The sequence below is a fragment of the Dendropsophus ebraccatus genome, chromosome 9 (genome assembly GCF_027789765.1).
Source record: "Dendropsophus ebraccatus isolate aDenEbr1 chromosome 9, aDenEbr1.pat, whole genome shotgun sequence".
In the NCBI taxonomy this organism is placed as follows: Eukaryota; Metazoa; Chordata; class Amphibia; order Anura; family Hylidae; genus Dendropsophus; species Dendropsophus ebraccatus.
Window position 1 is genome coordinate 87,179,275 of NC_091462.1, and position 144,179 is coordinate 87,323,453.

A 144,179-nucleotide genomic window follows, 5' to 3' on the forward strand; every position below is an offset into this window, starting at 1 on the left:
TAACTAACAAATGCAGCCTGGCCTAACCGCTTTGGGAACAGCTTTTGATCCCTCCAGGATCTAATCCAGAACATGAAATGGCAGTTATGCCAATAGCGTGGACTGTCTTCATAATGTTTAAACAATGTACGCAATGTGTCCATAGAGTAAACTAATGTTCCACTCGGGTGGCCTTGTGAAGACCCACATTTTGGGTCAACAGTGTGTGAATATATTGTAAAAAGTTCTAGTGTGGCACCTCGTACATAGAAAATAGTGTGAAAGCAGGCAGAGTGTAATCCTGCATTGGATGCCTCCATTTTAGTTATCTGGCTAAATATGTCCTTAAACAAAAGTGCCATCTTAGATAGTGACCAGTGTTGTTTTCTCCTCAGACCACAAGTAGTTCAGCAACCAGCAGAGGCCTCATCGGATGAAGAGAATGAAGAACCTAATCTGGCAGAGGGGTTGGCCAGGACTCCACCACCAAGATGTCAAGAGGGTCCTGTGGAGCCTGGCGAGAGAGAGTGACATGTGCCTTGACCGTCCAACAACATTTGTGTTTGTTCCGCACTCCCTCTCCTCAGCTACACCAACACCACCCCTTGTCTGCTACACTGTAGGGCCTTAGTGCCAACCGCGCCTTACTAGCATTAATAATTTCCTAACATTTGTGTGCACCAGGACCACATCAATAACACACTGTTTAGAAGGTCTGGCATCACATTAGCTAGGGATGACAATAACAGCTTGGGGGGATTGGGATGTCCCTTTTATTTTTGTGGTGCCAGAATACAGTCAGGCTGGCTGTGTCCTTCACATATTGCCCACACTATTGCCTCTGCACACTATTCTAACTTCTGTCAACATGGTCCAAAGTAGTCTCCACACACCCTCGCCCACATCCACCCACACACACTATCATGTGAATGTTTTATTTTTTGACATGTAATAAATCCATTGCGACATATCTTGTTGTTTCCCGAAATCTTATTTTTTACTTGTTTATGTTTTAGTGTTTAAGGGTTAAAAAAACAAATGATTATTGACTGCCACTAAGGAACTACGAAATACGCTTCAAAATACTTAGTGGACTTTGTTTGCATAGAAAGCTGTATTGAATGTTGCTATTGTGTCTTATAAAATTTTGTTGTATGCTTTACGTTAGTAGAAAATGAACACATGCTGGATGTCCTTCAGGAGAATATTTCTAATCATATGTGAGACATTGCTGTATGTGTTAAAATGAATGTGTCATGATAGGAAATATTATAATGTAGTTAAGTATTTCATTTATCAGGCCAACACTCTCCTGCTGTGGCCACTTCCTGCCTTGGCCACAGATGGCAGCAGAGAGCACTGTCATACATGACAAACAAGGAATCGCAACATTCACTACATGTTCGTAGTAGGTTCACAATACGTGTATTTGAGTCAGTATATTTTGGTCAGTATTGTTAACAAAACCAGTAGTGGCTTAAAAACACAAAGGCTGTGTTCACACAATGTAGAAATAGAGTGGCTGTGCGCCATTTAAAGTGAAATATTGCTAAGTTTTTTTCTAAGAATGGATGTTATTAGGAAATTTCCTTATTTAGTGTTTTAATGGCGCACATCCACAACATTACAACATTGTGTCGAGATCCTTTGGGTGTTTAGAATCCACTGCTGTTTTTGTTAGCTATACTGAGTGAAATACACGTATTGTGAAGCCACTAGCGAAGATGTAGTGAATGCTGCGATTCCTTCTTTTTGAGGTCTGAGCCTGCTCTATGCTGACATCTGTGGCCAAGGCAGGAAGTGGGCAGAGCAGGAGAGGCTTGTGATGAGCACTAACATATTTTGGGACATTAATGTTATTATCATGACACTATCATTTCCACATAGAGCTCTATGTCCGATGGTAGTAGAAATCTCCTCCTGCAGGACATCCAGCATGTGGTCATTATGTACAAAGTGGAGGATATATAAACGTACACACAATAAACTACATAATGTAGCGTTTACACTGGCAGATTGATGTGATGGATTTTGGATAAGAAATCCAGGAGATGACTGTAGACAAGGAACAGGTGATCAAGTAAAGAGCGAGATTTCTAATCTTTGAATACACTCTTCTGTGTTTTACAGAAAAAAAATGGATGATAAAATAATATTTTTGAACCGCAACCTAAGTAGACCACATCCAGCTGGCGCACCTGGGTGATGTGTGGAGGGATATATGTGGTGTGTTAATAGTGATTGTTAAGAAGTGAGATGGACTGTGGCACTAGAAGATATCAGATCCTGTTACATATCCCACACTAGAAAGTTAGACATATAGTGCGCACCCTGCTGGTCACTCCATAGGAAATGCACATGTTTTGATCACATCAATCTTTCAGCACACTAGGTTCAAAGGACTATACAATTAACATTAGCATGATGTGACCATGCTCGATAATTACTGGCCAGTAGTATATCGAGTGAGGTAATGTGTATTTTCGAACACTACTATGTGGGAACACACAACATGTTTTACATACATTGAAAAGGCAGACACATTGTTTAGTCGAATAAGAAAATATATTTTTTGTTTTAGTAAAAAGAGAATGAAAATTAAATATCAACCAATACATCGGGTTCAAACAACAAAAGAAAATAAAAAAACACACATCCCAGAGACAGGTGACATACATGCGGGAAAACATCAGTCCTGTGGCCGTGGCTCATAAGGGAGGCTGTGAAAGGGGCACGGGCACGGCGCCTTCAGGAGTCATGAAGTAGTCAGCAAAGAGGTTCCTGACCACTATCCCGCGGTTGAGTTGTCTCCCTTGGCCATAGTTGATAGGGGCACTAAAAGCTGGCAGTGTCTCCACGTTCACCTCCGGGGTGGGAGCATAGTCCCGAAGGTAGTTGTGGAGAACACAGGCAGCTTTAATGACCATGTCAACTGTGGCCAATTTCAACTGCAGGGCAGTGGTAAACACTCTCCACTGACTAGTCATGATCCCGAAGGCGCACTCCACGAAGTTACGTGCCCGGCTCAGCCTCCGGTTAAATAGTCTCCCCCGTTCATCCAGCCCTCTCCGTGGGTAAGGGCGCAGCAGGTTGTTGAGTAAAGGGAAGGCTTGATCCCCTACCATGACGAATGGAGCGGGATGCGTGGTACCCGGAAGAGGAGTGGGAGGAGGTAGAGTCACGTGATCTAAGAGTATGCGCCGCCCAAACTCTGATCTCAGTAGCGCCCGGGAGTCCCCAGTACTGCCATAGGAGCCGACGTCGATGGCAAGGAAACGATACGTGGAATCAACAACCGCGATCAGGACCACAGAAAAAAATTTCTTATAATTGAAATACTGTGATCCTGATCGCGGTGGTTGCTTCACACGTATGTGCTTACCATCAACCGCCCCTATACAGTTGGGGAAATTGGCCACAGACTGAAAGCCTGCTGCTGACTGCAACCAAATCTCCCGGGTCGGACTGGGCATCACGATGGGCTGCAAATGCTCCCAGATCACGGCGCACGTGCACCTCACAATTCCAGAGATGGTGGACGTACCAACCCTGAATTGGAGGTGCAACGATACATAACTCTCCCCTGTCGCCAAGAATCTGTGAAAAAATGAAAAATAGTATTTTATGATTCTATTTCACATTCAGCTACATATTAAATTATTACATATTTTAACACTATATTAGATTTCACTACAATTACATGAACAAATAGTTCGCATTAAAATAAAGCATCTTCACCTTAACGTTATGAGCAGACGTCCCACAGGAGGGATGGATTTCCGCATGTAGGTGTCCTGTCTCTGGAGATGTGGGGTCAAAATGGAAAGTAAATTATCAAAGGCCTCCATAGGCAGGCGCACGAAGTCCTGGAACTTGTCAGGATGTCTGCAACAAATTAAGAAAAATATTGATCACTAATATTACACACAAACACACATCATAGGAAGATGTCATACGGTTTACAAATGTTGAAATTAACATCAAACGTTGTAAGGATAAACAAAAAACATAATAAAATTATGGACTTTGGGGTAAACATTTGTGGACAGTAACCTTTACATTTGCAATATTACATTCAAAGATTTGACGACTTTGATGTATTCAAATCGACATACCGTCGCAAATCATCATACAGGCAACCAATGTGGCCCCGGGTCTCCCTCCGAACATTGATGGGGTGGACCCAATATCGCCGTCCCACCTCCTGCAGACGGCGCTGCTCTGCGTCTTTTTGCCTCTGAGAAGAATTTTAAAAAATTAAATTTATTATTTTTAAGACATCTCAATTAGTCACAAAATTATTACACAGTTGCATTTAAGGACCTTTGGTCAACAGTACTTAAGGGAGCTTGCATAAACAATACATTTAAATCAATGTTTTACGGATTATAAGCCTAAACAGTTTGTAAGGCTAGTTTGAAATAAGTTACATAAAGCTTTAAAAAAAAAAAAAAAAAAAAAAAAAATATATAGAGACTTACACACAAACGCTGGTAATAATTACGCATCTTCCACAGGATCGAAAGCACCACGAGCTGGTGCTTGCGGCGCAGCCTCATACGCCGGGCTGGCCCATAGGGCGCATTATTAGCGCCATCAGACATCTTTTTTTTTATTTTTTTGGCATTCAAAACACTACAAGCATATGGGCGTACTTCGCGAGTGGGCGGAGATTTTATAGGGATGTGGGTGTGCTTATTTGGCCCGGGGGCAGATTCATGAATCAAATACATGCTTTTGAGCGGGGCCAAACAAGCCAAGACACATCATGACACTACGGCCGGACTCTTACGATAAGACCGTAAGTGGTTTTCAAATACAGCCGCCAGACCACCCGGAGATGTACGGGACAGAAATTTTAACGCCCGCACTGTTACTACGTGTGAAACCGGCCTAAGTGTGAAATTAAAAAAAAGTGATGTTGTCAATAAAAAGCCCCCTCCCCTAATGAAAGTTTGAATTCCCCCCCCCCCTTTTCCCATGTTATAAATAAAAGCAAACAAATAAATAAATAAACATGTTTAGTATTGCAGCGTGTGTAATCTGCCAAAATATTAATTTATCACATTCCTTATCTCGCACGTTAAACGGCGTAAGTGCAAAAGAATTCCAAAGTGCAAAATTTGCCATTTTTGGTTGCATCAAGTCCCGAAATCCCCCCCCCCCCCCCCAAACAAAAACAATGCGTTTTTTTTTTTTGTTTGTTTTTTTGTTTTTTTTTCAATTTCACCACACATTTATTTTATTTTCTGGTTTCCCAGTTAACTTTATGATAAACTTTATGATTCAGCCTGTCATTGCAAAATACAATTAGTGGCGCAATGTGGGTTTCTAGGTGAAAAATGCAACTGCTATGGCCTTTTAACCCTTAGGGGACACAGCTAGTTTTGGTGTTTATGACACGGCCAAATTTTTCAAATATGACATGTGTCACTTTATATATTAATAACTCTGGAATGCTTTTACCGATCCTTGTGGTTCCAAGACTGTTTTTTCGTGACATGTTCTACTTTATGTTAGTGGTACATTTGGGCCGATACCTTTAACTTTTTTTGTGAAAAACTCCAAAATGTTGTGAAAAATTGAAAAAAATTGCATTTCTCTAAATTTGAAAGTCTCTGCCAATAAGGAAGATAGCTATGCCACAAAGGTTATTGATTAATTCACATCTATAACATGTCTACTTTATGTTGGCAGCATTTGGTGGGCATGCTTTAACTTTTTTAGGATTTTAGAGGCCGTAATAGTTTATTAGCAATTTTCTAAATTTTTGTGAAAATTTAAACTCAGATTTTTTTAGGGACCAGTTCAGTTTTGAAGCATATTCCAGAGGCCTGTATACTAGAAACCCCCATAATCCCCCCCCATTTTGAACTCTTCACCCTTTGAAGTATTCAAATTGAAATTTAAAACAGTTTTTAACCCTTTAGGCATTTCACAGGAATAACTGCAAAGTAGGTGTGAAAAGTAAAAATTTCCACTTTCTTTGCAGACATTGCAATTCAATCCTATTTTTTTCATACCAAACCAGCTATAAAAAGTAAAATGCAATAAAACATTTATTCCTCTGAATCTGCAGTTTTTATAAATACCCCATTTGTGGACATAAAGTGTTGCACAAGCGCACAACATGGCTCAGAAGAGAGGGAGTACCCTTTAAATTTTGGAGTGTGGATTTGGCTGGAATAAATGTAGGAGACCATGTTACAGTTACAGAGCCCCCCTAGTGCCGAGACAGTGGGAACCCCCCACAAGTGACCCCATTTTGAAAACTATACCCCCTAAGGAATGTAACAAGGGGGGCAGCGGGCATTTGGACCCTACAGGTTTTTCACAGTTTTTTGCAAAAGTGGACCGTGAAAATGAAAAATCACATTTTTCACACTTGCATTGGTGAAACCCCAAATTTTTCAAATTTCAAAAAGCTTGGAGGAGAAAAAGCCACCCAATATTTGTAAAGCAATTTTTCCTGAGTATGGAAATACCCCATTTGTGAACGTAAATTATTATACGGGTGCACAACAGGGTTCAGAAGAGAAGGAGCACCTATGTCTGTGTGCACTACTGCTGTAGCAGTAAATGCACGGACTTTTACTGACACTTACTAACGGACGCGGACTGACGTTTACTCACACTTACTAAAGGACACTGACTGACACTTACTCACACTTACTAATGGATGCTGACTGACGATAACTAACTGACACTGACTGATGCTCAGTAACGGACACTGACAGACTCTTACTAATGGACGCTGGCTGACACTTACAGAAGGTGACTGACGCTTGCTGACACCTGCTAATGGACGCTGACTGACTCTTACTAACGGACATTGACTGATACTGACCCTTACTAACGGACAATTACTGACACCGACACTTACTAACGGACGTTGACTGATACTGACAGACGCTTACTGACGCTTACGCTTACTAAAGGACGCTGACTGATGCTTACTAACGGACGCTGCCTGGTGCTTACTAACGGACGCTGCCTGGCGCTTACTAACGGATGCTGACTGACGCTTACTAACGGACGCTGACTGACGCTTACTAACGGACGCTGACTGACACTTACTAACTGACGGACACTAACTAACTGATCTCCCTTATTACTGGGAGATCACTGGGGAGGAGGTACTTTTTATTAAATGTGTGTGTGTGTGTGTTTTTTTTACAATATATGGATGCAGGCTCTGATTTCCTCACAAAGTCAGGGATCAGATCCATCAGATGCATCCATGATCAGATACTGTGATTGGCAGCTCTGATCACAGAGCTGCCAATCACAGTATATAGCAGCATGTACCAGCGTCATTACACAGACGCTGGTACATGCTGCTGCAGCAGAAGGGGGTCACAGCAGAGATCGCTCCTTCCCCCTCCTTGCAGCACTGGCTCTCTGGTCCCGGAACCCACTCTGAGCTCCGGGATCCGGCGAGCTAGTGATGCTGCAAGGAGGAGGGGGATGGAGTGACCACGGCTGTGAACCTCCGGTGAGCAGCAGCGGCGGCGGTGGTGGGTGGGTGGTATGGATAGGGGGCAGGATGTCACAGCAGCAGGGGGAGGATCGGGGGAGGATACATCAAGGGAGGGGGAGGAACGGAGGACACGGATCAGGGGAGGATGGAGGACACAACATCACGGGAGGTGGTGGGGTACGGAGGACACAGGACACGGGAGGGGGGGTACGGAGGACACAGGACACGGGAGGGGGGGTACGGAGGACACAGGACACGGCACCGGGGGGGGATCAGAAACACACGGCAGCGGGGGGCGGGGACGGTGCGGCAGCAGCTTCCCCCGGATCCCGGAACTCGGCAGAGACCGGGACCGGGGGTTTACTGCTTATTTCACCGTCATCCGTGGATCGTTACCGATCCTCTGATGCCGGTGATTGGTTGTACTGGAGCCCTTCAGGGGCTCCAGCAGCAGCTACACTAAACTGTCAGCTATCAGCTGACAGTTTAGTTTCGGCTCCCGGTCACTGTTTATGTAAACAGTGAGCACTGGGAGCCGGGAAGTTATAGTACGTCCTGGTGCGGAGAGTAACCTCCTGCCAGGACGTACTATAACGTCCTAGTGCGTCTATGGGTTAAGCACAAGGAGGAAAAAAACGAAAACGCAAAAATCGAAATTGGTCCGGTCTTTAAAGGGTTAAAAGTAACAAAAACCTCATGTGCACAACACTTATTATTTAGAGTGCAAAAGCTATGCATATAAAAACAATTCTGAGGAAGCCGTGGTGATGGCAGAACGCATGGGGTGCCTTCCCACCTGACACTGTATCCCCATTCCACACAGGGTGAATAATGTAATAATTAGTGATGAGCGAATACTAAAATGCTCGGGTGCTCGTTACTCTAAACGAATATCTCCCGATACTCAAGTGCTCGTTTCGAGTAACGAACCCCATTGAAGTCAATGGGAGACTCGAGCATTTTTGCAGGGGACTCAAGTTCGGTAGAGGGAAGGTCGTGTGAAAACCTTTCAACCTCAGAAATTGATGGAAACACAACGGAAATGGACAGGAAACAGCAGGGGCAGCATGTATGCATGCCTCTGAGGCTGCCTGGTTAAAAAAGAGGTAGGCATATGGACCATCAAAAAACTCAGCCTGACACAGCATGGCAGTGAGAACACAGAGAACCATTAAAAAAGAGGTAGCATATCATGAACCACCCAAATATTCAGCATGACACAGCATGACGGTGAGGACAGAGTGAACAAAGTAGAAGCGATAGACAGTCAGCCTCCACAAAATTAGGCCAGACACAGCATGGCATTGAGCACACAGAGAACCCTTAAAAGTGAGTAAGGAAGCAAGTGAGCCTCCCAAAAAATAGGCCAGACACTGCAGGGCATTGAACACACAGAGAACCCTTAAAAGTGAGTGAGGAAGCTAGTGAGCCTCCCAAAAAATAGGCCAGACACTGCATGGCAGTGAGGACACAGAGAACCATTAAAAAAGAGTGAGGAAGCTAGTGAGCCTCCCAAAAATTAGGACAGACACTGCATGGCATTGAGCACACAGACAACCATTAAAATTGAGTGAGGAAGCTAGTGAGCCTCCCAAAATTTAGGCCAGACACAGCATGGCAGTGAGGACACAGAGAACCATTACAAATGAGTGAGGAAGCAAGTGAGCCCACCAAAAAATTGGAGTCCAGGGGCTGGGATATGTAGTTGACATGAACCCGAGTGCTGACAGCTAACTGGCTAGGCCAGCTGTCAGTCACCACTCACCATCAATGGTACACTTGATGCCTCTCGACCGCATGGGTGGTAAGGCCCTGGCCACGGCTAGACAAAAAAAAAAACCAGCTGACGTAGTGTGACGTCAGAGCATGGCAGTGAGGACACAGAGAACCATTAGAAGTGAGTGAGGAAGCAATTGAGCCTCCCAATAATTAGGCCAGACCCTGCATGGCGGAAGAAGACTTGGCAGTTGGCTGAGAATTGTAGGAAGAGGAGGAAGAGGAGGAGGATAGGAGATACCAAGAATCTTCATGTTCAGCTGCTTTCCCAGGGTGGACAGTTGAATTCAGGTGAAATCCAGGCTTTGTTCATTTTTATAAACGTCAGCCTGTCAGCGCTGTCAGTTGACAGGCGGGTGCGCTTATCAGTGATGATGGCACCAGCTGCACTGAAGACCCGCTCTGACAACACGCTAGCGGCAGGGCATGCCAGCACCTCCAAGGCGTAAAGCGCCAGTTCGGGCCACGTATCCAGCTTTGAAACCCAGTAGTTGTAGGTAGCAGAGTGATCGGGAAGGACGTTGGTATGGTCAGCAAGGTACTCCCTCACCATCTTCCTGAAGGCTTCCCCCCTACTCTGTCTAGATTGGGGACGTTTGACATAGTCTTACTGGGGTGCCATGAAACTGTCAAAGGCCTTGGAGAGTGTTCCCCTGCCCCTTGACAAGCTGCCTGCTCCACCGCTCCTCTGCCCCGCTCTTTGGCCCACAGAACTACGTCCTCTGGCGCTAGTAGTGTCAGATGGGAAGTACATTTTCAGCTTTTGCACCAGGGCCTGTTGATATTGATTCACTCTCATACTGCGTTTCTCGGCAGGAATGAGAGTGGAAAAGTTCTGTTTGTACCGAGGGTCCAGGGGGTGAACACCCAGTAATCTGTGTTGTTAAAAAAAAAATTAACCCGAGAGTCACAGGAAAGACAGCCTAACATAAAGTCAGCCATGTGTGCCAGGGACCGAACACGCAAGAACTCCCTCTCCTAACTAGCCTCAATTTCCTCCTCCACCAATTCATCCTCTTCAGGCCATACACGCTCAACAACTAAGGATTGAGCATGGGTACCCTCTTCAGTGGCGGCACCAGTCTGCTCCTCTTCTTCACCCTCCTCATCCTCTACTCCGTGGTGAGAAACTGACGTCAGGGTGGTCTGGCTATCTAGCGGCGGCTATTCTTCACCCGTCTCCTGAGATGAAGGCAAAGTGTCAGACTTCAGGCTGAGCAGGGAGGTTTGAAGCAGACACAGCAGCGGGATGGTGAGGCTGATGATGGCGGCATCTCCGCTGACCATCTGTGTTGACTCCTCAAAGGGGCCCAGTACCTGATAGATAGCAGACATCCACGTCCACTCCTCATTGTAGATTTGAGGTAGCTGACTGACCTGACTACCGCTTCGCACCGAGGTTGACATCTGGCATTCCACAATGGCTCTGCGTTGCTGATAAACCCTGGCTACCATCTGGAAGGTGGAATTCCACCTTCTGGGCATGTCGCACAGCAGTCTGTGAGCCGGCAGTTGCCCTGCAACAGCTCCTGGCCCGTGTGCCTCTTGTCGCCTAAGCTCAGCAGTTTCAACACCGCCTGTTGGCGCTTACCCACCGCACTGCTGTTGCTACGAGATGGAGGTGACATGCTCGTGGAGGGTAATAGAGAGGAGGAGGAGGAGGAAGAAGAGGAGAAAAAGGTGTACAACTCATGAGAGACCGCAACCGAGGTAGGCCCCACAATCCTCGGGGTGGGCAGCACATGAGAGGAACTAAGGTCAGACTCTGTCCCAGCCTCCACCAAGTTGAACCAATGTGCCGTCAGGGAGATATAGTGTTTCTGCCCGCCAGCACTTGTCCACATGTCCGTGGTTAGGTGGACCTTGTCGCTGACCACGTTGGTCAGGGCACGGATGATGTGATCCGACACGTGCTGGTGTAGGGCTGGGGCGGCACCCCGTGAAAAGTAGTGGTGGCTGGGGACAGAGTACCGAGGGACAGCCACCGCCATGAGGTTCCTAAAAGCCTCTGTCTCTACCAGCCAATAGGGCAGCATCTCCAAGCTCAGCAGTTTGCCCATGTGCACATTTAGGGCTTGTGCATGCAGCTTGGACACCTTGCTGGAGGGTGTGGAGCAGAGTGGAGGTGAAGGGGTGCGTGTAGGGCGGGAGGCCCTTGTGCCTAAGGCCAGGCTGGGGGGACTGACAGAGCCAGCACGTGACACAGGGGAAGGAGCAGGTGTGCGACTTGCACTCACTGAACGGCCTTGGTTCCACTGAGTGGGGTGTTTAGCACTCATATGCCTGCGCATGCTGGTAGTGGTTAGGCTGGTAGTGGTGGCTCCCCTGCTGATCCTAGCATGGCACACGTTGCACACTACAGTCCGTCGGTCATCCGCAGTTTCTTTAAAAGAACCTCCAGACTTGGGAACATCTAGCCCTGGCCACGGGAGTTTTACTCCGTGAAACAGTTGCTGATCTACTCGCTCTGCCCCTGCTTTTCCCTCTGCCCACCCCTCTTCCTGTTCCAACCGGTCCTGCGGGTGAACTTGCCTCCCCCTCAGAAGCACGGTCTTCACTAGGCTTATCCACCCAGCTCGGGTCAGTCACCACCTCGTCCTCATCCACCAGCTCCTCACTCTTCTCCTCACTTTGAGTTACATCCATGACAACAACCTCACTGTCTGGCAACCGGGTCTCATCGTCATCATCAGACACCTCTTCCAACCCTGCTTGCAAGTCCCCACTCTCATCACTCACTGAGCTGCATAGTTTGGGCATCAGGACAGATCGACTGCTCCAGGGAAGGGTCCAGAAAAGAGTTCCTGGGAGCATGGTCGTGGATCTGAATCCCTTCTTTCCCTGGAGGGGCCAGGCTGTGGGGAAGAAGGCTGAGCTAATGGAGCAAGGGTTCCACTCCCTTGGGTAGCGTGGGTGGACTGCGTTGAAGACTTGGTGGTGGATAAGTTACTGGACACATTATCCGCTATCCACGTGATCACCTGTTCACACTGCTGCGGTTTCAATAACGTTGTACCTTGAGACCCCATAAGCTGGGCAAAGAAGCTAGGGAGTGGACGTCTGCGGTGTGACACTGCTACCACCTCAACAGGTGCTGCTATGTCACCCTGCCCTGAACTACAGCCTCCGGAAACCACATCACTTTGAACCCCACGCCCACGCCCTTACCCCTGAGGTTCACTATTTTTTGGACACTGCACAGTATGAAATACAGAAATCTGAAAAATTACTTGTAGTACCCACTGGTTTGGTGGGGCTGTACGGTACAATCAGGTATTGGCCAGAACTATACACACTCTGTGATACCCCCTTACAATGAGCAGTGAAGTTCTATGCAGGATGTACTACAAATCCCAGCAATACAGTGTAGTCCCCACGAGTTTAGGGGGAGCTGTACGGTACAATCTGGTATTGGCCGGAACTATACACACACTCTGTGACAGCCCCTTAAAATGAGCAATGAAGTTCTATGCAGGATGTACTACAAATTCCAGCAATACAGTGTAGTCCCCACGAGTTTAGGGGGGGGCTGTACGATACAATCTGGTATTGGGCGGGCCTATTCACACACTCTTTGACAGCCCCTTACAATGAGCAGTGAAGTTCTATGCAGGATGTACTACAAATGCCAGCAATACAGTGTAGTACAGCAGGACCACCAGCCCCAAAATCAAAAAAGAGTACACTGAGCACTTCTTAGGGGTCTGTATGCAACACCTAATGTCCCCTTTCTGCCAGCAGCCGATCACCACAGTGTGCTGGTGATATCGTGGTAGCAGCACTGCAAGTCCCAGCCAGCAGTCTGTAGTAATACTATTAAAGAACGCTTTTAAGCCCTGAAAAGGGCTGTTTGTTTGTATTGCTAGTATTCCCTGCCTACTGGCACGCTAAATCCTACACTGACACTCTCCCTGAGAAGCAGCAGCTCTGTCCCTAATCTCTCACAGCATGCGTCTGAAACGAGCACTGCCGGCTACGTGTTTTATATGACAGGGTCATCTGATCTGGCCAACCAATCGCTGCTATCGACATTTATGGGTCCCACGTGATCGCAGGATGTACCAAAGAGTCTCCTGCATGTTTATTGGCTGAGAAATAGCGCCCAAACTTACAGGAAACAGATGATGAGATTTTCTCGAGTATTGCGAGATGCTGTCCGAGTAACGAGTACCATTGAGTACCCTAATACTCGATCGAGTACCAAGCTCGGACGAACATGCTCGCTCATCACTAGTAATAATGTTTTCTGTACATGCTGCTTTGTTCATTATCTCTTTAATTTATTGCTGACATTATCCAAACAAAAAAAGTGCCCAAAATAGTTCAGTCCTGAACGCACATAGAAATATATATTACACCAAAGCAAAGATCCACAAGGGATCAAAAAAGTGCAGGACAATCACAAATATATATAATTGTATTTCTTTATTTAGATAAATTTAATTTAAAATACATACAAAAATGAATGAAGAAAATGAAGAAAAAGGGGGTTGGGGGAATGAAACACATAAATTGGTGAGGGGACATGGAAAAATATTTTATGAAGTCATATATTGCACATGCATGAAAATTGAAAAAGACTAAAATAACTGTGGCAATGCAGGCACCCTCCACTGGGTAATAAATAATGTAAACAATAGTGATTAGCAGCAAAGGATAAAGTACACAAGGTAAAAAACCTATTTGAAGCTGCAGTTGCTAAATGAGCAACACACTCGGGTGAAATCACCAACAAATATATACAAATACAAATACAAACTAGGAGGATGCGGTCATTGCAACAAGTCCCACACACCTACTCACCCTACGCACGTTTCGCGTGGCTCGCTTGACACCTTGATCCGTTGACAAAGCGAGCCACGCTTCAAATAGGTTTTTTACCTTGTGTACTTTATCCTTTGCTGCTAATCACTATTGTTTACATTATTTATTACCCAGTGGAGGGTGCCTGCATTGCCACAGTTATTTTAGTCTTTTTCAATTTTCATGTATGTGCAATATATGACTTCATAAAATATTTTTCCATGTCCCCTCACCAATTTATGTATTTGGTTCTGTTTCATTCCCCCAACCCCCTTTTTCTTCATTTTCTTCATTCATTTTTGTATGTATTTTAAATAAAATTTACCTAAATAAAGAAATACAATTATATATATTTGTGATTGTCCTGCACTTTTTTGATCCCTTGTGGATCTTTGCTTTGGTGTAATATTTATTGCTGACATTAGTTGAGTGATCCATGTTGTGCAACTAAGGGTATGTTTGCATCTCATTTTCGGCCCTACGTCGGGCTACACGTCAGGAATCAGTGAAAAAAGGATGCTGACGTGCTGCCAACGGCCACATTGACTTGAATGAGCAGACGGAGTCGTTATGTGACTACGTTCTGCTCATTCGCCAGACATACACTGCTTTTGTGCAGGACTCAAAAGCGTGGTCAACCACATTTTTGAGTCCTGCACAAAAGCAGTGTCGTCCGGCAAATGAGCAGAACGTAGTCACATAATGACTCCGTCCTGCTCATTCAAGTCAATGTGGCCATCATGTGGCCGTCGGCAGCACGCCAGGCTGCACGTCAGCATCCTTTTTTCACTGATTCCTGACGTGTAGCCCGACGTGGGGCCATAAACGAGATGTGAACATACCCTAACATGGTCAGTCTTTGTGAGGATCATGATAAACAGGATACAGTGTTAAGTGATTTTAATGTGTGGTTTTTTAAGAAGATTTGTCTCCCATCATCTGCTCCTTTTAGTATTATTGTATAGGTGATTCTTTACTAAAGTTTATTTTATTGTGCAGCCTTTGTGTGCCTAGGCTGTTTTCTTCCTGGTCTTGAATATATTGTACATGTCTTAAAAATGGGTTAATTTTGTTTATTTTGACATTTATTTAACATGTATTCCCTAGGTTATCATTATAAGTTATAGTAATGAAATCAACCCACTTACCGAGAGCATCTTCAAGGATATTGCTTCAAGAAGTTTTGGATATTATATCCCGTTTTTATTCCAATTTTCTCAAATGGTAAATAATTATTAATCTAATATCACATTAACATATTCTTTATTCTAGACCAGGGGTGTCAAACTCAAATACACAGTGGGCCAAAATTAAAAAATTGGACAATGTCGCGGTCCAACCTTGATAATTATTGAAGCACGAATGCCGCAATGCTGGCACTGTCAGAGCAGCGTGCGTTGTTCCTGGCACTGTCAGTGGTGTGCGTCTCCCAGCCCCGTGCACTATGATAAATGACATGACATGATAAATTGCTATAACATGATTAAACCCCAACCCATATAATAGCCAATCCCCCCAAAATTGTCCCACATATTAGCCAGCCCTTCCAGTAATGATCAAAGAGTAACCAGCCCCCCCAAGTTTCCAATATAGTAGCCAGCTCTCAACAATAGTCTCATATAGTACCAAGCCCTCCTCATAGTCTCATATAGTAGCTAGCCCTCCCTATAGTCTCATATAGTAGCCAACCCTCCACAATAGTCTCATATAGTAGGCAGCCCTCCACAATAGTCTCATATAGTAGCCAGCCCTCCCCATAATCTCTTTTATAGTAGACAGCCCCCCATAGTGTCTTATATAGTAGCCATCCCTCCCCATAGTCTCTTATATAGTAGCCAGCCCTCCCCCATAGTCTCTTATATAGTAGCCAGCTCTCCCTAACAATCTCAAATAGTAGCCAGCCCTCCCAATAGTCTCATGTAGTAGCCAGCCCTCCCAATAGTCTCATGTAGTAACCAGCCCTCCTCAATAGTCTCATGTAGTAGCCAGCCCTCCTCATAGTCTTTTATATAGTAGCCAGCCCTCCCCATAGTCTCTTATATAGTAGCCAGCCCTCCCCAATAGTCTCATATAGTAGACAGCCCTCCTCATAGTCTTTTATATAGTAGCCAGCCTTAACCATAGTCTCTTATATAGTAGCCAGCCCTCCCCATTAGTCTCATATAGTAGCCAGCCCTCCCAATAGTGTCTTATATAGTAGCCAGCCCTCCCCAACAATCTCTTATAGTAGCCAGCCCTCCCCAATAGTCTCATGTAGTAGCCATCCCTCCCCATAGTCTCTTATATAGTAGCCATCCCTCCCCAATAGTCTCATGTAGTAGCCAGCCCTCCCCCATAGTCTCTTATATAGTAGCCAGCCCTCCCCTAAAGTCTCATATAGTAGCCAGACCTCCCCAATAGTCTCATGTAGTAGCCAGCTCTCCACATAGTCTCTTATATAGTAGCCAGCCCTCCCCCATAGTCTCTTATAAAGTAGCCAGCCCTGCCCCATAGTCTCTTATATAGTAGCCAGCCCTCCCCCATTGTCTCTTACATAGTAGCCATGGCAGGCCAGATGTAATTAAAACTCTGAATTGCCTGGCGGGCCAAAAATAGTGGCACTGTGGGCAGATTTGGCCCGCGGGCCAGAGTTTGACATGACTGTTCTAGACTAAGTCATGTTTAGTGTAGTCATAGTTTATTAATGTAAAGGAGAAGTTTATGTAACAAACGTTATAGATTTGCTCATCGTTAGTTACCTGTTATATAAGTCTATTAATAGCATCGCTCTGAGTGTATTACCATTCTTCTTTCATACAGCTATTGGACAGTATGGACCTGCTTCTTGTTACGCCACTAAATTGTTATGAACGTATCCTAGAAGTTACAGTAAATGCTCCTGAATATGTACAAGAGTTTAATATTACAGGATATGATTATCTTCTGATTACATCTTTGGGCAACCTAAATGTCAGTCTTACTGACCCAAATGGTAAGGACAATGTACATTATGGTATATAGACAATAATTAAAAAATTCCAATAAACTTACTTAATCCCTCTAACTAACATTCTCTCCATGTTTTTCTCTTAATATCCATTTCTGATCATGTGGTATTCCAGAGATTGTGAGCTGAGGTAGAAGTTGGGGAAACACACCTGTAAAATGGTTAGGCCTTGTAATGTTACATATAAAGGCTAATAAAGAGAAAAAAGCAAAAAATAAAATACAGTGGTAGCTTGGTTTAAGAGCAACTTGGATTGAGAGCGTTTTGCAAGAAGAGCTCATAGTTTTTCAAAATTTTAACTTAGATTAAGAGCATTGCTTTGGTTTAAGAGCTCCCTGAACTGGGTGCGATGGGGAGTGGGCAGCTTTGTACTCAGGAAGTCTCCCTCACCTTGCAAATCATAGCAGATCCACTTCAGGCTGGGGCCTACATTAGGGGACAGGACTATGGAGTTAATATCTTCATAGCTGTAACCCCTCTCTCCCCAGAAAGAGAGTGCTGCTATTCTGTGCCCACATATGTCCTGCTCTTTCCTCTATGCTCCTTGCAGTCTCTGTCAGCCCTTGTGTTTCCTAACCTTTACATTCCTGCTATAATGTGCCTGCACTTATATTCAGCTATACACACTGCTGTATAGAAATGTTTCTGTCACTGTCCTCCTGCACAGCTCTGTGATTCTCACTTCCTGATTGGTCCATGCTGAACCCCCTCCCCACTCCAATCATGTGACCACACAGACCTCTAAAAGCAGCCCTGCTTCTCTATTCTAGCCTGTTATACTACACTACTGCATTATGGGGATTTGCAGTTTCTGTATCTACAAACTGCTGCTGTTTTTTCAGGTTTATGCACTTACTATACATTATACACCATATGCTTATTGCTATACTGTACAGTAACGTATATTATGACATATTCAGCTGTTTCTCATTGTTTGTTTCATCTGTTCTACATATTATTCATAATAATAAAAAATCATTATTTTGGGGTGTGGAACCAATTTTCTGCATATCAGTGATTTCTTATGGGAAAATTTGCTTCCATTTAAGGCTAGGTTCACACTACGTAAGCTTCCGGCTGTAGTGCGCTCCATGAACATGCGGCCGGAAACTTACGTAGTTAGCGTACAATGCAAAGTATACGATCCCGGCCGCACAGTTCGCACTTCGTACGAATGTACGCCCGGATCGTATACGGCGCCGTAAGAAATGAACCAGAACATTGTTTCCGGCCGGAAGGCTGTAACTTACGCCGGTAGCGTATCGCGTGGATCCGTACGAAGTGGTGATTTCTTCATTTTTCCACTCTTCTATGCCGATCCAAAAGGTTCTGTGTGGTGTTCGGGGCTAGGCGAAGCTTTCCAAGTAAAAGACCACTGTCAGATCGCTTCGTAGGGGGCTAGGGAAGCGTAAGTAGACTACGGGCGTACGTTCGCATTGAGTACGCATTGCGTACACATTGCGTACGCATCCGGCCGCACATCGAATATTCGCACGCCCGTAGTTTCAGCCGCACATGTACGGCGCCGTACGAAATGTGTACGGATTCGTACGCAGTGTGAACATAGCCTCAGACTGGATTTGGATTACAAGCACAGTCCTGGAATTAATTATTCTCGTAATCCAAGGCACCACTGTACTTTATAGCTCTACCTCTCCATCATTGTCTGTGCTTCTGTCCATGGGGGTTTCTCGGGCAGAAGCAGAAGAATTTGGCACAATGTGGGACAAAACTTTCTACTTTGGCCAAGGAATCCCAGCAGCGTAGGTTTTCTGCTGATAGATTTTCTTTACTTTTACTGCCACCTGCTGGCAGCATAATGAATTGTAGCAATTACAAAGGTGAGATGTCTCGCTAAGACCTCCCTGATGCAATAATCCAGCACTGTATCACCTCAAGGATAATGTTAACAATAGATCCACCTGTAGTCGCTTGTAAATTCATTATTTGCAAAGTTGCTTTGTTTTCTATGTAATAAATATTTCTTCAATAAAAAAGGTTTTTACCAATAAAGAACTATAAATGATAATATAAATGGACAAATATCTCACCAAAAAATGTGATAGAATAAAAATTTACATTTTCTACATTAACCCCTAGACGACCCAGGGCGTATAGTTACGCCATGGAAGTCTGTCCCCAGACGACCTAGGGCGTAACTGTACGCCCTGGGTGTTTCTCCCGCTATGAAGCGTGCTCCGGAGCGGAGCCGGGACCTCACCGGTAATGACACGCTGCAGCGATCGCGCTGCCGCGTGTCATTAACTCCTTAAACGCCGCGGCGCCGCGGCGTTTAAGTGTAAGTGACAGGGGGAGTCCCCTGTCACTTACCGATCGGGACCCCCGCAGTGTGACTGCGGGGTCCCGATCGGTAAAACGGACCGCCGGAGGTCTCTCACCTGCCTCCGTGCGGTCCGATCGGCGATCTGCTTCACTGAGCCTGCACAGGCAGGCTCAATGAGCAGATCGCCGATAACACTGATCAATGCTATGCCTATGGCATAGCAATCATCAGTGTAAAAATCCAAGTACTGGATGTAAAAGTCCCCCAAAGGGGCTTCAAATATGTAAAAAAAAAAAAAAGTTAAAAACACTAACACACAACCCCAAAACCCCTCCCCCAATAAAAGTTGAAATCACCCCCCTTTCCCATTATATAAATAAAACATATAAAAATAAATAAATAGATAAACATATAATATACCATAGCGTGCGTAATTGTCCGATCTATTAAAATATAACAAGCGTCATTGCGAACGGCGAACGGCGTACACGAAAAGAGGGAAAAAAGTGCGCGGATTACCGATTTTATGTTACATTATATATAAAAAAAATTTATAAAAAGTGATCAAAACGTCCGATCTTCACAAATATGGTATTAATAAAAACTAGAGATCATGGCGGAAAAAATGACACCACATACAGCCCCATAGGTGAAAAAATAAAACCGTTATAAGCGTCACAATAGGCCCATTTTATTTATAATTAATTGCCAAAAAAAAGGATTTCATTTAAAAAAAATATATAACATTAGAGAATCTGTGTAACCTGCATATGGTTGTGTTCGGGCTGACCTATAGAATAATAGTATCATGTCGCTGTTACCATATAGTGTATTACGTAGACACAGGAACCCCCCAAACGTTACCATATTGCATTCTTTTTAGCGATTTCACCAATTTATATCTTCATAAATAATATATTTGGAATTCCGTCATACATGTTATGGTAAAATGAAAGATGCCATTACAAAGTACAACTATTCCTGTAACAAATAAGCCCTTACATGGCCCTGTAGATAGAAAACTGAGAGTGCTAGAGCTCTTAGAAGGGAAGGAGGGAAAAACGGAAACACTAAGATCAAAATTTGCGCGGTCCACTGGGTCATTTTGGGCCTGGTCCTCAAAGGGTTAAAAGGCTATGTTTACACACACAAAAAAGTAAACAGCCAAAGGGGCCTGAACTAGAATCACTGTAATGACGGTTGCCCAAAACGTGAAATGATGGACGTTATTTGGTACTCGAAATGACGGACGGCATTTTGAGAAAAAAAAAAAAAAACATCATGTGAACATAGCGAGAAAGAGAAAGAAGTGATGTAATTTTTGCAAAAAAGATTCTCAGTTTTGTAGTGTTCAGACACTCATTGCTACTCTTTCCCTTTCAGGCAACACTACTACATTTACATCAGTTTTTTTCCCTGTTGTGAATACATATTTGATGAAATATCCAGGTCCTGGAATATGGAGACTAAAAATCACTGGAAAACACAGTATAATTTCTCTAAGAATATTTGGACTCATTGGTAAGATAAAATGATGTAGGGGAATATGTGTTATTACTTGCCTAAAAAAAGTATATTATACTGTATGAACATACAGTAACCTAAAAATAAACAGTACAATAATAAGGACAACAGGTAAAAAGCTGTAATTTCATATTAAATTATAGTTTTTTGTTTAATATAATACTAAAGGGTTTTCTGGCACTATATGATTGATGCCCTATCCACAGGAGGGGCCATCAATCGCTTATTGTCAGATTAAATGGGAGCTGAGCTGCATTAACCCAGCTGCACCACTGTACAATGAACGTCACAGGGCTTGTGGCACCGTTCACTGTATAGTGGAGGATGCCAAGCAGCTTATTGGGGCTGGGTCCTGCCAAACCTGTGAAAAGAAAGGATTGTAGCAGCTTCATTTTTTCATACAAAGCCCACCTCCCACCTCACGTTCACACTTGCCAGTAAATCTGTTTGGTGGAATTGTTCAGGTCTGGTGTGGAGGTGTTATCCAGTCACAGTATGGCGGTATTGGTCAGGTATGGTATGGCAGTGTTATCCAGTCAAAGTATGTTGGTAGTGTTTAGATTTAGTGTGGAGGTATTGTTTATTGAGGAAATTTGCTTCGTGAAATACTGGTAGCTGATTTACATCCAGGAAGTCAAGAAAACTGGCCTCTGTGCCAATGAACATTGTCTCCTGCTCCCACTGCTCTCCCACCTTAGGAGACAAAAATTATATGCCTCTGTCTCACATTGTGTGCGTTTGCTGAGCACAGGCTGATGATGCAGAAAGGGTGTGAAGTCACAGGAGGCTTGGCTGGATCCCCCAATCCCCTGAGTGATTCACCATCTCTGACCAGCCAGAAGCAGGTGCTGCAACTTCACTGATTGTGCAGACGTTTGCAGTGAAATTAGGGCTATGTTCACACATAGGATATTAGAAAATAGTGTATAGTCCTCAAGACCAAGATCAGCCCTGTTTCATACAGTAAATAGATTTAATGTAGTTCAATGATAAACATAATTAAGTAATATAAAAAGAGTAGAATCAACAAATAAAATACACGATCAATGTCATAAAAATAGTCAATGTTATATAAATGCGGGGATGCAAGAAAAGAAAAAAGAAAGAAAACAAAAAGAGACAAAAAAAAAAAAAGAAGGAAATACAATAAAGTCTCTAATGTTGGGGTACCGCTAGCTGGTGGTCAGGTGATGGGCTCTTTAATTAATCTCTCATAAGCCACTGTGTAGTTTGTGTTCATTCAGACCAGATAAATAGATAGATAAAAAATGGAGGATTTGAGTAATGGTCTGGGACTTGTAGTCCTACCACATTCCAGGTATGCAATCCGCTTTGTTAGGCTTATAGTGTTATTGTAACTGATTCTATGTTACATATATGTTACAACTTCACATCAGTTCGTGGGTGAAGTTCATAAACAGATGATATACATGCTACAATGTAGCGGCGTTTGTAACGCCTCTCACCCGTCCAGGAGCGGCTGGCAGTGGAGCGCTTCCTTTGCTGGTCTCCCTTGTGCAGGAACCTGTCGGTAATCACGGCTTCAGGTTAGAGCGGTCCTGCAGCGCGTCCTCGTGTCTCTGGCAGTTAGATTCGCGCGCAGTATCACAGCCTCGCTCTCATTAGAAGCCTCTCCGTCCAAGGTGATGGAGATAGGGATGCAGATAGTGTATAGTGGCTGAGAATATCGGAGATATTGGTAGTAGTTTTGCAATGTACTTAGGGGGGCCCCCCAAAAAGAAGGACGATATTGCACAATAAATAAGAAATAAAAAATAAAAAATATATAAAAAATGAAAGAAATATAAAAGTATAAAGAATAGCAGTCTCAGTCTCAAGTGGCTAATCCTATATGGTATTAGTCCACAATAATGTGTGCCAAACGCGTTTCAAGGTTCTTTAAAAATTAACCCCTTCATCAGTGGCAATGGTAGTGTTCAGTGTTGTTCTCTTCCATGGAGGGTATTTATAGCTAGTCCTCTTATTGGTCCTGTGTATGAGGGAAAATATGGACCGGATCGGGATAGTCCAGGTCATGGTTTAATGTTTGCTCCATTCAGAAGTTTCAGGACATAGGTATGGACATTATTCATTTAAAATATGAAGAGATGAAAAGATATAAAAGAAAAGAAAAGAAAATCAAAATCAAAGGATAGAGATCGATTCATAATACATGCTTCTAAACCAAAAATAAATATGCTGTAGAAGAACAATATGACACCAAAAAGTTTCAAAAAAGCGCATTAAAACCGCATAATGTGAATAGGATACCAAAAGAGATTAATGAGTGAATATACTGGATTTTATAAGCAAAATAGTTACAGTTAGTGTTAATTATACCGGATCAATTATGTCGCAGATTACCTACAATAAACTTGCAAAGGTTATATGGATTATGTATAATGTGTAAACCAAATGTACTGTCAAAGTGTACTCCAAAAACTGTGGTCATGCATCACAACGGAGGTGGCAGGGGCGGCTCCGGCGCCGTGTAAGACGGCCTGGCACGGAATCGCCCGTGACACAACGGTCGCCACAACCAAAAAACTGTATTACAAGAAACCAAACACTTCCATCTCTGCTTTCAAGCCCATAGGTTCGAGGGTATCTAACTCAAATATCCTTTCAGACTCAATTCTGGACATCTTACTTATATAATTGCCCCCTCTCCAATCTTTCTGGACACTCTGTAAAGCAGTAAATGTCAGTTGGGAGGGATCGCAGCCGTGTATGTCTTTAAAGTGGGATTATAAGGGATGGGTTAGCTCTCCTTTTCTTATATTCCGGATATGTTCGGTAATCCGAACTTTCAGTTGTCTTTTAGTTTGCCCCACATACTATTTGGGGCAACTGCACTGGATAATATAGATCACTCCCTTTGTGTTACATGTGAGTAGTTCTTTGATATCTATCTTGAGGTTATTAGAGATGGAGGTTACATTTAAGGTGTGCCTCGGGGTGTGGGTGCTTTTGCATCCCAGACAGCTGCCACGTCTGTGGAACCCCGGAATCTCTAACCAAGATCGATTGGTGGTGTGCTGTGATTTTCTTGGTACAGTAGGGTCTAATTGGATTCCCAGATTTGGGGCCCTGGTGTATACAATTGGGGGTCTTTGGGGAAGAAGGGGTCCCACTACTCTATCCCTTTGGATCAGATGCCAGTTTTTAATAATGAGTTGCTCCACTCTTTTGTGCTCAATATTGTAAGGGAGGATTATGGATTCTGTTCTCTCTGTGGAGGTTTTGTCAGTAGTGTTGAAAAAGGATAGACGTTCTAGTTCCCTAACTTTGGCCAATGAATTCTGAATGATGGTGTCTGGGTATTTTTTCTCTTGAAATCGAACTGTTCCGATTTAGTACAGTTCCTCTTAAATCTTCGAAATTGGCCTGCAGGGACATTGATTAGCCATCTAGGAAGATGGCAACTATTGAAAAGAATGAAACTGTTCCTAGCAGTTGGTTTTTGGAACGTTCTACACTCTAGTCCCTCACTTGTCACTACGATGTGGAGGTCAAGGAATTCAATCTCTAGTTCGCTTATAACAGGGGTCAGTTTAATGTTCCATTCATTATTGTTCAGTTCACCAACAAAAATTTCTAGGTCAGCACGGGCCCCATCCCATAAAAGGACGATATCGTCTATATATCTCCGCCAGAGGACCAGGCCTGCGCCCAGCCTGGGGGTGACAACGTTCTCCTTCCAGGCAGCCATGAAGAGATTGGCAAAGCTGGGCGCAAACTTAGTCCCCATGGCGGTACCGGTTCGCTGGACATAGTAGTCCCCCTCAAAGTAAAAATAATTGTGTTGCAAGATATAGCGAATGAATTCCAAAATAAGTTGGATCTGCTCGGGTCTCATATCACCCTTCTCAAGGTGGTCCCTAACTGACTGTATTCCACGCTCATGTTCTATAATCGTGTATAGTGAGCTGACATCCATAGTTGCCAAGATATGATTCGTGTTCCATGTATGCTGTTCCAAGAGTTTTATGGTTTCAGTTGTGTCTCGTAAGTAGTATGGAGTTTTCTTTACATATGCAGTAATCCAGTATATTCACTCATTAATCTCTTTTGGTATCCTATTCACATTATGCGGTTTTAATGCGCTTTTTTGAAACTTTTTGGTGTCATATTGTTCTTCTACAGCATATTTATTTTTGGTTTAGAAGCATGTATTATGAATCGATCTCTATCCTTTGATTTTGATTTTCTTTTCTTTTATATCCTTTCATCTCTTCATATTTTAAATGAATAATGTCCATACCTATGTCCTGAAACTTCTGAATGGAGCAAACATTAAACCATGACCTGGACTATCCCGATCCGGTCCATATTTTCCCTCATACACAGGCCCAATAAGAGGACTAGCTATAAATACCCTCCATGGAAGAGGACAACACTGAACACTACCATTGCCACTGATGAAGGGGTTAATTTTTAAAGAACCTTGAAACGCGTTTGGCACACATTATTGTGGACTAATACCATATAGGATTAGCCACTTGAGACTGAGACTGCTATTCTTTATACTTTTATATTTCTTTCATTTTTTATATATTTTTTATTTTTTATTTCTTATTTATTGTGCAATATCGTCCTTCTTTTTGGGGGGCCCCCCTAAGTACATTGCAAAACTACTACCAATATCTCCGATATTCTCAGCCACTATACACTATCTGCATCCCTATCTCCATCACCTTGGACGGAGAGTCTTCTAATGAGAGCGAGGCTGTGATACTGCGCGCGAATCTAACTGCCAGAGACACGAGGACGCGCTGCAGGACCGCTCTAACCTGAAGCCGTGATTACCGACAGGTTCCTGCACAAGGGAGACCAGCAAAGGAAGCGCTCCACTGCCAGCCGCTCCTGGACGGGTGAGAGGCGTTACAAACGCCGCTACATTGTAGCATGTATATCATCTGTTTATGAACTTCACCCACGAACTGATGTGAAGTTGTAACATATATGTAACATAGAATCAGTTACAATAACACTATAAGCCTAACAAAGCGGATTGCATACCTGGAATGTGGTAGGACTACAAGTCCCAGACCATTACTCAAATCCTCCATTTTTTATCTATCTATTTATCTGGTCTGAATGAACACAAACTACACAGTGGCTTATGAGAGATTAATTAAAGGGCCCATCACCTGACCACCAGCTAGCGGTACCGCAACATTAGAGACTTTATTGTATTTTATCTCCTTCTTTTTTTTTTTTTGTCTCTTTTTGTTTTCTTTCTTTTTTCTTTTCTTGCATCCCCGCATTTATATAACATTGACTATTTTTATGACATTGATCGTGTATTTTATTTGTTGATTCTACTCTTTTTATATTACTTAATTATGTTTATCATTGAACTACATTAACCCCTTCCCCCAATATGACGTCCAGGGACGTCATGAAAAGCAGTGCCATTCTGCATCATGACGTCCCTGGACGTCATGCTCTTCCTGCCTCCCCCCACTGTCCCTGGCTGAGACCGGGCAGCAGGAGGAGGCTGTGTCACACAGCCTCCTCCTGCTGCCACTGCCCAGAGAGGAGCCGCGCTCCCCCCGGGCAGTTAACCCCATAGACGCCGCGGTCGGTGCGACCGCAGCGTCTATGGGGAGATCTGCTGCTTTTCGCAGATCGGATGCTGGGAGGAGGCAGCTGCACATGCTGTGCCGCTGCTGTGCTCCTCCCAGGCACCCGCTCCCTGCCGTAGCCGACCCCCTCCTCCCTGTGCTCCCCCTCCCCAGCCCGCTCTCTCCCTCTCCAGGCGCCCCCCTCCCCGTGCTTCCCCTCCCCGTGCTTCCCCTCCCCGTGCTCCCTCTCCCCCCCGGAGCCGCGCGAGTAATTGCGCGACTCCGGGAGGGTAACCATAGCAACCCAGACGCTTCCCAGTGCGTCTGGGCTGCTATGATTTCTAATGATCAGGCCCCTGCACTGAGGCAGGGACCTGATCATTTGAATGATCTGTCAGTATAACACTGACAGATCATTCAATATATAATGCATTACAGCACTGATCATGTGCTGTAATGCATTATATATGTGAAAAAGTGAAAGTAAAAAAAAAAAACACTAAACACACACATACATACATACATACATAAATAAAGAAATAATTAATTAAAATAAATAAATTAAATAAATAAATAAACATAAATAAATATACACATTTCCCATCCTCCCTTTATTAATGATCCCCTATAAATAAAGTAGACATATGTGGTATCGCCACATCCGTAATGACCCCATCTATTAACCCGTTACATTAATTTTTCCACCTGATTAACGCCATTAAAAAAATAAATAAAAAACTAACAAAAATTTAAACATTTTGTTAATCCCGCCCCCTAAAAAATATAGAAAAAAAGTCACATGTACCCAAAAGGTGTACCACTAAAAGCATCAGCTTATGCTGCAAAAAAAAACCCCTCACATAACTCCATTGGCGAAGAAATTAAAATATTACCACTCTTACAATATGCAAGACTCAAACAGTATTTATAGTATAAATGCCATAAACTATATCAAAAGCTATATAAAATGGATATCCCTGTAATCATACCGACCTGACGAATAACTATAACATGTCATATGTAACGTATAGTAAACGGCGTACAAAAAAATGATGAAAAACAGCTGCTAATTTGTGTTTTTTATTCGAACCAGCTCATAAAATTTTTTAATAAATAATGACCAGAGTGTCACGTGTCCCCAAGAATTGTACCGATGGAAACGTAAACTTGTCTTTCACAAATATTTTGGCACCCCAAGGCATCCGTGACATGATATAATGACTATATAAAACCTTAAATAAGAAAAGACCCCAAAAATACATAAGGCTTCTATCATGTCTGCGGTCTGTGATTGAGTCAGGTGACGTACTGCAGCCACATGTGGGGGATTTCTAGAAACATTGGAATAAGGGGAATAAACAGTGAGTTCCATTTCTCAGTTAGTATTTGCTGTGTTAGAGGAAAAAATGGATTAAAATGGAATATCTGCCCAAAAAAATGAAAATTTTAAATTTCCCCTTCAACTTGCTTAAATTTCTGTGAAACACCTAAAGGGTTAATACACTTATGAAACGTTATTCTGAATACGTTGAGGGGTGCAGTTTTTACAATGGAGGGATTTATGGGGGTAACTAACATTCAGGCCCCACAAATCCACTTCAGAACTGAACCGGTCCCTAAAAAAATCTGAATTTGAAATTTTCCTGAAAATTTGAAAAATCATTGCAAAATTTTGAAGCCCTCTAACATCCTAAAAAGTAAAAGGACATTCACCAAATGACGTCACTATAAAGTAGACATGTTGTAGATGTTACAGTAATAATTAATTCATGTGGCATGACTATTTTTTTCAGAAAAAGAGAATTTTGAATATAAAGGATTGTAAATGTTTCTAATTTTTGCGCAAATGTTGTGTTTTTCACAAAAAACTACTGAGTGTATCAACCAAAGTATACCACAAACATAGAGAGGAATATGTCACGAAAAAACAATCTCAGAATAACGGTAATAGTTAAAAGCATCGCAGAGTTATAACTACATAAAGAGAGACAGGTCAGATTTGCAAAATAGGCCCTGGTCATTAAGGCCAAAACAGTCTGCGGAGGCAAGGGGTTAAATCTATTTACTGTATGAAACAGGGCTGATCTTGGTCTTGAGGACTATACACTATTTTCTAATATCCTATTTTCGTACCTGCCCTTCTAGGTTAGGGCATCTGTAGTTCAACCTCGGCCAGCACCAGTTCTCCGAGTGTGAGCTGCACCTGTATACTTCTTCTTTTTTATGTTCACACATGTTGGAGTGTCATTGCAGTACTGCAGCGGATTCAGAAAAAAATGATGCAGTAACACAATTAAATGATGCTAAACGGCACAGAGGATGATAAGACTAAATTTAGATGTTGACCTGTCTCTATGGAGACAAGTCACAACCCAGGTATAGGATGGTTTCAGATTTAGACATAGCAGCTACAATTCTGCTTACACCTTAAAATCACGAACACAGACATCTGATGTACGTAACAGTAATGTAAGTTTGTGAAGCGCCCCCTTTATTAATTTGTGTTAACTTTTATTAACAGAATATGGGGCGGTACTACTCATGCGTAGTGTATTCACATGAAATATGTAAACAGCTGTGCTCATTGACGTGCTGCCAGCATTCCTTTCCTTCTTCCAGACCATCCTTCTGTCACCCTCTGATCACGCTCTGATCATCTCCTAATTCAGTGGCCTGTATATAGGTGTAGTCATACAGGTTCAGTGCAAGTAGGTAAAATCACATCACCTAGCCTTATCAAGGATCAGAGCCGGCACAGCCAATCACACCTGGACAAAAAAAAGACATAACCTTCCATATAAGATAATATCGGATAAAGTTCTTATTGTAGGGCCCAACTTCAAAGATAAAAGATGCTTGATCATAATATGTGCGTGGAGATGAAAAGAAAAAAAAAATCTAAAAGTTCTTTATTCCAATGTCAGCGTTATAGGTAGAGAACACAGTTAGCTGTGTGGGTGGGAACACAATGACATGATAAAGTACTGCAAATAATTTAGTAATACAATAAAACTGCAATGTTTGAACACAGCCTAGATGTTCTGCAACAGCTTTGGGTGGGGAATGGGCAGGGTGAACGAATGTGATGAACAGCTAAGGGAAAACATTGCATTTTGGAACTTGTAGTACTGTGCACAACTGCTCAACCAAGAAGTACAGCCATAAAATACACAACGAAGACCCCCAAAACAAATGGATTTTTGGTAGTTTCAGAACTGGGATAGACAGGTAAGTAATGCTATTTGCTTCTGCAGAAGGTTCTTTTTTTACCTCTACCTGGAGTTCCCCTTTAAACAACTGTTCAGCAGTAGATATAAAGTAGGATTCCCTGCATATTTGTAAAAATTCATCAACATAAAATATATTTTCTCCAAAGAGACAAAGGGGGACATTTATTAAGTCCGACGTTTTTTACGCCGGACTTAAAAATGTCCCCGCATCTCTGGCGCTAAGGAAATTTATGTAGAAGCGGACTGCCTCTACATAAATCCCGTGCGCGCCGGTGCGCACAGCAGAAAACCTACGCCAGCTGAAAGCTGGAGTAGGTTTTCGGCGTATCTTTAAGAAAAAAAGATAATGAATCGCGCGGGCTATGGCTTCATGCAAGAGCTCCAGACCCACTGGACGTTGGATCCAGCCGGTCGGATGTCAAGTTGGCAAAGACTCCCCAGTGTCAGGAGCATTAGCGGAGAGCAACGGCTGATTCCAGGTTGCTAGCTTGTCAGAAACTCTCCGCCAATGTCGGGAGCATTTGTGGGGAATGTGAGCAAGTACAAGCTGCTTTAGGCACTCGCTGCCTTCCCAGTCTGGAATGCACAAGCTAGAATGCACAGGCTGACTTGCAGGATGTAGATGGTGTCATTCGTACAGAGCGTGAAGTGTAGTAAATCACTGTATGTATCAGAGCTAGAAATACAGTTTGCTAGATGAATTTCAAGGCATTGGGCCTCTTTCTTAATACGTTATTTTACATAATTTATATTAATAGTATATTTTCATTTTAGTTTTGCTATTGTAAATGAAAAATAGAAAAATTATAACGAAAATATGCTGTATTATGTAAATATAAACTGAAAGCACAGGTGCTATGGGATACCCTTACATTTTGCCCTTAAGTCCAAAAGTCCTTTTAGTTTATAGTTCTTAAATACATCATATTTTTGTTCTAATTTTGCTATTTCTTTCTTTTTTTTTTTTTTAAGTAAAACTAATATTTTTTTTTTTTTTTTGCAAATTTGGAAAGGAAGTTTGCTAAATTAGCTATGTCAATGCGAAGCAAATTTTGCTTTGCAGGATTCACTTTGCTCATCACTACTACTGACAAAAGACATATTGTGGTCATCAAGGGGTTAAAAAGAGGGGGGAAAACCTTCTAAAGATAAATTAATGACAGAAAGAAAAAAAAAATGTGGAATGAATGAAACAGCTATATTGATAAGGATTTCTAAACTGTTTGGACATGCCAGGAACTCCAGTGCTCCAATGCCGCTTAGTACTCCTCCCAGTAAGGGATGCAGGAGTCCATTGCCATGGATGCCATGATGGTAACCTCACAACTGACAGCCGGGCAACCAATCACAACCTGTAGGTGTTTTAGGCTGGCCAGGTTGAGTGATGTCGCTGTGCGGCAGTCTATCAGGGATTTTCCAGCCTGACAATTGGAGAGAAATTTAAATGGGAAGCTAATTATATTAATTTCCCCTGATCATTTTTACATTGTCTCTAAATAATTATCATTATATTGAGTATTAACTGTATTACTGACTTGGGCTTCTTTTCTTCAATGCATCCCTGAACCAAATTATGTACCTCACTTCTGTCTGTGTTTGACCTCGGCTCTGTTTACTGGTATTGTCTTTTTTCTGAGGCCTCTGCTACAGCTTGGATACTGCCATGGCCCGACAATTGCTAAAGGCTGTCTTTATCAGCCTATAGCAATCAAGTGCTGAGAGCATCCATCAATATAGCATGTATATACTGCATTGATCTCTATGAGCAGTTATGGTATTGCTTATAGAAGTCCCATAGGGTGACTTTAGTAGTATAATAAATAAATAAACAAAATTCATCCCAAGTTTAAATCACCCCCTTTTTCCTATTTTTTAAGAAACAAATGTGAAAAATAATAAACAGATTTAGAATCTCCACATGCAGATTGGCCCGAACTATTAATCTCACATGGTAAACAGTGTAAGCATAAAAGACTGCCACAGTGCGAAATTGATGATTTTTTTACCACATCACATCTCAGAAAAAAAATTTTGGGAAAAAATATATAAACTGGGTATCATTGTAATTGTATTTTTTAAGGAACTTAGATAACATATCAGTTTTTTGTGGAGTGTACAAAAGTAATGCAGTATTTTAAATGCTGAAACATTTCATTTTATGCACACATTTTTCCTATTATATTGCTTTGATGCATATTATCATATTAATTGTTTTTATTTATTTTTTACAGGTTGGGATAACTCAGGTAAGTTAATGACATATTTGCTATAACAACATAAAAACATGTATAACATAAGCTATTGCATTTCTAAAAGCCATCCTGTGTCTAAAATATATCATAGAATTTGGTGTACAACTCAAGACCTCCTTCCTTAGTCATAAGGGAGTCAGAAAAGATTACCTTCACACATTCACCTCTAGTGTAACCTCATGATATCAGTCCACATTATAGTATGATGTGTTGCACTAAAATTTGCACAGTAAAGTACGTAATGCTCACGTAAAGTACCTATATTATAATGTAATATTGCTGCCATGATAATAAAATTTAGTGGCCTATAATTTAAAACCCTCTTGTTCTACAGTAGGGAACTAACGAGACATTGGTGACAAGGTGATTTTAGTCCTCTCATCCTATTACTAAGTCACTGAGATTCCCCTACATGGTGCACAGGTATTTCTCATTTTATCTATTTCAGAGGGCAGGACCAGAGCCGGGCTGTTTGCTATTAGTATACACAAACACACACACACAAACTTCCACAGACATAAGACACATAAGACGTAAAAAAAAAAAGGGCTGAAGATTACACAGTAAGGCCATGTTCACACAACGTAAGTTGTGTATTAATCATGGCCGTTGTTGCCGATTTGCAACAACGTCCATGATCAATACAAAAGTTACGCGCACTGCAGGCTGAGGGAGTCCGGCAGGATCCCTAGCGGCCGCACAAAAAACTGACATGTCAGTTTTGTGCGGCTGCTATTCATTGAATAGCGGCCACACAAACCTGACAGGTCACCCTATGGAGATTGTGGCTCCAGCCGCACTCTCCATTGTCAGCTATGGGGAATTGTTATGCTCGCATCCCAATTCAGCACAAATGAAGATCTTCCGACCAGTGTTGCACATAGTGTGAACCCGGTCTAAGAGCAGAAATGAAAGGAACAGTAGCACAGCAAGGAAGGGGTTACATTAAACATTAAACACTAAACCTGCTGCTGAGGTAAAAGAAAAATCTTGCTTTACCTTGCATGGACATTGCAGATTCTTTCAGATTTTTAGTAAGTGAAGTGATTGGAATCTTAACAATCACATCACATGTAGGGTAACTTCATGGTTTGTGTTCCACATCAATTACAATATGCTGAACACTATTAACCCCTTAGCGACCCATGACGTATCTGATACGTCATGGTGCCGCGGGGGGTGTTCAGAGCGGGGTCCCGCCAGGACCCCGCTCTGAACGGCGCTGATCCCGGCTGACACGTGCAGCCGGGCAGTGCCTCTGTTAGCCGACGCGGGTCCCGTTGCCGCGCCAGCTAATTAAGCACTTCAATGCAGCTGTCAAACCTGACAGCTGCATTGAAGTGCTTTATGCACACTATCCCTGGTGTCTAGTGGGTCGGATCTCCCCCCCGCTGATCCCGACTCGGCAATAGATTGCTATGGCCTGCAGCAGGCCATAGCAATCTATGACCAATCTAATCGATCTTTGCTGTGTATATACACAGCATTGATCTCTATGAGAGATCAGTGGTATGTATATACAAGATCCCCAGGGGGGCTTCTAGTCCATGTAAAAAAAAAAAGTAAAAAAGTGTTTTTATTAATAAAAAATCCCCTCCCCTAATAAAAGTCCAAATCACCCCCCTTTTCCCATTTTATAAATATAAATTAATAAATAAACAAATAAATAAACATATTTAGTATCGCCGCACACGTAATCGCCCGAACTATTAATTAATCTCATTCCTGGTTGTGCACGGTAAACGGCGTCAGCGCAAAAAAATTCCAAAGTGCAAAATTGCGCATTTTTGGTCGCATCAAATCCAGAAAAAATGTAATAAAAAGTGATCAAAAAGTCGTATATGCGCAATCAAGGTACCGATAGAAACAATCCTTTGGTCTATGGGGACACCTCACACAGCCCCATAGACCAAAGGATAAAAGTGCTATAAGCCTGGGAATGGAGCGGTTTTAAGGAACGTGTATTTGCTAACAATGTTTTGATTTTTTTTAAAAGCCATCAGATACAATAAAAGTTATACATGTTATATATAGTTGTAATCGTAACGACTTGAGGAACATGCATAACAAGTCAGTTTTACCATAGGGCAAACGGCGTAAATGCAAAACTCCCCGAAATCAAAACAAATTTGTTTTTGTTTTCAATTTGACAGCGCAAATGATTTTTTTCCGGTTTCGCAGCATATTTTATGGAAAAAATATGCAAAAAATAAGCGCTCATATAAGTCTCTCAGTGAAAAAATGCAAGCGCTATGGACTTTTAAACATAAAATGGAAAAAGCAAAAGCGCAAAAACGAAAATTGGCTTTGACCTTTAGGGGTTAACATAGCATTCTTTGACATGTCCATGCTCTGCCTCCTAATTTCCATGGTGCCATAAATTATTAGCCTGTTGTTAATAGAAAATATATGTTGCCTAACAAGATAAGTTGGGGATGGTTTAAAATGCAATGGGTTTCCTGGGCAAAAAAAAAAATGACACCAGATTTTAGCTCACTACCCTCATGCATTGGTATTGTGTGACAATATCTGGTGAATCTTATTTTTTTTTTGGCCCAAAGAAGCAAAACCCAGTTTCACCACTGTTCTGTTTTTTGCTTGTTTTTTGTTTACCTATTCTTAGCTTAGTAGTGGAGCCATCTGATAGACAGTGTTTATTACGAGGCAGGGACTTAACGTTAGCCTGTAAAACAGTTTGAACTAACCCCCATATATTACTTACCACCATCAAGAGAACTGGGAAAAGTTGGGTACTGTCAAGCTCTCAGACTCATAAATGAGGCTCGGGGCCCTGGGCAGTAGCAGGCTGGTATTATTAGGTTGGGAAGGGACAAAACTTAAACTTTCTACCTTGACAGTAATAGGTTGTTGCAGCTTAGTTTTGTATTTTTTTACATGAATAAAGTAAAGCAATGGACCACCTGTAAGTCCCAAATCACAGAATATAAAATAAAATATGACTCCTGGCCCCCGACTATTATTCTTTACTAAAAACCTATGAATCCCAATAACTAGAGATCAGCTAAGTAAATCCGCCGAATCAAAATTCCCTGCGAATCGGCCATCAATTCTCTTTGTTCTGCGAAGAGAATTCCCGCCAATTCGTTAGGAAATTCGCGAAAAAACGAAATGGCGGCCACACATGGTGACTGAAGCGTCACTGCGCAGGAGAATGGGATTAACCATAATCCCTAGTGCCCATCCAATCAGCTGCAGGCCCCTCTGTAATGTCAGCACCTCCGCCTCCCCCTCTTTATAAGGTGGTTCGTTAACAGAGGTGGCCAATTGGCTGTGTGTGGCGAAGAGAGTAGGATGGCAGCAGGCAGTTAGAGGAGAGCAGGGAGAGAATAACTGAGTGATAAAAGCACAGAGAGGAAAGGAGAGGAGGGCTGATTATGGGTGATATCAGCACTTCTCCTCCCTCTCTATATAAGGTGGTTTGTTAACAGGGGTGGCCAGTCGGCTGTGTGTGAAGGAGAGAGCAGGATGGCAGCAGGCAGTTAGAGCAAAGCAGGGAGAGACTATTAGAGTGATATAGGGAGAGAGTAGATAAATGGCAGAAACTGGATGATTGCAGGGCAGTTTCTAGGTCATTCTGGCAACAGGGCGACTCTGAAAAAAAGTGCCCCCCCCCCCCATGTGCACGTGTCCTACACCTTCTTGATGCCTGCCTTCCAGGCATCAAAGGGTTTCCTTTGAAGCCGTGTGAAAAAGCATATCCCCATGCCCAATGTCAGATCAGCACTAGTGAGAGGCACTAAATAACCAGTATAATACCTTATTACCTTATTACCTCATCACACATTTTTCACTGACAAGATGGACCAGTTCCTTAAACCTGCTAATTTCTATGCAGTGAAACTGTGACTTGTTCACACAATAATTCATGATGTCCATGCACCCCTGCATACCATAAAAGTTACACGGGCAGGTGGAAGGCAGCAGTTAGTTAATATCCAATAGCTACTGGTGACATCACAGGACACTGCTACTACCAATACCCTAACCCATGGGTCTCCAAACTGCAGCCCTCCAGCTGTTGCAAAACTACAACTCCCATCATGCCTGGACAGGTTAAGTTTTGGATTTGGCTGTCCAGGCATCATGGGAAATGTAGTCTTGCAACAGCTGGAGGGCAGCAGTTTGGAGACCCATGTACTACACTATGTGCACCCCCTTCAGCCTTTGTGCCATAACCCCTGCCCCCATGTCTCTTTATAACTTTCGGGCCCTTGCACACTGAGTAAAAGAGGTGGAATCTACAAGTGGAGTAAGCAAACCGGATTCAGCTCATTCTGCCTGTCCTATTGCTTCAAAGAGATATCACACATACATAGAACACAAGCAGCACACTATACATAACATAGGACATCGCACATAGCTTTGTACATGCACTCTTTATACACAAATACAATGGGCTTACTTTTTGGGGCTGGGTGCAGTCTAGGAAGGGTTAAATCATAGGGCAGAGGTAGGACTGGGGGTCTCACTTGTGTGCACAGAACTACACAGCTAATAACTGGAAAGTTTCTTAAGGTGGCACTGGGGGGGGGGGCACTGTAGCAGCTCAGTGCTGGGGGCAGTAAACCTGGCAGCAGCAATTATCAGCAATGACATAATTCCCAGTCCGGACCATTACAGCTGCTGGGCAATTGCTCTGTTTGACCCCCTCCCCCATAAGGCCGCACTGATGACTGTTAAGCTGCCCATCGCTCTCCTCCTCCCCCCACCCCTCTTCCTTGTGGTCACAGGTCACAAAAGAGCCTCCCAGGGAATGTGCTGTGTGTGGGGGCGCACTGAAGCCTGAGCCCCCTGCCCTGGGTACAATGTCACTGCTCTCCAGTGAGGTGGGGGAGGGCGCCCCCTAGTTGTCAGCACCCCGTGCAGTGGCCTGTCTAGCACGGTGCTAGAAACGGCCCTGGATGATTGACATTGTTTTTTTATTAGCAAGATGAAAAACAATGAACTCAGGCACAGATGGAGACTCATCCTTCTGGTGGGGGAAGCAAAATGATCCTGATTCAGAGTCTGGCACATATGGTGGACATGTTGGTCTGCTTTTTACGTGAAAAATGCATTTCCCACATCATGGAGATCAAAACATACTGGATCTTCGCAATCCACGGCACCCAGTATTATGTATCCTCTCTTACTTTTGCAGAAGAGAGGAGCAGTCTTTTGACGTAATTCAGAACATGATGGGAATCTTCCTACCTAACATCACTGTCAGCAGAGAGGAGAGTTCCCGGCAGAGTTTGGGGACATTCAGCAAGTCCACAGCCATCAGGGGGACACTCTCGAAGTTGTGGGACACTTTCATGGTACCCCTTAGGGAAACTTCCACCACTGTGGGGCCTATTGGGAGCAGGAGGGAGAAGGGACAAGTGTTGAGTGAGTACCTGGCCAACCGTAACCCTGTCCTGCCCGATCCCTGCTTAATGCAATTTTGGTGGCTGTTAAAAGCTTTGTAGTTGGCAGACTTCATTAAAGATGTTTTATAATTTCTGAGAAGAGAAGGGATTTGTAGATTTTATAAAAGTTTTGCACCCCCCCCCCAAAAAACAAAAACAAAAAAAACACGTATGCCAACAGGGAACAGCGGCAACTATGCCACGAGAGGCATAAACACTGTATGTAATCTTTTACATATGGCAACAGGTGGCAGGCATTCAACTGTTTTCAATCACACAGAGACCACAAAAAAGAACTTCCACACTTTATTCTTTTGTTTTGCAGCAAGTTGTATACAAGTGTTTACACTATGAGGGACATTTAGTAAGTCTGACATTTTTTACGTCGGGCTTACAAATGTCCCCGCAGCTCCGGAGCTCTGAGGATTTATCCAGAGGCGCATTGCTCTACATAAATCCCATGTGCACAGAGCTAGAGATGAGCGAACCGGTTCGGCTGGTATGTGATCCGGGTCGTTTTTTTCCAAAAGTCCGAGTCCGATCGGATTCGGATTTTTGTAAATCCGCTCCGATTTTTTAGAAAGCAGGAAGTGTTCAGGGTGGGAAAAGCGCTTTCCCATGATGCCCGGAACACATCCAATCAGCAGGGATCTTGCAGTAGCCCACCCCCTGTGTGACATTGGTATTGCTTTAAGAGGAACGGTCACATGACCACACGACGCAGTGTGCACAGAGAGAGGAAGGAGACTGTTACTGCACACAGCTCGTCAGTGACAAAACGTTGCTGCTGCTGTACTACTGAGAAGCAATTGTAGAAAAGCAAAGACCAAAAGATTTGGAAAGCAGAGAGGAGAAACATATAGTGATTGAGAGAGAAAAATAGAGAGGGCGAAAGATAGATAGATTAGGCATAGGAGAGAAAAGGGTGCACAGAACAAAAATGTGCTCTACAAATATACAAGTACTATAGTTGGATCCTTGTGATAGTGTATAGGACATACGTGTTATCCTGAGACACAAATATACCTCGTACATGTGTGTAGCATAGCCTGGCCTCCATGTTGGCTACTGCTGCTCCTGTCTGGCCTCCTTGTTGACTACTGTTGCTGATGCCTGGCCTCCATGTTGACTACTGCTGCTCCTGTACCGGCCTCAAATGACTATTGCTGGACCTCCACTGGCCTTCAATGACTACTGCTGCTCCTTAGACCCTGTAATGGTGAATATTGAAGTCTAAAAAAAAAAGATAATGATGTTACTGACATGTAGAGCCCTAAATTCAACCAAATACACTACCTCCGTATCATATAGATGAAATCCGAAGAAATCCGAAATTTGGTTGAACCAAACTGTAAAAAAAAATTCGGAAGTCCGGTCGGAATGAACTTTTAAAAAGTTCGCTCATCTCTACACAGAGCCTGTCCTTGCAAAGTGAAACCTACTATTATTAATAAAGTATAAAGCAAACAAAGTGAAACCTACCTAATATTAATAAAGCTAAATTCATATATAATCCCTATAGCCCCCAATACAATAATAAATGTTGGGGAAGTACACATATTTAGTATCGCCACAGAATCAGAAAATTATTATCTTAGAATCAGAAAGAAAAGTTATAGCATCAAGTAGCTACAACCAGATAAGGTGAGACAGGTTGGATTTAAAAAAAATGGGCTCTGGTCCTGAAGGCCAAAATCAGTCCAGTCCTGAAGGGGTAATACTACTTATATGCAAAAGAACACTGCAGAGACACCATCACATGTCTCGACGCAGTGTATTCTAGATCATTGCCCCCTGGGAAATCAAATATGCAAACGAACACTGCAGAGACACCATCAAATGTCTCGACGTCAGTGAACTAGCCAGCCCTTTCCTCCGGAAAGGAAGAACCAAGTCAAAGGTGTTCTCCAATCAAGGAAACCACCTCAGCAAGGTATCCATCCACAGACAGCCGTTTCAGGGTTTTTGCCCCTCATCAGTGTGGAGTAGGTTTGATGAGGGGCAAAAACCCCAAAACGGCTGTCTGTGGATGGATATCTTGCTGAGGTGGTTTCCTTGATTGGAGAACGCCTTTGGCTTGGTTGTTCCTTCCCGGAGGGAAGGTCTGGTTAGTTCACTGAAGTCGAGACATGTGATGGTGTCTCTTCAGTGTTCTTTTGCACATTTGATTTCCCAGGGGGCAATGTTCTAGAATACACTGTGTTGAGACATGTGATGGTGACTCTGCGGTGTTCTGGTTGATCTCCCTGAGGTCAACCAGTATCCTTTTGCATGCACTTAATAGGCATGTGCTCCCACTAGCCAGAAACCTCCACACTGATGAGAGGCAAAGACCCCGAAACGGCTGTCTGTGGATGGATACCTTGCTGAGGTGGTTTCCTTCATTGGAGAACGCCTCTGGCTTGGTTGTTCCTTCCCGGAGGGAAGGTCTGGCTAGTTCACTGACGTCGAGACATGTGATGGTGTCTCTGCAGTTTTCTATTCCATATTTGATTTCCCAGGGGGCAATGTTCTAGAATACACTGTGTCGAGACATGTGATGGTGTCTCTGCGGTGTTCTAGTTGATCTCCCTGAGGTCAACCATCATCCTTTTGAATACTACAAATATAACACATCCTTAGGGATGCAGATTTTCAGTAAATGCTGGATGTTGTTGTTTTTGCAGCTGTTGTAGATGGAGGGTCCTAGGTGCATTTGTACACTTTACACTTGTAGAAGAGCAGAATACAAAGTGGAGGCTTATTGTGTGGAAGTGACACCAGAACTACACTAATAGGGAATATAACAAAAATGTCTTCTTTGATTGGAGCTCACTTTTCCTTTTCTTATCCATCTGGCTTCTTGCTCACACAGTATAGACATCCTTCGTGCCCCCATATAGTACTTCGGCCCCCACTGTGCACCCAAATAGTAGTTAAGCCACTTTGTGCCCCCTTATAGTAGGTAGGCGTCCCTCTGTGCATATATAGTAGTTAGGTGCCCTTTTATATATCCATATAGTAGTAGAGCATCTCTGTGCCCATATATATAGTTGTCAGGCCCCTGTTTGCATCTATATAGAAGGTAGGTATCTCTGTGCAGGTAGTATCCCCATTAGCATCCTTGCAGTAGGTAGTATACTCCTGTAGGTATTCACTTGTATTTTAGCTCCTAACCCCCATAGATAATATAGTATTGCCCTCTTTATATTCCTCCCTGGTAATTATCCCCCATAGGTAATACCCCCCATGTTGTAGGTAATGCCCTTTGATAGTTAGCCCACCACCCCACTAAAGACATCCTCCTCTGTAATTATAAAAGTAAACATACTTACCTGGCTAAACCATTCTAGCACCATCTTCTTTCCTGCTTTGTGAGCGCATGAGTGTCGGAGGGAAAGAGAGCAGCCTCTTTGTGACCGGAGGTACAATGTTGCCTGTGACCTCAAAAGTCATTGGCAGGGCGGGGAGCCAATGTCTCCTTGCTCTGTCATTCACAGTGCTGCATTTAACTCTATATACTGATTAGGAGAGCATACAGTTAAAAAGCTAGACGCAGCACCCAGCAGCGGGGAGCAGGGGCCCTCCGTACTTATTGTTTGCGTCCTTTGTGTGTGGCGACTAAAGGGGCAGTCAGAGTCAGTGTGCATGTGTCTTGTGGGCCAGTCTGTCACCTCCTTTTTTTTATATATCTTGTGGGACAAGAGAGGGGTGACCCATTTCCCCATATATCTATTTACTATTTCTTAAACTTTTAGTAGAAACAATCCTTTTCCACCCTTTAATCCTAGTCCTAAAAACTGTCGATGTGTGTCATGTTATAGAAGTGTTCATATGTGATATAATAATAGCCCTTGTATAGGCATTAAAATACCTATACAAAAATATTTGAAAGTTTAAAAAAGCAGTAAAGGCAAACTTTTACTCTGATTTTCTAAAATATAGATATTCTAATGTTTTTTTGTGGAAATCATGATTAAAAGACAACTCCAGTTGTCCACTCACACACACACTCAGGAGTTTGAAAATTCATACTTAACTGCTCCCTGTCAACATCGGCCAGTGCCATTTTGGGTCGATGATTCCTTCACAGAGGAAGACTGGCTCCCCTCTACTACATTGTCGGATGACTTACAGCTTGCTCAGCTCCAATTGGCTGAGAAAGCTGTCAGTCATCTAATGCTCCCAGCTGAAGAAGCAGGAAGAAAAGAAGCTGCTGATCGGAGCTCGAGGGACCCGCTAACAGTGCAAAATTCTATTTTTGCAAATGCCAGAGGTGAAGCTACAGTATATATCATAATTATTAGAATTTCATATAGTAATAATTGCTCTGGAAAATACTGCAAACATTTACTAATCAGTTCTTTGTTTGGTGAGTGTCATTACTGGATCTTCATTTTTATTCGCACAGTATATCCTGGAATTACATGTGTCCCTTACTTTTGCAGGAAATTGCTCCGACGTACAGTGTCACCTTAATGCAACATGTGAGAATTATGTTGGTTATAAGCAGCAATGTGTATGTAAAGAAGGATTCATTGGAAACGGTTCAAACTGCTTTGACATAGATGAATGTGCAGGAAATTCGTGGTGGCATGCAACCCCCTATCTCTATACCTCATGTGTCAATTCTATTGGATCATTCAATGCATCCTGTTACTCTGGCTATATATATGAAGAAACCAATGGCTGTATTGACATTGATGAATGTGCAAGTGACTATCCTAATGGCTGCCATCCATTAGCAATTTGCATAAATACTGATGGATCTTATTTTTGTTACTGCTCCTATGGATATTTTGGGGATGGAAAGCAATGTGTAGAAAATGAATGTCTTCAAAGCACAACATGTAATGATAGTAGCACAGACTGCATTAAAGACCTAACTAGTCATACATGTACAAATCCTTGTTTCAACTATACAACAATTACAAGCAGTCCCTCTGGCACAACTTCTACATACTACTCTCTTTACTCTGGTCCATACAAATATGGCTGGTATCGATTTGGAGGAGGAGCTTTACAAATTCCTGAGTACTGTCTGCCATCCGGTACATGTGGTTCTTACACTCCTATCTGGATGAATGGGGCTCATCCCACTATAAATGATGGAATCGTTTCCCGTACTGCTTGTGTGAGCACGAATAACCGATGCTGTATGGGGTATTTTTCTATGCCGGTAAAAGCATGTCCAGGTGGATATTATGTGTACAAGCTGGATGGAATTTTCTTCTATAACTACTACTGCCTTAGTAAGTGCTTACAACGACCTTTAAACGCTAAGGACTAAACTACTACTAAAAGAATGATTTGTTCTTATAAATTTGCACGTGAATCTGTTTTTCTTTTTGATAGAATCCAATTATAGCTGCCCTAATATGAACTGCTTTCCTGATGAAGAATGTCGTAGGAACTTTAATGGCATTCCACAATGTCAGTGCAGTGATGCCGTATATTACAATGATGGATCAGCACCAAACACTCCTGCAGGTAAATGTCTGAACCCTTTGTTCTGGGAGATATTCCACAGTCAGAGTAGTCTTGCTGCAGCTTAACCCTCAATTCCCAATATAGAACGCAGGAATGGTTGGCCATGCTAAATGCTATTGTGAATAAGGAGGACAAAGTGGCCTATTCCACGGAGCGATAATTGACTCAATTGACCATATTCGGCCGATTATCGCTCCGTGGAATAGAGAGAAGATCACCTGATGATCGTGTCATCGGCTGATCGTTCATTTAGGTTCAAACCTAAAATCATCGGTTACCACCCGTGCATCGCTACGTGGAATAGCGGTGCACAGCGGGCGACCGGCGATTTCACAAACATCATACATTACCTGTCCAGGCGCAGGTCTTCTCCTTCTCCCGTTGCCGCGCCTCAGCAGCATCAGAGCGGCCTGTCTAAACTGACAGACCGCTCAGCCAATCACTGGCCGGGACACCGCGGCCAGTGATTGGTTAAGCAGTCTGTCAGTTCAGACGGGCCGCTCCGAAGCTGCTGTGTCGCAGGACCGGGAGAAGAAGACCTGCACCTGGACAGGTAATGTATGAAACAAGGGCTGCAAGAACATCGGTAACAATGTCCCTGCAGCCCTCTCTAAACGATTGTCGGGCCTTGGAATAGGCCCAGTAAGCGAGCGCCGATCTAGCAGATCGGCGCTCGTTTACATTGTTGAACGGGCCCTGCTCGGGCCGTGAAATACCACCCAAAGAGGGGACAGGAGAGATTACTGACGGCCGAAAGATCGTTTAAGAACATCAGTAGAGATGAGCGAATAGTATTCGATCGAACAGCTATTTGATCGAATAGTACGATATTCGTGCTATTCAATTGCGTTTGAATATTCAAACAAAAACGCAGTAAAAATTCTATTCGCATTAGGCACTAGAAATAGGCTAACGACCAAAATGTACGCTTCTACTTTTCATTTATAATTGGTTTGTGAATCTTCGGTGTACACTTGGGAAAATTGTTCGCTCATCACTAGTGGTAAATGCAGCCAGGCATGCTTCCCCTGCTGTCCCATATGCATTCCAGAGATGTTGGCATCATTTCCTGAGGTGTCATTGTGCACTTGGTGACCTCCTAGTGGTCGAATATTGATTTTCAGGTCCCAACTATTTTTCTCCCATAGACTATAATGGGATTCAATATTCGTTAGAATATACGAATATCAGGGGTTATTCGAATCAAATTTAGAATTTTCGAATATTTCACTATTCGCTCATCTCTAATCATCAGTTATTCATGATGTATGGCCACCTTTAATCTTTACTTCTATAGTCTATATTTGTTCTTTTTCAGACCTGATGTCACCAGAATGTAGATTAAACCAAATGAAAATGACTTTCAGAAAGTGTTTGTTGGAGAGGATGGGATATAGCAGCTCATCACTTCATCTGAGAGACGGCAATTGTGAGAGTGTCATTGAGAGAACTGACAGAAGTTATGTTGCCATTTCTACAGTGCCAGTGAGTGGTCACTGTGGAACATATCAAGAGGTAAGAGAAAACAATATTAATCTGACCTCTTGTTATACATTGACATAACTGCACATTCAATTTTAGGCCGAGTTCACAGAGTGTATGACAGCGGCCGTTCTGTGGCAGCAGCGTCTGTACAGATAGTTGCTTGCAGTGTGGCACCCAAGGGGGTTAAAAGAGGATATATAGCATTCCCACTTAACCCCTTGCAGGCCATACTGGACAGTACAATCTGGCTCCCAGGGGGTTAAGTAAGGATGTATAGCATCCCCACTTAACCCCCTGGGGGCCAGCTGGTGAACTGTTGAAGAAGGGAGGTCATACTCACATTCCTGATGTCCTCTATCTTGAGCGGACCCTGTCACACAAAGCGATCCCTGTGCGGCGGGCCACCTCTTTGAGCTTGGGACAGCCCCGCAGCCAGTAATTGGCTGAGTGGGCTGCCACTCTCCTTAGCTGTTTTAGTGCAGTTTTGATGCATATCTTTCCCTGTATCTTCTTCTGGGGTGTCTTTAGCCGCCTCCAGCCTGGCTGAGATAATCAGCCCCGCATCCAATGATTATCTGAGCGGGCTGTCATTCTCCTTAGCTGTTTTAGTGCAGTTTTGGTGAATAACTGACCTGTCTGCACTCCATCAGTGTCTTCTTCTGTGGTGTTTTCTGCCGCCTCCCGTCCGCTCAGCTAATTACTGACTGAAACAGCCCTGAAGCGAATGATTGGCTTAGTGGGTTGCCACTCTCTAAATAAGAGTGACAGCCTGCTAAGCCAATCACTGGCTGCAGTGCTGTCCCTAATCATTTAGTCACTGATTGGCTGAACAGTCTGTCACTCCAGAGATGTGAGTGAAAGTATGCTCAGCCAATCAGTGACTGACTGAGACAGAACAGCCCTACAGCCAGTGACTGTCAACGATTGGCTGAGCGGGCTGGAGGTGGCTGAAGACACAGAAGAGTACACTGGGAAAGTGCGGACAGGTAAGTTATGCACCAAAACTTCACTAAAACAGCTAAACGATTGTTTAGCTGTTTTAGTGCGGTTTATTAGGGTTCAGTTCCCAAGTTCACAAATTTTTACGCCAAAATGTTAGTGTACTGGTGAACGGAATTTTTGAAAAAAATTTCAATATAGCATTCCTACATTTTATGACCCATAATCTCAGACTTTTAAAAGTTGCATTCGGTGTTTATCCTTTGTGCTGCCTATGTCTAGCCTATTTTTTTTTTTTTTAATGCAACATTCAAGGCTTGTTTTTGAGTTTCACGTTTATCGCGTTTTCTATTATGTTGATAGTTGATTTGTCATGTTACAGGTGAATCAAACACATTGGACATACACAAATGTCATCTATTTATCACCAAAGTCAAGCAGCGCAAATGGAATATTCAATTATACTGTAAATTTTTCTTGTTCTTATGTTAAAAATATGGAGACACTTCTGTGGTTATCAGCAGACACATTCATAAGGTACAGTATGCTTTTTTAAATAAAACTAAATAATACATTCTGTATATTACATAGTAAGCACATTATCTAGCTTTGTATTAGTTATAGTCATGGTGTGCATTAGTGCATCAGATAGTTTGGGCTTTAAAGGGGTTATCCGGCGAAAATCTTTTTCTTTCAAATCAACTGGTTTCAGAAAGTTATATAGATTTGTAGATTTGCAGTCTTCCCATACTTATCAGCTGCTGTATGTCCTGTGGGAAATGTTTTCTTTTCAGTCTGACACAGTGCTTTCTGCTGCCACCTCTGTGGCAGCAGAAAGTCAGGAACTGTCCACAGCAGCAGCAAATCCCCATAAAAAACCTTTCCAGGTCTCACTTTATGGAGTTCTAGCACTGTAATGCATTAACGTATGCTAGCGATTTTTTTTCTTTACATATTGTTCTTTATGTTATTGGCAACATTTTGATTAATAATATACTGTAGTTTTATAGACTGGGTCATTACGGACGTGACAACACCAAACATGTATAGGTTTTGTGTTTTCTAGGTGTTTTTATTAGGGATGAGCGAACTTTTGAAAACTAACCCTGCAATAACAGCTGAATAATTGCAGCTACAATAGTGGGAGTGTGATAGGGTATAGTTTCATGTAGTTGCAGTTGCTATTACAATGAAAAAGTGGAAAAAATCAAAGTGCAAAAATAGTGAAGAAAAAAAAATATAGCCGGCAAATCGGCAATAATAAACTCCCCTAATGGTTAATATATTTAATTAATAAAACACATTTTCGTTGTAATAAAGTCACTTTCGTTGTTCAATAATTTAATTAAAATGAATCCATCATTGTGCAATTAAATATACTGTTAAAATATATATATATATATATATAAATAAATGTATATTTATATATATATATATTTATTTTTTTACAGTATATTTAATTGCACAAGTATGGATTCGTTTAAATTAAATTATTGAACAACGAAACTAATTTTATTACAACGAAAATGTGTTTTATTAATTAAAAATTAATTATTACAGGAAGCTCTATTAAAGCCATTAATTCATATACCCGGTAATAGAGCAAACTGTAATAATCAATACTTTACTTTAATTAAAACATCAAATGTTTCATCTAATTATGCTATCACAATAGCATTATTAGAAGAAACATTTTGAATCATATGTGCGCTCAGCTAATTGGCTGCGCGCACATATAATTAGCGGATCCGCAGTACAGTGACTTCATTGTGCCGTGGACCGGCGAAGAGGACACATTGGGACATCAGAGGGTTAGTATACAGCTCTCCCCACCCCCTCCCCAGCACTGCACCCATCCCAGCAAGGAAGGGGTGTCACTTAACCCCTTCCTTGCTGGTATGGGTGCAGTTTGACATCAGTCTGGCCCCTAAGGGGTTAAGGGGGATGCAATGCATCCTCCCTTAACCCCTTGGGGACCAGACTGTAAGCAGCGATCTGTAAAGATGCTGCATACTGTAAGGAGCACAACACCTTTAACAATGATGGTTGTTGTGCTCCTGTTTGTGTGTTTTTTGTGTGTTTCTCCCTTTTTGTTTTTCAGATGTCGGTATCCTGTGGATTACGTCAGATTCGCTGGACTACGACGATGACCAGTGGTTGTTTGGATTTTTTTTTTATAAAATGGTCAATGAGGGATGTGGGTTATTTTATTTGAATAAAAAAAAAAAATTCACTTGTTTCTTGTCTTTATTTCTTTACTTTATAGACTTAGTAGTAGCCGGTATAAAATGGCTAACACTAACCCCCCATTATTACCCCAGTACCCAATGCCACCAGGGGTACTGGAAAGAGCCGGGTGCCAGTGGCCCTGGGGCGGCAGCAGGCTGGTAAGATTTAGGCTAGGGAGGGCCTAAACCAATGGCTCTTCCCACCCTGATGTTACCAGGCTGCTGTTGCTTGGTTTTTAACCCGGCTGGTTATGAAAATAGGGGGGACCCTATGCGTTTTTTTTTTATTATTTATTTTAAAAAAAAACCGCATAGGATCCCCCCTATTTTCATAACCAGATGGGTTAAAAACCAAGCAACAGCAGCCTGGTAACACCAGGGTGGGAAGAGCCATTGGTTTAGGCCCCCCTCAGCCTAAATATTACACACCCCTCATTGACCATTTTTATTTTAAAAAATCCAAACAACCGCTGGTCATCATTGTAGTCCAGCGAATCCGACGTAATCCACTGGATACCGATATCTGAAAAACAAAAAGGGAGAAACACACAAAAAACACACAAACAGGAGCACAACACCTATCATTGTGAGCGGTGTTGTGCACCTTACAGTATGCAGCATCTTTACAGATCGCTGCTTACAGTCTGGACCCCAAGGGGTTAAGGGAGGATGTATTGCATCCCCCTTAACCCTTTGGGTGCCATACAGAACAATCTGGCCCCCAGGGGGTTAAGTAAGGGTCCCCACTTAACCTCTTGGGGGCCAGACTGTTGTCAGACTGCACCCATACCAGCAAGGAAGGGGTTAAGTGACCCCCCTTCCTTGCTGGGAGGGGTGCAGTGCAATGGAGGGGGGGGAGCTTTCTACTCACTTTCCCAGGTCTTCCATCTTCTTTCTTCTTTCATCTTCTATCTTTGCCGGAGTCGGCACACTGAGCTCAGTGTTTCAGCTCCGGCTCGGGTAAATTCACACGGGCGGATCCGCAGCGGATACCGCCCCTGTGAATTCCAATGTAATTCCCGGCCCCATTAACCCCCCGGGATAATACATTACCGGCAGCGGGATAATACATTACCGGCACAGAAATTTTCGTTGTAATAAAATTAGTTTCGTTGTTCAATAATTTAATTTAAACAAATCCATACTTGTGCAATTAAATATACTGTAAAAAAAATAAATATATATAAATATACATTAATTTATATATATATTTATTTATTTTAACAGTATATTTAATTGCACAATGATGGATTCATTTTAATTAAATTATTGAACAACGAAAGTGACTTTATTACAACGAAAATGTGTTTTATTAATTAAATATATTAACCATTAAAGACATCGGCATTACTGCAGAGGATCGCTAACCCCGTAATGCCGATTCCTCTAATACTGTTTCCCTGCTTTCCCAGATGCATTTCAGAGGTGTTTGCATCACTTTCTAAAGATGTCTTGGATTTCTTTGATTTTATTTGTTATTGTTGTTTTAACCAGATTCGTTACGAACTTTCTCAAAGTTCGGTTCGGTGACGAACCAAACTTTTTGCAAAGTTCGTAACGAATCTGGTTCGTTACGGTTCGGTTCGCTTATCCCTAGTTTTTATGTAACGGTTTGTTATTTATGGGGAATATAATGCATTTTTATTATTGTAGAGGGCTGGGGGGATTTTTATTTTTTACATTTTTTGCCTATGTCAGCCCTGAGCTTACAGGTAATCTACAAAGCCATGCCTCTGGCCTACAAAAGGCCCCCATAGAGATGATCGGAAGCCTGGATCTCACTGCAGGACTTCCGATCATGTGAGTACGGGCTCACACGCCACTGTTACAACTACCTGGAGTGGTTAATAACTGACAGCTGATCTGCTGTGGTACCAGTGCTCCTGCACTGGAAGCATTTAGTCTGTCCTCGCCATATAAAGCAGACGGGGACAGAATAAAGCCGTAGAAAGGTGTATCAGCGGTCAATAAGGGGTTAAATGATCACTTTCCTTTTACGCAGGAAACAAAGGACAGCATGCATAACAAACACTCTCAAAGAAGAATATTTTTGCAAACACAGGTCTTAATATTGAGCATGTTCATTCCATTAATGCCTGTACTCAATTACAGATGTTTTTCTCTACTGTGTGGGCAGTGAGGAACAAGTCCCTGTAGACTTCAATAGAGCATATTTTTACATTGGAAATATGGCCATATTTTCACTCAAACTTATGGCCGTATTTTACTGTGTGCGACTATAACGGTAACAGTATTATACTGCCCACAATATCTGATCCATACATGCGGACAATATAGTACCCATTGATTTTACTAGACCTCTTTACACACCCATATTTTTACAGATTATAAAAGAGCAGCAAATCGCTATAAATTATATTGTTCTGCTCCGTCCCGTCCTGTGCGGTCACTTAGTGGTTCTGGGGTTGTGAGGTTGCTGACCCCTCAGCCAGTCACCAATCGGGCAGGACACCACTGCAGTCACTGACTTGCTTAGCAGGGCTGCAACCTCACAACCCCAGAACCCAGAAGTAGCTGCACAGTGGGAATGGAGCAGTACAATACCGGAGGCACTGCAGGAGCCAGGGAATGTGTGTAGTTTATTACGTTCAATCACCTCCTCATTTATATTTATTGAGGGATTTTGGGAGATCTATGGTTTTTGTTTGTTTGTTAGTTTGTTTTACACCAAAATAGGTACAGCATCAATAGTGAGTTTTGGTAAGCTCAACAGTAGGCATATTGCTAATGCTATGTGATTGTGTATATAATTGTCTTGCAGTAAAGGAAATCTTACTATTGGAGCATCTACTATCTACCCAATCAGAATGGGCTTCTTTGAAGATTCTAGTTATACTGTTCTGTATGAGGTCCCAACCGCGTGGTTAAATTATAGTTCTCTCTATGTTGGGATCAGCGTGGAAAATAATGGAAATAGCCAAGTAGTGCTGGTAATAAAGAACTGCTCTGCTACAGTAATATCTGGGAGCGGCAATTCCACGTCATATGACATCATGAGTAACTAGTAAGTGTACTATTTGTATTTACTATTTGCTAGGTACCTGTGAACGTACCCTATATGAAATTTTGTTCCGTACAGTATATGGCCCAATGCTCTTTTATATTACTTACTTATATTACTCACTCTTGTGGTATCATTATTTTGCATTATATTACCATATATACATCTATAGGTTTACATGACCCCCTTTGAGGAGGGTCCTGTTTTCTGGTGCCTTTTTTCCTTTTTATACCTGTCTATTATCTGTATCTGCCATGCACTATTATCTGATGAAGAGAGTTGTACTCCCAAAAATGCGTAATATCAGTGTTTTTTTCAATAAACCCTATCCTTTGATTTATTTTGGCTATCGTGGATGTTCTTTTGTGCAGCGCTGGTAAAAAGTGCCATCTTTTTTATTTTCTTTTTACTTTTTTTTTTATAATATCTTCTGTAAATATTTAAATTAAATATTTGCTGCATTGCCGACTGCAACAACTGCCGTAAAAATACAATAAAATACGCTGGTCGGGTGTCTATGGGATCCCAGAGGGAGCGTATATACATAGTATACACTCCGGCCGGGACCCCTAGCGGTGCTGCAAACAACTCACATGTCAGTTTTCTGGACTGGACTGAAAACTTTTTTTAGATTTGAGAGGAAATAATAATTGTTTTCATTGTATACTATAGATGGAATTCAAGTGATTTCATTCATTGGGATAATAAAGTGGTAATAAAAAATGTTTCGTATTTATTTTGTAGCTGCCCCAGTATGAGTGACAGCACTCTGTCTATACTCGAGAATGGAGTATCCTCCCAAGGTCGATTTCAGCTTCAGGCCTTTAGAAAATTCGGAAACTTCAGCACTATGTACTTACATTGTCAGGTACACTTGTGCAATACAACAATAGATTCCTGTTACCCGGTAAGTAACATTAAATACTCCTCCATGTCTGTTTTTAGACCTAGAACCCACTTATTCTACCAATATCATGTCTAAGACCCTATCACATTTCAAGCCTATATTAGTTGTACTGCATGTGTAAGAAATAGTTTAAGGTAGTCTAAGGTGGGCTGCATTCACCCATCGAAGGCTAAAACAGTGGGAGTCTTTTTACATGTATGTCAAAGCCTTCTGTAGGAGGTACATGTGTAGTGGATATGTCATATATGTTGTGAACAAGTCAACTAAGGGAAAACTGTTATACCAATTTATAAAATATTTTAACACAAAATATAAGGCAGATGAGTCCATAAGTTTCAGGGGGCTTTTGCCATAGTTAAAACTCTCCAGAGGAGAGGCTTTCTATGGGAACCCCCATAGAAAACCTCTCCTGCTCTGGACAGTTCCTGTCTCGGCCAGAGATGTCAGCAGAGAGCATTGTGTCAGACTGAAAATTAAACAACATTTTCTGCAGGACATACAGCCAATAAGTAATTTTTTTTAATAGAAGTAAATTACAAATCTATATAACTTTCTAACACTAGTTTTTTGGAAAGAAAAGGATTTTCGCTGGATAACTCCTTTAAAAGTGTGTGTTTGACATTTTTTTTTCCACCAGATAGATAAACAAAGACCATGGAGCAGATTTATTATTGCAAAGACACCAGAAGTCTGGCTCAATTTGTGCCCAAAAGGGGCATGGCTTGACATTTAGAATTATGCACACATATTGGCATAAAGTGAGCCAACCTATATGTGGTATAAATTTTACAATACATTTTACAATAGAAGAGCTTTTTTAGGGTTGGGTAACTATAACTTTGCCAAAACACCACAGGGGCACAACTTCTGTCAGAAGGGGTCTGAGGGGGGTTGTTACTATTACTATGTAGGGGGAAAAAGGGGCAATATACCTGTGACATGGGCATTAAGGGAGCACTATTATTGTGAGGAGAACACATTTTGGAGTGGCACATTTCCAGTGTAGGGGAACTTTGAGGCAGCACTATTACAATGACAGGTGGGTGCAAATTTAAAAAGGACACTCTTAGGGGGACATTTCGCCCCCTTTTCCCTGGCTTGCGCCTCCCGAATGCCCCACTCGCCCTATGGGCGGGCTGGGGGGGGCGTAACAAGGCGGTGAGGAGTTGTCCCCTACTCCCGCGCCTCATTTATCATGATTTACGCCTGCTCGCAGGTGTAAATCATGATCCAAATCTACACCTTTTGGGAGCAGGTGTATATTTAGTACGCCGGGCCAAGGTTCGGGTGCCCGGTCGGCCGGATTCACTAAAAGGCGTGCGCCTCTTAGGGAATCCTGTTGGGGAAAAGGGGGCGGGTCTAATATAAGTACAAGTACGCCGGTCTTCATAAATCCCCCCCCCCCTTAATGCAAAGGGACGTGCTGGTATTATGTAAGATTTTACTTTCATCTGAGGCACTAAATGTTTGCCATTGTTTTGGAGGATTCCTTTAATTATGGAAGCAGCTGTAGGCACAATATTACGAAAAGTAACATGTTGGTACTGTTAAAAGTGTAGAAATCTCTGTATGCCTGGGCTAAATGGAAAAGCAATAGAAAAGCGGACAATTAGTGGACGATTAGAGAAGACAACACCTTTTATTCAGCAGATGGAATGGTACTGTAATACAGTCTTCAGAGGCTGTGTAGAAATCACTAGGCTGTGCCTCTGCAGTTATAACCATACATTACCCAGGATGGAGGCCCACTCAGGCCTCAGATAGGCTTTGCCCTCTTCTTTCTAAACCTCTAGCTATACCTCTGATTCTGGTTCTACTTGATAACATAATACATTTATTAGGTGATTACAACAAACTACAATAATTTCTTTACTCAAACTGATCAATATTTAATGATACTTACAGATTTGTTCTGGAACAAACCAAGCATTTACTGTTAAAGGAGCGCAACTTGAGACCATATCGCTGGGCCCTCTCTTCAATTCAGGTAATGGTTTCATTCCGTTTCCTGTAATAACTTTTATTGCACTTACAGGTAAAAAGGATATTGCTTTAAAGGTGTTGTTCCATTATTACAAGTTATCCCCCTATCCTAAGAATAGCAGATAACTATCTGATCAGACTGCTAAGACCCTCCCACAATCTTAGGAACAGGGGCTCATCCCCTTTGCTACTTTATTAATTCTTTATGGGAGTTGTGGAGATAACAAAATGCTTTACTGTACTATAGTGAATGAATGGAGAGGCAACAGGCATGCGTGTCTGGACACTCTATTCTGATGTGAGACTTTGGTACCCGCTCTTGAGATTGTGGGGGTACGAGCAGTCAAACCCTGAGCATTTAGATAGTTATCCCCTATCACAAAGAATAGGGGATAATTTGCAATTATGGGATAACCCCTATAAGAACTGACATGTAACACAAATTATTTTGTGTAATGTTATATTCACTCAAATATAAACACCATGTTATAGTTTCTGATTCTAGATTAGGGGTGTCAAACTGCAAACTACAAAACTACAATTCCCAGCATGCCTGGACAGCTAAAGCTCTGGAAAGTCATGTTCAACTGGGCACTGTGGGCATTTACTGTGGGCTTCATTTACAGTATATGAATTCTCAAAATACAAGATATACTGGATGTTATTTATAAGGTAAGTATTAGGCAATTTTTTTTATTTAGTAAAACAAATTATATTGTATATATGTTTTGAAAATACAAAATATAAACTAAAATATAAGTATTCAAAATCAAATAATCAAAATGTAAAAAGTGCTAATATTTTCGGTGACTGAAAAAGATAAAACAAACTTAAAAAATAAAATACAAATTCTGGTAAAAATAAAATAAAAAATGTATTAAGTACACAATAGAAACAAATAACTAAATAAATAAAAAGAAATATATATAAAAAAAACAACAAAAGTTAAATTACATTAATATCATTCTTATGATAAAATAACACTTTATATAGAAAAAAGATTAACTGATTAAAACAAAAGCGCTATTCTTTACATTTTTATTTAAAAACAGTTTGTTTGTTTGTTTGTTGAGTAAAACGTGATAAAAAAAAAACTTGGTAATTTGTATTACTTAACATTCTGATATCATTAAAACCTTTTACATGTAAGTTATTATTGTATGAAAAATATCAAAATACAGCTTGTGTTTACAATTATTTTACGTTCATGAAACCTGGGCATCTCAACTCTCTGAGCCTCCATTGAACATTCATATTAACTTGTAAACTTGAGAGCCAAAGTGGCAAATCTGGCAATAATGGAATGATCTAGATTCTTCCAGCTATTAACCAACAAGTTAGATTGTAAATGTGAATACTGTACATACTGTATGTGCGGGAGTTTTTTTCAGACTGGACACTAAGATTAATTGAAACTCTTGACTCTACAGATCTGGTAAGTAATACTATAATTAGAGAATTTGATTTACATAATAATTTACATTTCTAACCATGTACACAGAGTAAAATCAAATAAAAATAGACAGTAAAATAAGTATTAAACACAACCATATTTTCAATGTTATATTGTGGTACATTAAAGTCTGTGGGAAAATTTCTGGGCACACATTGTAAAAAACAAACATTTGTGTCCAGGTTGTTGTTTTTACATATACTTTAACGTAGCTTTTTTATTTTTTTTTCTTCTTATTTTGCTTTTATTTTTCTGTGTTTAAACATAGCCTTATAGATATTTTAGAATTCAAGTATTAACTTTTCTTATTACATTGATAATTTATTTTTTGTTCATCGTATTCTCGAATTGAAGTGTTTATCCAGGTAAGTTACAGTAATTTATAATACTGATATTAACACCAAGAGCATAGAAAGCAGGCACTCAGGCCTAAGTAAAAGTGCAGCTTTAGGCTATGTTCACACTACGTAAGTCTCCGGACCTAGCGCGTTCCATGAATAAGCGGACGGAGATTTACGTAGTTTGCGTACAATGGAAAGTATACGATCTACGGCTGCACAATTCACACTACGTAAGAACTTACGCCATGATCGTATGCGGCGCCGTAAAAAATGAACCAGACCATTGTTTGAGGACAAAAATGCTGTAACTTACGCCTGTAGGGTAACGCGCGGTCCCGTACGTAGTGATGATTTCTTCATTTTTGCACTTTTCTTTGCCAATCCAAAAGGTTCTGTGGGGTGTCCGGGGCTAGGCGAAGATTTCAAAGTAAAAGACTGCTGTCAGATCGCTACGTAGGGTGCTCGGGAAGCGTAAGTAGACTACGGGCGTAAGTTCGCGGACCGTACGTAGCCGTCCGCAACTTACGTAAATCCCCGGCCGGAGTTTAACACGTATATGTCCGCCCGCGAAACTATGCGCCCGGACATATACGTAGTTTGAACATAGCCTTACTTAGGAGAGCCCAACCTCCTTATATGAGAACCTGCTCCAGGCTACTTATTAGGAAGCAGGTAAAGGTAATTGGTCTGATGATATTACTGCGCTTCTTTTTACTTCTTTCCAACAAAGGAAGAGGTTAGGTGTGGGAAGTCAGCATGATCCGGCACTATTAGGGGTTCTGTTTTTCAAACACAATGACCAAGACTTATTCATGGCTTGCCAGCTGCAAAGTTGCAATTTTTTTGTGCCAATAAGGCATTTGGTGTGGAGGCTGGATGGAAAGATGAACCTAGCTGCTGTCAAGACAAGAACACTAGTGATGAGCGAATAGTGAAATATTTGAATATTCGATATTCGTACAAATATCTCCCGAATATTCAAATATGCGATCGAATATTCGATCCCATTAAAGTCAATGGGAACAAGTATTCCATTATTGAAAAAACATCTATTCGACCACTTGAAGGTAAAAAGCAGAAGCTGGGGAATTTGAACGCTTATCGAATATTTATCGAATATTCGGCGAACTATTCGATAATACTCAATAGATCGTATACGTTACTATTTGATCAAATATCCATTCGATTGAACAGTATTCGCTCATCACTAAAGAATACATTAGAGCAACAGTTGGGCTATGTTCCCACAACAACTGCCATACTTTGTGCAAAAACATACATTGCCTTGTCTTCTATGGGATCCCGGCCGGAGCGTATGCACATCGTATACGCTCCGGCCGGGATCCCTCGCGGCACCGCAAAGAACTGACATGTTAGTTTTCTGCGGCCACTATTCAGTGAATAGCGGCAGGAGAAAACAATGTCAGCGCAGACTATGAAGCGAGCGGCTCCAGCCGCAAGCTTCATAGTGTGCAGTGGTGAGTTCTGATGCGGGCGCGCACTGATGCACGGGTCACAGGCGGATCACGGAACGGCTGGTCTCTTATGCCATGTGAACATGGCCTAAGAGTTTAAGCTGCTTTAACGGTATAAAAAAGACTAATCTGGGAGATGGTTTTGAGGTGCGATGAAATAGGTTCTTGTTTGTGAATTTTAAATTTTTAGAGCCTTAATAGGTCATGTCGCAGAAGGGACACGTACCACGTAGAACCAGATCATACTGGCTTGAGGAATTTACATGATGCTGCACAGAATTGTCCTATACGTGAAGGTGAGTGAATTATTTTACTAGACTCAAATTCAAGAAAAGATACTGTTAGGATTATGCTATATAGCTACTTTTTCAGTAAAGAAGTAGTAAGTATTATATATATATATATATATATATATATATATATATATATAAACACAAGGTCCATAGAAAAAGAACAAATGCAGTTGCTTCACCTACCACCAGCAAAGGCAGATGAAATGAAAGCTAGAAAGATAACCCCCCCCCCCCCCCCCAGCCAACTTGTCTATTGATTTTTCTCCCCAATATGATTTTTAGAAACTGCTCCTTTAGTAAAATGATGTTCCCCTTAATGCACCAAAGGCCACTATTTTTTAGCTATTTTTTTTTTTTTTTAAAACTTAGCTTAAAAGATTATACATTGGAATGACATCCAGATTGAAGCTTTGCCATGCTGTCGTACTGATGCAGATAAGCGGATGAGAGTCGCAATGGAAATTATTGGAGAGATACTGCCAGCATCATGCCACATCGGTGAAGAAAAGGGAGAAGAAGAAGGAGCATTTCCTGCATCACTGAACTTCATAGGGGAGGAAGGCTTTCAAAGCAAGGGAAAGCACTATGGAAGTGGAACCATGTTTGCTGAGGACTAGGATTGTGAGAAGAAACTATGCAGAAGATGCATAATAAAATGGTGAGCTGTGTTGGGGTCTAGCAATAAAAGGGAAGCCAAGTTGGGGACAATGAAAATGAGGGGAGTCCTGCTCAGGACCAGGAATAAAAGTGATATGCTGGGAACTAGTACTTTGGCAGATAGGTACACACACTATTTGGGGATTTTTCATCATTATTTGAGTTTCTTTCTGTATTATTCATATTTCCTGACTCTTTAACACTTTACCTGCATGTTTTATTTCATTCTGGCAACTTCCTGTGATATAACGTTCCCACGGGAAATGGCCACTCAGCATATACTATATAGTACTGTCTATGCTAAAAGGCCATTTCTTGTGGGTACTGCCCATCACTGGAAATTGTCAGAATGATGACATAGTCGGACAGCTGCCAGCCAGGGAAGCAGCAACTGTAGAAGAACACGACAGGTAAGCATACCACACTGTTGTGTCCCTGGAAAAAGTGTAATTTAGGTCGGACAACCCCTTTAAGGGTGCGTTCACACCTACAGGATCTGCAGCAGATCTGCAGCAGATTTGATGCTGTGTTCAGTTATTTAAATGAAATCTGCTGCAGAAAATCAGCTGCAGATCCTGTAGGTGTGAACGCACCATAAATAGGCACTGCTGTTTAAAGAAACTTTTCATAACTCAGTAGTAATGTAAAGGTCCTATTACAAGGGGTGATTATTTGCTGACTAGGCCAATATTGCCCTGTGCAATGGATCTAGCTGTCAATCGGCAAATGTTCATTTACTTTCCATGGGAGAAATGGAGGGATGGACCTGAGGAGAGATGCTATATGTCTTCTGCACAGAGAAAACCACAAGAGGTCTTAGACCATCTTACAGGTACTTGCTGAGTATGGCTATGTTCACACAACGTATATTTTCGTAAAATCACTTTCATTATTACGAGAATATACGTTGCATTGCTGTCTATGGGATTCCGTCCGGAGTGTATACACATGGTATACGCTCAGGCCGGGATCCCTAGCGGGCACTCAAACTGCTGACATGTCAGTTTTCTACGTCCGCTATTCATTGAATAAAGGCCATAGAGAACCCTGTCAGTGAACACTGTGGAGCAAGCGGATGCTGCCGCTCGCTCCATAGTGTGCTGTGGGGAGTTCTGATGGGGGCGTGCACGTATGTGCCCATATCAGAACTCTGCGGCCATAAAGATCATCCGACCGGTGCTGTAGTACCGGCTGGGATGATCTTTTCAGAGACCGGCAATCAGTGATGAGCAATGAACACCAATATAAACATAAAAATTAAAGGGGTTGTCCAGGGAAAAAAAAATTCTTTCAAATCAACTGGTGTCAGAAACTTATATAGATTTGTAATTTACTTCTATTTAAAAATCTCAAGGCTTCACATACTTATAAGCTGCTGAGTGTCCTGCAGGAAGTTTGTTTATTTACATTCAGAAACAGTGCTCTCTGCTGACATCTCTGACCGAGTCAGGAACTATCCAGAGCAGGAGAGGTTTTCTATGCGGATTTGCTGCTGCTCTGGACTCGGCAAGAGATGTCAGCAGAGAGCACTGTTTCTGAATGTAAATAAAACAACATTTCCTGCACGACACACAACAGTTTATAAGTATGGTAAGACTTGAGATTTTTAAATAGAAGTAAATTACAAATCTATATAACTTTCTGACACCAGTTGATTGTTGATTTGAAAGAATTTTTTTCCCCCTGGACAATATGAAAGTTTTTTTGTTTTTTTTTTCTAAATGCCCATTTAATTCTCCTTCCTGACCCATAATAAAAAAATAAAAATAAAATAATATATATATATATATATATATATATATATATGGTCACATGCGGAATTGTCAAGAGAAACACGTAGAGATGTTAAAAAAAAAAAGTGAATTTTAATGCTTTCTAGTCGTGTATTTAATATATGTTTTAATTATATATTTTTATTTTGTAAACTTTTAGTAAAACTTTTAAACTTGCCATGACTAGTTTAAAAGGGAGCTGACCATGAAGGGGAAAAGCGGTAATGATAAACTCAAGAAGAAGCATTATATATATAAACGATGCAGCTCATGTACCTCAAAGATATCATAGATGTAGGGGGTAGGTATTTTTCTATTGTTTCCGATGCATGGGACTATGCTAAGTTGCAGAGGAACTCTTGCACCCTGGCATACTTCCATCCACCACAGCCCGTGGAAGGTTGCCTATGTCTGGAGGGCATAGTGGGCATATGGAGCTATACTAGGTTGCAGGGCATATCATTTGGTAGGCAAGATTTATCTGTTTGCTGATGACACAAGTGTGCAATAGGATCGATGTTCCTGGAGGTGTCAGTAATATAAAATATTATTTAGCTTTACTAGATAAGTGGTCCAAACAACGGAAACTGCAGTTTAATGTTTCCAAATGTAAAATAATGCACTTGGGGAGGAGGAATCCTCTATCCGAGTATCACATCGGCAGTTCTGTGTTGGCAAAGACTTCAGAAGAGAAGGATTTACAGATGGTGATTTCTAGCAGCTTTAAAATGAGTCCCCAATGCAACCAGGTGGTAGGGAAAGCAAATCGTATGCTGGGCTGTATAGCTAGAGGTATAACCAGTAGGAAGAGGGAGATTGTGATCCCGCTGTATAGAGCTCTGGTGAGATCACATCTGGAATACTGTGTCCAAATCTAGAGACCTCACCTAAAAAAAAGATATTGATAAAATAGAACGGGTCCAAAAATGGGCCACAAAAATGATGGAGGGTGTGAGCCATAAAACATGTCAGAAAAGACTTAAAAATTTAAATCTGTATAGTCTGGATGAAAAAAGGAAAGGGGGAACATGATCTAAACTTTTGATTATGTTAGTTTGATTAGGTTAGTTAGGGGAAAGATCAGAAGCAACATGAAAAAATATTACTTAACTAAAAGAGTAGTAGATGTTTGGAACAGACTTCCAGTAAATGGGGTTTGTAAATCTACAATAACAGAATTAAACCTGCCTGGGATTAACATATATACATATATCTATCCTAAGATAATAAGAAGGGTAATACTAATAGGGCAAACTAGATGGACACAGTTTTTTTTTGTTTGTTTGTTTTTTGTGCCGACACTCTTCTATGTTTTTAAGTTTAGCCTGGAATAAATCCATCTGACACAACCTGTGAAGTGTTGCCAATGTCTGGAAGGCACAGTGGGACACATGGAGCTATGCTAGGTTGCAAGACAGCTCCTTCAGCCTGACATACTTTCATCCAACACAACCTGAGGATTGCACTTGCATATACACTGTAAAATAGAATTTTTGTTGGTGGAGGATAACAAATTATTTATCTTTGCAGAACCTCCAGCAAGTTGGAACAGGTGGCACCACTAGATGAGACAGCACAGTTTGTGTTGGAGGAGACCCAAACCTTCAACCATCACAGAGGCAATCACAGAGATGACATCAACTGGCACTGCGGAAGTGTCAGTTGAATTATTTTGAAGACATTACTTCCATGGGCCAGTAACCCAGGTCATCAGGTTGAATAACTCCTGTCCCTGAGATGTGGGCCACAATTGAACAACAGGTCCTGGAGATCCGAAAAACAGATCAGTTTGAGCACACCATGGGACTATGTTCACACTGTGGGGGAGAGAAAAGGTATCCTTTTTTATTAAAAAAAAAAAAAGAAAAGGCAGTTATTACCATGTTATATAAGAAGCCAATGGAATGCATTGAAGTCAATGGAATGATGGCCGTCATATGCACATAGTGAATTGAATAATGGACGTTTTTTGCGTAGACCTCAAATTAATGTTCATGACAAATATTTGTTTTTTAATTTTTTACACACACTTTTTTTCACTATCCTTTCATCATTTTTACTTCTAAAATTAATGGGCCTTCAAAAAGAACCCCACCCAAAAGCGCCTGAACTAGAATAATGTACCATTGTAATGACGGAAAATGCAAAAAGACAGTTGTCATTTTAAGGGGGGGAAAGAACAGAAAAAAAGTCATGTAAACAGCCTGGGAACGATGTTGAAGAGAGTCCCCATGGAGAAATAATTTGACTGTCAAGCTGCTTTGATGGCTCTCCTCGCTGTCTTTGAGAGCTACCAAGACCCTCACCCAATGAATGTTCCAACAGTGGGAGAGCGCAGCCTTGTCATCGACAGTAATGCCACCACCAACACCACCTTCACAATACAGGTCTATGTATGGCCAAGATTATGCTTGGTACAGCCAAGATTGGCAGTACCCCTGAAGGCCACAATATGGACACCAATAACCATAGCTTCTGAATTTTAAAACCATAGTTCAGTTTATTTTTTTCATTTTATTTATTGTTAAGTTATATTTTTAATAAAAAGTTATTTTCTTTGTGTGTGCGTAAAGAGTTATGTGCTCTCTATCACTCTTGCATGCTCTTTCTATACCTCTCCATACATATGCAGTCAGGGCCGATTCTAGGTTTCCTGCTTCCTGAGGCGAAAATTGAAATGCCCTGCCCCCCCCCCCAAATAACGAATAAACAGATATATACATAAACAGATTTATACATGCTGTATATAGATATATACTAGCAGCAATATACAGCACATATATACTAATAATGAATACATTGCAAAGGTATATTCTTTTTATGGCGTTCACCATGCAGGAATAGTAATGCTGTTTTTGTTTAGTTCAGATATTTCTCTCTCTCTCTCTCTCTCTCTCTCTCTCTCTCTCTCTATATATATATATATATATATATATATATATATATATATATATATATAGTTTCTATAGTCTAAGAGTATGTTCACACTATGGAATACGCTCAAAAATTTCAAGTGGAGACAGTGTAGCAGACTCTGCTTGAAGTTTCACCTGTCCCATTGACTCTATGATATTCTCAAGCTCAATCCGCCGTCCGCCCAAAGAATTGAGCTGGAGAATATCATTGAGTCAATGGGACCAGGTGGAACTTCAAGTGGAGTCTGCCGCACTGTCTCCGCGTGAAATTTCCGAAGTGTGAACATACACTTATAGTTATATATATTTTTGTTTTGATTTTTTTATTTGAAAAACAGGGAAAAGTAGTGATTTGCATTTTTTATACTGTGGTTTAAATTTTTTTTTTTCACCTCTTTTTACAGTACACTGCACTAATAATGTAAGTAGTGTATACTGAATCTTATGGTATTATTACAGTGTGCGGCTATAACTATGGCATCTATGGATTTTCTATTGCTTCCCCAGAAAGGTGAATATGTGTACAGGCGTCTTGGGGGGGGGGGGGGGGGGTGCTAATAACACAACAAAATGCCAGTCACTGGTGACAGATAGCAGCGGGCAACCCTGGGTATAGACTGGACTCAGCTACTAACATCCCTCCATACTTATACAGGGCACATCTGCTGTACATACATACATTCCTGCTGTGTGTCAGCTCTGCTGTGCTGCTGTGGTGCTAGTCCTCCCTCCCCTTCCTCTCTGCTCTGGCACAGACAGCCAGCATAGGAGACCAATTCTTCCTTTCCTATCCAGTCAGGCCAGACAGCAGCCCCCAATGACCGGGCTGTCACTGAGCTAGGGAGAGGGGGTCTGAGGGGGAGGCAGAGGGGTCTGAAGATGCAGAGGTGCCTGGAGCTGTGCTTGCAGATTGGATGCAAGTGGAAAGTGAAAGTAAGGGATTGTGCCGCCTTCTAGTGGAGTAAAGAATCTGCAGCCTGAGGCAGAAAGCTCTTTCTGCCTCATGGTAGAAGCGGCCCTGTATGCAGTATGTGTTTTTGTGTGTGTGTGTGTGTGTGTGTGCGCACGCGTATATATATATATATATATATATATATATATATATATATATTGGTACCTCCATTCTCAAGCTGCTTGTGACTCAAACTGTATTTTCAAGGAAAGTTTGCTTTGGTTCTCAAACTCTTGCTCGGTTCTCAAATACTTCTTGGGCTTGTCTTGAAGTACTCAGTATCGGAACATTTTTGCAAGCATGGATGGTGGGTTGTACATGGTGAGTTTAGCCCTAGTGAGGCTTCACATACAGTACAGTACTGTATAAGACTGCTGGAGTGCATATACAGTACAGTAGTAGTACAGTCAGTGCACCGCTATCTCCTATACTTTACAGTGCTCGGATGGGGGGAACTCTATTCAGTAAAGGATGAATGGGGACTTAGCGACTACTGTTTTATAATAGATGGTTTTGTTGAATGTTTCTTGTGTATAATATACTGTGCATTAAAGTGCTGTTCTGTAATGGACTGTAATGATTAAACTAGGCAGTTTTCAATGTAACATATGAGTACTGTAGGTAATTATTGGTGGGTGCTGGAACCAATGAAGCAAATTTACATTATTTCCTATGGGAAGACACTGCACTGTTCTCAAACTGCCTTCCGTAACCAATTAAGTTTGAGAACCAAGGTACCACTGTGTGTGTGTGTGTGTGTGTGTGTGTGTGTGTGTGTGTGTGTGTAAAAACAAAATTTTGCAGCTCTCAAAGATTTGTGCAAGAAAAACTTCTTCAATTCATGTCTCAAAATTTTTAAGCCAAGTAACACAGGGAGATGTGCCTACATGAGAGATAATACCTACAGTGGACCGTAATACTATATGGTTTCAAAGAGGGAGACCTAACTACTGTTTCGGAGCACAGATCCGTTATGGGGGCACAAAATTATCCAACTAATATGTGGGGGCACAGGGGGACCCATAGGAACACAGAGAGGAGCAACTACAATATGGTGACATGGGGGCCTAACAACTATATATTACAATATTTATTTCTAATATACTTATACTATTGCTAATGCCGGTTTTGGTTTACTGGCTATGGTAATGTGTTAACTTAATTTCTTATATTATTCGAGTAGACAGTTGTCCTAATTAATAATAATGCTCTAATTGTAAAGCATTGCGTTTCAGGGCATTGCTGACAGTTGATTCTATAGCCTTAGCCCTCAGCCCTAAGGAAAGAATCAACACTAAAAAAGAAAGGCGTAATTGTTCAAGTGACCTCCGGAAATGGGATGGGGGAACACATTCTTACAAACATCACTTGACACTATGGCAGCTTGTCTAGCCAGTTTGTCCTTATAATAAATCACTATCAGCTTACCTACAGGCAGCTGCTAAATATGTTAGCAATTTATTTATTATTTTATAACATCTATAGTTATCTATTTATCTTTTATAATACCTATCTTGTATCTATCAATCTCCTATCTATCTAAGCCTGGGTTCATATTATGTTTGGGTATATTTGTACATAAGAAACCACATATATGGGTATTATGTGGTTTGGTTACAACAGTGACACAACTCTGATCTTTACAGACATTTGTATTTACCTCTGGATTAGAATGGTGGTACATGGGGTAGAAGGAATACTGTATACTATATATTGTTACCATTGGAAGGTGAAATACTTTTCTATGTGAGGAATGAAAAGTGGAATCTGATTGGTTGCTAGGGGCAACCAACACAATTCTACTTTACTTTTTTATTTTCTCCCCACCCCCTGGGGGTAATGATTTTTTTTTACCCAGACCCGCCGCCGGACTTCTCCTTTCATGGACTAAATATAGTTTGTTAATTATTATATTTGTCCTTTTTTCTGTATACTTTTCTGTGGAACTGCATTAGGTCCATTAAAGTCAACAGTCCTAAAAGGGGGTGTGCTATATGGGATGTAAATATGATCTTACTCGATCTATCTAGTGATCTATTATTAAATATTACTCCCTCTATGAGCCAAAGCTAAGAGCCACAAACAGCGTATTAATACGTTTCCCATGTAATGAGCTCTATGGGGGTGAAAAAAGGGCAGCTATTTGCTGGAGGCCTGAGGAGCCAGACATGCAGTAAATATATACATTTGTGTGTACTAAATAAATTGAATGCACCAAAAATACTTTTTTTTGCAAGTCTGAAAAATATTTTCCAATTCATTAGGTCACCTGAAAAACAGGTTTACTATTTACTATTGTTTTCTGAACAAAGTGTGAAGAATGCTGTTCTATTAAATAATTAAAAAGCTGAAAGAATGCCAGTAATGCTTCACATACATTTGCCTTACAGCTACTACTTCTTTCCTATTTAATCCAGCACTTACTTACTATCACTTACCAGTAAAGCTTGGGAGAACTTGTTACCTGCTGCCTGGCCATGTCAGTATTTTTGATCCTATAGAAATGTTCCTTATTTTTCTTATTTTGTTCGCATCCTTCTATGAACATGGAAACGCAGCATCAGATACCACAACAGGTAAGTGCATTGAGTTCATCTTTATAATTGTCTGCTATCAGAAAACTCCTGAAAATATAGATCATGGACACTGGCTATGTTCTTTTTTATTTATGGACATTGGCTACGTTTTTTCTTAGGTGAAAACGGACAATTTTTGATAATGACGAATTTCATTAATGGTCATGATTGTTATTAACTGCCATCATTATCACAAAACTGCTTTTTTTTTCACCGGAAACATTGTGGTAACATAGCCAATGACAGCATATTCCATTTTTAGGTCAATATTTTGACCACAAGTCTTGGACCCATTACAGTACTACTGAACCAAATTCAGATCACTATACAGTTTTTTCATGGTTTCATATGTTCACACTTCAGGATGTATATACTGCTATATACTGTTATAGGCTTTGTTCCCACAACATCTTTTTTTGGTCATTTCAGGCCAAATAATGGCTTTGATTTCATGATGACAGTCGTTATTTGGCTTTATTTGGCCAAAAAAAGACATTGTGGGAATATTGCCAAAATCTGTTATAAAAAATGGCTTCTTTATTTCAGACTAATTTAACCTCTTAAGGACGGAGCCCAAAATGGCCTTAGGGACCGGACCAAATTTCAGGAATATGACATGTGTCACTTTATCTATTAATAACTTCGGGGTGCTTTTACCTATCCGGCTGATTCTGAGATTGTTTTCTCCTGACATGTTATACTTTATTTTTTTGGTAAAATTGAGTCAATACTTGTAGCTTATCTTTATGAAAACCCCCAAAATAATGTGAAAAATTGAAAAGAAATGCATTTTTCTAGTTTTAAAATGTTGTGCTTGTAAGGAAAATGGTTATGCCACATAAATTAGATATGAAATAGCATTAGCAACATGTCTACTTTATGTTGGCAGCATTTATTAAACTTGCCTTCAATTGTTTAAGACAATAGAAAGCTTCAAAGTTTAGCAGCATTTTTTCAAATTTTCACAAGAATTACAAAATCTGATTTTTCAAGGGACCAGTTCATATTTGAAGTGAATTTGAGGGGACTGTATGTTATGAAGCCCCACAAAGCACCACATTTCAGAAACTGACCCCCCCCAAACTGTTCAAAATCAATTCCAGAAAGTTTTTTTTTTAACCCTTTAGGTGAGTCACAGAAATAAAAGCTAAGTGTGTGAGAAAATAGAACATTTCAATTTTCTTTGCAGAAATTATATTGTGATCAAATATCTCTCATAAAAGAAAACCTATTTCCAGAGAAATGCACCCCAATTTTTATTGCCCCATGTCTGCAGTTTATAGAAATGTATGATATGTGGCCCTATTGCGCTATTTGACGCAACCACAAGCCTCAGATGTAAAGGAGCGCCTAGTGAATTTTGAAGCCTCCTTACAATTGGCCAATTGTACCACTTCTGGTTGGCAGAGGCTCAGGGGTGCCAAAACCTAACAAACACCCCTAAAGGGACACCATTTAGGAAACAAAACCCCCTGTAACAAGGGGTATAGTGGGCATATGGACCCCACTAGTGAGTGACACAATGTGTTATGAAATTGAAAAATGTAATTTTTTTACACTAAAACTTAGTCTAGCCTTAAATTTTTCAGGCTGACAAGGGGTTAAAAGGAAAAAAAAACAATAAAACATGTAGAGAAATTTCCCCCGAGTACAAAAATACCCCACATGGGGGACATAATATATCATGTGGGCGCAGGACACGCCTCAAAAAATAGGAGCACCATTTGCCTTTTGGAAGCTGGATTTGGCCAGAATGGAGGACGAAGGCCATGTCGGGTTCCAAGAGCCCCCGTGCTGCCAAAACAGTGGAAACCCCCCACAAGTGACCCCATTATGGAAACTACACCCTTCAAGAAATGTAACAAGAAGTATAGTGAGCATATGGACCCCACTGGTGACAGACACAAATGTGGAACAATGTGCCGTGAAAATGAAAAAATTTTTACACTAAAATGTTGGTGTAACTTAGAATTTTTCATGTTCACAAGGGGTTAAAAGAAAAAACAAACCACTAATCATGTAGAGCAATTTCCCCCGATTACAGGAGTACCTCACATGTGGACACAAAGTGCAAAGTCGGCGCACGGAAAGCCTCCAAAGGGAAGCAGCTCAATTTGGATTTTGGAAGCTGGATTTGGCCAGAATAGAGGACAAAGGGTTCGCAGAGCCCCCGTACTGCCAAAACATTGTAAACCCCCCACAAGTGACCCCAACGAACTCAAGAATCTATGGCTCGTATGGGTTGGGGTCACTTGAGGGGGTTTGTGGGGCTTCCTGGGGCCTAGTCCTGGGGCAGCACCTTGGGGGCTTATCACTAAATGATGATGACATTTAGTGGAGAAGGAATGAGGGATCTTCCTCTTCTCCCTCACTGGTTGTCTCAGTATCGGAGGCGATCTAGGCGTATGCCTCCTCTGCCGAGAACATTTTTTTGTTTTTTTCTTTAGGATGCCTTCACATACGCCGGATCACGCTGTGGATTCACAGCGAAATGTGCTGCGGATCCAGTGTCAGTGCATCCCTATGAGAATACATAATCGGAATGACATCCCGCTGCGTGTATGTAAGTTAACCCCCTGCTGGCCAGAGCATACATCACCTCCTTCCGCTCTGGCTTGCTTCAGGGCTCCCGGCATCTGCTTATCCCGGGTTGGGTTGGCAGGACTGACTTAAGGGGGGTGGCAGGGTGGCGGCGGCGCAGCAGTGTAGGGAGGAGGAGAACGCACGGGGGAGCGGTGGATTAGGAGAGAGGAGGACGCAGCCGGTACCGGACGGCACCAGAAGGTATCAGAGGGGGAGGGGGAGGAGGCGATCTGCTACCGGGGGGAGGAGGACGCAGAACAGGGAGATCAGCTAGCTGCAACGGAGGCAGTTCGGGCAGAGAAGGTGATGATAGGAGTAGTAGTGTGGATCGCCCGCGATTGGCCGGCTGGTGGTTACAGGCTAATCACGGATGATCAGGGGGCCGGATCCACGAGCAGGAGATGCCTGGGCACAGCTATGATTGGTGCTGTCTCAGACAGCATCAATCACAGCTCTGTGCCGGGATCCGGTCCCAGAAACACAGCAAATCGCTGTGATTGGCTGATGAGAAGTCCCCCTACGTGACAAAGGAAGATGGCTGCTGTAACAATCAGCAGCCACCTTTACCGGAGAACCGCGCGATTTCGCGCGGTGCCCGTTTAGAGGGCCGGCGTACCGGTACATCATGGGTCCTCAAGAGGTTAAAGGAGAAGTCCGGCAAAAGTTTTTTATTAAAGTATTGTATTGCCCCCCAAAAGGTATACAAATCACTAATATACACTTATTACGGGAAATGCTTATAAAGTGCTTTTTACTCTGCACTTATTACTGCATGAAGGCTTCACTTCCTGGATAACATGGTGATGTCACTTCCTGGATAACATGTTGATGTCATGACCCGACTCCCAGAGCTGTGCGGGCTGTGGCAGCTGGAGAGGATGATGGCAGAGGGATGCTCAGTGTCCCTCCAGTGCTCTGTGTCCCTCAATGTCCCTCTGCCATCATCCTCTTCAGCAGCCACAGCCCGCACAGCTCTGGGAGTCGGGTCGTGACATCACCATGTTATCCAGGAAGCGAAGCCTTGATGCAGTAGGAAGTGCAGGGAAAAAAGCACTTTATAAGCATTTCCCATAATAAGTGTATATTGGTAATTTGTATACCTTTTGGGGAGCAATACAATATTTTAATAAAAATTTTCTCCGGACTTCTCCTTTAACATGGACTATATTATAAATATACTGCAGGTTAAGTAGATGCAATAATCATGGTTTGTACCATTTTTTTACTTTATGTTTATATTTCTATAATCCATAAATTGTTCACAAATTTTGTGTACAGAGGTACAGTACTTGGAAAGTGAAGGTTAATAAGGTCAGTGAGATTTGTCTGTAAATGTACTAGATGTATTGTAGTGATGATTCTGGGGTCATCCTCTAAGTAAATATCAGTATAATATTTTAGATCACACAATACAGTATATACCAAGGTCTCTGCTGTGACCATCATAGCTCAGTACCACAACCTAATTAACTTATGCAAAGAGTTAACTGAGTGATTCATGACACTCTTCAAGAATGACAGGTAGAACAGGTGGAACAAGTAAATATCTAGACACAAGAGCACTTTAGTAAATAATTGCAGTTTTATGATCTGAGTACTGTACATTATGAAATGAAATGAATGAAATTGTGACACCACACCATTAAGAAAACATACTTAAAATTGTGTCTTTTAGGAGGTTTTTTGGCATTTTCTTTTTTCTTGGGCAAGGGGTTATTATTTCCACACACTGCAGTAATTATTATTTTTTTTAGGGGGGGGGGGATGCCAATATTAACTGTAAAAAAGACTACATGTGTACATGTGAGGTGTGTGTGTGTGTGTGTGTGTGTGTGTGTGTGTGTGTGTGTGTGGTGTCTGCAGGGCCGTTTCTAGCTTTTCTGCTGCCTGAGGCAAAAAAATTAAATGGCGCCCCCCCATCAATTGTGTACTATTAGTAAATTAATTATTTTCTCATTGTGTATTATGATGGTCTGCAGAACCTCATCATACACCCCATCTGCTGCAGAACATCACAATACACCTCAGCTGCTGCAGAACCTCATACTACAGCCCAATCTGCTGCAGGACCTCATACTACACCCCATCTGCTGCAGAACCTCATCATACACCTCAGCTGCTGCAGAACCTCATACTACACCCCATCTGCTGCAGAACCTCACACTACACCTCAGCTGCTGCAGAACCTCATCATACACACCTCAGCTGCTGCAGAACCTCATCATACACACCTCAGCTGCTGCAGAACCTCATACTACACCTCAGCTGCTGCAGAGCATCATACTACAGCCCAATCTGCTGCAGGACCTCATACTACACCCCATCTGCTGCAGAACCTCATACTACACCCCATCTGCTGCAGAACCTCATACTACACCTCAGCTGATGCAGAACCTCATACTACACCCCATCTGCTGCAGAACCTTACACTACACCTCAGCTGCTGCAGAACCTCATCATACACACCCCATCTGCTGCAGAACCTCACACTACACCTCAGTTGCTGCACAACCTCATTATACACACCTCAGCTGCTGCAGAAACTCATCATACACCTCAGCTTCTCAGATGATGTATAGCAGCACAAGTGGATATACATGTACACTAGGGGCCACCTCCAGCACTATGCCCCAGTGTACATATACAGTATATATCACATGTGCTGCTATATACCACCACCTCCAGCACTATGCCCCAGTCTGTACATATACAGTATATATCACATGTGCTGCTATATACCACCACCTCCAGCACTATGCCCCAGTGTACATATACAGTATATATCACATGTGCTGCTATATACCACCACCTCCAGCACTGTGCCCCAGTCTGTACATATACAGTATATATCACATGTGCTGCTATATACCACCACCTCCAGCACTGTGCCCCAGTGTACATATACAGTATATATCACATGTGCTGCTATATACCACCACCTCCAGCACTATGCCCAGTGTACATATACAGTATATATCACATGTGCTGCTATATACCACCACCTCCAGCACTATGCCCAGTGTACATATACAGTATATACCACCACCTCCAGCACTATGCCCCAGAGTACATATACAGTATATATCACATGTGCTGCTATATACCACCACCTCCAGCACTATGCCCCAGTGTACATATACAGTATATATCACATGTGCTGCTATATACCACCACCTCCAGCACTATGCCCCAGAGTACATATACATTATATATCACATGTGCTGCTATATACCACCACCTCCAGCACTATGCCCCAGTGTACATATACAGTATATATCACATGTGCTGCTATATACCACCACCTCCAGCACTATGCCCCAGTGTACATATACAGTATATATCACATGTGCTGCTATATACCACCACCTCCAGCACTATGCCCCAGTCTGTACATATACAGTATATATCACATGTGCTGCTATATACCACCACCTCCAGCACTTTGCCCCAGTCTGTACATATACAGTATATATCACATGTTCTGCTATATACCACCACCCCCAGCACTATGCCCCAGTGTACATATACAGTATATATCACATGTGCTGCTATATACCACCACCTCCAGCACTATGCCCCAGTCTGTACATATACAGTATATATATCACATGTGCTGCTATATACCACCACCCCCAGCACTATGCCCCAGTGAACATATACAGTATATATCACATGTGCTGCTATATACCACCACCTCCAGCACTATGCACCAGTGTACATATACAGTATATATCACATGTGCTGCTATATACCACCACCTCCAGCACTATGCCCCAGTCTGTACATATACAGTATATATCACATGTGCCGCTATATACCACCACCTCCAGCTCTGTGAGAAACTGGCCTAAAAGAAAGAAATAAAATAGCATTTTACTCAGGGTCCCCGTTACCAAGTCTATGGGGCCCTCAGATAGGGCACAATAAATCTGGTGACAGGTTCCCTTTATTTCTATCTAACTATGCTTATTGAGCAGGTAAATAAAATAATCATTACTAAAGCCCCTATTACTTGTTCTAACACAGGTAGAAAGGAAATGTTCCTTGTACACACTAATTTTTCTGCAAAGTAGTATTCTGAAAAGTAGTCTCAGACTAGCTGAGGAATCAGGCGAAACAAGTTCTTGTCCAGTATGCAAAGTACCATGTACCATGTATATATGTAAATAGACTAAGCTGCAAAAAAATAGGTGAGTGCTGGAAATATTTATCTGCACCCTGAAAACCCTGTAATGTTTCTTTAACTCCTCCTGTGTAGGCATCAGCAGCATAACCACTCAGTTTTATATGTATATTGATACCTTGTACATTACAAAAGGGCAATGACCTCTTAAACATTTCTCAATCCTCGACAATGTTAAAAATTACAGTATATTATCCCTGATTTTTTTTTTATAGCTTATAATGGAGGGTATACCACAAGTGCTCCTACTCCAGCCAACTGCACTGAAGGAGGTAAGCAAGCAACAACAACATATAATTCTCCTCTTTTACCTGCTTTTCTACTGGACATTGTTGTCTGCAAAATGACAGAACACTGTTTAAAAAAAATACATGTGCATATATGTGTAAATGTTCTGTGTGTGTGTGTGCGTATATATATATATATATGTATATATATATATATATATATATATATATAAATAACATATATTTTATTTATATATATATATATATATATATATATATATACAGAGAGAGAGAGAGAAACGCAGCACTCCAGATGCTCTCAAAGAAATATTGTGTTTATTTTCACCCAAAAAGTTTCGCTCTCACACTGAGAGCTTTTTCAAGCAGTGTCACTGCTTGAAAAAGCTCTCAGTGTGAGAGCGAAACGTCGCAAGTTTTTCAGTGAAAATAAACACCATATTTTTTTTAGTGCATCTGGAGTGCTGCGGTTTTCTCGTTTCCTATACATTTAGCACTATTGGTCCTTCGTGCTAACCGCTTGGGTGTAACTTGGTTTCAAAATAGACTGTAATATGAGGAGAGTGCGCCCTCTCTATTTGAGTACCAGCAGAACCTTTTCTTCCTGAGGAAATTGTGTTACACCAGGCATGTCCAAACTTTTTTCGAAGAGTGCCAAATTTGATGAAGTGAACATGTGCGAGGGCCGACCATTTTACATGCTACATGCTATATGCTTTATAACACAGGCAGATAATAGCAAGCTGTGAAATAGTCGCACATCAGATAATGGAATTATAGCACAGTGAAAGGCAGTCAGGGGTTAATGAAGGGTATGACAGCTTGCTACCACAGATTCCTATATGCTCCCTTTATGTATCGTGAGTGTATAGCCCTGCTTTTCCTTGCCTACAGTAGCCAACTCCTCTTCAGAGACTACCACTACCTATGTATGGCTGCAGAAATTTTTTGTTCGAGGACCCTGCTGGTCTAACCCTTCTGGAAGAGTAGGGTGGATTTGGAACTTTTAATATATATTATTTATATAAGTTATATATAACTAAGCTGAGGTCATCAGCCTCCTTGACCTCTGAGGAGTTGTAAGAATCTCCAGCCCTAGAACGACGTGCGAGATCTCCAGCTGGCCGGATCACCGTCAGTACTCAGTACTGAAATCTCGGAAAGCCGAAATTTCGCGATGTCCGAGATGTCAGTACTCAGTACTCTAGTGCACGAAAAAGGAAAGCCGAAATCTCGGACATCGCAAGATTTCGGCATTCCTTTTCTGTGCACTAGAGTGGCGTGGCGACGAGAGCGACAGCGGCAAAGCCGCAAGGTATCTGCTGCTGCTGGATACCTGGGGGGCTGTAAAAGTTCGGAACGCGGGCCGCAAATGGCCCGCGGGCCGGACTTTGGACATGCCTGTGTTACACAATGAAACATGTTGACGGGGCAGTAATACCCATTTTGAATTAGTGATCCCCTTTGCTTTACTACTACTGCTGGTACTCAAATAAAGAGGGTGCACCCCCCCCACCCCCCATATGACAATATGACAGTCTATATTTAAAGCCCTAGGGGTCAGGTATTTTGAAGTTACACTATGGTAAATTTATTTTAAAAGTTTTATTTTAACCCCTTCAAGACCAAGTCCATTGATGCACAGATGTCTGGGTCAAATTAATGCAATGTTCCTCCCCGCCTTCTAAGAGCCATAGCACTTGTATTTTTAAACCTACAGGGCTAGTTGGGGTGTAATTTTTTGCACCATGATCTCTAGTTTTTATTAGTATTATATTAGTGTAACATAAAAATTTTGACCGCTTTTTATTTATATTTTTATATTTTATATTTTTATATTATATTTTTTTATTTTTTTATAATTTAAAAAAAATCAGCAATCCCCCCCCCCCCCCCCCCACACAGACACACACCGTTTATGCTGTTCATGGTCCAGGAACAATAATGTTATATTCTAATAGCTCAGACAATTCTGCACGCTACGATATATAATATATCATACGCCAGCTTTCCCCCCCCCCCCCCCCCGCCACTAAAGAAAGGTGGTCTGCCTCCATGGTAGCTACGGCTCACAGAACCCACAGGTAGGGCTCTCTTCCTCTCTCCAGCCAGTCTCTCTTTTGGAGGCAGCATTCCTCCTTCAGCCTCAAGAACCCACCACCACCACCCACAATGCATATACTCACATGACCCTGCACAATCCTTTCTCCCAGCCCCGCGGCATTCCAATGTGGGACTGTACCGGGTTATGTGAATAAGGGGGGCCTGTATGGGGATGAATGAAAGTTTTTATAAATAAAAATTTGCTTTCTTCGCATTTCAGCAAACACTGCAGTGACTCTAGTAACGGATATGCTTGTATACACGAGTTATACAGACTATTTGAGAAGACTAATTAATAGAGTAATAGACCGATATAGAAGTTCTAAGCGCCAATACACACACGTAGCAGTCAACCTTACAGGTATATATCAGTCTGTTCATTTTCATTTTGTTATTTATGTTTTAGAATGCTTCCAGTGTGTTATGCTAATATATAACAAATGTCTCTATTGTTATTTTTTCAGATGTTTATCACAGTGTATTTGACACAATACCTGATTATTTTAATTACATGAATAACCTTGATCGTTTTGATGGCTATTACATATACTCTGACCACTACAACAATTACTACTACAACTACAAATCCTACTACAATAATGGCATAATGGATCCTTTGAATATCACTTTATTGGATAAACCTCAGTTATTACAAGGGATAAAAAGAGCCTTAGAGGTCTCCCCAGCAGGTGCTGTTGTATTGGTGATGAGCAGTGGTTTGGTGGCCGACTATGATGATACAGCGCTGCTGAATGATATCTACACACTGTTAGATGAAAAGCAATCACAGGTAAGCTGTACTTTTCTGCACCTGCATTTTCTACATTACGGCTTTGGTTACGCACAGACTTTTGTAGCTCAGATGTTAGAGTCCTAATGAAAATATGAGTTGTACTAGAGTGCCACATATAGGCAACGATTCTCATGTAACTCCCAAAGAGGCTGAAATGAATTTGTGGAGAACCAGACTTTATTTCCACAATTAAATCAGATTTATTAATGACAAACCCATCCGTGTCAGAGAGACAGATCAAAAAACATATCAAAAGTTTTTATCGATCAGGGTTTGATCACTCAGATCAGTAGAATGAGCAGGCCGACAACTGTGCTGTCACAGACTCTTCTCCCCGTTCTGTGTCTGTGACCTACAGTAGATGGCCCTATAGACTTCTGTCTACATTACATGACACCTTACATAGGTGGTCCTGATCGGTTGTGGTATAAACACTAAACCCAGACCAAAGCAATACCAATCAAAACTTTTGATATTTCTTTCCCAGTCAGTCCAGCTCAGCCAATCAGTGCACGGCCCTTTGGATAGAGGACAAGTATTTTTAAATCAGAAAACCCTTCTGAGGAAAGTTCACAAGGGAAACTAAATACAAGAACAAAGGGAGAAAATATTTGTCAAAAATATTATTTACTGAATAAGTAGTAGATGCTTGGAACAATCTTCCAGCAGATGTGGTTGGTAAATCCTCAGTAAATGGATGTTCTCATGCCCAGGATTCATATGTGAGAGACAGTTTGTTTAAATTTTTTATAATTATTTCACATTTTCTCCCTAGGTGATCATCATAGCTAATATAGTTGAAAATAATACACTTACGGAAAGTGTCCTCAATGATATTGCTTCAAGAAGCTTTGGATTTTATGTACCTAGTATATTAGAGTTTGGAAAGCAGGTAATTGACAACCTAAGATCATATGTAGGCTACGTTCACATACAGTAAAACAAAAAAAACAACAACCATAAAATAGGTATAAAACAGTCTAAGGCCATGTTCACACTACGTGAGAGACCGGCCGTTCCGTGACCCGGCCGGGTCACGGAATGGCCGGTCTCTGCAAAGATCATCCTGGCCGGTACTGCAGTACCGGCCGGATGATCTTTCCGGCCGCTTGCTTCATTGTGTCCTATGGGGAGTTCTGATGCGGGCACGCGCTGATGCGCCCGCATCAGAACTCCCCATAGGACACAATGAAGCAAGCGGCCGGAGCCGCTCGCTTCATTGTGTGAACTGATAGGGTCTCCTACGGCTGCAATTCACTAAATTGCAGCCGCAGAAAACTGACATGTCAGTTCTTTGCTGCGCCGCACGGGATCCCGGCCGGAGCGTATACGATGTGTATACACTCCGGCTGGGATCCCGTAGAACAATAGGCAATGTTACACACTGCACAATGTACGGCCGTTGCCGCCGATGGCAAAAACGACCGTACTGCCGATGGCAAAAACGACCGTACTTTTAGGTAGTGTGAACATAGCCTAATAATGTGCTACGTTAAAGTCTATGGAAATATGTAGGTACACAAAAACAATTATTTTTCCTTATTAATAATTCTCATTCTGTTCTAGTATGTTACTTATAAAATATACGCTTGCTAATAGAATTACCTTTTTTTTCATACAGATAATGGATGGTATGGACTTGCTTCTTGTAACACCACTGAATTGTTATGTGCGGGTTCTAGAAGTCACAGTAAATGCTCGTGAATATGTACAAGAGTTTAATGCTGCAGGATATGAATATCTTATGATTACATCTTCAGGCAATCTGAATGTCACTCTTACTGACCCAAATGGTAAGGATAATGTACATGACGGTATATGGTCAATAAATAATTCTGATGTCATTGATTGGTGGGGGTCCGGGTGCTGGGATCCTCACTGAGATAATCACTAAAAGAAAGGGGATGTCCCTTCAATCCTGAGCAGATCAAGTGATCTATGGATTTTTAGAGATTCTCATAGACTTTTATTGAATCTGTAGACTGCACAGTTTCTCACAAGCAGAGTGGAGCACACAAAAATAAGGGACACAATGCTTTGCTCATGACCTATGCCCCTTCCAGCCCCCAGACTCCACTGATCAAAACATCTAACACGTCTATATGAAAAGTTAGAAGTTTTCCAAAATGGAAGGCACACTCTAAGAATTGTAATGAGTTTTATTACTCATCACACAGGATGGGGAGAGATAGAAGAACAGATACATGTCAATCTACTGAGATAATAAGATACTGTAGGTTGTGTAGAGAGAATATAGAAGCAAACTAGAGGGCACATAGAGAAATAGTTTTTCCACAATACATAGTAAAAAGCAAGAAAAATCCTTTTAATTTGTACCTGTCATTATAACTTTCAAAATTGTTATCAAAAGTAGATGTTAGTAGAAGTAAAGCAAGGTTACAATTTACATTATTATTATTATTATTATTATTTTTTTGTTTTTTTTTATTTATTTTTTTATCATGCTTTATAACAAAGCTATACTTACCAGAAATCCCAGTCCAGTCTCCTGAATTCAGCTTTTTTAGCTGTCTTCTGCTGGTTAAAAAAAAAAGCGAGAGAACAAACGCAGAAAGACCCGGTCATCTGCACGCTCAGTCATTTGACTGTTAGACATTTGTTTGACAAACGAATTGAGCCGTGACATTTTGTACTGGACGGGACTTCCTCTCTCTTTAGGGGGCATTCACACGTAGCAAGTGCTACCAGTTTCACAGTGAAATCCGCTTGGGATACTTAGTACCACTATAGTCTATGGCCCTTAATTCTCGCAGAGGATTTTAATTCCGCTGCGAGAATGTAGTGACAGTCATGTTTAACTAATTAGCTGCCATGTCGGTAAAAATAAAACAGCCCATGCTTACCTGCCCAGGCTCCCTTGTCGCCTTCCTATTCGAACCTCTGGGTCCCTGCTCACTGATGGCCCACTCAGCCAATAACTCCCAGTGTCTCACACAGCTGCCTCCAGCCTTCTCAGCCAATCACTGATTGAGATAGGACAACGCCATGTTTAATGATTGGCTGAGCAGGCTGTCACTCCCAAGATGAGAGTGACAACCCATTCAGCCAATCAAGTGCTATTCATTTATTAAATTTACTTTCTAGAGAAACAGAAACAGAAGTGATCTGATTGCTGCAGCTGTAGTGAACAATCCTTAGGTGTAATGACTGTGAATATTCATTGCTATGTTCTTTTGTTTTTTTACTTTTAGGTAACATTACAAAACTTCAAACATATTTTTATTCTGTTATGGATACATGTTTAATAAAATATCCTGCATCTGGAATCTGGAGAATAAATATCACTGGGAACAAGTTAATTTCTCTAAGAATACTTGGCTTTATTGGTAAGACATATGTGGATATGTATAAAATTCACTTAACCCAGATCTGAAACAGTATATGAATTGAAAGTAAAATTGACCTAAGATTAAACAGTATACCAACTAAGTATGCACAAGCCTGGAGAAACAGAAATGGTTGCACATTGCACTCATGATTGATACAAAAGCTTGTTCAGCTACATTAAAAACCAACATCAGAAGTTAGTATATAATTTGATTAAACCATATTGCCTCATGTACCACGTGCAGGTCTCTGATACACATGAGTCCCTAACTAAACAAAACTGTGCCGGTCAGCGATCGCCAACCCCGTAAAGCGTGCGCAAGCAGGGGAGGGAGGCCATGGAATGGCCCTGCAACCCCAGAAGCCACCAAGCAACATAAGTGTGAACAAGCTGTTACCTCTTACCATTGCACCAGCATGTAGAATGGGAAAAAAGAGGAGGTACTTACCATACATACACAAGTGCTTCCTGCTAATTTGGATCACATGGGTCTTACAAAGAAGGCGTGCTAGCCACAAAGAAAGGGGACAGAATACATAAAATGCACAAGCCTGGAGAAACAGAAATGGCTGCACATTCAGCCACATTAAAAACCAACATCAGAAGTTTGTATATAATTTGATCAACCATATTGCCTCATGTACCACGTGCAGTTCTCTGATACACATGCGTCCCTAACCTAACAACACTGTTCCGGTCAGAGAACGCCAACCTTGCAAAGCGTGCCCAAGCAGGGATGGGGGGCCACGAACTGGCCTGCAACCCCAATGTCACAGGACCAAACCCCAAGGGCTTGGTCCTTTAGGCTTCTGTCCTTTAGGCTTGTGCATACCAACTAAGTATACCTGCCTAAGACAATAGGCAGAATCAAACCATGTTCATTTCAGGTTAAATGTAATAGTATAATATAATGTCATACTACTTCGGGGATTTTATAATGTAATATGAAATAAACTCACAGTTACCCGAAAAGAAAACCTGGAATAAAATGATAAAATAAAACAGAAGAAAAACTTGCCCAGGCTGCGTTCACACATCCGTAGGTTTTGCGGACCGATAGACGGTGAATGCCTCCCCTGGATTGTTTCCCTGACCGGCAAGATGTCTTAACATCATGCCAGCAGTGGGGAAACTGTGTGAATCTTTGCGGCAATGTAAAGTTTTTTAAACTATTATCACTTTTGCCCAATTTCAAACTATCTTCGTGAAAAAAACGACAAAAACTGTCACCACAATCCATAACATTCTTAACTTTTGGATGACAGATCTAGTTTTGGGCTCATTTTTTGCAGAAAGATGTACTGTATAGTTTTGTATTGCTACAAAGCTTTACATAATTATGACTTTTTGATCTCTTTTACGACGTTTGGCAGAATACATCAATTCTGGTGCTTTAAAAAACAAAAATTACAGTGTGCACAATGCGGTTTAAATAATGATATAGTTTTATAGCCTGATTTGTTACGGACATGGCGATACTAAACATGTATAGTTTTTGTGTTTTTTGTAAGAGTTTATTATACATAATATGTATTTTATTATTTAGGGAGGGTTGGGGGACTTTTTTTTATGTTTTATTGCAATTTTTTTTTACTGCTTACTAATGTACATTAACCAGTAATCTTCTGATCATTTGATAACTTTTACATATTGACAATTGATCTCCTGCAATGAATGATGTTGCAAAAGCACCGCAAACACTTATTCTGATCCCTCCCTAGAAAGCCGACAGGGTCAGAATAAAGCCCGGCAGTGACTGTCTAAGAAAACTGTATTGGTGGTTACTAAGGGGTTAAAAACCTTTTTAAAATATGTATAACAAATCATGGGCAAATTTTGTAGCACTTGTCATACACTAGATAAAATCTTTAATCATGACTTTAAAGCATACCTGTCATGGAGTCCGCTGACCCAAATGTTTGGGAGGTTTGGGTATCCATGGATATTAACATGCTGTGATGGTAATGTGCGCGACTCCCATTAAGATTCAATGGGGGAGCTAATGCAATACCTACCGTCATAGCATGTCAAAATTCGTGGATACCCGAACTTCTGGCCACAAAATTGATTTTACCGATCGGGTCAGTAGACTTTATGAAAGATATGCTGTAAGGATTCCTAAAATATGTTTATATATATTATTGTTTTTATTTAAAAAAATATTGTATTAATTAGTTTACTTTCACTTTCTTACAGGTTTGAATAGTTCTGGTAAGTCAAAGAGAAATATATTTACAACAATATAAAAACATAGGCTATGAAATCTTCATATGCCACATCTTGACCAATAGATATCACAGAAAGAGGTATTCATCTTTATTTTATCTCTAGTGAAAAATAGACCAGCATGGAACACAGGGAGGAGGCAGGGGCTTACCTATTTTAGGAAAGAGAGATAAATATTTGACTGTAAAAAAGCTGAGCCTGTCTGCCTACTCCAGAGGATCCACTGTCCCCAAAAGGTAAATTCAGGCTTCCTGCTTATGTCTAAAACCCTATACCATTTCCGGCAGCTTACTCTTGTACTCCTACTGCATGTATGTATATAGCTTGGCTTGCTGAATGTAATCCTCTTTAACTTCCCTTTGGCTTGCCATCAATAGCATCAGATCCTTGCTGTGTTATTGTGCCATCCACCATGTAGTAAGGATAAAGGGCTCTGCTGTGATTGGCCAAACAACTAAGGGAAGAATGAGGGGCTTAATAGCAGTATTAGCACTTTAATCACCTTGCCAGCATTTTGAAGCATTAATATATCCAACCCATGCAGGAGTTTAACATTTTTTTAACAATTGGTACATTTTAAGAGGTTCCTTATAAATTCCCTGGTGGTCTAGGACAGAAAAGGAGTTGCTTTTTCCTCACTTCTCTATCTTCAATGTTCTGTTAAAACAAGACTCTTTCTTCTCTTAGAAAATGTAACTCCTTAATTTTTTTTTTCCAAATCTGTCACACATGTATGTTCCACATGCTCAAACTATTGTACCTAATATTAAAGGGAACAATCAGTCCAATTGGGCTGATCTGGTTCCCTGGAGCACTGTATACAGCTCCTGAGTAGCCCGCAGCACATAATGGCCACGGCTGCAGCAGGAGCTGTATACTGGAGAAAAAGATATCTAATAACTAGGGTATGTGACAAGCAGAGGCGGGGAGGGGGTATTCTGGGTGGCTCCCTGCCCATGTCTAGTCACCGCTCTCTCCCTGCCAGGGCACTCTGCGGGATGAGTGACAGGGAGAGAGGCCAGTAACAGGCCTCTCTGCCTGTCAATCATCCCCTCCGAGTGTGCAGACAGGAATAGATTGGTGACTAGACACAGGCAGGGAGGCACCCAGATTACCCCCTGCCCGCCTCTGCCTGTCACATACCCTGGTTGTTAGACCTCTTTTTCTCCGGTATACAGCTCCTGCTGCAGCCGCAGCCAGTACAGGCTGTAGGTTGCTCAGGAGCTGTATGCAGTTCTCCAGGGAACCGTATTGGGCTGATTGGTTCCCTTTAAGCTAGGTTCACATGCTGTAAAATGAAAAATATTCCCACAGCCCTTTTTTGGCACTTTTACAGCCGCCTTTCTGGACGGCCATTATTTTGGAGCCAAAGCATGGTAGTTTTATGCAAATTACAGTCAAAAAATGGCCAAAGGCTCTATGATAGGTGTAAAAGGTAGCTCTTTTTTATCAAATAATATGATATAATCTATCAAACAATAAGATGTAAGATATCAGATACTGTTGTACAAACTGGCCTGCAAAATGTTACTACAGTTTACAGGTCAGCTTTCTTTTTAGTGGTTGTCATTTCGTCTTGTCTTCATTTCTCCAATTCTTCCAAACTACCTAATTTATACTGCAATAAGATATTTACTATTTATCTTGTAGGAAATTGCTCGGACATCCAATGTGACCCTAATGCATCATGTGAGGAGTATGTTGGTTATAAGCGGCAATGTGTATGTAAAAAAGGATTCTTCGGAAATGGATTAAGTTGTTCTGACATAGACGAATGTGCAGGAAGTTCTTGGTGGCGTCCATATTTCTATACTACATGCGTCAATACCATTGGGTCATATAATGTGTCCTGTTTATCTGGCTACACATATAAAGAGAACTATGGCTGCATTGACATTGATGAATGTGCAAGTGGTTATCCTAATGACTGCCATCCATTAGCAGGTTGCACAAATCTCTATGGCTCTTATATTTGCTATTGCCCCTATGAATATTTTGGAGATGGAAAGCAATGCGTAAAAAATGATTGCCATCAAAGTGCACCATGTGGGAAGAACAAAGAGTGCATTCAATCTCTATCTAGTTATGTTTGTAAGGATCCCTGTACAAGCTATACAAATCAGACAGGAGGGGTCTCTAGTGCAACTAATAGGTACTACTCTTACTATAAAAGTCCATACCCATATGGCTGGTATCGAATGAATGGAAGTGCTGTACAAATCCCTGAGTACTGTGTGCCATCAGGTACATGTGGCATTGACACTCCTATCTGGCTGAATGGAGCTCATCCCACTATAGTTGATGGAATAGTGTCCCAAACTGCCTGTGTAAATTGGGATAACCAATGCTGCCGGTGGACTTTTCCTCTTTCAATAAAAGCTTGTCCAGGAGGATATTACGTGTACAAGCTGAAGGGAGAAGGCTACTATGTTTTCGGCTACTGCGCCAGTAAGTGCTTCCAACTATTAAATTGAATAACCTATACAGAACTATAAACTACTTTTCTTCTTTATAAATTTGGACATAATTCTGTTTTGTTTCTTCACAGAATCAAATTATAGCTGCCCTGGTATGAGCTGCTTTCCTGATGAAGAATGTGTAGGCATCGATGGTGGTGTTTCAGAATGTCAGTGCAGTAATGCCATATATTATAATGATGGAACAGAACCAAGCAATCCAACAGGTAAGTATCACAACCACTTGTAGCTGGTTCTCAGTTTCTATATTACACTGAGTCTGTATTTGTTCTCTTTCAGAACTGATGTCATTAGAATGTAGATTAGATCAAATCAAAGTGACCTTAAGAAAGTGTTTGTTGGAGAGGATGGGATATAGCAGGTCATCACTTCATCTGAGAGATGGCAATTGTGAAGGTGTCATTGAGAGAACCGACAGTAGTTATGTTGCCATTACAATGCCAGTGAATAGTGACTGTGGAGCATATCACGAGGTAATACAATATCATTATAACTGTTTCAGATTAATGAGTAAAAAATCCTCCATTCTGAAAAGCTTCCTGTACTGGCAGAGCTTGTCTTCTTATTTCTCTCAGTGGTGTCGATTTCCTGTAGTTTGATCCAAAGACAAAATGTACATTACTCCATTTGGTGCACTGGGGGGCATTCCTTGGCCCCTCCCACTGCCCCATGTCCCTGCCTCCTCCTACTTCCCCTCCTACTTGCACAGGGGATAGACATGGCTACTTACATATGCATATGTAGGAGGAGGCACCAGGCTGGCAGAATAGCAGAAAAGTGTATTGGGGGTTTTCTTTGACAAACAGAGTAATTTACATATTGCCGTTGGATCAAATTACAGGGAAATAGAGCCATGGAGGGAAATGAGAAGACCGTCACTGGAATATGCAGCTCTGCCGGTAGAGGTAGCTATCAGCAAGTTGGTATATTCGTATGTCTATATTTATTGAGCTGACTTTTATCTTTTTCAGGTGAATCAAACACACTGGACATACAGAAATGTAGTGTACATGTCACCAGAGTCAGTCGATTACATTGCAGTTGATTACACTGTAAATGTTTCTTGTTCATATGTTATAAATATGGAGACAGTTCTGTGGTTAATGGCAAACTCATTTATAAGGTAAATTATGCTTATTAAAGGGGTTGGCCACTTAATAGTAAAATAGTTCAGTGTACAGTATTAGTAAGTGTACTCACTGCACTTACTGACAGCAGCTCCCTGTGTACCCCATAGAGCTAAAATCTCCGCCTCCAGGCTGTGCTGTCCTGCTCTGTGGTGAGTCTGTCCATAAGATGGCCGACATGCATGTAAACTAGGGATGAGAAAACCTACACTAAATTATCAGTTGATATTTGAATACTACAACCTGGAGAAAATAGATGCAGCCCAAGGACTGCCTGGAAAACATGGATACTGCCTATTACTGTATCCATCTTTCCCAGACATCCCTCTGGCTGCAACCATCTTCTCCAGGCAGCGGGATTCAAATGCTTATCTTTTGGTAAAACTTTAAACTTGTTGCAGGAAGTCGGTCTGCTGATTTTTACTTCTAATGATGTGCATTAATTGTGTTTAAATGCTGCTGTCAGTTCTTACAGCAGCATTTACACAGTTATTAGCCCACAGAGAGTAATCGCTATTATTAGAGGTATGGGGAGAGAGAGCTGCCAGGTAAAGAGCGGGAAAAATTCCCAATCCAGCACCATACATCCCTAACAACCCCATGGCATACTGCATTGTCATAGTGGTCTAAGGGGTTAAGGTAGGTACAGTAGGTACTGGGTAGATGTTCTACACATTTTTAAATCACACAATCAAATCTTGATTTTATACCAGTGAGGTATGCTGACCTTAAAAGTTGCAAAAGAAGAGTCCGTGGAGCCTCATTGAAGAGTCTCAAAACACAGGACTAGCCAGATATCCCTCCGGGAAGGACCCACTGACTTATGGGGCCACTTAATATGGTGGATTTGGTGGTTTCCTAACAGGAGCTGCCACTTGGCTGGGTCCTTCCCAGAGGGATATCTGGCTAGTCCTGTGTTTTAAGACTCTTCAATGAGGCTCCACGGACTCATGTTTCCCAGGAGGCAATGCACCTTGGACTTCACTGCATTGAGCGCTTTCACTAGCAGCCGGCAGTGTTGTCGTTTGGCTGTTCTCCCTGAGTTCAACAATCTGTTTCTCTTATGGCTCTACTAGGCATTGCTTCCACCTAGCCAGAATCCTGCTCCACACTGATGAGGGGCAACACCCCGAAACAGCTGAATGTGGATGGCTACCTAGCCTTGGTTTATCCCTTGTCATTACACTGACTTATAGGGCCACTTAATATGGTGGATTTGGTGGTTTCCTAACAGGAGCTGCCACTTGGCTGGGTCCTTCCCAGAGGGATATCTGGCTAGTCCTGTGTTTTGAGACTCTTCAATGAGGCTCCACGGACTCCTCTTTTGCATACTCATGTTTCCCAGGAGGCAATGCACCTTGGACTTCACTGCATTGAGCGCTTTCACTAGCAGCTGGCAGTGTTGTCGTTTGGCTGTTCTCCTTGAGTTCAGCAATCTGTTTCTCTTATGACCTTGATAGTTGGTAGATATGATTATTATATTGAATATGCTATATGATTTTTAATAAATTGTTGTCTTGCAGTGAAGGAAATCTTACTATTGGAGTTTCTACTATCTACCCAATCAGAATGGGCTTCTTTAAAGATTCTAGCTATGTTGTTCTGTATGAAGGCCCAACCGTGTGGTTAAAGAATAAGACTAATTTATATGTTGGGATCAGCGTGCAAAATAGGGGAAACAGCCAAGTTGTGTTGGTAATAAGGAACTGCTCTGCTACAGTAATATCTAAGAATGGCACTTCTAGTCTATATGACATCATGAAAGACTAGTAAGTTCTTTATGTGTTTACTTTATTTTACTACAATGCAATATTACAGAGAAATCACTAGTACTAATCCACTGCTCATGCCTATACATCCTATTTATAAGAAGGTTTTTCTTTAATAACAATTGAGTGACTCATATGAAGAACTCCCTCTTGCTATGAAGTAGTTCTTGAGCTGCTTCAGTGTGGGAGTCCCAACAGTGGAATATACTATAATTAGAGATGAGCGAACCTCGAGCATGCTCGAGTCCATCCGAACCCGAACTTTCGGCATTTGATTAGCAGTGGCTGCTGAAGTTGGATAAAGCCCTAAGGCTATGTGGAAAAGATGGATATAGTCATTGGCTGTATCCATGTTTTCCAGACAACCTTAGAGCTTTATCCAACTTCAGCAGCCGCCACTAATCAAATGCCGATCGTTCGGGTTCGGATGGACTCAAGCATGCTCGAGGTTCGCTCATCTCTAACTATAATCATCAGAGGAATTTACTATAGATGAGCGAACCTCGAGCATGCTCGAGTCTATCCGAACCCAAGTATTCGGCATAGTGGGGGCTGCTGAAGTTGGATAAAGCTCTTAAGCTTTTTGGAAAACATTAAAGGACAAGTGCCATGAAAAACTTTTTCCCAGTAATTGAAGCACATTACAAAGTTATATAACTCTGTAATGTGCTTCAATCACCTATCTGCCTCCCTTCCCTGTCTTTTCCCCCCTCCACCCCCCACCAGGAAGTGCCCTGACTCACACAGACCTGATTATTGTCCTCACCGTCACCAGGCAGCTCCTTCTTGTGAGGATGAGTCATCAGCAGGAGGGCTGCTCTAGGTCCTGTTACACCAGCCTTCCCCTCCTTGTCAGGTGACTCTGCTTGCTCAGCTTATCTTCTCTAGTGACATGACTCCTTCACTGAGTCCACGGCAGCAGGAGAGAGGGTATGAGGGGAGGGGGGAGCTGCCTATGTGCCAGAGTCCGTCAGAGGGAAGATAAGCATGACATGTGACAAGTGATGGCTTGCAGTTGTTCTGCCAATGGGAGCTGAGCAAGCCTGTCACCTGACAAGGCAGGGGAGGGGGGAGGCTAGTGTAACAGGAGAAGGAGCTGAGAGAAGAGCTTGGTGACGGTGACGACAGTAATCAGGTCTGTGTGAGTCAGGACAATTCCTGGTGGGGGGTGGAGGGGGGAAAAGACAGGGAAGGGAGGCAGATAGGTGATTGAAGCATATTACAGAGTTATTTAACTTTGTAATGTGCTTCAATTACTGGGAAAAAGTTTTTCATGGCACTTGTCCTTTAATACATGGATAAGTTTTCCACATAGCCTTAGGGCTTTATCCAAGTTCAGCAGCCCCCGCTATGCCGAATGCTCGGGTTCGGATAGACTTGAGCATGCTTGAGGTTCGCTCATTTCTAGAATTTACCAAAAGAAAGGAATTATCCAAAGGGGACAAGCCAATAAAAGTGCACCAATTCATTAATTAGGCCCCTAGGATAAGCCAGTTTATGGGTTGGTGAGATTCATTATATCTAGAAATAATTTTTAATATAGTGAAACTGGAAATTAAAATACTACCATACTTTGTTCCGAGAAGGTGCTTGTAATCTAAATCACTTTGATATCAAATCTAATCTTTCCATATGAAGTAATTAAATGCAGACTATTCTTTACACAAATAAGGTAGGTAAGGTGTTCTGTATCAATAAACAATACTTTGTCAGTGAGGAAGGGGTTAATCGGTTAACTCTCACTCCACACACAACTCCCCAGGTGGCTGCAAACCTTCTGGTGCTGGTACTAGTGCAGCAGGGACTAGAGTGAAAAATGTGATTATACCATCTTTTTAACTTAATGTTCAGGGAGGCCCCTACAAAAGTAATATTTCCTGTCTGGAAAACCCCTTGAAGGGTTGATTTGGTAGATTTTACTTTATGCTGTAGATGGAATGCAAGTCATATTTGTTTTTTGTTTTTTTGTAGTTGCCCCCATATAAATGAGAGTACATTGTCTATACTGGAGAATGGAGTATCTTCTCAGGCCAGATTTCAACTTCAGACCTTGAGTAAATTTGGAGTCTACAGCAAAATGTACTTACACTGTCAGGTGCATTTGTGCGATACAACAGTGGATGTCTGTAACCCGGTAAGTAAATATTATATAATTAACATCTATTGGCAGTCTGTCATACAGTTTGGGTGAGGCCACATATTTTACCCTTGGGCTTCCTTCAGGCACAAATCATGTGATTCTTTCTTTGTGGGACTCTATGCCAAAATGCATAGAGACATAGAGTTCTTTACGGCATTTTTCCTTTCAGATAGAAATCTATGGGAGGAAAAATACCACCATTTCTTGAAAAAATAAATGCCCTAGTCAAAGCATGGTGCAATTTTGATAAACTGTGACTAAGCCTAAACATGCGGCTGTGTAAAAAACAACTATTAAGAAAAATGTCATATTGCTATGACTTCCTTATTCTCCTTTTAATTCAATGATAACATCTCTCTTACCCCGGCTTATTTTTAACCAAGTGCCATGTTGTGACTATAGTTTTTTTTTTTTTTTCTTTTTAATAAAATCACCATGTGTGAATCTAGCCATAGGCTATGTTCACACTACGTAAAACTACGGCTGTAGTTTTGCGGAGTTGAACATAGCCTTATGTGCAATGGGATCCCGGCCGGAGTGTACACACATCATATACGCTCCGGCCGGGATCCCATGCGGGGCCGGAAAAAACTAACATGTCAGTTTTCTGCGGCAGAAAGACCTGTGAGTTCACACAGTGAAGCAAGCGGCTCCGGCTCTGTGGGCTATGGGAAGCTTTGATGCGGGCGCGCGCTGATGCGCCCGCATCAGAGCTCTGCGGCCGGACAGATCATCCGGGCGATGATCCGGGCACAGACCGTCCGTTCTGTGACCCGGCCGGGCTTTAAAATTCAGCCAAAATCAAAGCAGAAATTCTGTGCTGCATGTGGATAGGGTTTTGTAAACATTTGTAATATTTCAATTATATATTATGTTTTACTGAATTCCTTTGTTGATTGTACAGGCACACTATAGTTATAACAGTGTACAAAATATCTCTACAAAACACAATGCAGATCTAACTTATTGGAGTAGTCACTTACTGCTGCAATTGGAGGTGTTAGTTTTTCATTCTGGTTCTAATAAGTCAGATGTTGGCCATTATAAATGTGTTATGAATTTATAATAACTACATTATTCAGATTACTCAAAATTATCTGAATTGACTGTTTATTACAGATTTGTTCCGGAACAAACCAAACATTTACTATTGAAGGAGCGCAAACTGAGACCATAACACTGGGCCCTATATTAGGCATAGGTAATAGTTTTATCTCGTTTACTTTTATTACTTACAGGTAATGCTGATTTGACAATAATAATTCTGTATTACAGAATTGTTACGAATTTTCTGGTGTTGTCTGGTGTATTCTCCTTGGTATAAACATTGTGTTATAGGTTCTGATGTGATATGCACCTGAGGGTCAATATATTGAATGCTACTAATGCTGTGTAAAGTATCCTGTCTCTGGCTTATTATTAAATTGCAAACTTTATATTACATCTACTGTTAAATTAAATTTAGAAAGTTATAATGACAATGACACTTTAATAAAAAGTAGGCGTAGTTGTCAGATTTTCAAACAGTCACAGTTTTAAAAAAAAAATCTGTCGCACTCATGGAATATCTTATATTTTCGGTAGGAGGTGATTTTTCAATGTCGTAAAAAAAAGTTAAAATGCACATATCATACACCAAAAATGTAAAAATGCTCCAAATTAAAAATACAACTATATAAAGTATTAAGATAAAATGCGAATAACTTAAAAAAAAGTAATTTTTTTTTATGTACAGGTACAGTAAGTATGAAGAGATTGTGTTTTCCTGTTATGGGTAAAAGCAAATTGAATAAAAAAATAAATAAAAACTAATAAAAAGGAAATTATTTATATATATAGACACACACACACACACACAGAAAACACTGAAATTAAAGAAAACACACTAAATTAGAAAAATAAAATTAAAGTTATAGTACCATCTGCAAAAGAAAGTTATACCACAAGCAATGCCACAGTTGTATGATTATAATAATTATATATTTTATAATATTTGAAGCGTCATTTAATGCCTTTAAAAACATTCCAGTTTATTTATTTAAAGTCAAATTTAAAGTAATTTTATAAATGGTGAAATGTGTAAACAGTGAAGAAAAATTTTCTGCATTTAGTCATTGTGTTTCTTTTATTATAATGATTTTATTAAAGCATTTGAAATGTAAGGTATAATCTACAAAAGAGAACTAGAAAAACACAATCTTCACATGTTTGAAATTATACTGTATATTGAAATGAATTTCATGATACGTGAACATTGCTTCTATGTGTCTCATTTCTTTGAAACTTCATCGGTCATCTTAAAAGCAGGCAAACAGGTAAGTTCATTATTCATGGGATCATGTCCGGGAAGTTTTCTTCACAGGATTCTGCCACATGTAAAATGAACTGGGGCTATAGACCCTACAGGACCGGTAAGTATGCTGGAATAATAGAGAATACAATAACATAAATATTTCTTAGGATATTTTTGCACTTGTACATTCTTAATGGTTATTAAAAATCCTTAATACAATAGAAATTACATAGTAAGTCATAAATCTGAATTTTCTATGTATTTTTTTGCCTAGGCATTTGGGTGATTCTTATAGATACTATACAAATATTCCCTTTTGCATTGGTTTCTTTTGGTTCAACGTGTTGTCTTTTTGAATGGCAGTGTTCCCCAGGTAGGCTAAAATGAAATATTTCTGGTGTTAACAATTTTATCACCACATATATCTATTCCCATCTGTATATGTCTCCCCAATTGTTTGTATGGTAAATACATGTACTACTTGTTTGTAAGTCCTGAGATATTAGAGCCTTGACACCTCAGGTATCACAAATGTGATATTCACCACGCACAATTCAATCTCCACAACTGACAATCACAGTCGTTTACAGAGATATGGTTGGAGTGTATAAAATTACAGTTACTTGGACTACAATCAACGCGGCAATGAGTGAAGGTAAGATATCGGCAAAAAGACCACTTGGTCCATCTAGTCTGCCCTTTTAGTAATTCCTTTCTTATTATCTAAGGCCATGTTCACACGTTGTAAGAGACCGGCCGAGTCATGGAACGGCCAGTCTGAGAAAAGATCATCCCAGCCAGTACTGCAGTACTGGCCAAATGATCTTTACCCCCGCTGAATTCCGATGCGGTCGCATCCGTGTGCGCCTGCATCAAAATTCCCCACTGCACACATGGAGCGTGCGACCGGAGAAAACCTCCATTGTGTGAACTGACATGGTTTCCTGCGGCCGCTATTCAATGAATAGCGGCCGCAGAAAACTAACATGTCCATTCGGTACTTACTTAGTGTGAACATAGCCCTAGGATAGATATATGTTTATTCCAGGCAGGTTTACATTTACTTGCTGTAGATTTACCAACCACATCTGCTGAAAGTTTGTTCCAAGAATCTACTACTCTTTCAGTATAGTAATATAAACTCATGTAGCTACTGATCTTTCCCCCAACTAACCTCTCACTATGTCCTCTTGTTCTTGAGTTCAGTTTTATAGAAACATAAAAACACCATTTATACACCGTAAATGTGTTAAGGAAAATTGAAAAAAAGAGATTGAGGGCACTCACCATTTCTCGTCTTTATTCCATGTGTATTCACCAAAAGAATAAGCAGGTAAAATTCATGTCGGGCATGGCCGCCAAAAACTCATCAGTGCCTGTAGTCACAGCGGTATCACGCGCATGCGTGTCTGATGAAGCACGCATGCGAGCGATATTTTACCTGCGTATTCCTTTTCTGAATACACGTGAAATGGTGAGTGCCCTCAATCTCTTTTTTTCTTATTTTCCTTGGCACATGTACTACTTAGTGTCTATGAACTATGCCTGGGACGAGAACATGTCCTTGTTTTTCCAAGTAGCATCAGTAGGGGCAGATAGCATGTCTTTGCATATTTCATTGACTATTTCAAGTAACATGTACCTCACTTTACAACTTCCTGCTTAGAAGATATAGGAAGAAGAGGATATAATATACGGAGAAGAGGATCCAATATGTAAAGGGGCTATACCAGAGGCTCGGGAGAATGCACTTAACTGAAGTACAGTAAAGCAATTACAGAGACTTATGTAACCAGAGTATTTTAGGAGTAAAAAAGGTAAGTCTGACAGTGCTTAATTGTGGGGTGGATTAAAAATGAAAATTTGCACGTTAACTTCAATGTCCACAAAATTGATGGGTTAAAATTGCAGTAGATCTTCAGTGCAGGCATATTAGATTCAAATAAATAAATAAAATAAAATTGTAAATTCCAAGATGTTGTAAAAATTGACCAAGAGGGCAAAGCTGTAATTTGTACTTTAATATTTTCTCTTCATTTTGCTTCTAGATTAAAAATGGTTCATCATTGCATCAACAATCCAAGGCTTTCTGTGAATTGTGAAGCTGTTACACAGACTTTAGTTTCATCTGTGATAAATTACTGTTAGTTCAATGGATCCAGAAATACAGAGATGCTATTAATTTCAGAAAATATGCACAGAAAACCAGATCAAAACATAAAATAAAATGGACAATGCACAATGGAGCGTGCGGCCGGAGCCATTGCGTGCAGTGGCGAATTGGGATGTGCAATAAATCCCTATTCCCTACCATGCAGGGTTTGTATCTCCTTACTATATGAGACATCCCGACTGGAATATCTGCTTCCACCTGCGCTCTCCTCTTGAGGGGAATCCATTGGCTGACTAGGTGTCCCCCTGGTCTTTTCTACATTGAATTGGGATGTGGGCACACACTGATGTGACCGCATCCCAGTTCATCAGAAATGGTTGCTAGGTATGTACTGTAGAGAGGCAGAAATACAATAGACCAGGGGTAAGGAACCTTGGCTCCCCAGTTGTTGCAAAACTCTCAAAGCTTTACCTTTGGCTGTCAAGGTATGATGAGAGGGGTAGTTTTGCAACAGATGGAGAGCAAAGGTTCCCTACCCCTGCAATAGACTAATGATTATAATAGGTTAACTCTCCTATTCTCCTATCTCCATACTATGTAACCCCCTAACATAGACATTTAGGCTATGTTCACACTGCGTACGAATCCATACGCAGTTCTTATGCCGCCGTACATGTGCGGCTGAAACTACGGGCGTGCGAAAAATCGTCATGCGGCCGGTATACAGTTATGCTTCCTGGCTTGTTTTGAAGCGATCTGAAGCAGGTCATTTACTTGGAAATCTTCGCCCAGCCCAATAAAACTCACAGAACCTTTTGGATTCAAAAAATCAAGTTCAATTTGACTGAAATAAGTACTTCGTACGGGACCACATGTAAATCCACGGCCGTGAGTTCGAACATTTCCGTCCTCAAACAATGGTCTTGTTCATTTTTCCCGGCGGCGTATACAATCCGATCGTAAGTTCATACGTGGTGTGAACTGTGCGGCCGTATATTGTATACTTTCAAGCGAACGCATCAACCTCAAAACTACGTGCGTATATCCGTGGTTCGCACTACGAGCGGAAATATACGTAGTGTGAACATAGCCTTAAGCAGTATAGATTCTCAAATGGCCGAGGATTTAAAAAAAAAAAAAAAAAGCTCTGTGTTGGGATCAACAAGATAGATTAGAAAGAGAGGCAAGAAAGAGAGATCAGATAGACTAGAACAATAGTATAATAATATCATAGTATGTTGGTGCCATCTAGTGGAAAAGTAAGAATATGCATTGTTAATTCAATAATATATAGTTAAATACTATTTTAGGTGGAACCAATCAAGAAATATGATATGAAACTCTTAATCTATTTAAAGGGATTATCCAGCATTAGAAAAATGTTGCCCCTATCTTCCAGAGACAGCACTTGTCTCCAGTTTTGGTGTAGGTTTTTCAACTCAGTTCCATTGAAGAGAAAGTAACATCATGCTAAAGCACTGGAGGCGGGCCGACCCACCCCCTGTGGGAGGAAACCCCCGCCCCTCTATGACACGGCTCCATTAGAATCAAAGAAGCAGTATCATAAAGGGGTGGGGGTTTTCTCCCACTGGGGGTGGGTCAGCCTCCAGTGCTTCAGCCCAGGCCTGATGGTACATTCACTTTAATTGCAAACCCCGCCTGAACTGGAGACAAGACAAGAGTTGTGCTGTCTCTGGAAGCAAGTGGCCATGTTTTTCTAATGCCGGATAGCCCCTTTAAAATTACAGAAGTACAAAAAGATTTATCTTTTCACTTCTATCCCACAAAATACAGTAAGCTTGTTAGGACCACATTTCTCTTTTTGAATTACTGTTGCAGATTGCCATAATACGGATATCAATTTTTTTTTTTTTTTTTTTTTTACAGTCATCATTTCACTCTGTGTACATATAGAATACTAAAACCCAAGGGAAGAAACATTTCTTTGTATGTGGTTTCAATGAACACATTGCTGTTATGCCTTTTTAATAGAAAGACTTTTTTTTTAATGTTGCCAGAAGGTGGCAGTACAGCTTTGCTACCAACTTTTTCTTTGTTCCAGTGCATATAAAATAAACAAATTAAATTGAATGGCTTTGCTCTACTAAACCTACTGCTTTCTTTATATAGAGTTGCTACCATACACCTCAGACACATTTATTAAAGGAGTATTGCAGGGGAAATTGATCCCCAGGGCACTAATTATGGTAACCCTTTAACACTTTAAAAGCATACTTACCTTATCAGAATCAATAGACTCCCATAGCGTTGGTCATGATTCTTTATCTTCCTGTGACATCCCACTTAGCTCCATCTTCTGGCAGCTGGTTGTTAGGGTCTTCAGGGCTGGGCTATGTCCTAGATATAGCCAGTTTTGGACTGGAGTACCTTGGGCACACCAGAGGAAATAATCATTGGGGCCCACCAAAGAAGAACTGGTGAAAAGCGACACATTTACCCAGTCCTGGATTCATCTATGTCTGTGTCAGCCGCTCTGATCCACCATCCGGGGGTGGGGGGTAGCTACACCACTGACAGCACATTCACTACCTCATCACACATCATACACTCCTTCCCTCATCACACACATCATACACTTCTATCCTCATCACACACATAATACACTCCTTCCCTCATCACACACATCATACACTTCTATCCTCATCACACATAGCACAGCACACTTACCTCATCACACATATACACTCCTTACCTCATCACACACATCATACACTCCTTCCCTCATCACACACATCATACACTTCTATCCTTATCACACATAGCACAGCACACTTACCTCATCACACATATCATACACTCCTTACTTCATCACACATATCATACACTCCTTACTTCATCACACATATCATACACTCCTTACCTCATCACACATATCATACACAGGGCTGTGTTTACCACTAGGCACCCATGGTCCGGTGCCTAGGGCAGCACCTTGCTGGGGGGCAGCACCAGGGAACAGGGGGAAGAAAACAACTTTTTCTTGTTTTTATTTTCTTTAGTCTCCCACCTCAGACTTGCCAGTAAATCTGGTGTCTTTTCAAGGGGGGGTGGGGGATATGGTAGTCCCTAGTAGTCATGTGCTGTTACCAGGATTATTGGCCATACTCCTATTGGTTACCACATGAGGGTCTGGTTTCGGCTGCATGTGGTGCCATACAATAAATGGGGAATGCGGCCTAAAACTGATCAGATATCAAAATGATGTTCAGAAACTAGAAAATCATGATGGTGATTGGTGAGTGAAGATGGGGCGTCTGCAGGTTTAGTGTCCAGGGCAGCAGCAGCTGTTAAAGGGGTTCTCCAGCGCTACAAAAACATGGCCACTTTCCCCCTACTGTTGTCTCCAGCTTGGGGAGGGGGGGGGGGGGGTTTGAAACTCAGTTCCATTGAAGTAAATGGAGCTTAATTGCAAACTGCACCTAAACTGGAGACAACAGTAGGGGGAAAAGTGGCCATGTTTTTGTAGCGCTGGATAACCCCTTTAATACGGCCCTGATCATACACTCCTTACCTCATCACACATCATACACTTCTATCCTCATCACACATAGCACAGCACAATTACCTCATCACACATACTGAAGAACACTTCTTTATCCTCCTGCTCTGATGCTCCATCCCAGGCAAGGGTGAGAGGAAGGGGGGTTGTGGGATGCTCTGTTGTTTAATGGGGGGGGCACTTGGGTGAGGAGAGGGTGTGCTGTATTGCTTCATGGGGGGGTGGATGTTGCGGAGTGCTTGGGTGAGGAGGGGGGTGCGGCCCGCTCTTTCGCATCGCCCAGGGGAAGTCACATGCACCCTGGACAGGCTGTGTGCACTTGGCACTCAGGGTGGGGAGCGCACGAGAGGTGAAAGGAGGCTGCTACTCCACTGCGGGCATTGGTTTACAGTACAGGGGAGAGAAGAGGTGGATTGCAGTACAGCAATCCACTCAAGTTTTAATGGGGTAATGCGCTAGAGTTGCGTGTGGTGCTGACGTCATGTGTGGAGCAGGGGGCCCCTCCATTTGCTGTCATCTGACTCGAGGCACTGAATGATGATCCCAGGGGCCAGTCAGGTGACAGTATGTGCCTAAGGTTTTGTGCGCGGTAACACACACTGACTCATCTGGAGCTGCATCTGGAAGTGCTGGGCTGGGGGCTCACCGGTGGATCCTCCGGTGGCCCAGTGCGACACTGGATATAGCACAGCCTCCTTCAACACTTCTTGCAGTCAAAACATAGTCATGACCTCTCTATTGACCTTCATTTTATTGTCCTTAATCAGCTATAACAGTGAACCTCCCCAGCCCAGACATTTCAAGTCTCTGTAGCTCTGACAGTGCCATTCTAGACACCACATGTCCCTCAGCCTGTACAGTTCCCCTCTAGATTTTATGTCCCCCCTCGCCCTGACAGTTCCTTTCTAGGTGCCAAATGCCCTCTAGCCCTGACAGTGCCACTCTAGGTGCCAAATGCCCCTTAGTCCAAACTGCCTCTCTAGCCATTATGTGTCCCTCTAGCCCTGACAGTGCTTTTCTTTGTTCCAAATGCCCTCTAGCCCTGACAGTGCCTCTCTAGCCATTATGTGTCCCTCTAGCCCTGTCAGTGCCTCTCTAGCCATTATGTGTCCCCCTAGCCCTGACAGTGCCTCTCTAGCCATTATGTGTCCCCCTAGCCCTGACAGTGCCTCTCTAGCCATTATGTGTCCCTCTAGCCCTGACAGTGCCTCTCTAGCCATTATGTGTCCCTCTAGCCCTGTCAGTGCCTCTCTAGCCATTATGTGTCCCCCTAGCCCTGACAGTGCCTCTCTAGCCATTATGTGTCCCCCTAGCCCTGACAGTGCCTCTCTAGCCATTATGTGTCCCTCTAGCCCTGACAGTGCCTCTCTAGCCATTATGTGTCCCTCTAGCCCTGACAGTGCCTTGCAAGCCAAATCCACAGTTAAATCGCAGCAAACACTTACGTTTTTTAAATACCAAAATCGGCCATTTTTGTCTATTTTTGATGTTGTGTGAACATAGCCCTACTAACCAAATAGCTATATCTAACTGAGACACATTTTTTATTTAACAAGGATTTCCTAGTCTTATCAATTAGTGCATTATTCTCAACAATACAAATAAGACCAGATTTAAGCATAGCTTGTAACGCATGCAAGAGGCTAGCATATTCTAACCAAGCATCACTTCTAAGATTAAATTTTATCCCAACCTGATGCCATTTTTTCACTAACCCATTTGTTATTACTAGAGATGAGCGAACCTGGAGCATGCTCGAGTCCATGCGAACCTGAATGTTCAGCATTTGATTAGCGGAGGCTGCTGAAGTTGAATAAAGCCCTAAGGCTATGTGGAAAACATGGATATAGTCATTGGCTGTATCCATATTTTCCAGACAACCTTAGAGCTTTATCCAAGTTCAGCAGCCACCGCTAATCAAATGCCGAACGTTTGGGTTCGGATGGACTCGAACCCAAACCCGGTTCGCTCATCTCTAGTTATTACATCTTGAATCCTACATATGCCAGCCTCCTGAAGCTTTCTAAGCACACCTATTTTAGCAACCTCTCTCAAAATATAGTTCTCCCACAAACAACCAAACTCAGTGCGCTGAGCAGGACGGCCAGACACTGGGAGCCCCTGAAGCAAGCCGGAGCGTGGACCGGTTATCTATGTACCAGGCCATGGAGGGTTAAGGGGGCTGCCTTTTATATAATTGTAGCGGGATGACAATTCCACTGCGAGTATGAAATCTCTTTGAAAGTGACAGTGAAGAGGTCCGCAACGGATTTCGCTGCAAACTCACCATGGCCATGCATCATATCCCTAGACCTTAGGAGAAGGGTGAAGGAGGAGAAGTAGTAGGATATCTAGGGCTCTAACGGATGGTAGGGATAGGCAACAACATCATTTATGATAAAGAAAAAAACACATTTTCTTCCTTCATATTTTTATTTATTGTGCATAAGAATGCTAGGGGTTGGTGGGGAAAGGTTTAACAGTGGAAAATTAAATGAGTGATATATCAATTGATAGCTACCGTGCGTAACATCCAGGAGCGAGGATAGGGGAGCTATGGCAGCTGGTCTAGCCTGTTTTATAACAAATCATTGTCATGTGACCTACAGGCAACTACTAAATATTATTGTTATGTCTATTTGTCTTTTACATTCTTTGCCCCTTTCAATATTCACTGCTTGTTGCTATGTACTGTATATATTTGTAAATGTTTGTATCATTATTTCCACGTCGTGTACGTAAAGTAGCTGTAGCAGGTGATTTCTGATTTATCTTGTACTTACGATTGGTTCTTGCTGTTTTTTTTTAATCTTTGTATGCACCTGTGATTTCCATGACATGATTATACACACATGCGCGAAACGCGTGATCTTGCTGTGTGTTTCCCCGTGGAGCTTTTAATTATCAATATATTAAATAATAATTTTTTTCTTTTCGGAATGCTGGATCCACCCTTTTCTTCTACAGTCCAACTATTAAACATATTAGTGATCTACCTTTATATAATCCAAAAAGGAATGAAATAATTATCTATTATTATAAATGTCTATTTATCTGTCTTGTATCTATTAATTTCCTATCTATCTAAGGCTGGGTTCATATCATGTTTGGGTATATATGTGTATAACACACCACATGTATGGGTATATATGTGTATAACACACCACATGTATAGGTATCATGATATGTGATGTAACTCTGGCATTTGCAATAACCTGCATCCACCTCTGGATTTATACATTGGAATGGTGGTACATGGGGTACGAGGAGTACTGCATACTATACATTGTTATTATTGGAAGCTTAAATGCTATTATTTGTTTATTGACAATAGTTTAGAGCTATATTTAGAACTATCTTGATTCTATTTAAATGTAATGTGTGTTACTGAGTGTAATATTTTGTCCAGTATATGATGAAATGGGTTTGTATTTCCCTGAAAAGCTCTATAATTTGACAAATGAAGTATCCAGCTACACCAATTGCCTTGTTGGAAAACTTAGTTGGTGTGCAAACCCTCAGACATTTTTTCATACATTCTCTAAAATTTTGTTTAAGGGTGTGTTATGGGAATATATTGGGATGCCAGGAAAAAAGTATGCTGACATATTCTGCAGCATACACACAGTAGACCCAATAGCATTAATGAACTGAGGTATACTAATAACTATGTCCAGTCTATTTTCCAAACTTATACTTTTCTCTGAAACTGCATTAAGTCCGTTAAAGTCAATGGGCCCACAGAGGGTATACTGTACTATATGATATGTAAAGATGGTCTTATTCACTCTGTTTGTCTATAAGTCTAAAGGAATGATGGTTGACCTTAAAGGGGAAATCCGGGCAAAATAATTTTAACATATGTTATTACCCAACAAAAGTAATGAAAATTACTAATAGACACTTATTATGTGAAATTGCATTTTCCCTGCACTTACTATAGCATGGCGTGTTCAGGACTCTGTAAAGTTGGTGACATCATGTCACATCAACTGCCTGCTCCCGCTGCTCCAGTCTGTCCCACTGCTGCAGCAGGGGCAGTTTATGTGACATGACATCACCAACTTTACAGAGACCTGAATGCACCATGCTGAAGTAAGTGCAGGGAAAATGCACTATAGGTACATTCCCCATAATAAGTCTATTAGTAATTTTCTTTTGTTGGGCAATAACATATCTTAAAATAATTTTGACCTGACTTCCCCTTTAACCCCTTTGTGCTGCAGCTAGTTTGGTCCTTAATGACCAGGCTCATTTTTCAAAATCTGAACTGTCTCACTTTATGCGCTTATAGCTCAGTGATGCTTTAACATATGCTAGCGATTCTGAGAATGTTTTTTCATCACATATGGTACTTTTTGTTAGTGGCTAAATTTGGTCACTATTTTTTGTGTTTTTTTGTAAAAAGCATCAAAATATCATGAAAAATTTGAAAAGTTTTCATTTTATGAACATTGAAATTCTCTGCTTCTAAAAAAAGGAAGTTGTAGCACAAAAATTAGTTACTAATTCACATTACCAATATTGCTTTTTTATTCTGGCATAATTTGGTAAACATATTTTACTTTTTTAGGGTGTTATTAGCAAATTATCAGATTTTTGTAAAAGTTTCCAAAACTGTTTTTTTTTAGGGACCAGTTCTTTTTTAAATAAATTTAGGAGGCTTGTTTTCTGGAAACCGCCATAAGTGACCCCATTTTGGAAACTAGACACCTTAAAGAATTAATCTAGGGGTATAATGAGCATTTTGACCCTACGGGGACGTGAGGAAAGTATTCACCATTAATCCGTAAAAAAAATATGGAGAATTTTAATTTTCCAATAATATATCCGTTTAGATTAAAGTTTCTCATTTTGAAAAGAAACCTGAAAGAAAAAGCACCCCAAAACCTGTAAAGCAGGTTCTCCTGAGTAAAAAGGTACCCCATATGTGGGTGTGAACCACTGTATGGGCACACAGCAGGGCCCAGAAGGGAAGTAACGCCAATTAGCTTTTTCAATGCAGATTTTTCTGAAGAAGTTTTTGAGCGCCAGGTGCGTTTGCAGAGCCCCTATAGTGCCAGCGGAGTGAAATGCCCCCATAAGTCACTCCATTGTGAAAAGTACTCCCCTCAAAGAACTCATCTTGGGGTGTGGTGAGCATTTTGACCCCACAGGTATTAGAGGAAATTATTCAACATTAGAAAGTAAAAATGGAAAACTCGAATTTTTCCAATAATATGTTGGTTTAGTTTGAAATGTCTCAATTTCACAAGGAACAGGAGAGAAAATTCACCCCAATGTCTGTAACGCAGGTTTTTTTTAATATAGCGGTACTCCATGTGTAGGCATAAACCACTGTATGGGCACACAGCAGGGCTCAGAAGGGAAGGAGCGCCAATTAGCATTTTCAGAGCAGATTCAGAGCAGAGCAGAAGTTTCTGAGCGCCAGGTGCGTTTGCAGAGCTCCTATAGTGCCAGCGGAGTAAAATTCACCCATAAGTCACCACATTTTGGAAAGTGCACCCCTTAAAGAATTCATCTTGGGGTAAGGTGAGCATTTTGACCCCACTGGTATTATTGGAAAGTATTCAAAATTAAACAGTAAAAATGAAAAACTTGAATTTTTTTGAACAATAAGTTGGTTTAGTTTGAAATTTCTCAATTTATCGAGGAACAAGAGAGTAAAAGCACCCCAAAATCTTTAACGCAGGTTCTCCTGAGTACAATGGTACCTTATATGTGGGCATAAACCACTGTATGGGAACCCTGGATGGCTCAGAAAGGAAGGAGCGCCAATTAGCATTTTCAATGCAGATTTTGCTAAAGAAGTTTCTAAGCGCCAGGTGCATTTGCGGAACCCCTGTGGTGCCAGCGGAGTGAAATGCCCTCATAAGTCACCCCATTTTGGAAAGTACACCCCTCAAATAATTCATCTTGGGGTGCGGCAAGCATTTTGACCCCACAGGTATTAGAGGAAAGTATTCAAAATTGGCCAGTAAAAATGAAAAACTAGAATTTTTCCAATAATATGTTCTTTTAATTGGAAATTTCTCAATTTCCTGAGGAACATGAGAGAAAAGGCACCCAAAAATCTGTGATGCAAGTTCAACGGTACAACGGTACAACGGTACCACATATGTGGGCATAAACCACTGTATGGGCACACAGCGGGGCTCAGAAGGGAAGGAGTGCCAATTTGCTGGAGCAAAACCACAGCTAGTAACAGTTATTAGAATAGCGCAGTTACTAAAATAAAATAAAAGAGATGAGATAACAGGTAAATTGGGGTGGTTACGGATAACCTGGGGTGGTTATGGGCAACGTGGGGTGGTTATGGGCAACGTGCGGTGGTTACGGGCAACCTGGGGTGGTTACGGGCTATATGGGGTGGTTACGGGAAACCTGGGGTAGTTACGGGAAACCTGGGGTGGTTACGGGAAACCTTCTGTGTTTATGAACACTCTGGGGTGGTTACAAACACTCTGGGGTGGTAACGAACAGTCTGCGGTGGCCATGGGCAATGTGCGGTGCTTACAGACAATCTGTGGTGGTCATGGGCAATGTAAGGTGCTTACAATCCGGGGTGGTTACCGGCAACCTGCGGTGGGGACAGGTCACCTGGGGTGGTTATGAACAACAAAGGGTGGTTACGGACGATCTGGGGTGGTTACAGACAATCTGGGGTTGGTTACAGACAATCTGGGGTGGTTACAGATAAACTGAAGTGCTTATAGGTAATCTGGGGTAGGTACATGTAATTTGGGGTGGTTATGGCAATCTCGCGTGGTTATGGGCAACCTAAGGTGATTACGGACAATCTGGAAGGGGTCACTGGCAATTTGGGGGGGTTATTGGCAACGTGCGGTGGTTACGGGCAACGTGCAGTGGTTACGTGCAATTTGGGGGTTTACCTGTAATCTGGCGTGATTACTGGCAACCTGAGGCAGTTACGGGTAATCTGGGGGGCTACGGACAATATGGGGTGGTTACGGACAGTCTGGGGTGATTACGGACAGCCTGTGGTGGTTACGGATAAACTGAAGTGCTTATAGGTAATCTGGAGTGGGTACATGTAATTTGGGGTGGTTACGGCAATCTGGCGTGGTTACGGGCAACGAGCGGCGGTTACGGGCAACGTGCGGTGGTTACGTGCAATCTGGTGGGATTTCGGGCAACCTGGGGTGCTTACAGGCAACCTCCGGTGGTTACGGGTTATGGTTAATCTGGGAGTAAACCACAATTATTACTATAATAAAAAGTTGTTTTTTTTTTTTTCATTTGTATATTTTTCACTTTTGCACTTTTTCACTTGTGCTTTTACACTTTTTTTCCACTATATTACTATGATTACTGTGATATTTTCTATTACAGTAATCATAGTTCAGTGACAGGGACCAAATTAGTAAAATTTTCAGAGTTACTGCTTTTGAAGCACATGCGCACTTCAGTCTGGACGCGGAGGAGGAAGGACCTCCCTGGGTCAGGTAAGTATAAGGGGTGGAGGTGGGATGACTGGGGGATGGGGGGTGACTGGGGGGGTGGGGGCAACTTGGGGGGGGGCACACTATCACTTTTTATCCCCTTTGGCCAATCATTTATGGTGACAGAGGATAAAAAGTACATCCCTGCCCTGGGAACAGGCGATCATCGGTATAAAGGGGGTCCCCGATCACTGCCCCATGCTCTCCGCTACCTTCGTTGGCAGAGAAAATGGGGCTTGGATTTCCATCACTGTGAACAGACATAGTCTGTTCAAAGTGATGGCGGGGGCCATCTTGGAAGTGATGGCCGCCGGGGGAGGGGAGGGTTAGTGATCGGGACACTAGGGAGGCTGATCTGGGGTCTGGGGGACACATTTTTCATCTCCCCTCGCCGTGGATTCATGGTGACACCTCCGGTAGCTGGGGGGACGGAGTGGGGGCCTTGCCAGGGCCACAGCCTTATTCTCTGCCCTCGCCGTAAAAAGCTGATGGCAGCAGGACAATGCGGACGGTCACTAAGGGGTTAAGGAGATCAACCCAAAAACCGCAGAGACACCATCACCACCATATTTCTCATTGTCTGTGAATCTAGAAACATTGCACCCTGGGAATACAAATATGCAAAAATACTGCAGAGAAATCAACACCTGTTTCTCAACATCAGTGACCTTCTACAGGGAGGGAACAACTAAGCCAAGGGGGTTTCTAGTCAAGGAAACCACCTTCAAACAAGTCACAGTCAAGAATGACATCACTTGGGAAATACCCAAATAAGGTATCCATCCACACACAGCTGTTTCAGGGCATCAGCCCCTCATCAGTGTAAAGTGGGATTCTGGCTAGGGGGAGTAAAGCCTAGTAAGTGTGTTTAACCCTTAGGTGACTCTGGACGTACCCGTACGTCCAGGGCCGCCCACAGGTGTTCAGAGCAGGGCTGCGCGGCGCTGCGCTTTGAACTGCCGCAGTCCCGGGTGCCGCATGTAGCCTGGGACCGCGGCTATTAGCGGGCACGGTCCGATCGCCGTGCCCGCTAATTAGATAATCGGATGCAGCCTTCAAAGATGACAGCTGCATCTGATTACCTGATGCAGCTGTTCCCTGGCTCCTAGTGGCGGAGATCGCCCCCCGGAACGTTGTCCCGGAGGAGTGATCCCCGTGTCTTGTCCCGGCAGGGGTCTGCGACGTGTTATTATTAGTAAAAAGCCCCCTCCCCTAATAAAAGTGTGAATCCCACCCATTTTCCCATGTTATAAATACAAATAAATAAATAAATAAACAAACATGTTTGGTATCATCGCGTGCGTAATCGCCCGAACTATTAATTAATCACATTCATGATCTGGAACAGTAAATGGCGCAAGTGCAAAAAATTGTGCATTTTTGGTCGCATCAAATCCAGAAAAATTGTAATAAAAAGCGATCAAAAAGTCGCATATGCGCAATCAAGGTACCGATAGAAAGAACACATCATGGCACAAAAAAAAGACACCTCACACAGCCCCATAGACCAAAGGATAAAAGCGCTGTAAGCATGGGAATGGAGCGAATTTTTTTACAAGCCATCACATAATATAAAAGGTATACATGTTACATATTGTTGTAATAATAACGACTTGAGGAACATATATAACATGTCAGTTTTACCCCAGGGCGAATGGCGTAAAAAAATACCCTCCAAATAAAAGAAATGCGTTTTTTTTTTATTTGTTTTTTTTTTTTTTTTTTTTTTTTCAAATTAACCACACATTATTTTTTTTTTTTCGTTTCGCAGTGTACTTTATGAAAAAATTCAGCCTGTCATTGCAAATTACAATTAGTGACGCAAAAAATAAGGGTGCATGTGGGTTTCTAGGTGAAAAAATGCAAGCGCTATGGCCTTTTAAGCACAAGATGGAAAAAACAAAAACGCAAAAATTGAAATTGGCCCGCTCCTCTAAGGGTTAAAGGAATGATGGTTGATCTTATTTGGATATTTCCCAAGTCATGTCTTTCTTGACTCTGGCTTATTGGAAGGTGGTTTCCTTGACTGGAGATGAACCTTAGCTTGGTTTTTCCTTTCCAATAGAAGATCTGTCTAGCTCACTAACATTGAGAAACACGGGATGGTGTCTCCCCAGTATTTTTGCATATTTGTTTATATGTCTTTTGACTTATCATTATATTGTTTGTCTCATCTTAGCCTTTTTACTCCCTCCATGAGACAAAGCTGAGAGCCACAAACAAGCAGTGATTATAGACCCAGTCCTAACATTTGAATGGTTGCAAGTAACAATAAATTTCGCCTGAAATGGACGCTGGGGGGAAAGAAAAACTGCTGACAGCTATTTGCTTGAGGCCTCAGGAGCGAGGCATGCAGTTAATATATATGTTTGTGTCTGGGATATCAACAGAAAACACTTTTCTTTATGTTACTTAGTAACTGAAAATCTTGGTAAATAGTTCAAATGCATCAAAAACAATAATTTAGGTCACCTGGAAGCTTACTATTGTTGTATGAACTTCTGGGGTCCCACTAGTTGGGTTATTTCTATTCACACCCTTTGCAAAAGTCTGTACTTTTTGTGGTCCTGTAGTACTAAAGAATGACCACTAGATGTCACTGTATTCTGTATTGAAGTGTGGAAACTGTACGGCTGAAGTATCTCAAAGGGTTATTATGTTTATGTATACCAGATTCTGTGAACCAGTAGGATCCTTCCTTTCTTCTGTCCTATCACCTCTCCCCTTTCTACTCTTCTATTGCACTCTTTCCACCCAACCACAGCGCACCTTATATGCTGGTTAGGAAGTTAGTCTCTTGGGTGAGGGAGGAGTCTTAGTTGTGCCTCTGTGGATAATGGACGCAGCTCAGATAGCTCTCAGTGGTCCTACCTGGGCCCTGGCCCTCTGCCAGGTCCCCTTGACAGAGAAGCCGCAGTCTTAGTTATTACCCCGCATGGGTAGGACACAAGACAGAACCCTCTTACAAACTTCTTTCTTGAAGTACCTGTATTGCGAGTAGAGATGAGCGAACCTCAAGCATGCTCGAGTCGATCCGAACCCGAACTTTCTGCATTTGATTAGCGGTGGCTGCTGACCTTGGATAAAGCCCTAAGGCTATGTGGAAAACATGGATATAGTCATTGGCTGTATCCATGTTTTCCAGACAACCTTAGAGCTTTATCCAAGTTCAGCAGCCACCGCTAATCAAATGCCGAACGTTCGGGTTCAGATCGAATCGAACCCGAACCCGGTTCACTCATCTCTAATCGCGAGTGATGCAGTGCTAAACCCTTCAGGAGAGGACTAGCCAATAGATCATCACAACCTTTAATTCCCAGTATTTATTGGAACTTTGTCAAAGTATATACTGTATATATATATACACAAGTACTTCTGTATTACCTGTTGCACATCTGCTAAAAGTCAATCAACGGGGTCTGTGATCACTACCACCTGCACAGGACTTACACTGCAACCTTGGGACATCTCCCTTTTCTGTGGGTGGCGGGTCCTACTAATATTCGGGAGGGTCATTACACCACTCTTGCCATCTGTGACTACACTATCCTAAGGGACCCGGCAGCAACCCGACAGGACACCTACCACAAGGGAAAAGGGTACAACAGGCCTTATACTTTAAAAACAGGCGTGCCATCACACCTGTGTGCCCACAGGCACTGGCGTCACGTGACAAAGCCCGAAGGTCCGGCTGTATCTTGGCCATCCACCACCATAGTGGCATCACATTTCCATCTAGCAAGTGACCGGCCATCCCTCCACTCACCACAAACTAATTGTAAAGAAAGCTAGGTTTTTGTCCAAGTGACCACAACTGATCAGGAGACTGAGCAAGGAGAAGTCTGTGCATTGCAGGTTTACTCCCGGCTCAGTGTTATTTTTCGAAAGTTGTCCGCATAGACTTACATAATGTGGCTGTGGACCCCTCCCAGCTTGTTCAAAACATGTCAAGTGTTTTTTTTTTTTTTCTTTTGTCAGATTATATTTTAAAGGCGGAAAGAATGACAATAATGCCTCACATATATTTACCTACTACTTCCCTCTTTTTTAACCCAACACTCACTCACCTTTCACGCTTGTTGCTTGCTGAGACTGGCCATGTTAGTTTTCCTAATCTTATAAACATGTTCCTTATATTTCTCATTTTGTTAGCATCCTACTATGCAGCATCAGATGCCACAACAGGTAAGTGCATTAAGTTCATCTATATGATTGTCTGCTATCGGAAAACTTTTTTTATGTCTGTATTTTGTCCACAAGACTCACCATAGAGTTCTTTAATGGTCTAATGTGTCCACACTTCAGGATGTTTATGCCAATCTTTTATTCTAATTGGCTTTCTTATTACAGACAAATTTAACATGGACTGTATTACAAACATATTGCAGCAAAGATAAATGCAATCGTCATTTTGTTTGAGCTATTTTTTAATTTATGTTTATAGATGTAAAATCCATTATTTGTTTACAAAAAAATCTGCAAAGTACAATTTTCAAACTACTGTACATTGTAAGGCCATGTTCACACAACGTGAGCGACTGGTCGTTCCGTGACCTGGCCAGGTCATGGAACGTCCGGTCTCTGAAAAGGTCATCCCGGGTGGGACTGCAGTACTGGACGGATGATCTCTTTGGCTGCAGGGTTATGATGCGGGCGCATGGGTGCGCGCCCGCATTAGAACTCTCCACAGCACACTATGGAGCAAGCGGCCGTAGCCGCTCGCTCCACGGTGTGCACTTACATGGTTTTCTACGGCCGCTATTCACTGAACATTGACTGACATGTCAGTTGTTTGGGGCGCCGCAAGAGATCCTGGCCGGAGCGTATACTAAGTGTATTTTACGAAAATAAATGTTGTGTGGACATAGCCTAAGTAATCATGTAATCATTGTAATTTTCATTTTCATCATTATGGCCGTAAACAATAATCATGACCACTGGTTACGGCTGCAATTATTTAAAATGCGGCCATATGTTTGCCTTAAAAAAAGCTGTGTGAACATACCCGAAACAGAATGACTTCTAGCACTGAATGACAGGTATAACAAGTAAGTATTTACACACAAGAGCAATTTTCTTGTTCAAATATTTTATTACAATTTTCAGACAGGAAAATTACACTTATACAAAAGTGAAAATAAACACAAGTAACAACATGAACCAAAAGAGTTAAAAATCCGAACAAATAACAATATGTCCAATGATATGTGCAATCATAAAAAGGGGGTTTAATTATACAACGAGTATAGTGAATGAGCGCACTTATCCTATGTGTACCAATGTAGTCCCAAAGAACAATTCAGCTCTTCTCAAGGCATGGACAGACCCTGAAAGGTATCCCATTTCCCCATTTAAGATTGAAAGAAGTGTCATTAGGACAGCTCCTCGCTCCCATTATATGTTCCATTGTGCAATAATGTTGTACCACTGATATGATCTCTTTTATCGTGGGAAAGTTGACAGATTTCCAGTTTGGGGCAATTGTTGATCTAGTGGATTTTAAAACATAAAAAATAATAGATCTATCTGAGGGCGGTAAATCTGCCAGACCCAAAGATAGCAAAGCCATACAAGGATTCCAAGGAGGCTTATAACCCAGAATTCGAAATAATAGGCTACAGATGTCTTGTTACAATCGAGATACAGGAGTACAAGACCACCAAATATGCAGAAGCAAACCTCTGGCTGCTTAACATCTTCAACAAATATAGAAGGTTCCAGGGTAGATCTTAGATAATGATTGGTACCATTTGGAGAGAGTATAGGGCAATTTAGATGAGTTGTCCACTCATCTATGGTATGTGTTAAGGCGAGATCTTATTCTCACTTCTGAATAAAGGATAAAGAGACAGCAATGCAGTCAACTTATGTCTTGTAAGCCATCAACATACTGTTAGTGAGCTTCTTGGGATAAAAAAAGAAGCTGGGAAGCCTCAGCGGGCAAGCCACTCACAAGGTGCCTTGTATGTAGGTACTTGAAGAACTGTTTAGATATGAAAAAGTATCTAGTTTATCATCAGTATACAGTTGACCCAAGGTCTTAATTCCTTGTGTCACCCACAATTTAAGATCTAGGTCGGGGATCTAATGTTGGATTACTTTCAAGGGCATATGCAAGAACCTAGATGGAAGGGTTCTCATCTAAAGAGCTACCATTCTCTAAGTTGGCAGAGCTGCACTTATTGGAGGGGAGGAGTTCTTTTAAAACCTTATTACCAGGGATGAATACTGACCACAGCAATTTCTAAACAAGTGAGACCCTGTTATACTGGATTAAATATTTACCCAGTGTCTTAGCGTTTCTCCTAGTATCCCTGGTTTGATATGATCTAATAATGAGGCATAACCGAGGGACACCCCAACCTTCCATTAGACATTGGTGGGCACATAATAAGAGATTTAACTCTCACCCTTTGGCCCTTCCATACAAAGCATGTGATAAGCAAACAGGCTATAATTTATTGTGGGAAGGTCACCAGTAAATTTCTAAAATAATATAAAATTTTTGGCAACACCATCTTTGCCAAAGCAATTCGGTCACAGGAGCACTTTTTAAAAAATTATTTCCAGTTGTATAATTTAAGTAAATGTAATTGTTGTGGGATGACACCATTACAAAAAAACTTAAAATTGTGCAATGCCTTTGTCAGGGCCCCGGGGAACACAGAGACACAGGACAAGTGGGCCCTATGGCTAAGACCCCCACACTGTCCTTACCTACTTGCAGTACAGCTCCTAAATGACCATCCGCAACTGGGCGGCGTTCCCTACCCTGCAGTGCTGTAAGTGCAAACACAAAACAAGACAAGTCTAAACTTACACAATAAACAAACAGGCAGCAGAAGTACAAGGTCAGAATCCAGAGGCAAGGTCGAGGTCACGAAATCCAGGTCAGAATCACTAATACACACAATAAGGAGATACAAGGCGTTATACAAGACAATAGACAAAGCAAACAGAGAAACAGAAACCAGAGACAGTAAAAAGATGAACTGAGAACAAGGCAAAGAACACTATGGACTAAGCAAGAAACACTGAACCAAAAGACAAGGAATGACAAGAAACAAGCAAGGGGATCAGGAAACCAGGAATACAGACAATATGGAAAAGCGCTGGATCAAACTGACCAGACTAGCTGGACAAAGCTATCAAGAGCCCAGAGTGAAGGGAGAGACCAAGCTATAAGGGAACAGAAGTCCCGGACTCCAAGCTGATAGGTAGAGCAGGAGAAACACACAAGAGAATCACAGAAAGCCAGAGGTGAAGAGACCTGTCAATCAGAACACAGCAGAGACAATTAGTGAATAGACCACAGCAAGGAAAGTGCAGGGAGAACTAAGAAAACATGGACCGGAACACAGATGACATAAGCAAAGAACAGAAGAAAACCAGGCACGGACTTAATGCCAAAAGCGCAGTCTTTGGCGCAGAGTCGGATCTTCACCATAGTGGGTGGCACTGATGCCTTTTCAGGCACGATCATGACAGCCTTCTAGCTAAGGCTCTTTTGTTAATTTGTGGATGCCGGCAAGTAGATTCTGACTTGTTCTCCAGTCAAATAGTATACAGAGATCTTGTGGCACTCCAATAATCTGTGAATCAGACAGCGTTTATTGTTCAATATTTAAGCATACAAGCAACATTTCGACGTCTTAATTGACGTCTATTTCAAACATAACAAAGTGAGTACAAAGTTGCAAATATATATGAAATGACATCAAAGTAAACATGTGCAATATGTTATTGCTGATATTTCACCAACACTTAATACTGGCACTGAATGAGTCCATGAGAGACTCCTTACTCACCTGCAGCCTAATGAATGTAACCCGTGATTGTTTGTTCACTTTGATGTCATTTCCTATAGATATGCAACTTTGTACTCACATTATCAATTGAGACGCCGAAACGTCGCTTGTATGCTTAACTATTGAACAATAAACACTGTCTGATTCACAGATTATCGAAGTGCTACAAGATCTCTGTATAATATATATATATATATATATATATATATATATATATATATATACACACACACACACACACAAACACACAAAGCGACTCTTCACCAACAATCTGCCCCCCCCCATCCAAACCACTTGTGCCTTCGGATAGCTGCTTTTAATCCAAGATCTGTCTTGTGGTCCGTTTGGCAGGTGATGCAGTTATTGTCATAAAAAAATGAATTTTAAAATTGCAGCCCCGTGCCCTACAGACATATCTGTGCCCTAACTTTGCACCACCCCCTCCGTCCCTCCTCCTCACCCTCTTCATCATTAGGAATGCCTCTGGAACATTTACTTCTGTTTGAACATTGCACAGGTGCCTTAATGATCCAGCCCATGTTCCAGGCTGCCATAGGTGGGGAATAGGAGGCGGAAGGGGTGGTGCAAAGTTAGGGCACAGATACGCCCATAGGGCACGGAGCTGCAATTTTAAAATTAATTTTTTATGACAATAACTGCATCACCTGCCAAACGGACCACAGAACAAATATTGGATTAAAAGCAGCTATCCGAAGGTACAAGTGGTTTGGGGGGTCAGATTGTGGGTACAGAGTCGCTTTAAGAGCGTGGTCTGCAGCATTGTACTCTGACCCAGGAAGTCTCCCTCACCTTCCAAATCATAGCAGATATACTTCAGGCTGGGGCTTACATCAGGGGACAGGACTGTGGAGGTAATCTCTTCATACCTGTAATCCCTCTCTCCCCAGAGAATGCCGATATACTGTGCCCACATATGTCCTGCTGTGGACAGTCCCTATAATGAGTAGAGGTGGCAGCAGAGAGCCCATGTCAGACAGAAAAGAATACACCGCAGGACATACAGCAGCTGATAAGTACTAGAGGATTTGAGTAGAAGTATCTACAAATCTGTATAACTTTCTGACATCAGCAGATTTAAAAACATTCTTTTTTTTTCACTTGAGTACTTGTTTAAAGTCTACAGTTCAGGGAAGAAAAAGAGTGCTGCACCTCACACCTATAGCTGATACTGGTACCTCTCGGCTACATAAACAACATCAGAATTCTGTATGTGAATTGATCAAGCCACACTGCCCCATGTACCGCGTGCAGGTATCTGATACACATGGGTACCTACACTAAGTACACACTGTGCCGATCAGCAACCACCACCCCCGCAGACATGCAAAGTCAGGGAAGGGAGGCCATGGAACGGCCCTGCAACCCCCATGGCACAGGACCAGACCCAAAAATGCCACACCAAAACCCAGCCAGCACCACCGGCGGAGGAAGCTGTCCCCAAACAGCACAAGTCTGGATAAGGTATTGCACTCACCATAGCTATCAAAGATAGAATGGGACAGACAGGAGGGATTAAAACCATGAGCACTCAGGTGTCTGCTGCTAATTGCGGTCATGTGGGTCTCACCAGGAGGAGTGCAAAACACGGAGAAAAGAGAGAAACAAAATACGGTTCAGGGAAGAAAAAGAGTGCTGCACCTCACACCTATGGCTAATACTAGTACCTCTCGGCTGCATAAACAACATCAGAATTCTGTATGTGAATTGATCAAGCCACACTGCCCCATGTACCGCGTGCAGGTATCTGATGCACATGGGTCCCTACACTAAGTCCACACTGTGCCGGTCAGCGACCACCACCCCCGCAGGCGTGCACAGTCAGGGAAGGGAGGCCATGGAAAGGGCTGGGTTTTGGTGTGGCATTTGTGGGTCTGGTCCTGTGGCATGGGGGTTGCAGCGCCGTTCCACGGCCTCCCTTCCCTGACTGTGCATGCCTGCGGGGGTGGTGGTGCAGCACTCATTTTCTTCCCTGAACCGTAACTTGTTTAAAGTCTATGCAACAATGCCAGTCTGTGCACACATTGTAATAAAAAATGAAAAAAAAAATCATATACTTTAATGTAGCACATTATTGCATCTAAACTATAGACCTTTTTTACTGTCATGTTTTGATTTGATTTAACTGTGTGTGAACATAACCCTAAAGTCCTTATCCCGCCTCAGGATAAGTCACCAATGTTAGATTGGCAGGGGTCCAATTTCTGCCACCCTTGCCTTTCAGCTATTTGAACTGAAGATGACACTGCATTCTCTACATTCGCTGAAAGCCATTTTATACCTGTAGTCAAATTATTGCAATCATCTTCTTCAACTTTTTTTATTACCTTTAGGCCCGTTCCCACTGAGCAAAGGTAGCGGAATTCCGCGACGGAATTGTCCGCCGCGGAATGCCGTTAGCCTCCCGCTCATAATGGGAGTCTATGGGAGGCGCGCGCTCCTGCTCTGTCTGCGCTGAAGAATGAACATGTTCATTCTTCAGCGCGGACAGAGCAGGAGCGCGCGCCTCCCATAGACTCCCATTATGAGCGGGAGGCTAACGGCATTCCGTCGCGGAATTCCTCTACCTTTGCTCAGTGGGAACGGGGCCTTAGTCTATTATGCCCAGAAAACCCCTTTAATATTGCTGAAAGGTCTCCCTGCTGCAGTTCTGCAGTGGCTGCACTAACTCGCAACAAAACTGCAGCTAGTAGGCCACACAGCACTGAGGCGTCTGTGTATATTTTGGGCTGGGAAAACTGCTGTCGGTGTAAGGCGTTTGTGTATACAGTATGTGAGGTGAGGGTACTGTCTGTGTGTGTGGTGTCTATGTATATGTGAGGTAGGGGTACTGTGTGTGTGTGAGGTGTCTGCAGTGGCGGATTAAATGTATTGTCCACCCCACCTCCACTGCCCCCAATAAACATACTGCCACTTGTTCCCTCGCTGTTGCCCCCAATAAACATATTGTCACCTGGTTTCCTGCTGTTGCCACCAATAAACATCTTGCCACCTCACCCGGTCCCCTCCCAAGGTCACAGCAGCACAGAGGATGTCAGAAGAGGAAAGTGCTGATCTTATAGGGGAAGTCGCAGGGTCACAGCAGCACAGAGGATGTCAGGAGGGTGCTGATCTTATAGGGGAGGTCACAGCATCCCAGCAGCACAGAGGATGTCAGGAGAGGAGGGTGCTGATCTTATAGGGGAGGTCACAGCAGCACAGAGGATGTCAGGAGAGGAGGGTGCTGATCGATAGAGGAGGTCACAGCAGCACAGAGGATGTCAGGAGAGGAGGGTGCTAATCCTATAGGAGATGTCCCAGCAGCACAGAGGATGTCAGGAGAGGAGGGTGCTGATCTATAGGGGAGGTTACAGCAGCACAGAGGATGTCAGCTGGCCCCCTCTTCCCCTTTATAGCTGGCCCCCTCTTTCCCCCTTATAGATGGTCCCCCTCTTCCCCCCCCCCCGTATAGCTGGCCCCCTCTTCCCCCTTATAATTGCCCCCACCTTCCCCCTTTATAGCTGGCCCCCTCTTCCCCTTTATAGCTGGCCCCCTCTTTCCCCCTTTATAGATGGTCCCCCTCTTCCCCCCTTATAGATGGTCCCCCTCTTCTCCCCTTATAGATGGTCCCCCTCTTCTCCCCTTATAGATGGTCCCCCTCTTCCCCCTTATAGATGGTCCCCCTCTTCCCCCTTATAGATGATCCCCCTCTTCTCCCCTTATAGATGGTCCCCCTCTTCCCCCTTATAGATGGTCCCCCTCTTCCCCCTTTATAGATGGCCCCCTCTTCCCCCCTGATAACACAAAAAACAAAACACAACTCACCGGCCATCCGTTCCCCCATCGAGCCTCTCGCCTCCTGGTCTGCCACCGGCTGATGCACGGCTGCCAGAGGTGTCCCGTCCTATCCCCGGCAGCGCGCGCATCAGAGAGCTCCCCGTGCGCCGGAAGTCACAGCCACAGGCGCACAGGGAGCTCTCTGATGCGCGCACTGCCGAGAATAGAACGGGACACCCCCGGCAGCCACGCATCAGCCGGGGACAGTAAGAGCCGGACTGTTGTGACCGCAAGCAAAACAATGCTTGCGGGCACAAGAGAGTGCAGTGGTGGCCCAAACCGCCCACATAATAATCCGCCACTGGGTGTCTGTATATGTGAGGTAAGGGTGCTGTGTGTGTGAGGTGTCTGTGTATATGTGAGGTGGGAGTACTGTCTGTGTGTGAGGTGTCTGTGTATATGTGAGGTGGGGGTACTGTCTGTGTGTGAGGTGTCTGTGTGTGAAGTAGGGGTACTGTGTGTATGTGAGGTGTCTGTATATGTGAGGTGGGGGTACTGTGTGTGTGAGGTGTCTGTGTTTATGTGAAGTGGGAGTACTGTGTGTGTGTGAGGTGTATGGGTATATGTGAGGTGGGGGTACTGTCTGTGTGTGAGGCGTCTGTGTATATGTGAGGTGGAGGTACTATTTGTGTGTAAGTTGTCCGTGTACATGTGAGGTGGGTGTACTGTGTGCGTGTGTGTGTGTGTGTGTGTGTGTGTGTGTGTGTGTGTGTGAGATATCAGTGCATATAGGAGGTAGGGGTACTGTCTTTGTGTGAGGTATCTGTGTATATGTGAGGTAGGGGTACTGTGTGTGTGTGAGGTGTCTGTGTATATGTGAGGTGGGGGTACTGTCTGTGTGTGAGGTGTCTGTGTATATGTGAGGTGGGGGTACTGTCTGTGTGTGAGGTGTCTGTATATGTGAGGTGGGGTGCTGTGTGTTTGTGAGGTGTCTGTGTATATGTGAGGTGGGGGTACTGTGTGTGTGTGTGTGTGTGTGTGTGTGTGTGTGTGTGTGAGGTGTCTGTGTATATGTGAGGTGGGGGTACTGTGTGTGTGTGAGGTGTCTGTGTATATGTGAGTTTGGGGTACTGTCTGTGTGTGAAGTGTCTGTGTATATGTGAGGTAGGGGTACTGTCTGTGTGTGAAGTGTTTGTGTATATGTGAGGTAGGGGTACTGTCTGTGTGTGAAGTGTTTGTGTATATGTGAGGTAGGGGTACTGTCTGTGTGTGAGGTGTCTGTATTAGTGATGAGCGAATAGTATTCGATCGAATAGCTATTCGATCAAATAGTACGCTATTCACACTATTCAATTGTGTTCGAATATTCAAACGTTATCGCAGTAAAAACTCAATTCGCCCTCCCACATCACCTGATGCTTTTTTCCAGCAAATAAACATGCAGGGGGGAAGGACAGGCACTAGGAATAGGCAGGACCTCTAACTGTCATTGGCTGGCTAAACGATGTCACCTCCTGAGTATTAGAATAGTGGATTTCAGATTTGTGTCACTTACTGGTTGGAGCTAGAGAGGGACACAATGTATACCAGGGAGAGTAAGCTTTTAGGTCAAGTTAGGTAGGAAGAGACCCCCAAAAGCCCTTGTTAGGGCTAAAAGTATAAAAACCATATATTTAGAAGCTGTTGTGAGACAGGCAGTGTGTTCAGACATCTACTGATAGTGTATACAGCTGTATACTGTGATTGCGGGATAATACCTGTTATCTTGCTACTACTGATTTGCGCAGTTTGTGTCCTGTAAAGGAGTTAAACGTCTCTTTCATTTTATTATTGTAAAAAACAATTATATATCCGGTACAGGGCTGTATACTGTGATTGCGGGATATCCTGTTATCTTGCTACTACTGATTTGTAGTTATCGTTAATTCTCGTTATTACGTTCGTAATTTGTGAATCTTCGGTGTACATGAACATACAAATTGGGATGTTCGCTCATCGCTAGTGTTAGATGCACCCAGGCATGCTTCCCTTGGGGTCCCATATGCATTCCAGAGGGGTTGGCATAATTTCCTGAGATTTCATTGTGCACTTGGTGACCTCCTAGTGGTCAAATATTGATTTACAGGTCCCAAGTATTTTTCTTTCTTTCGTTCGAATATAAGAATATCAAGAGCTACTCAAATCGAATTTTCGAATTATCAGATATATCGAATATTTCACTATTTGCTCATCTCTTGTCTGAATATGTGAGATGGGGGTATTGTCTGTGTGTGAAGTGTCTGTCTATATGAGAGGTGGGGGTATTGTCTGTGTGTGAAGTGTCTGTCTATATGAGAGGTGGGGGTACTGTCTGTGTGTGAGGTGTCTGTCTATATGAAAGGTGGAGGTACTGTCTGTGTGTGAGATGTCTTTGTATATGTGAGGTGGGAGTATTCTGTCTTGGGCATATACCAGACCACTTTAAAGGAATTCAATCAGCACAATTGTGCTGATATGGTTCCTAGCTACACAGTATAGATGTACCTGAGGCTACCAGCTGCGTCTGTGGAAGTGGCTTTATATCGGGGAAAGAGTAGTTTTATTGCAGCGCGTGAGGCTGGGAAAGGGATGGTAACTAGTCATCTTGGCAGGGAGCCACCCGTGACTAGTCATGGCGCTCTGCAGGGATGATTACCAGGCAGAGAAGCCACTAACAAGTCTTTTTGCCGGTCAATCATCCCTGCAGAGCACACTGAAAGGCAGAGAGCTGTGGTGGTTCACAGCCCAGATTACTAGTTGCTGCCCCTCTCCTGGCCTTGGGCACTGGAATAAAACTCCTTTATCCCAGATGTAAAGCTACCACTGCAGGGGCCACTGGTAACCTCAGGGAGCTGCACAGTAAATCTATACTGTGCAGCTGGAAACCATATCAGCACAATTGTGCTTATTGGTTCCCTTTGAACCTAAATGTAAAAAAAAAAACACACACACACAAATATATATTTGCTGAAAATAGACCACAGTGTTTTATTTTTATTTATGGTTACCAGTAACATAATCAATACTAATATCACAAACCAACCATACAACTTTATAATAAAATCTCTATCAGGAAACTGTCCCCTTATCAATAGTTGGGTGACCGGAAAGGCAGGGCAGCCAAAGGCTGACCTGGCCCCCCAAACACTGCAGCCTGTTCAATCAGAGATTGTAAACTGACATTGAAAATGTTCAAATCAATTTACGAAAGATGAACTCTGTCGCTCCTGTACAGTCTCTGCACAAACCCCTCCAAATCAATGTGGCAATAGATAAGGCTTTGTATTTTTGGTATGAATTTCACTGTAGTTAAATTTTCTTTTGCAGAAATAAATAGTACAAGAGATTTTAAGAAACTTTGTAATTGGGTTTATTAGCCGAAAAATGCATTTTTATCATAAAAAAGCAGTTTGAAGCTCTCCCCCCTGTCTTCATGGTTGTCTATGGAGAGGGGAGGGGTGGCGGGAGATGAGGCACCAAAACAGGACAACAAAGAGTTAATTTACAGCTACATCACCAGACTCTCTCCTCTGACATCAGCACTGACCTCTCTGACCTCTGAATAGGGGCTTTCAGCGGCTCCCTGCTGTGTAATCCTTTGTTCTCTGCTCTCTGCTGCCACTAATCTCCCTTCTCTGTCCTCCCCTCTCCATAGAACAGACAGGATCCAACTGACGTTAAACAGTCGAGATTTCCTGATTCTGAGCAGTGGATGACAGAAAGGAGAGAGGGGACGGGCTTGATTATGGGGCTTGTCCCGAAACGCGCAGACGTGCTGTTTTTAATATGGTTGTTGTTTAATATGCTTTGGAATAAAGATTTTTGGACATTTTAACTCCTTCAAGTTTTTTTGGAGCTGTGATTTCCTTCTACTTTTATGTTCTCCATAGAACAGACAAGATCCAACTGACGTAAAACAGTCGAGATTTCCTGATTTTGAGCAGTGGATGACAGAAAGGAGAGAGGGGGCGGACCTGGGGAAAGTCTTTTTAAATGCAGATAATGGCATATTTGCCTAATAAACCCAATTACAAAGTTTCTTAAAATCGCCTGGACTATTGATTTCTGCAAAAAAAAAAAAAAAAAATATTACGACAATGACACTTTAGGCTGTCACTAAAATTGTTCAATAAACATTGTGTCCCTAGAGGACCAACCTAATCTGGGGACTATTTCAGAAAAACTGAGGGTACAGTAAGGAAATGCTGATCTTATTGCTTGGAAAAAAGCTTTCCATTTGACCAACAAAATAACTGTGTTAGCCTTTCGAGCATCATTGCCCCCTGCTTGTATAATTATGCATTATGGTTGTTTGGATATGGATAATCAGGAAATCAGACCAACACAAGGCCCCCAAAGGTTGATGAAGGCCCCCAATGCCAAGCCAATAAACCAAAAATTTTTAACTATCTAGTCCTGAGTTCATTGAATGATGAACTGCTGCCCTCTTATGAGCCCAAAAAACAAAGGAGTGGTTGATGACCAACACTGGGGAAAATTGATAACGACTTACATGGGACCCAATATATTTAGCAAACAGATGAACTGGACAAAACTGTGCCCCGGCCATGACATTGATCCGTACCACAGTCCCTTTGCCTATTTTGGACCTAAGCACTGAAATAATAACCAATGCTATGTGCTCGTCCAACAGAAACAAAAGGGACGTTGTCTGCTTATTAATTGCCACCAGCTCCGCCATTAAAAAGGCATAAAAAAATGCACAAGAAAACAGTAAGAAATAACAAAACTTCCTAACTAGGCGAACAGACTTCATAACAACCTCACAACAAACCAACAGCAGCAGACAATAAGTGATTGGGCGTCTGACATTTGAATACACATGCTTTCTATAGTAACCTTTCAAAACTTGTTTGACCTGAAATGAAGAATTTAGTGGCTTAACCTTAAACCGTTTCTGAAAGAAAGAAACGCAGGAAAACAACTTACTCACATGACTTGGAGAAAACACTTCCTCCAACAGCATAGGAACAAATTGTCAAATGCACATCACTGACTAAATTCTTAAAGTACCCCAGACGCCTCTTAAAGACGCCTCTTGCATTAGCTCTCTGCAAGGTCATTATAGATGCCTGGGACTTAAGTATTGTACCTTTCAGACAAATATTAAAGTAACATAGTGTTCACATAAAGTAACACTAGATGTCTAAATAATTTAACTAAAGGATCTGACTTTGCTAACTAACCCTCCTTGTTATCAGTGTTCTCCACAATCCTTCTATTCTTAAAGGGGTTGTTCAGCAAAAATCTTTTTCTTTTAAATGAACTGGTGTCAGAAAGTTAAATAGATTTGTAATTTACTTCTATTAAAAAAAATCTCAAGTCTTCCCATACTTATTAGTTGCTGTATGTCATGCAGGGAGTGTTTAATTTTCAGTCTGACACAGTGCTCTCTGCTGACATCTCTGGCCAAGACAGGAACTGTCCAGAGTAGTTGAGGGTTTCTATGGAAATCCCTATAAAAAAAAACATCTGATCTGGAGAATTCCTGTCCCGGACAGAGGTGTCAGCAGAGAGCAGTGTCAGCCTGAAAATAAAACACTTCCTGCATGAAATACAGGAGCTAATAAGTACTGGAAGACTTAAGATTTTTTAATAGAAGTAAATTACAAACCTATATAACTTTCTGACACCAGTTGATTTGAAAGAAAAAGATTTTAATTGGATAGCCCCTTTAAAGCGACTCTGTACCCACAATCTGTCCCCCCAAACCACTTGTACCTTCGCATTGTACTTGTACTTGTGCATTCCTAATGATGAGGAGTGTGGGGAGGAAGGACGGAGAGGTGGTGCCAGCTTAATGCATATACAAATGTAAGCCCCGGCCATTAGACACAGCGCTGCAGGATTAAAAGTTGTTTTTATGACAAGAACTGCATCCCCTGCCGAACGGACCCCACGACAGATCTTGGATTAAAAGCAGATATATGAAGGTACAAGTGGTTTGGGGGGTCAGATTGTGGGTACAGAGTCGCTTTAAACCTTTAAATCAGCTTGACACATACAGTATTATAGCCATTAAAGGTACTGTAGATAAAACTGCAAATCATCATCTTTTAGTAGCTTGGTTAAATGTACTTGTGCCCTGGGAGACTTGATAGGCTTCTCGAGAAAATCCTCCCGATGAGAATCACCTGTGGATAGGGGACAAGTTAGTTTATCTTGGAAAACCTTTTTAACAGTATAAACACTCATCATTATATGTATAACAATATGACATAATATTACAGTTTATTATTTATTTTTTATTTTCAGCCTATAATGAAGGATTTACCACGAGTGCTCCTACTCCAGCCAACTGCACTGAAGGAGGTAAGCAAGCAACAAAATCACTCCTTTTTCTACCTGCTTTTTTACTGAACATTGTTGTCTGTAAACATTCACACAATGTATGTTATCGTTAAACAACGGCCGTTGTTGTAGGTTTGCAATAACGGCTGTTGTTTAATGACCCGTGGCCATTTACACTACAGCCTATGGAACCATGGCTGTAGTGTATACACTACGGTCAGCATTCCATGCGGCTGCACAGAAACTGACGTGTCTAATTTGTGCAGTCGCATAAAATAGTCTGTGCACACAATGTAAAGTACAGCTTCCGGTCATACTTTATATTGTGTGCTAGGGCTAATTGGAGTGCAGGCACACCCGAATGTGCCCGCATTCGAGTTACGATGAAGTGATGTTTACCCGGCTGATACTGCAGTATAGGCCGGGTTAACATCTCAGACAGCAGCTGTTCTGTGATACAACGGCCGCTGTTTTGCCATGTGTGAACATGGCCTGAAAGAAAATCTAAATTCACATGTGAATATATGTGTAAATTCTCTCTCTTTCTCTCGTGGAGGGGGGGGGGGGGGCTCCATGGATCAAACTTGTTTTTCTAGCACATTCCACAGATATTCAATCAGATTGAGACCTGGGGAATTTGGATGGAAACTCTATAGCTTGAATTAGTTTCCTTGTTCCTTGTTCTATTTCTGAACAATTTGTGCAGGGTGGCAGGGTATGTTTTCTGCTGAAAAAGGTCAATGCCATTAGAGAATACCATTAACATGAAGGAGTGTACTTGTTAAGAGTTGAGCAAACTTCGAGCACACTGCTGAAGTTGGATGCAGCCCTAGGGAATCCTGGAAAACATGGATACAGACAGCCTATGTTCCCACTATGGGATCATAGCAGGAAAGGCGTCATTGGAAAACAATGATGAACGAATCTCTCTGCTAGTTAGCCAATGCAATAAATAAAGTGCAAATGCAAGATACAGAAGATGTATTTAGAGTGTACATGTCGTAATAAAAAAAAAACTTTTGACATGTCACAGAGATATCTCAAACTTTTTGATCGGTCCGGGTCTGAGCACCGATTGGGAGATAGAGCGGGAAGAAGACCGCAGCTCAATTCAGTTAAAAAAAAGAGTTGGGCTCTGTAGAAGCCCATTATAAATCTGACTCTTTCTTTTAATTCAGAGCGGAGAGTGGAAGCGCTGCAGCACAGTCTTCTCCCTGCAGTCTTCTCCTGATCGGTATGGGTCTAAGCACTCCGTCCCAGACCGATCAAAACTTTTGACATGTTTCTGTGACATGTCATAAGTTTTTTATTATAACAACAGGTACACTTTAAGGTCCATGAAAGACAATTGCTTAATGCTGCAGAGGCAGCCACAATAGACAATACAAGTATATGTGTATATAAAAAAAATATGCAATATATAGTTACTGGGGACACAGACAATGATATCACCGGCAGGTATGCACAGGAATGTGACAGGCTTTGCGGACCCCTTCTATGTATATGTGAAGCAGTCTGGCTGCTACATCATCTTCCTTGCATTTCATACTGTGTAACTGAATGTACTATGTGGATGAGTGAAAACTTTTATAGCTAAAAATTAACTTTCTTTATGTTTCAGCGAACACTGCAGTGACCGTAGTAACGGATATGCTTGTATACACGAGTTATACGGATTATTTGAGAAGACTAATAAATCGAGTAACAGACCGATATAGAAGTTACAATCGCCAATACACACACGTAGCAGTTGGCCTTACAGGTATATATTAGTCTGTTAATTTTTATCTTGTTATTTACAACGCACGGATGTGACCAACCTTTCCTCACAAAATCTTTTCAATGTAATATAACAACATGTTATCATAAGAGGCAGGCTCTATCAGAAGATCGCAAATTACACTGATCCCTGCTATGCTATGACACGGTGAACGGTGTGAACAAAAAGCGGTAAAAAACACAGGAATTGCTTTTTTGAAATAACATTTTATTTAAGAAAAAATAATAAAAAGTGATCAATACATCTGATCTAGAAAAAAATGTTACTAATAAAAACTAGAGATCATGTCGCAAAAAATTATGCCCCATATGACCCCGTAGGTGAAAAAATAAAAGCGCTATAAGCAGGGGCGTAGCTGAAATGTAATGGGCCCTGGTGCAAAAGGTCAACTTGGGGCCCCCCCACATACCACTCCAAAACTACATATCCCCCCAACTGCCTCACTCCACACTGCCATTGCATAATACTACTGTACTATTACTACATAAAATCTACTTTATAAGGCCAATACTCTCCCTCAGCAGTGACAGCTGTATTCTGCAGACTTTTTAAGTGATAAATCCAGTAACTCACAGGGGATGTTGTCTCTTCTTGTGACCTTTTTGCAAATCTCTTCACTCTTCCTCTTCTTCTCCATCTGGCCATCATAAAAACGTCTTCAGACATGACTCGTCTCCACAGGATCTGGCAGAAAAACATTTTAGGCTCCTTGCCCCAACATTGTTCTCATTTCCACACAAACTCCCCATGTGTATAGCATCACACAGTATCAGTACTCCTCTGTGCCCCCAAATAAGCAATTATGCTCAATATTTCCCTTCAAATAATAGACAAGTCCCCTCTTTGCTTCCTTATAGCACAAGTCTTCTCTGTTCACCTCTATAATTAAGGCCCCCTCTATACCCCCATAGAGTAGTTAGGTCCCCTCTGTCCCTCCATACAGCAGACCTTGCTATGACCCATAAAGTTTTGAGGTGCCTCTGTGTCCCCATATAATATGTAGATCCCCTCTGTGCATCCCCCCTGTAAGAAGTCCCCCTGGCAGTTATCCCCCAACTCCCCCATAAGCAAATTGTTATACTCCGTGTATGCAGTCTCTCCCCTCCTAAAGGCCCCCTGGTCTCATAGGATGTAAGACCTCTCCTCTGTAGTATTCCACCCCGCCATGCTAGCCCCATGGATATTGCCCCTCATGTAGGTATCACTGCCACCTGGAGGTTGTAACATAAAAAAAGGTAAACAATAAAAAATAAAACATACTTACCTGGCTCTGCTGTCCTCAGGCATTTCTTCTTCCTCACTAGTGTGAGCTAAAGGTGTGCTTTGCGTGGCACTGGCAGGGGATGGGGTGGGCCTGGCAGAGGATGGCACTAGCACACAAACAAACGGCACACCACGCACATACGCACACAAGCACCGGCTCACCACACACCCAGGACACAGCACACAAGCACAGGCCCACCACACACCCAGGACATAGCACACAAACTCTGGCCTGCCACACACCCAGGACACATCACCCAAGCCCTGGTCCACCACACACCCAGGACACAGCACAAAAACTCTGGCCCACCACACACCCAGGACATAGCACACAAACACAGGCCCACCATACAACCAGGACATAGCACACAAACACAGGCCCACCATACACCCAGGACATAGCACACAAACACAGGCCCACCATACACCCAGGACACAGCACACAAACTCTGGCCCACCACACACCCAGGACATAGCACACAAACACAGGCCCACCATACACCCAGGACATAGCACACAAACACAGGCCCACCATACACCCAGGACACAGCACACAAACACAGGCCCACCATACACCCAGGACATAGCACACAAACACAGGCCCACCACACTCCCAGGACATAACACGCAAACACAGGCCCACCACACACACACAGCACTATACACACAGGCACCGGCACCAGAGACAGAGCATGGTGACCGGGCAGAACGTGCGGGTGAAGAACGGGCGGGACACAAGCTGGACCCCCACTTGGCTCCGGTGCTTGCGGAGAACAGGTGGGACACAGACAGGCCTGCCCTCTGGTGCCCGCGGGGACTGGCCATGATGTGAGAGCGAAGAACGGGTGGGACACAGGCAGGCCCCCTCTTGGCTCCAGCTCTGCGGTGACTGATCAGGACGGGCGGAATGTGGGCGGGGCCCCAGCAGTGACCGGGAAGGACGCAGGTGTGGAGAACAGCCGGGATGCGAGCAGAACCCCCACTCGACTCTTGTTGCTTGTTTAACAGCTGCATGCATTCATGGGTCTGTGTGACTCATAAATGCAAGCAGCTTGTTAAAGTTAGAGACACAGTGAGGTGGCAGGGGGGCCTGCCGGGCCCCCCTGGCTGGCGGGCCGGGTCACGCCTGTGACCGCTGCGACCCCTGTAGCTACGCCACTGGCTATAAGAGTAACAATAGGGTCAATTTAACTATACCTATTTGCAAAAAAAAAAAGGTTTTACTGCTAATAAAAATAATGAAACATTAGAAAACCTAGTAAACATGCATATCGCTGTGTTCAGACTGACCTGTAGAAAAATGCCAATTATACCATAAAGTGCATTGCGTAAATATGGAAGCCCCCCAACATTTGCAGAATCGCATTTTTTTTTACCCAAATTCACCCCATAAATGATATTTTGGGGGTTCTGTCATTCATTTTATGGCAGATTGAAAGATGCCATTACAAAGTACACCTGTTCCTGAAAAAAACAATCCCTCACATGGCCCTGTAAGTGGAAAAATAAAAGAGTTATGGTGAGGTGAGGAGGAAAAAAACGTATGTAACGTAATGTAACCTATGCAAATGTTAGTATTAGAATGCTTCCAATGTGTTATTCTATTATATAATAAATGTTTCTATTGTTTTATTTTATTTATTTCAGATATTTCTGACACTAATTTTGACGCAATACCCGATTTTTTTAATTACATGAATAGCCTTGATAGATCTGATGGCTATTACACCTACTCTGACCACTACAACAATTACTACTACAACTACAATTACTACTACAATAATGGCATAATGGATCCTTTGAAAGTCACTTTATTGGATAAACCTCAGTTATTACAAGGGATAAAAAGAGCCTTAGAGGTTTCCCCAGCAGGTGCTGTTGTTTTGGTGATGAGCAGTGGTTTGGTGGCCGACTATAATGATACAGCGCTGCTAAATGATATCTACACACTGTTAGATAAAAAGCAATCACAGGTAAGTTTTACTGTTCTACACCGGCATTACATTACGGCTTTGGGTAACTCATAGACTTTCGTAGCTCAGATGTTACAGTCCTCATGAATAATTGAGTCATACTAGTGTTCCCTCTAAGAAGTCAAGAATTTTTCTCCTCCTGAAGTCCAGTAGTTGTATAACAAATTCATTGCTGGATAAGTACATGCATTAGTGGTTCTAAAACCACTTAATTTTTCGACACTCTCTATGGATATACGTCAAGAGTGGAGCCATAAGTCTTTGTGTTAAAAGCAGTGCACAAATGCCACCCTTGAGATTACAGAAGGTTCCTTCAATAAGACTTTCTACCCCCCCCCCCCCACCACCACCACCACCACACACACACACATATACACATGATAAGACTCTTCCTGTGGATATAATATTTGTACACTTTGAACACTCCTTCACAGTTTTTTTTTCTTCTTTCAATAAGAGGTATTTTTGAAGGATAAGGTATATTTATTCCCTTGAACAGGAAAGTTTTAGGCTGTATACATGTTTTCCTGGCCGCCCTAGGGCAGCATCCAACCTTTCCAGACACTGGGAGTAAAATGTTTGGACGAACGTTGCCGAACCGAAACCGAACCGAGACACACACACACACACACACCGTGATATACTGCAGTAAGTGGGTTTGGATTCACCCAACTTGGAATGAGGAGCTGACCCTAGACTCATATCAATGCCTATGGCAATCTAAACACAAGACAGAGAGGTTTACAAAGGTTACAGCTAGTGTTTTTGTTATGCAAAAGTAGTAAAATAGAAAAAATAGAAAAAGTTTACACAAGATAGTAACCCCCCTCCAAAAAAGGCAGAATTTTTTTTAACCCCCTCCAATAAAATAAATTAAAGTTATTATATACATGATATAATATGCAGCCTACAATGGTACCACTGAAAAATATAAATTTATACAGCAAAAAAAACAAGTCCTCTACATGTCCTCTACTGCAAACGACAAGTTCTTCTTCCAACGTTGTTGTCACTCAAGACAGATCAGCACAGCACAGATACATAATATGACTATGAATCAACTTCTTGTGGCTCAGTACTGGATGTGAAAGCTTGAAGAGTATCTGTCAACCTTTTTTTTTTGTCAGAGAGATATATCAATAGTTTTTATCAGTCATCGTATGAGTGATTAGACCCTGATCAATCAGTAGAATAAGCGGGGAGATGATCGTGCCCCATAGACTTTCATTGGAAGTCTGTTTAGGTGAAGCAGAGATGGGGGTGAACGCGCTGTGCTTGTACTTCTCCCAGCTCATTTTCCTGATTGGTTGTGGTCTGAACACCCAGACCCCCCCGATCGAAACGCTTGATATGTTTCTCTGACATGTCAAAAGATTTTTTTTTTTTTTTATGACAGTGCCCGTTTATGTAAGGCTCAGGGGGGAGGTAATTTTAATAAGAAGATAAACACAAGAGCAAGGGGACACAATCTTTGGTCAGTTTGGAGGAAGGTCTGATGCAATGTTAGAAAATAAAAATGTACTGAATGAGAAGAAGATCCTTGAAACAAACCAGATGTGGTTGGTAAATCGACAGTATATAAATATTAGTATGCCCAGGATACATGTTTGTTGTCATTTTTTCATAATTACTCCACATTTTGTCTTTAGGTGATCATCATAGCTAATATAGTTGAAAATAATACACTAACGGAAAGTGTCCTCAATAATATTGCTTCAAGAAGCTTTGGATTTTATGTACCTAGTATATTGGAGTTCGGAAAGCAGGTAATTGTCAACCAAAGAACATATGTAGGCTACAATAACATACAGTAAAAAAAAAAAAAAATACACTCATAAAATTGATATAAAGCATGGCCTTATTTTTAGTCTAATAAAACATTATTTAATATAAAACATCATTAAATTGCAAATATGGCTGTATTTATACCTAGTTTATCCTGTATGCCTAGCCTAGTATTATTGTTCATTCCTGATTTTAGCTATTTTTCTCATGGACTTATAAAAAGTAAGTATATTTCTCCTTATTGATAATCCTCATTCTGTTTTAGTATAGGGTTATTTTCACACAATGTATATTTTAGTAAAAGTACGACCGTTGTTGCCGATTGCAACAATGGCCGGGATTAATATGAAAATATACGTTACGTTGCCGTCTATGCAATCCCGGCTGGAGCGTATACACATAGAGGGGATTTATGAAGACTGGCATACAAGTACGCCGGTCTTATATTAGGCCCCGCCCCCTTTCCCCCGGCAGGATTCACTAAAAGGCACACGCGTGTTAGTGAATCCGGCCGGCCAGGCGTCCGAACCTATGCCTGGCATACTAAAACTGGTGGAAGCAGGTGTAGATTTGGATCATGATAAATGAGGCACAGGAAGAGACAACGCCTCCTCCCCGCCTTGTCATGCCCCCCAAGCTCCCCCAGCCACCCATCGGGCGAGCAGGGCATACGGCAGGCGTACGCCAGGGAGAAGGGGCGAATTTGCGCCATTTCCCTGGCGTACGCCTCAGGCGGACGTTTTGTAAATGTCCCCCATAGTATACACTCCAGCCGGGATCTCAAGTGGCGCTGCAAAAAACTGACATGTTAGTTTTCTGCGGCTGTTATTCATTGAATAGCGGCCGCAGAGAACCTGTCAGTGCACACAATGAAGTGCGTGGCTCCGTTCGCACGCTCCATTGTTTGCAGTGGGGAGTTCTGATGCGGGCGTACACTAATGTGCCCACATCAGAACTCAGCGGCGCTAAAGATCATCATTACTGCAGTACCAGCCGGTATGATCTAATCTGACACGGGCCGTTCCGTGACCCGGCCGGGTCACGGAACGGCCGATGTCATACAATGTGTGAACATAGCCTAATGCTTGGTAACCTATAATACCTTCTAATAGAATAATTCTTCTTCTCCTATACAGATAATGGATGGTATGGACTTGCTTCTTGTAACACCACTGAATTGTTATGTACGGGTTCTAGATGTCACTGTAAATGATCATGAATATGTACAAGAGTTTAATGCTGCAGGATACGAATATCTTCTGATTACATCTTCAGGCAATCTGAATGTCACTCTTACTGACCCAAATGGTAAGGATAAGTATACATAGTTGTACAGACAGTGAATATTCTTAGTTGTACAGACAGTGAATATTCTTAGTTGTACAGGCTGTGTATTTTCTTAGTTGTACAGGCTGTGAATATTCTTAGTTGTACAGGCTGTGAGTATTCTTAGTTGTACAGGCTGTGAATATTCTTAGTTGTACAGGCTGTGAATATTCTTAGTTGTACAGGCTGTGAGTATTCTTAGTTGTACAGGCTGTGAATATTCTTAGTTGCACAGGCTGTAAGTATACATAGTTGTACAGGCTGTGACTATTCTTAGTTGTACAGACAGTGCATATTCTTACTTGTACAGGCTGTGAATATTCTTAGTTGTACAGGCTGTGAATATTCTTAGTTGTACAGGCTGTGAATATTCTTAGTTGTACAGGCTGTGAATGATCTTAGTTGTACAGGCTGTGAATATTCTTAGTTGTACAGGCTGTGAATATTCTTAGTTGCACAGGCTGTAAGTATACATAGTTGTACAGACAGTAAATATTCTTAGTTGTACAGGCTGAGTATTTTCTTAGTTGTACAGGCTGTGAGTATTCTTAAGATTCGTTTACACGAAACAATAGTTGGCCCGATCGTACGATTAACAATGTTGGAGTAACGATTTTTTTTTTCACAAGGGTCAGCGTTTAGACGGTACGATATATCGTACGGAAATTCGCTCTGCGATCGTTTTGCGAACGCTTAAGCCTATCTCACACATAGGAAAAATCGGTGAATGACTGTTTACACGGAATGATGTTTGACATTTAAAAGAAATATACAGTGTATGGCTTGTTGATGTGCTTAAACTATACTTCACCATAACGCAGGGGGAGAGAGCAGCCTCTTGTGGCCATAGCCATAATGCAGCCAAAAGAGTGATTGACAGGGCGGGAGGCCAATGACTCCTTAGTCTGTCAATCAAAACACTTTGTCATTAAACTTCATTACAAGCACTCTTTGCAGCCCTGAAGATCTTTACACCGATATGCCAGCAGCTGATAAAGGTCATATTCTGATTAAAATGTTGCATGAAAATGGCTATATACTGTACCTACCCACCCTACCTATCTAGGAGTGCAGGTCCATAACTTGATACCACAGCATAACAATGGCAGGCATCCTAATAAGCCCTGCCCTATACAAATATTGCAGGCTTGGGGGACTACCATAAGAGCCCAGTGACACCCCACCATTGTATTGCAGGTACACCAACACTTTAAATGCTATGGTCACTATTGGCTGCAGTGTCTAATGGGTTAATGGGTTAATCAGCAGGGTATCTTATTCAGATTCCAGTAGAAAACACTGGAATTGTGGGAATCAGGAGATGTTAATTTAAAAATTTACTTTTTTAAAGTGACCTGATTGCTGCAATTGTAGGAAAATATTCTTAGTTGTACAGGCTGTGACTATACTTAGTTGTACAGGCTGTGAATATTCGTAGTTGTACAGGCTGTGAATATTAAGTAGTTGTACAGGCTGTATATATTTATTGCTATGTTTTTTTTTTTTTTTTTAGGTAACATCACAAAACTTACAACTTATTTTTACTCTGTTATGGATACACGTTTAATAAAATTCCCTGCATCTGGAATCTGGAGAATAGATATCACTGGGAACAAGTTAATTTCTCTAAGAATACTTGGCTTTGCCGGTAAGATATATTGATGTTGTCAGTACAGTAGCGCGAAGCTTTAACTGAGGAAAAAACAGAATCTAGGTCCTCTAGACAAGTCTAAAAAGATGGTGAATAATTACAAATAGTGAGATATAAAGATATAGTTTACTGGTAGATAATCAGAATATAGTATATAGTATATAGCATATAGCCAATGGCATGATAAAAACATATGTTATATAGCAAATGACATGATAAAACACAAATAAGCAAAGACAAAATATGTAGAATATATAATTATATCATAAAATGTGTATCAGAAATAAAAAATCATGAAAAAATGGCAAAAGCTATAAAAATAGAAAAATGAAAAAAAAATGAAAAAAATGAAAAAATGAAAAATAGTAGTAAAATAGAAGAGTTTATAAAAGGTTATAAAATTGTGCACATAATTGGTATACTAAATATCACTTCCTCGGTGATTAATTGTAGCTCAATTCATCAATTCATCAGCACAATATGGTAAAGTTCATAATTGGCTGTAAATCATATGGTTATGACAGAATTCATAGTATGATGGCGCTCATTTAGCACTTGGTTACGCCAAAAGTTCATGAATGTGCGCTACTTAGACCCAGTTGTAGAGTGTTAGATAGTAGCATTCATGTGGCGAACTGTTCATACGGCAAGTGAGCCTGATATGTGGCTAGCAGGAACAAGCTGAGTAATGATTATCGCATTAGTGTAGCGATGGGCATTCAGTTACTAGTACATTCATGTGGTGTATATTACACCTCTCACCGTTCCTGCGAGATGAAGGGTCCCCGGAGCGGCTGACTTGTGCGCTCGGACTTGCCGGTCTTTGCTTGGCTGTTCCTATTGCTGGAAGCATGTGCCGCGCTCAGCCCAGGTATTAATGTAGATCGGAGCTCCGTACATGCGCAATGTGTTGTGTTGCCCGCGGGACCTTGTGCTGATGTTGGCGCCAAATGGATGTTTGAAAAGGCTGTTAATGCAGTAAGCCTTTGAGCATTAGTTCATAAGTAGGATATTGTTAGTAGCTGGACGCGTTTCGATACTTTCTTAGTATTTTTCTCAACAGCAAAAAAATAAATAAATAAGTAATGGTCAAGTCCTGATATTGGTGGGTATATATGTGTAGCGGGCTGGTCCTGATTGGTTGGATTTAATTGCAATCTAGTGATTATCAAAGCCCGGTGTGCATAATATATAGGCAATTGTTGAGGTCCGGTATGCTTTCATCCTGGATTAATTATGATTGGTAATAATATTATGGATTAACCAGTAAAATGAAATTCGAACGATACAATAAAGCTGTACATACTTAATGCTTAGGATATAATGAATATATTTAGAACAAGTGTTTTGCAACAAGGAGACGTCACTACAAGGTATTGTACATATTGTAATAGTGCTCTAACCAAATAGAATTTTTCAATGTGGATAGTATAATTGTACATAGATGGTATACCTTTGGGATGGTAAATACATACAGATAGTGTTTATATTATATCATTTAAAGTCTGTAGCCTTTAATAGAAATAGTACAGATAGTTACAGTGTTATATGCATAATCATGTTGAGAAAGTGGTGTGGCTTGCAAGAACATAGGATTGTGTAGATAATATTGTATATATATCTACAATGTAGATATTTTATCTATTTTAGATAGATAAAATATATTATATAGATTATATATTGTAGATATATAGCAGCACCTCCTCAACAGGTGCTGCTGTGTCACCCTGCCCTGAACCACGGCCTCCGGCAACGGCATCACTTGTAACCCCACGCCCTCGTCCTCGACCCTTACCCCTGGGGTTCACCATTTTATGGACACTGCACAGTATGGAACTTAGATAGGCCTGAAATACAGAAATCAGGAAAAATACTTGTAGTACCCACAGGTTTTGTGGGGCTATACGGTACAATCTAGTACTGGCTGGACCTAGATACACGCTGTGATACCCCCTTACAATGAGCAGTGAAGTTTTATAAAGATGTACTACAAATACCAGCAATACAGTGTAGTACCCACTAGTTTAGGGGGGGGCTGTATGGTACTATCTGGTACTGGCTGGACCTGGATACACGCTGTGATACCCCCGTCCAAAAGCAGTGAAGTTTTATAAAGGTGTACTACTAATACCAGCAATACAATGTAGTACAGAAGGACCACCATCCCCAAAATCAAAAGAGTAAACTGAGCACTTCTTAGGGGTCTGTGTGCAACACCTAATCCTACCCCCTTTCTGCCAGCAGCCGGTCACCACAGTGTGCTGGTGAAATCGTGGTAGCAGCACTGCAACTCCCATCCAGCAGTCTGTAGGAATAGTATTAATAAAAGCTTTTAGCCCTTAAAAGGCCTGTTTATTTATATTGCTAGTATATACCCTGCCTACTGGAACTCTAAATCCTACACTGACACTCTTCCTGACCAGCAGCAGCTCTGTCCCTGATCTCTCACATACGTCTGAAGCGAGCGCCGAGTTTTATATGGCAGGGTCATCTGATTTGGCCAACCAATCGCTGCTATCGACATGTATGGGTCCCAGAAGTTGTAACAGGAGATAGGGGCTGGATAGGAGGGCCTTTGCCTAATTTAGCAAGTACTCTGCTGGGATGTAGGTGAAGTGTGTGAAATATCTTGAAGACACTGCCTCTCTGTGTTGTTTACCATCCTGGTTGGTAGTAAGAGTCCCAGGCCTCTGTCTCTGAGGGTAGCTAACTAGTAGTTTCCTTTCTACTTAGTAGAGCAAAGTTCAGTAGAGAGCGGCTATCTTGTTTTTTTTCCCCTCTCCTTCTTTAGGGGGTTGACTGTCCTGACAAATGAATCTACGGCGTAGGAAGGGGGGTGCTCCCTTATCTCCGGTTACCCCGTGGTTAGGTTTAGCATTGCATAACTGCTGTTGTCAGTCATGCTGGAAAACAAGTCTGGTCTCCTCCTATGCCAACTCACAATCTCTCTGGCCCAGAGCCAGGCTCCAACTCTCAAACCACAGGAAGTGCTGAGTGTGAGAAAGTGTGTGTAACAGGCTAAACCTTTCTTCTGGGGGAGTGTGACACCTAGTGGTTGGAGCAGCTAACTGTACTAACTGTGACACCTGACAGAAACACCTTTACCTGGGTGTGTAAAGAGCAAAGAAAAACATAGTGGGACACTACATTGCCAAGGCAGCTGAATGTCTTCTGAAGGCCTCTGGATCTGCTGTACTATCTGTACTAAGTCTGCCTTCAGGTTATTCTATTTTACCGCACCCATATACACTCATTAAAAACCTTATTAGTGTATATATATAACAAATCATGGGTATGTTTAACTTTTAAAACATGTAGTACCTGTGTATTACCTTTTTTCCATATTAAATTGCTTTCATTAATAACATTGTATTAATGGGGTTTCTTTGCTTTTTTACAGGTTTGAAGAGTTCAGGTAAGTCAAAGAGAAATATATTTACAAGATAATAACATAGTCTATGAAATATCTAAATGCTGCATCTTGACGTATAGTTATCAGAGAAAGAGCTATTCATCTTTATTCTATCTCTAGTAAAAGATAGATCAGAATGGATCACAAGGCTTCCTGCTCATCTTTAGAGTAGGGCTAAAAAAGTAGAAAGGGCGCCATAGGGTGATAACGTAAACAACAGATTGTAGGTCGAACAAGTTGATAATAGAACTGCTCACCTGATGGTGTTGTGCTAAGAACACACCTGTATGCACTGTGAAGAGAGAGGTAGTAGCCGTAGCAGCCAGGCTCCAAGGGTAGTTGCTGAGATCCCAAGCCAGGAGATCAGGGAATGGAGAATGGTAGATGAAGTGTCGGATCCTCGGGGTAGGAGGGGACCACAGGAACCAGAATGACGGCGCTTCACAGCTTCAAGTTTAATGAAGTAAAACGATGAATTTTAATGGTCTCATAAACAACGCGTTTCGAGGCATAAATTGCCCCTTTGTCAAGTAGGAGAGACATAATGTAGTAATCTAGTAAAAGATAGATCAGAATGGATCACAAGAAGGAGACAGGGGCTTATCTATTGTAGGAAAAAGAGAGAAATGCTTTACTGTAAAAAAAAAAAGTACTGTAATCTAAACCTGTCTGCTTACTCTGTCCCTGAAAGGTAAATCCAGGCTTCCTGCTCATCTTTGACAACCCATATCATTTTGTGCAGCTTTCCCTTGTGCTTAATATATCTTAAAATGTCTAATGAGAGATTGGCAGCTTAGAGGAGAAATATGATTTTCCAATAAATTAATCTTTTTATTTATCTATGTATGGTCATTGTGATCGGAATTGCAGATGGTTTTGACTGCATGTTGCAATAATGTATTGTGTGCTTAATGTACAAAATGTGCATAATTTATGAATAGCACTATTTCTAAACATTATTTCAAAGGGTATTCAGTAGAGATGAGCGAATACGATTCGATCAAGATGATATTCGATCGAATATTGCGGTATTCGAAAGATTCGAATTCAATCAAGTAGTGTGGCAAATACGCAGGAAACATTCGAAAACCCTCTTATCGCAGTTGGCGCTTTTTTAATCCAATCACCATGCAGGGAGGCCGTGAGGGACCCTGGGAGTACGCACACAGTGCGAAAACGGCGTCTACCCTCATTGGATGGCTGAACCACATGACCTAGAAGACCTAGAGATAGGTTTTTGTAGCGTTTTGATTAGGCAGGCTTACTACTGAACCCAAAAGTCCTTTTCAGGGCTAATATCCAGCGAAAAAGTCATCTCTGAATCCAAAGCACTTCTCAGTGCTAAGAAAGAGATGATAACAGCAGCAGCAGCTGTATTTATTCCAGTACCCTGTGTGTACAAGTGACTTATAGTGTCCCTGGTTTAGCCCACTAAGGGCACGTTAACGTTATACATCCTCTTCCAGTAGCCCACTGAGGGCACCTGATATATACTGTTCCAGTAGCCCAGAAAAAGGCACATGTAGCTATTGTACCAGTAGCCCAGTAAAAGGTACGTGATACATTATGTTCCAGTAGCCCAGTAAAAGGCACGTCATACTTACTGTTCCAGTAACGTTCGTACAGCATGATGCGTCATGAATAACATGACATTCTACAGACGCACATTGGAATCACGTGTCTAACGCTGCGCAAGAAATACGAACGAAATGTGTGAACATTGCTATAAGCATTCGTAAAAGCGTTCACAAATGTTTTTTTTTCGCAACTGCGGAGAGTGGCATTATACTGCTATTTTGAGGTGTTGGGTGCACCCAGGCATGCTCCCCTGATGTCACAGGTGTTTGCATCGTTCAGGGAGGTTTCATGGGGGACTTGGTGACCTCCAAGTGGTCGAATTTTGATTTCCAAATGCGCAAATTTTTTTTCCATAGACTATAATGGGATGGAATATTCGTTCGAATAGTCGAATCTCGGTGCCTATTTGATTTGAATTCTCGAAAGTGTAATATTTCACTATTCGCTCATCTCTAGTATTCAGGTATAGGAAAATTGTATTTGAATAAAACTCACACCAAGATATATAAATTACTAATACAGTGAAATACTGGCTTCAGCATGCTTTTGTGTTCTTCACCCCTGAAAGGAAATAAAAAATAGAATTACAAAAAAGTTCATCGTCTCCAACTCCTTCTCTTCCAAGACAACACATCATCCTCTGGAGATGGGTCTTGTCTCTGAGTTCTACTCCCTCCCCACCAAGTGATGTCACCATCTCTGACCAGCCCCTCCATTATCAGGGCTGCCATCAGGAATTTAGCTGGAGTGCCTGGGCTCCCTCACACACTTACCAGTTCCTATGTTCTACTGTACCATGTATCTGATACCTGCCAAGACAACATGATATACTCGTTTAGCAGGACCCTAGGCCAACTTTAACATTTTAACTCTAGAATAAATGGGCCACTTCTGTCTAGCATATTAGATGTCATGATCACTAGTAGCAATATTACTGTATCTAAAGGGTTAGGCAGCCATGATAAGAGTTATTTCTGATCCATGCCTTTGTATTTTAGCAGCTTGTTACTATGCGTCCATGCTTTTTCAAACTTTTTCACAATTAAAGGGGTAATCCAATATTAGGAAAACATGGCCACTTTCTTCTAGAGTCAGTACATCTTTTGTCTCCAGTTTCAGTGGAGTTTTGCAACTCAGTTCTATTGAAGTAAATAGAGCTTAAAAGCAAACCGCAGCTGATCTGGAGACAAGAATGGTGCTGTCTCTGAAGGAAAGTAACCATGTTTTTCTAACACTGGATAACCCTTTTAAACAAAGATTACCCAAGTAAATGTAAAATGTGCTGTTTACCTGTCCCTGTGTAAAAAAGTGATTACATTAGTTACTAAATTAGTTACCTTATTGAACCCTAATTGAAAGGTAACCTTATTGAATTTACAGGTTGAATTTCACTTATCATGATCACTGCCAGAAATGTTCAATGATGATGATGATAATGATTATTATTATTATTATTATTATTATTATGAGAAATCTTCTTGTCTTCATTTCACTAATTCTTCTAAGTTATCTAATTTATATTGCAAGAAGCTATTTACTATTTATCTTATAGGAAACTGCTCGGACATCCAATGTGACCCCAATGCATCATGTGAGGAGTATGTTGGTTATAAGCGGCAATGTGTATGTAAAGAAGGATTCACCGGAAATGGATTAAGTTGTTCTGACATAGATGAATGTTCAGGAAGTTTGTGGTGGCGTCCATATTTTTCTGCTACATGCGTCAATACCATTGGGTCATATAATGTGTCCTGTTTATCTGGCTACACATATAAAGAGAACTATGGCTGCATTGACATTGATGAATGTGCAAGTGGTTATCCTAATGACTGCCATCCATTAGCAGGTTGCACAAATCTCTATGGGTCTTATGTTTGCTATTGCCCCTATGAATATTTTGGAGATGGAAAGCAATGCGTAAAAAATGATTGCCATCAAAGTGCACCATGTGGGAAGAACAAAGAGTGCATTCAATCTCTATCTAGCTATGTTTGTAAGGATCCCTGTACAAGCTATACAAATCAGACAGGAGGGGTCTCTAGTGCAACTAATAGGTACTACTCTTATTACAATAGTCCATACCCATACGGCTGGTATCGAATTAATGGAAATGCTGTGCAAATCCCTGAGTACTGCCTACCATCGGGTACATGTGGCACTAACACTCCTATCTGGCTGAATGGAGCTCATCCCACTATAGTTGATGGAATAGTGTCAAAAACTGCCTGTGTAAACTGGGATAACCAATGCTGCCGGTGGACTTTTCCACTTTCAATAAAAGCTTGTCCAGGAGGATATTACGTGTACAAGCTGAAGGGAGAAGGTTACTATGTGTTCAACTACTGCGCCAGTAAGTGCTTCCAACTATTAAATACTATAAACTATACAGGACTATAAACTAATTGTCTTCTTTATAAATTTGGACGTAATTCTGATTCTTCACAGAATCAAATTATAGCTGCCCTGGTATGAGCTGCTTTCCTGATGAAGAATGTGTAGGCATCGATGGTGGTGTTTCAGAATGTCAGTGCAGTAATGCCATATATTATAATGATGGAACAGAACCAAGCAATCCCACAGGTAAGTATCAGAACTACTTGTAACCGGTTCTTTGTTTCTACGTTTCTGCCGTCAAAACGTGACCATTTTATGATGGTCATTATTTTTAGAAATTTAGTGTCAAAATGATGGCCGTCCAAAGAACTTACCATGAAACAGCCGAAAAAATCATGTGTAACCATAGCCCGAGTCCGTGTCTGTTATTTTTCAGAACTGATGTCAACAGAATGTACATTAGACCAAATCAGAGTGACCTTCAGAAAGTGTGTGTTGGAGAGGATGGGATATAGCAGCTCTTCACTGCATCTGAGAGACGGCAATTGTCAAGGTGTTATTGAGAGAACTGACAGTAGTTATGTTGTCTTATATACAATGCCAGTGAGTGGTGACTGTGGAACATATGAAGAGGTAAGAATACAATATCAATATATGGGAACAATGATTTTATGTATTGTTACTGTTTAGGAGACAACTCAGCTACTGAACATGATTGCGATATATCTCAATGTCAAAATTATTTATTTGTTTATTCCTCTTTGTTACCTTTCTATGGTAACTTTTACTTTATAATGGAAGTGATGTTCTGATAAATTATTCTACATTTATTTTTATTCCTACTATTTACTAGAAATGTAAGGGGTCAGTCAACTCTATATGGGGGCTGTTTTCAGATGAATGAGTAAAAAGTGATGGCTCCTTTTCCCACCTTATATTGGTATTGAGTGATCTCTAAAGGAAATTTAGTTTTTGTGGAATAGGAGGAAATTTCTACACCTGCCTTTTGCACTTGTAGATTTGTGTTCCTCACGGCACAATTTTTTTAAGAGACAACATGCACTGGAGCAAGGAAGACACTTTACTTGCAAAGGTGGACATAACCTGCAACCTTTGACAGCCATATTCTTCCTGCCATGCCTAAGAAGATAAGATTTGGTCAGTGTTTTAATTTGTCTCAAGTTTCACCTATTATTAAAAAAAAAGAAAAAAAAGAAAGAAACATTGGTCCTTTCGGCTACTCAGGAGATCCTACAGAACTTTGACTGCAACACTTATAGCTTGTATATGACATTTTAAGTTGAATGTCTATCTTTATTGAGCTAAATTTTTAATTGTTTCAGGTGAATCAAACACATTGGACGTACAGAAATGTAGTGTATATGTCACCACAGTCAGTCGATTATGTTGCAGTCGATTACACTGTAAATGTTTCTTGTTCCTATGTTAAAAATATGGAGACAGTTCTGTGGTTAAGGGCAAACACATTTATAAGGTAAATTATGCTTATTAATAGAAATGAAATGATCTATCTGATCAATTAAATGATTCTATCTATCTATTCTCTATCTATCTATCTATCTATCTATCTATCTATCTATCTATTTATTATCTATCTATCTATCTATCTATCTATCTATCTATCTATCTATCTCCTATCTATCTATTGATCTATTTAGCTATCTATCTACAAATGGATGAACCAGCAGCACTCTGTTCTTGTAGAATTCAAACATACAAAAGGTTGCAACATTTCAAATGCCTCTCATGCTTGAAAAGAGGCGATTGAAACGTCGCAACCTTTTGTATGGAATAAATTCTCATTTGAATTCTACAAGAATGGAGTGCTGCTGGTTCATCCATTTGTACCTAACTGCAGACCTAAGTCTAAGGTCTTACCTGCTGGCACCACCCAATAATTTGAAGTAGTGCTGCTCTCATCCTGAAGTATCTATCTATCTACAGTATCTATCTATCTATCTATCTATCTATCTACAGTGCCAGTCAAAAGAGTGCTGTCCATGTCTCTTATTTAGAACGTTAAACAAAACTCAACATTGAATGGAAAAGAGTGAATGAGCCCTTGACTTTAATAACCTGTAGATTCCTCTTTACCAGCAACCATCTTTACTAAACCATGCAAATATGTTTCATCAATATTCCTGGAATACTGTACCTTGCATGTACAGCCTTTTATAGGTCATGCTGGAGCATCTCGGTAGGATTAAGATTAGAGATGAAAAAAACTTTTGAAAAGTCCAAGTCTTTTTTTTTTTTTTTTTAATGGCTTAACATTTGTGTTTAATAATGTTTTGCATTTCAAAAAGACCTGCAACACACTTTGAGGTAATCTACAAGTGTTTGAAGTAGTGTTTTTAAGAGATCTTTTTAAATAAAGTTGAACGAACTTCAAGATTTGATAAATTTAAGATCAACGCCTGTGGTGACAGCAGAGGGTATGCAGCAGGAAGAGCAGTGTTAGGGACTCCACAGAGCCTGAGAATGAGGGCAGAGGGTGGTGGGCAGCAGAAGGAGCAGTATCAGGGACCCTCAGGGCCTACGAATAACAGCAGGGCATTGGGGGGGGGGGCACCTGTAGGAGCGGTGTTAGTAACCCAACAGAGCCTAAGATTGAGAACAGAGGGTGTTAGGCAGCAGGATGAGCAGTGTCTGGAACCCTACAGAGATTACAATTGACAGCAGAGGGTGATGGGCAGCAGGAAGAGCAGTGTCAGGGACCCCACCGGGCATACCAATGACAGCAGGGGGTGCACAGCAGAAAGAGTCAGTTCAAAAACAATCAAAACCTATGGTAATCAGATGGACTGCTGGTAAGCACACCAAAGTTTCCCCTTTTTTTAGCATAGTTTGACTCCCGTTACATTGAATATGAGATTGCTCACAAAGAGCCTCAAAATGAACCTTTTTTTGGTGGCATGACACCTGATACAATGAAGACAAAATTACAAAAATTCATCTTTATTGTACTGATCTGGCCAGGCAAGTTGACAAAAGGATTCTGTTCAGTACTAGTATGATGTCTAGAAAAATACAAGAGGATAACAAAAACTTCCCATGGCTTTGCCTTGCTTTCTTCTGCTGGTAGTGTTGGCCTGCTGCCAGAGGGGCAAGCTCGGATGGTTGTGGTGCTGTAGGTCACAATGGCTGTGTCTAATTCTTGGTGTTCTAGCACAATTTTGTTATCTCCCCATCTCCTAAAAGTAAAAGGCCTAATTTAAAAAAATTCAATGTCATTTCGTCGTCAATGTAGAGGAGGACAAACCATTTTGTCCTTCCTAAAAAGGGTTAATTTTTGTGTGCATTATAAACAGTTATTTCATCTCCACTGTAGCAGGTGTCCAACCTGTTGCTTCTATTCCCTAATGGAAAGGGACATAATAAAAAAAAATGCAATTTCTTCCTCAATGTATTGAATTTGAAATCCTGTTGCTCCTCCCTGAAAATGGAGAGGAGCAACAGGAAAAAAGCAAGCCACAGCCACGTGAAGTTTTGTTATACTGTTCCCCCCCCCAGACATTTCACTAGTACTGCACACAATCCTTATGTCTCACCCTGCCCTACCAAATTTTTACCCTGGTGTGGTCATGCACACATCCTTTCTGAAAAACTAATTTTTGCCCTTGACTCCAATAGAAGTCAATGGCTCCGCTTTAAGTGGACGACATATGGATGCACCATCCACGTGTCATCCAACTTTAATGAAGCATTGTCTAGTAACCCCTAGGCATGCTCCTTCCAGTGGCCATTTATTATAGTCCTATGTGTTTTTGCAGATCCACAAAAATGGATGCATCCTAAAAGGTTTTTCACAAGCACATCACTGAAACTGAATTCTAAGGTCCCAGAAAAAAAAATGATGTGTGGATGAGACATAAGTACACCCCCTGGGCTCCCATGACAGAGGATCAGCTTCCTGCAAACTTGTTGTAGAAAGCCAATTTGCTCTGAACACGTAGAACCTGCTCCTTATACCCCTATCTGACCCATGACATACTGGGACAACATAGTTAATCAGTAGCTACTGGTTAGATGTTTGACATATTTTTTAAAGGAGTACTGAAGCAAAAAATACATTCTTTCAAATCAACGGGTGCCAGAAAGTGCCAGAGATTTGTAATTTGCTTCTATTAAAAATTCTCAATCATTCCAGTACCTATTAGCTGATGTATGTCCAGCAGGTAGTAATGTGTTTCTTCCAGTTTGGAGAGCAGAAGAGGTTTTCTATCAGTATTTGCTACTGCTCTCGACAGTTTCTGTCACTGTCAAAGGTGGCAACAGAGAGCACTGTGTCCGACTGGAAAGAATACTACTTCCAGCAGGACATGCAGCAGCTTTTAAGTACAGGAACACTGAAGATTCTTTAATAGAAGTAAATTACAAATGTCTCTCCCTTTCTGACACCAGTTGATTTGAAGGAAAAATAGTTTGCTGGATCTAATCTTGATCGTATAACAGTGAGGTGTGATGACCTTGATAGTTGGTAGATCTGATGATTTTTTATTAATTATTATTAGAGATGAGGGAACCTGGAGCATGCTCGAGTCCAACCGAACCCGAACTTTCGGGATTTGATTAGTGGTGGCTGCTAAAGTTGGATAAAGCCCTAAGGCTATGTGGAAAACATGGATATAGTTATTGGATGTATCCATGTTTTCCAGACAACCTTAGAGCTTTATCCAAGTTCAGCAGCCCCAGCTAATCAAATGCCGATCATTCGGGTTCGGATGGACTCGAACCCGAACCCGGTTCGCTCATCTCTAATTATTATTATTATTATTATTATTATTATTATTATTATTATTATTATTATTATTATATGTGATTTTTAATAAATTGTCTTGCAGTATAAGAAATCTTACTATTGATGGTTCCACCATCTACCCAATCCAAATGGGCTTCTTTAAAGATTCTAGCTATACTGTTCTGTATGAAGGACCAAACGTGTGGTTAAAGAATCAGACATATCTATATGTTGGGATCAGTGTGAAAAATACTGGA

General features: G+C 41.7%; 3 protein-coding genes across 3 annotated transcripts; 2 read left to right on the plus strand and 1 right to left on the minus strand.

Annotated features, from left to right (window-relative positions):
• Positions 1–2,528: 2,528 nt before the first annotated feature.
• Positions 2,529–4,181, minus strand: LOC138801202 (uncharacterized). The gene is made up of 3 exons (XM_069983765.1): positions 4,095–4,181; positions 3,718–3,864; positions 2,529–3,576 (listed from the first exon to the last, which is right to left on the minus strand). Exons 2-3 carry the CDS (start codon positions 3,825–3,827, stop codon positions 2,688–2,690), a joined length of 999 nt encoding a protein of 332 aa, XP_069839866.1. The 5' UTR covers positions 3,828–3,864; positions 4,095–4,181; the 3' UTR covers positions 2,529–2,687.
• Positions 4,182–13,696: 9,515 nt separating this feature from the next.
• LOC138801815 (uromodulin-like) lies at positions 13,697–57,507 on the plus strand. The gene is made up of 12 exons (XM_069984912.1): positions 13,697–13,750; positions 15,146–15,262; positions 16,838–17,009; positions 31,864–31,878; positions 41,723–42,526; positions 42,630–42,764; positions 44,083–44,279; positions 45,571–45,725; positions 50,199–50,441; positions 51,183–51,345; positions 56,788–56,893; positions 57,326–57,507. Exons 1-12 carry the CDS (start codon positions 13,697–13,699, stop codon positions 57,505–57,507), a joined length of 2,343 nt encoding a protein of 780 aa, XP_069841013.1.
• A 337-nt stretch (positions 57,508–57,844) lies between these two features.
• LOC138801816 (uromodulin-like) lies at positions 57,845–90,710 on the plus strand. The gene is made up of 16 exons (XM_069984913.1): positions 57,845–57,957; positions 60,850–60,938; positions 72,744–72,800; positions 75,097–75,237; positions 75,341–75,666; positions 76,445–76,561; positions 77,291–77,462; positions 78,882–79,016; positions 81,215–81,229; positions 82,895–83,692; positions 83,793–83,927; positions 84,001–84,194; positions 84,693–84,844; positions 86,372–86,617; positions 88,589–88,751; positions 89,877–90,710. Exons 1-16 carry the CDS (start codon positions 57,845–57,847, stop codon positions 89,997–89,999), a joined length of 2,976 nt encoding a protein of 991 aa, XP_069841014.1. The 3' UTR covers positions 90,000–90,710.
• Positions 90,711–144,179: the final 53,469 nt, after the last annotated feature.

Bases quoted from the DNA above. Each gene is read 5' to 3' on its own strand.
- LOC138801202 (XM_069983765.1), bottom strand. From the start codon at position 3,827: ATGGAGGCCTTTGATAATTTACTTTCCATTTTGACCCCACATCTCCAG. The intron at 3,577-3,717 runs GTGAAGATGCTT...ATTTTTTCACAG, and splicing joins CGTCTGCTCATAACGTTAAG to ATTCTTGGCGACAGGGGAGA.
- LOC138801815 (XM_069984912.1), top strand. From the start codon at position 13,697: ATGAATGAAGAAAATGAAGAAAAAGGGGGTTGGGGGAATGAAACACAT. The intron at 45,726-50,198 runs GTACAGTATGCT...ATTGTCTTGCAG, and splicing joins TCAGCAGACACATTCATAAG to TAAAGGAAATCTTACTATTG. The intron at 51,346-56,787 runs GTAAGTAACATT...TTAAATTTTTAG, and splicing joins CAATAGATTCCTGTTACCCG to AGCCTTAATAGGTCATGTCG.
- LOC138801816 (XM_069984913.1), top strand. From the start codon at position 57,845: ATGCTAAAAGGCCATTTCTTGTGGGTACTGCCCATCACTGGAAATTGT. The intron at 84,195-84,692 runs GTAATACAATAT...TATCTTTTTCAG, and splicing joins ACTGTGGAGCATATCACGAG to GTGAATCAAACACACTGGAC. The intron at 88,752-89,876 runs GTAAGTAAATAT...TGTTTATTACAG, and splicing joins CAGTGGATGTCTGTAACCCG to ATTTGTTCCGGAACAAACCA.